The sequence below is a fragment of the Durio zibethinus genome, chromosome 2 (assembly GCF_047325235.1).
Source record: "Durio zibethinus cultivar Kanyao isolate XHJ-2024 chromosome 2, ASM4732523v1, whole genome shotgun sequence".
Classification (NCBI taxonomy): Eukaryota; Viridiplantae; Streptophyta; class Magnoliopsida; order Malvales; family Malvaceae; genus Durio; species Durio zibethinus.
In genome coordinates, this window is record NC_143163.1 from 34,506,818 (window position 1) to 34,647,464 (window position 140,647).

Consider the following 140,647-nt stretch of genomic DNA (forward strand, 5'->3'; position numbering starts at 1 on the left):
TTTTTTTTCAATTTAAAATAATTTGTATTTATGAATAAGAGTGAAAATTGATAATTTTTTTTTATTTTCTTTCCCTTCACTTTTTTATTCTATCAAGCACAACCAAAATTTATTTATTTTTTACTCCTTTTCACCTTATTATATCCATCATTCCAATCATGCATATCCTTAGATGGGGTTTGATATTATTTTCAAGATTATTGTGGTAATTTAATCACCAAAATAATTTTATTACTAAAGGTATTTTATCACTTATGATTTGGAATTACTTTATTTGGATAAGAATTATTATTTTTTAGTAATTAAAGATTATTGCATTTGGTATTATTCAAAATCAAATATTATTTTGCTTTAAAGTACTAAAATAACTATGTGCACTATAATAGCTACATAAGTTAATGATTTAAATATTATGTAAAAATAATAATTTGTAAAATATTAGTAATATTTTATTTACTTCATAATAAAATGTAATTAAATTATTAAATTAAAAAATATATATTTATTTAGGTAAACTAGTTTTTATAGTATAAATAATGTAAAAAAATATTTGAATTACAAAATAAATCAATTTATTAAAATAAAATTATTATATTATTTATAAATTAAAAAATTAAAAGAAATGATACAAATTATTTTTGAACTTGTTTTAATAAATATTAATTTGAAAATATAAAAAATTAAAAAATATATAATTACAATTAATTTTGAGAATAAGTAAGTTTTTAATTTATATATTAAATTAGTAATATTGACTATTATTAATTTTACATATTACTTTATTTCGATGATAAAATTTTTTCATCTTTTTGAATAAGAATTATATTAACCTCCAAGGCAATGATTTAATAACTTTTGGTGATTCAAAATTAGCACCATATAAAGATCATTAAGTGGTTACCAAACATGATTACCTAATCACCGTATGTACATAATATTTTGAGTGATCACCATGTACAAAAACCCTACCTTAATATTCTATAGATTGAATATAATACTTGAACTTAAGAGTAAAAAGACTTTATGAAGACAAAACATACAATTTAAAGATTTAAGATGAATAAATACAAAATAATGTAAAAATAACAATGTAAACATACGAAAATTTCAACAAACTATTTATTTTTGTTCATTTATTAAGTTTAAAAAACAATCTTAAATAACCTTTTAATATTCATTTAATAAACGAACTGAATATAAAAAGAAGTCTGTTTTGTTTGTTTATATTCATGAATATGTTAATTTAACATTCATGAACGAATTCAATAAATACTTGTTTATATTTTAATTTTATTACTTCTAAGATTTCTAATTTATGATTAAAGATCTTTTAACAAAAATCTAATTATGGTTTAATATTAATAATTGAAATTTACACTTAACATATATTAAAATCTTTCATAATTTTTAAAAAACATTAATGTAAATATAATTTTTAATCATCTAAAATAGACAATAAATAAGTTATAGAAGATACTTTTTATTTATAATCTTCCTATTACACATAGCTTAAAAAACAATATAAGAAATGAAACTCTTTATAAATAAAAAATATTCCCTTGATAGCTTAAGACATTGGCTTGTAAAACCATTTCAAGTTACACTTATAATTAAGTATTATATTTATATATTGGATGGAATAATCAATTATTATATTATTAAATAATCAATTAATAAATTATAATATAATTAAATAATTAATCTCACACATCATGGGACTTTAACCTAAAATCTTAAGGTTTTAAAGCCTTATTCTTACCACTAAATTAACATTGCATTGATTGCAAAATCAATTTCTTAGTTATTAATTTATGTTTGTTTATATATTAATAAACATATTTGTTTAATATTCACGAATAAATTTATATTTGTTTATATGTTTATGAATATGTTTATTTAATATGTATAAATGAATTCATTTAATTTAAACAAATTGATATAAACTGTTGAACATTTTAATATTTAAATGAATCAAGTTCGAAGATAATGTAAATTTTAATTTAAATGAACAGATTTCAAACAATTGAATATTATAATATCTAACCAAACCGAACTCAAAGATGATGTAAAATTTTTTATCAAATACAAATAACTTTAAAAATAAAAAAAATAAATTATGAACATAACAATAACATAATAATATTAGTTCATATTTGATTGGTTTCAACATTGTATATAAGGATATTAATTTTACTCATACTTAATGGAGAATTTCACTTTTTCACTTGAATGAAAATAATGATAGATATTATATTATAAGGATGAAGATAGGGATCGAGATATGTATGAGTTTAAAATTTTTATCAGATACAAAAATGAAGATAAGTATTATAGTATTCATTTTGTATACATACATATATTTTACATATATATATTTATATATATTTAATAAATAATTTTTTTATTAAATAATATAAATGATTGTTTGATTAGAATTAATATATTTTTATTTAAAAATATATTAATATATTTATAAAAAATCATATAAAAAAGTAAGATAAAAATAAAAAATATTTTAATTTTTAAAAAATTTATAAGTATAAAAATTATTCATACCTAATAAATACTCATAAATTAAAAATATTCGTTAAATATCAATATAAAATAAATATAATATAAAAATTTAAATATGAGAATACAAAATATTCTACCGCCCTGTACCTATCCAAACATAACCGAAGATTATGCGGAAAAGTTGAACTTCGGTCTGTGAGCTGCATGTAGACAATTTAATTCTCCTTCAGCTTTGTACCAAAAAAAAAAAGGGGACAACCTTCCGCTTTCCTTTCTCAAATGGGAAATGAAAAATAAATAAACAACAATTTAATTCAGAAGTAGCTGAAGAAGTTCAAACTCTGTCATCCATTTCTCCAAAATTGAAAAAACAAAAAATCCTCCATTCCAACTTCCCATGGCAAACTTCGTCGATACAAACTCCGGCTTTTGCTCCGAAACGATGACGTTCCATAGCCTCCGACCTCCCATTCCACTCCCACTCGAATCCGCACCCGTTTCAATAACCGACTTCGTCTTCTCTCTGCTCCACTCGTCCCCTCCCTCCTTCACCGCCATCGCTCTCATCGACGCCACCACGCGCCGCAGTATTCTCTACCCCGAAATGATCTCCCGCTTCGAAAACCTAGTCACCTCACTCGGCACGCACTTCGGCCTCTGCAAAGGCGATTGTGCTTTTGTTTTCTGCTCTAACAATATTTACACTCCGATTCTTTATTTGTCTCTCTTCTCTCTCGGCGTCGTTATCTCTCCCGTAAATCCAGCTGCTACTGTCCCCGAGATTCATCACCAAATCCGACTTTCAAAACCGGCAATCGCTTTTGCCTCGTCGGATTCAGCTCATAAAATCCCTTCGCTTAAACACGGAATCGTTACTATAGACTCGGTTGAATTCGAGTCATTAATGGAAAGTCAAAGTGAAAAAAATGGCAAAGAAGGAATCAAAGTGAACCAATCAGATGTGGCCACGATTCTCTATTCGTCCGGCACAACCGGTCGGGTCAAAGGAGTTGCATTAACTCACCGTAACTGGGTAGCGACGATTGCCGGTGGAATGCGTCCAGTGAGGAATTTCCCTATTTTTGCTTTTTGTACGGTTCCATTATTTCATGCCTACGGATTAGCATTCAGTTTGAGGGCTTTGGCGTCGGGGGACTGCGTGGTGATAATGGGAGGAGGTCGGACATTTGATCTGAGAAAAATGTACAGAGTTGTCGAGGAGTATAGAGTTAGCCACTTGGCTTTGGCTCCACCTTTGGTTGTAACGATGGTGAGGGATGCTGAGATAATGTATGCCTATGACTTGAGCTCTCTTGAAGTTGTCGTATGTGGAGGAGCTCATTTGAGTAAGAGTATGATCCAGAGGTTGAGACAACGGTTGCCCAAAGTTCAGCTGGCGCAGGTAACACGTAATTAACACTTAATTAGAGTGCTAATTAATTAATTAATATGATCGCCTTTGATTTGGTGAATGAACTTTTTAATTTTTGTAATGAAGTCATATGGGCTAACTGAAACAACGGGGCGAGTGTTTGGTACAATGGGTCCCGACGAAAGCCGACTAGAAGGTGCGACGGGGAAGCTTATGGCAAATTGTGAAGCCAAAATTGTGGATCCTGAAACTGGTGCTGCTTTGCCTCCTTCCATGCCTGGAGAGCTTTGGGTTAGAGGAGCTCTTGTGATGAAGGGTAATTATTAATTCCTGTATATTAATTAACTGTCGTCGATTAGTCTGTTTACATTTTTGTTTTGGGGTTCAGGATACGTTGATGATGAGGAGGCAACTGCTGCGACTTTGGATACGGAGGGATGGTTAAGAACTGGCGATCTTTGTTATATTAATAATGAAGGTTTCCTGTTTTTTGTAGATAGGATAAAGGAGTTGATCAAATACAAAGGCTACCAGGTTGGTTCTGAGCTCTGCAAAAAAACGGTGCCTGAAAAAGCTTATTCAATTTTATGCTTTTTGATGTTGTTGGTTTCTCAATGAAACAGGTTGCCCCAGCTGAATTGGAGCATCTACTTAATTCCTATCCAGATGTTGTCGAGGCTGCTGTGGTTCCGTATGTGACTTTCGTTTTCTTTCTTTCAACCATTATTCGACTCTTTACGTTGCTTGAAAAGACTTTATTTATCCTGCCAAGCGCCAGCTTTTGACACTCCTAATCGCTAACAGGTTTCCGGATGAGGAAGCGGGCCAGGTACCGGTGGCCTTTGTGGTCAAACAATCAGGGAGCAGCATTGATGAGTCAAAACTCAAGGATTTTGTTGCCCAACAGGTGCGAAAGGAAGAACATGCTTTGCTTCTAACCTAACCCATTTCTTTTTCATCTTTTTGACGTTCTCGAACATTTGATGTCAGGTTTCTCCATATAAAAGAATACGAAGAGTAATGTTCATTGATTCATTGCCAAAGAGCGCCTCAGGTAAAGTGCTGAGGAAGGATTTGGTGATCAAATTGTCAAGTGCTACCTCCAAGCTGTAATATTCTTTTGCTTCTTTGCGTTTTTATGATAAAAAAATCGCCATATGTTGTTTATCTATGTTGTATAACCGAAGAATTGTTGCATGTCATTACAAATAATCGAAAGTAAAAAAATTTGCTCTTAAAATAATGGGAATATGAAATTCTCAATTCTATTCCATCTATAAGGTATTTTAATTGTAATGAAGCACATTTCACTGCTCTATTCGACTAATGAAAGAAAACCAAGGAAAGGAAACGAACAAATGTTGAAATAAAAGTTGCATAAGGACCCCGTCCCGCCCAAATTGTTGTAACAGTTGGGCCAATTCGTTGCAAGAATTCACTGGGTAGAAATGAAACATATTGCATGCACGACAAGAGTCAAGGCCCAAGGAGTAAAAAAGTTGATACTTCCCAGAAAAAAACAAAAGAACTGCCAAAAGCGATTCAACGTCGTACCTTTATCTATTTGTTTTCTAAAATCCAGCTAGCTGAAACATGGATTTTGGAATGTTCGAAAAAGTTGCGATCCAGTCAGTTAATGTTCCGAAATAGTGGCTTCAATAACCATTAGCATGTCTTGAGTTTTCATCAAATCAATGGCAGGCCAGAGCTCAGTGAACTGGCTTATTGGTGTACCTAGTTGGCATTTATTCGTCAACTTCAGTTTTTATTTCGAAAAAATACGTATAGAAAACAAAGAAAAAATTTTGGAAGAGTCCAAACCGAGTATTTTGACTCAAATAACAGAAAAACATGTATAATTGTAATTTTCCGTTCTCTATTTTTCAAACGAATTATTATCATTTGATTTTCCCTTCTGGATTGGTTGGATTAAACATATTTAGAAACCAAATATTTTATTTGGTTTTAATGGAAAACCCAACCAAACCGATACATACTTAAACACCCAATTAAGCATTCCTATCAGAATTTGCTCCAAAATGTTGATTGGGATGGTTGCAATTTACAAGTATGCTTCTGAGCTCTGCACAAAGAAAATGGTGCACCAACTACAATAGAAACATAAATAAAAGAAACCTAACATTACCATAACTACTAAGGCCTAGATAAAGCTAAATTCATCAGATAGAAATGCTATTGGGTATTCCACGACCAGTAACTCCAGGACCTGATGAAGGAAGCAGCAGTTCATACGGGGGAATGCCTGCACCGGTTCTGTTTTTAAGGCAGGTATCCTTGTTTCTTTTATTTATGGTTTCCTCTATTTCCCCTAGTTTAGCTGAGAATTTGTCAAACATTTTCAAGACATCATGATCATTGATCCAGCTCCTGTGAAGATGGTTCATTTGGCCCAAGTACTCTTCATCTGGGGAATGAGTTGACAGGGTGTCTTGAACAGCCATGACTTTGGTTGCTTGAAGCTTTGTTGGCAAAGAGGACAGAAACGTGCGCTGAGGGTTCTGAATAAATTTCTCAAAATCATGGTCAGTTTCTTGTGGGATGAGTTTTCTCATGAGAGTGGGACGGTTTGGCACATATCCTCCAAATGGGTACTGCCCAAAGTTTATAGCCGCATGCTGACCTGATGCTATCCAGATCATTGTTGTAAGTATGCCAGACAAATCTTCTTTTGTGGCAAGTTTAGGCCACCAGGGTTCATTCCTTTTGTCATAGTGACCTCTGTTCTTGATCTCATTCCACCAGGCTTGGAGCTCAATATCAGAGGTGACAGAATCAGGTTCAGTATAAAAGTGTTCAACATACGATTCTACCCATTCTTTGATGGCAGACCAAATAAGCAGCCCGTCTGCTGCGTAAGGGTAGTCTTCAATCACAAGTTTCACGCCTCCAGGCACTGAAGGATCCTCCACTGCCATGCCCCTGAAAATTTTATTACCACTATCTAATATTGTTTTGAAATGAGGATAATTCAGCAATACTAGAGCACAAAAAAACTAGCATCTAAGAATTGAGGATCAAGGTTTAACACATAAAATAGAACCTTACCTCCGAATAAGATCCGCAGGCAACGCTTCCATGTCAAAACGCCAACTCTCATAAGCAGCAGAGCTTAGCTCCATGGCATACTTTCCTGGGCTAAAACAAGCCTCAATTATCCCACCTCCATTAACTAAACTTTGTCGTGCGAGTGCATTAATTTCTAGTGTGTAGCGCATATGAGGGTGAAGCAGCTTATAAATAGGGTGCATTGAACTAAGCTGTCTGTGAGTCGCAATTATGTATGGCTCCATGCAGGCATGAGTCCGCAACCTAAAATTTCCCAATTACCACCATTTTAGAAAAAGTACATCTAATTACATTTTATATGAATTCCCCCTCCCCCACTAAATTCTAGGTCTCAGATAATAAATACTAAAGTTATTGAGAGATATGAGCAAATTTAAAATTTCCCAGGGGTTTTGAAACTGTTAATGTCTTACCAGTGATTCACTAGCTGATGCACACCGGCATCATTTGAGCAAACATGAGCTTTGGCTAGTTTCCAGATCCAATGTGTTGTAGCATCATGTCCGTGAGTATAAACATATTTATTCCGAGATGACAAAGGAGTTGGAGGAAGTGAAAGCTCAATAGCTATTGGTGTCAGAATACCAGTCTTGCTATAAAAGAACACCGTCCTCGATGCATAAGCTTTTCTCCCGGGTAAGTTATTCATCCTCTTGATAAAAGGCAAAAGCATGTCATGGAAATCAAGTATAAACAATCTTTTTTCCTCAATGGCCTGAAACATCGTCAGACAGCAAAAGAGCAGTCTTAGAGAATGAGATGTCATTTTTCAATATTATAGGTGGTTTTTAATGTTTAAAAAAAATTAGTAGAATTAGGAGAGACAAATGTACTAGCTCTACTTGCATCAGAAACCCAACTAGGTATAATTTGATACAAATATTTTAGGGTTGATGGTTTTGTTCCCTATTAAGAAATGAGGAATCAGCCCCAAAAAGTCCTCTATATACACCTGATGTTGCACAAACAAAGCAGTCCCCAAATTTCCACCTTCAAAAAGCAAAAGCACTCGGAAACTATTGAATGTCCATTGCAAAATATAGGACTCTTTTCCTTCTAGGTTTACTATAATGGACATGTCATCAGAAGAATGCCCATAAAATGATTCACTAGAAAAGAAAAGAAAGGATCATGTGAACATAGCTGGGTAATGCTGGTAGATGTTAATACCTTCTCCACACTCATTCCATGAAGTTCTTGCTCCATCAATTCCTTTGTGATTGATGATTCTGGAGGGCCATAAATGGAAGGTTCTAGTTTGCTAAGAATTGGAAATTCCTGTAAAATTAAACAAACTTAAGGATTTCAATGAAGCAATTGTAAAGCCTAATCTACACAGACAGCAAAATAAACTACAAATAACCTTCAAAATCTCAATATTCACAGGATTGACCCCAGCTAAAGCCTGGCGCGCAAATTCATTGTCTCGCAACCATGCAAATCTGTCCCCTGGAAACAGAAATCACAAGATGAATTGCAGAAAAGAAATAATGCTCCATTAATGAAGAATGTTTTTAATATGAATGGAGATGGCTCATAGACCAATGCAAGCATAAGCAATTAGCCTCATTTTGGTCTAATTTACAGAACGAACTGAAAGGCAAAGAATGAATGAAGCATACATACTTCTTATAACAGCTGGGATTTCATATATCAGCAACTTTTGGCCGACACTGAGAACTCGTTTCATCATATTGCCAATAAATAGATTGTCGCCTAGTTCTCTTTGCTCATCATCTTTCAAGATGAAACCATCATTGTATAGCTTATCTATGTCAGAAAAGCATGTGAATGGGATGTCGGAACTTGAAAATGTAGCAGCAATGGATGGTACAAGATTGTGAAGAAGTGCTTTCAACCTTCCAGCAGAGAAAGTTTCCTGCTTGATCTCCTCAAAGGCCTCATCCCGAGGTACATAAACAGGATGGGGCTTTTCAATTCTACTCTCACAAAGTGGATCTAAATGAATCATCAAATGCGAGCATATGAAATTCTATGTTAGTGATGCAGAATAGGAATTTTAACACATAGAATAAAATAGTATTACTTTGAACAAATTACCTATCTTAGCAGGAGGTCGGCCAGTTCTACAGCGCCTAGGATAAGGCCTTTCCTCACCACCCAGAACTGGCCTAGCGAGATCTTCATCCTTGTCAGGTTTGCCTAAATCATTATAGACATCAAAATCATAAATTCTTTCATGAGGCTTTCTCTCTCCTTTCCCGTTACCATGAACACTGAGTAAATCTTCCCGTCGTAGATCTTTAAGGCCAGGTGGTGTTTGTGATGGTAAGTATGCCTGTTCATTACAAAGAGGCACTGCTTAAATAACCCTACTCGGATAACCTCATCGTGAATGAAAATAGGAAACCACTAGTACAAAGTTCTTACCTGATTTCTGAATATAATTCTACTTTCTGGATTATCATTCCGACAATGGATCCATGTATTTCCAGGAAAGAAAATGGGGCCTTCATCAAAACCATGAATAACAATCTCCAGCAGGTGAAATTCCTTGCCATGAAGGTTTGTAATGAGAATAGCCCCCGGTTTACCGAAGTCAGATGGGACAGTAAAATCAGCTACATATTCAAGTATGTTGGTATGCTCTGAAGGCTTAGGCAACCAGCCCCTTACAGAAGTCTCTACACTCTTCCCCGAGTTAGTAACTGTAAAAATAGATCATTTCACTTTCAGTCAATAAGAGAATTAATTGGAGATTCCTGATATAAATTTCTAGCAAACAAAAGGGAATCTCATGCATCAAGAAAAATATGAAAAAAATAAGCACTGACAATTTGATGACTCTGCCATATCAATAAGCAAAACTATCATATTCAATACTTTCAACAATGTAAGAAATCAATAAATGCAGATGCAGTTCAAACTTCAAATTTCAAACCCACCAAAATCCTATATTGTCTTGTCACAATCAAGACACATAATCAGACCAAGTATCCCTTAAAGTACTCAACCAAGAACTAAAATCAAAACTTGAGACAAAAAATAAAATACAGATTCCAGTTAGAGAAATGAAGAAAACAAACCAGGATCAATCTCTTCACTTATAAGCTGAATCAAGATCCCACGACCAATCCCGTTCATGAACAGTTCCCATTGATTCTCAATCTTCTCTGTGATCTTCTCCTTGATCTTTTTCCTTATAGTCACAACGGCCCTCACTTCCTTAACTGAAGAAGAACCAGAAACCAATGACCCGTTAACGCCTTTTTCCTCAGCTGATGACTTTTTTGATGGCTCCACAGTCTTGTCATCACTGATAACAGCACGAACCAGGGGCCTTGTCCTTATAGTCGACGAAAATTGTACGAAACCAGGAACCCCATTGAGCCGTGAAGGTCGGCGGAGGTCAGAGCCGGAGAAAGTTGACTTGAACGAAGGGAGTGTCTTCACAGCTAACATAATTTTCTCTTTGTTATCAAAATCAGAATCCTCGAAAAAAAAAATCCTTTACCTATAAAGAACAGGTTGGAAACGATATTTCTTCCTTACGTCATTTTAATATTTTCTTCCTTGGATGGTGACGCTTTCTTTATTAAAGGGTTTTTTCTTTTTTTTTTGTCTGAATGGGAGGAGTTCTTCTAACTTATATAAGTTCTAACATGGTTAACCTTTTTCCTAGTAATTAGTCCGGAAGACAAGGCTACTGTCTAAAATGATTTACGTCGAAAGATTAGCAGACTCTCGATGTAAAAGTGCGTGCAATTCACGGTCCAATATATATATACATATGAGTTGAAAGTCACTATCTCCGTTTTCAGTCATACCGACAGCAGAAAACATTTTATTTAAAAAAAAAAAAAGAAAAAACGAGTGTCAAAAATCGCGTGGAGAACGTGATAGGGATTGGATAAATTAATATAAAAAATTGATATATTTATTATTATAAAAATAACACTTAAAATTTTTATTAGAGGATTAAATCAAGAGTTCTTTTATTTTATTTTAAAACAAATACTAATGAGTTTTGGACTTATCCTTGTGGATGTACTGAGTTTAGTTGATTTAACGCTTTTTTTATCAGTAGTTCAGATAAGGTTTAAAATTATCATTTTATTTACAATGATGAAATAAATTTATCATGAATGAATATAATTTTATCACTTTATTTTTAATTTTATTTTTTTGATCCATTGTTTTTTTATTTTATTCAAAAATTAAAAAAATAAAATATTCAATAAAATAATTTTTATTTTCTCATCATTAAAATTTAATTATTTTTAATCAAATTAAATGTACCATGATAAATTTTTATCTTTTAAAAAATGAATAATAAGTTCGATCCATCTCATTTAAAGTAGAATAATAAATTTGGACTTAATAATCCATCAATAATGTTATAAATGTACATAGATTACTTATAGAGAGAGTGAAAGAGACAGAGAAACTGCAGTTGAAGGTGATCCAACTCCCAACTATGATTAATTAAAGCATTTAGTTTCTCTTGAATGATCAATGATTATTAGTAGTAAATTATAATTACCATAGAGATTAGATTATGTTGGGCTGTTATATTTTAATTTTATTAATTTGTTATTAGTGGATAAATGAAAATAATAAAATTAATTAATTTGACCTAAGCTTATTAAGATATTGATCCCAACATGCAATATTCATAATTGCATTATGCTATCTTTCTATTTTCTCCTGTTGTCGCATAAGCAATTATTAAAAAAATATATGTCATTTTGCTAAATTTATTTTTAAAATTTAAAATTTTCACTTATTATTATAGATAATTATGACTATTAAATTATTTTATAATCATCAAATTTGAATTAACTTATAAATTTAAAATAAATAATAAAAAGAATTAAAGTAATATTGGTACAGTATTACATTGGAAGTAAGTGGAGGATCTTAATTATCTTATCTCACCTCAAAATATCTTCAAGGGGGGGTTTATTTGATCATATTGAAGGTTTGAGCAAAAAGCAAATGTACTTGCTCCTTCCACAACCAGGTAATGACAAACATAAAAAGTCACAGAAAGTGTCCATAAAAGTTGATTCACATGCAGGGGTGCGAAAAGAAAAAAGAAAACAAGGTCTGTTATCTTTCCATTTCAACCATTAAACAAAAGTTTTTTTGCTTCTATTTTCCCGAGCATTTGACACGAGATGATTCGAATATTAAAATATTTCTGACACCCCTCCAAGTTGAATGGATATGTAGGTCACTTATGGACAACCATTCACTTGTATTCTGCTAAGTTGTTTTTTTCTGAAATGTTTTGTCGTTTCATATAGCATGGAAGGATGCTGGAACTTGAAATTTCTAGCAGGGTCACACTCACATGGCCTCATTAAAATCATTAAAATTAGTTTTATACTTTGTGCACATTATCACATGCACATGCACATTGCAGATCATATAATAATAATAATATAAGATTGGAAGACTTGAATTTGCCTTGTTGGATTTCCCATACCATAAATTAATGATAAAACAAACAACTATGCATGTAATTATACCAAAGACAGTGGAGGTCGTTGTAAAATTCAAGGAATCAAACGTTGGTAAAGCCTTATAAATGGAGGAAATAGCCGGTGGCTCAGGACACACTCTCAACGCAACTTCGGTCCTAGTTCAACTCATTTTTGGTCATGGTTGGATTAGTTTTTAAGCTTTTCCAGAGCATTTTCTTTGTAATTTACTTTTAGATATTAAATTTGGTGAGTTATAAGCATTCAAAGTTCTAAAGCAATCTATAATTTACTTTATTCATTCAATTTCAATCACGTATGTACAAGTTTATCATGGTCGAGAGCTTCTATTTTATAAGCGTTCTTTGTTTTGTGTTGATTTCGGTTCTAATTGATTTATTTTTACTTAAAGTTGTTCTTTAAGCATTGTCGATTCCATATTTTAAACAATCTGATCTGCTACTTCAAAGAGTTGGCATTTGCACGTGGAAAGTGGGACACTTAACCTATGGAGATATGGTAACAACCTATGGAGATATGGTAACATTAATTGTCTCAACACATTTTCTTTAGTGTTGCCAATTTCTGTGATAAAACTGGTCCAGGAATCAGGATCCTTCTTTTCACGAATTGACATGCATTAAAATAGGCAGTGCTTTTGTGGTCCCAATGTTTCCATTCGTCCAGAAAGTGTGGTGGACCTGATTGATCACTAAAAGGTTACAGAATGTAGCCAATGGAGCAGGCACTGAATGGAATTTCACACTAAAATATTCCCACACTGAGTTTGAACTTTGAAGTGCAATTCCATCTTTTGTAGAGAAGCATATATTGAAAGTTGAAACTAGGGACATAGGTTTGCTAAGTGCTAACTAGGCTGAAAATGGTGTATGTATATTTGTACATAAGCAGCCTGCAACCTGGGAAGATTATTAGATTGTTTGATTTGGTATTAATGCTGGAAACAAGAGGAATAATGTTCAGCTCATAATCAAGTCCGATTGAAGCGACTGGATATCATGCTTGGTTACATCAAATTGCAACCATTGTTAACAATGCTCGAGTGCAAGCAAGCCATTGCACAGTAGGTTTTGTTACACCAGAAACTATGACGCACAGTTTTAAATTGTAATAAGTAGAACATAAGTTTCCAGCAAACTTGGACGAACAAGCAACTCAGTAATACCTGGCTTGTTCCTGCTTTGCTTGCTGCCAGCAGGATGGGTTTTTTGTCTGTTCTTCTTGAAATGATCATAACGTTCGATAGTTAGGATGCTCATAATTTTAATAACGAAAAGTAAATACATGGTGAAAGTTGCAAGCATTTTCTATGGAGACTAGAAGAGGAAATAATTCCGAGACAGGGGAACTGTAGTTGCTGCATCACAGGTGAGAACCTCACCATCAGCTGTCACAATATATGTTTCTGGGCCTACTGTGATATTTGGGAGTGCATTATTGAGTTTCATGTCAAGCTTGGTCAGACTTCTGGTATTCCCAACAGCTTCTACCCTTTTCTTGAGTCCATATAACTCTTTAATTCCGCAATTTAAAGCAGCCTGTTTGCAAGGGTAAATGTAATTCTACTTATTTATCCTATATACACACATGGAAGGAGAGAGGAAGCGAAGGAGAGATAGAGAGATTCATGCCTTGCTGATGAAAGCAATGGAATTAGCACTTCCAGCCTTGCCAAATGCTCCAAACATCGGCCTTGACAACACCTGTGGCAACTCTTGTCTTCAATAAAAAGTGAACTTGGAATTTTTCAATTGATCTCACTAAAAGGCCAGTATGGTTGCATTAGCTAGTAACAATAACTTATGAATCATTGTTCAGACAGTCTTTAATATTACAGATCATTAGAAATGTGAACAAGATTAGATGGGTGCAAAACTAGTTCAACAGTCGGTGTCTAATGCTTGAAATCATTTTCAAGCAGATTACAACTACCATTCCAAATTTTTTCTTTCTTATTATTCCATTTCCTTTTAGGATAGGAGAGTAAGAAGTTAATACCCATAATACTGCCATACAGGATAATTTGTTAAGTGAAGAAAAGTAAATTGAAAAAAAATAATCTTCTATAAGAAAACATATAACAGTTTACCGGCTGAGGTGTTGGGATGCTTGCATTAGGATCTCCCATATTTGCCCAAGTGACTTCACCACCTTTTACTACCATTTCAGGTTTTGCCCCAAAAAAGGATGGCTTCCATAAAACAAGATCAGCCAACTTTCCCACCTGCAGATGCATATATGTTTTTGACATAAGGAAATTTCAAATAGTTAGAAAAGCCAAAAAAAAAAAAAGTAACACACACTCACATACACACAACAGTTAAAAGAGGTTGAAAATAACATACCTCTACTGAACCAACAAATTCTGCAATCCCATTAGCAATAGCTGGATTTATGGTGTATTTTGCAACATAACGTTTGATTCTTAGATTGTCATTGTCTAAGCCTCCAGGACCAATTGGCCCCCTTTCTGACTTCATCTTGTGAGCAGTTTGCCAACTTCTGCTTATCACCTGGAAAGAAAGAATTCAACTTATTTCAGCTTTAGATCATGGAACTATCTGAGCTGTCATTTATAAGAACATGCAAAATGAGAGATATCTGCTATATAGAAGGTTAACCATGCATGCTACTCAGAATTGAGCATGACCAAAGCAAGATTATATATTTGACTAACAAAGATGTTCCCACTGGCTTCCCGCCCTGCTTTTTTTTATAAGACCCATTACGTAAAGTTCAGATTTGTTGTGTCTGATGCACTATTTCTCTTGTCATCCTTCACAAAATGTTTGTTACCTTCATCCTAAAATTAGTTTGCTACTTTATTTACTATAATAACCAGACACTGCTTTCAATTATTCCAAATGCTCACACTCAAGTCATAGAAGACAGGTCTCTTGTTTCTACCTTTGATGGTCATTTAAACATACAAAAGTTTCCATATCAGTGGCCACTAGTCACACAGACTTTTTCTAATGAAATCAAAGCATGTGAAGGAGTAAGAGTAGTAGAATTTAAAAGAAAACCTCTCCAATGCGACCCACAGCCTGTGAATCAGAAGATATAATGCTGATTGCCCCCGTGTCATGCAGTATGTCTTCTGCAGCAATGGTTTCAGCCCTAATCCGTGATTCGGTAAAAGCTACATCTTCTGGAATATCCTTGTTAAGGTGATGGCAAATCATCTGCTAAGATAGGAATGGATGAGAATGGGACAGGCAAAATCCTGCAGATCTAATATGTATATACTATTATCTTCTCATACCAGCATGTCAAGATGTTCATATACAGTATTGGAAGTATAAGGGCGTGTTGGGTTTGTTGACGAGGGGAGGACATTTTTAACACCACATACTTTGATGATATCTGGAGGATGACCACCACCAGCACCTTCACTGCTCAAAATTATATTAATCATGAACATTAAAGAGCTAAACCTGACTGGTTAACCAGAAAATTAAGAGACAAGATAACTCTACCTTGTTATGAAACAAGAGAAACATAGTCATGCTCAATGAACTCATAAAAGTTACAATTCTGCACTTTTTAATGTTCCTTTCACAAGGCATCGAAAAGAGCCTTAGTGAAATTAGTAATTAGTAATTCAGATTTATCTCCTCACATATTGTATTTCTGATAATTACTCAAGTTTTTTTTTTTTTTTTTTTTTTGAGGGAGTGGGGGATGGACATGAGTTTATACCTGTGATAAGTATGAATCGTTCTTCCTTTAAATGCAGCAATTGTGTGTTCCACAAATCCAGATTCATTCAAGGTGTCAGCATGTATATTAACCTGCCAAAATCAATAGATATAAAGGACACTTGTATGGTTAAAAATGTAATTAAAAATGAACTTGTAAAGGTCAGAAATAAAAGCTCAGAAATAATTGGCATTCTTGTTTTCTGACCTGGACATCATATAGTTCTGCAACAGTCAAACAATTTTCTATTGCAGCAGGAGTTGTTCCCCAGTTCTCATGCAGCTTCAATCCCATAGCTCCAGCTTTGATTATTTCATATAGCTCATCAGGTTTGGAACCATTCCCCTAAGTAAGAAAAAGTAAAATTGAGGGCAACCGAGGGAAGTTCTAACCAACCAATATATGTCAGAGTGTGGAAGATAGGTCCATCCTTCGGGCTTTAGCTAATGCATAGAAAAACAAAAAAAAAAGGAGAAAATATTATGTAAAGAAATATAAGCTTACCTTCCCTGTAAATCCAAATTTAGAGGGAAGTCGTCAGTGGACTGCAGCATCAATTTCATTTGCAGTGGAGCTGGTGTACAAGTAGTTGCACGTGTCCCTTCAGCGGGTCCAGTCCCACCTCCTACTAATGTCGTAATTCCTACACTAATTTGGAAGGTTCAGTGTGTAACGCATTTATATTTAATAAAGATGTATGATTCTATTAACTAAGTTTTCTCACTGTTTTTGTTCATAAACGTTTTACAAACATGCATTTCCAAATTCACAGATGTATTAAAGTATTTATATATGCATGCATATGTGTGTGTATTTCTTCATAGTCCTGAAATTTTATGGTTAGGCAGCAAGTTTATAACCATTAGAGAACAATTTTGGACCATGTCCCTGTCTTCCCCAGTAGACTGAGAAAATTCGAATATGCTGCCCAAGACCAGAAGAAAGTTAAATGGTTCAAAGAGCAGCTGACAGAAAACAAAACTAACAAACAATCCAATCAGGGATGGCTGAACGCTTTTACAGAAGAATGATGTTAACTATTAGCTATATGTAACAATAAGAGAAACAATTTCCAACTTGATCGACATGCTATTCCATCCAGCAAAATCTGTTTGCTTAAAGTAATGGATGGTCCCTATGACATTCACACTTCACATGGTTCCTTCAGAATGCTTTGAAACAAATGGAATCTATCAAACAGATCTGAAGGGCCTCTTATCGTCTCATTTCAAGAAATGCAATCTGCTATCTCTTCTATATTCAAATACTTGTCTAAAAGTGTGAGCTGTTCACAGTGTATGGCTCAAACTTAGATATATCTGAATAGACTTTAATCAATTCTTGATCAGCTGAGATATCAGTCTATGATGTTCTTTTAATACTACTGTTACTATGGATACTGCCTGTAAAATCTTGAAGTAGTCTAGCCTTTTCTTTCTCATACTTTCAACATTGAGTAAAAGAAGGATGACACTGGAAAGTAAGACCATCGCACCAGAGAAGGTCCATGAACTGGGGACCCAGATATGGTCCTAACCGTCAAGGAAGTTTACAGGGTTTCATTTGCAAATGAAAGCAAAATACCTTTACCATTGAACTAGAGAATGATGGGAACAAGGAGGAGAGTTCCCATCGCACCAGAGAAGGTCCATGAACTGAGAACCCAGATATGGCCCTAACTGTCAATGAAGCTTACAGAATTGCATTTGCAAATGAAAGCAAATTACCCTTACCATTGAACTAGAGAATGATGGGAACAAAGACGAGAGTTCTTGCCAAAGAAAAACGTTATACATTAGGTCTACTGCAGAGCAACATGGTCAATAGAATCTTCAATAAATAGAGGTGAAATGCTATGAGCAAACCATTCTGTCCCTTCTCACTCTCTCTCTCTCCCCAAAAACAAGCACATAAGAAGATTTGTGTGTGTCCGTGTTTCACTAACGTCTTTTAACTGAAGTATGCCTGAAAGTGTAGCTTACCGCTTGATATTGCTTCATGAACCAGCTGAGGGCATATGAAGTGCACATGACAGTCTATAGCCCCTGCAGTTACAATTAATCCTTCCCCAGCAATAACCTCAGTGTTAACCTGAGAGTTGATGGTCTAAAGATCAGCCATGAATACAGCAGGTAATTATACCTGAGCACTGCTTTCATATGAAAACACTTACACCGATGATCATATTAGGGAAAACACCTTCCATGGTATCTGGATTGCCTGCTTTCCCAAGTGCAACAATAAGACCATGTTTAATACCAATATCTGCCTTAAATATGCCAGTGTAATCGATGATTACAGCATTTGTTATAACAATATGTAAAGATTCAGCTGGTGGACGCCCACATGATTGACCCATGCCATCTCTTATAACTTTTCCCCCACCAAATACACATTCATCACCATATACAGCAAACTCTCTTTCTATTTCAGCGTACAAATTTGTATCACCTAGCCGAATTTTGTCACCGGTGGTGGGGCCATACATGTTAACGTATGCCTCGCAAGAAATTGTTGTGGTGAAAGCAGAATCTTCTCCGGTCACACCTTCACTGCAAAATTAGTCAAGTCAAGGCATTAATATTTTCCTATTCAATTATTTAAGCAGACGACAGTTACTAATCAAGATCTTTTGGGTGACATGAAATAGAAGTAAAACAGGTAGCAATAAGTTTCTAGCTGAAGTTGTAAACCTAGCATTTTCATCTTCCAGATTCCCATAACCGTCTATCCTTATAGTTTCCATCATCATTTCGACATTGGCATCATCAACTGGACCATCAACAATACCATTTCCTCCTCTGATCACTTTCCCACCACCAATGCTGACAAGCACAACAGTTTTACATTCTCCGGGCTGAAAAAGGAAAACATGTTTCAGTCAAAGAATAGAGTAAGATTAGATCAAGTGCTGATCCTTGCTTGGCCCATGAATGCGCCAAATGAACATTTAATTTAATTCACTTAATGAAAGTTTATGGATGAACTCTTATCTCTATATCTGCTAATGAGATAAATAACACTTAGAACAACCCTCTTATATTAATAAAATAATAGCTTCAAAATTCCTACAATTAGATTTTCATAATGAATGTTTATCATTATAAAATTTGAGGCTTCCTCCAAAATCAGTGTCTACCATCACAATTTAATTACTGCCAGTGCACTGAAACACATCAGAGCCTGCTTCTTGTCATTGATTCCTACACCAGCCTCTACAATTTCTTAGTAATCCCGGAGCAACATGCAATTCCTAAAGAAATGATAATAAGAAGCATCTTTTTAAGAAATAACGTGAGAGTATTACTGTTAATTTTTACTAGAAAGAGATTAATCTAGACAGGATGATCAATAAATAACTGTTAATTGCACTTAATTAATGAATAACAAACTTCTCAAAAATGAAGGTTAGAATGCTCAACCTCAAATCTTGTAGCTGTTCCTGCTGGTATATTTAGGCGCATGCCATATGCTTTCCTTCGATCAAAAACTAAGGAGGGGTTCACCTCAATAAAGTGATAATGGCTTCCCACCTGAAAAACTGCTGAATGATTAACACAAGAAACAAAAAAAATCTTTCAATTCAACTTCAGAAAAAACAAAATAGCAAAAAGATATTGGTTAGCTTGACCATTATATGGTAGCTATAAAGAATTGTAGGTTGATTCTGTTGGGCTAAAAGCCTCCAATCCAATCACACCAGCAGAAGTGAAATCAAACAATAAATTAAACACACAAGAGACAACAATTTAACATGGTTCGGTCCAACTGACCTACATCCACGGATGAGAAACAAGATCCACTAGTTGTAGAGAATTACAAACATACATCAAATCATCAACCTCACTCAACAATCAATACTCATAAGACACTCTCAATCTCCTCTAGTCCTATGAAGTATTCTCTACCCAAACAAACACAAACCCAAACTCTTATGCACCCTTTCAACACAACTAAACACATACCCATATGTTTCCATACATCATACCTATGTGGACCCTCTCAATCTTCTCTAGTCCACTCACAAACAAACATACATACCTATAAGACGTAGAGCCCCAATACTCCTATGGGGTGTCTATCCCACAAAATCTTATAACTCTCTTACATCTTTTTCTCATATCTAACCTTGTAGAGACTTCACCTATTTATAATCATACAAACTTGCCCATTAAGAATCCCTCTCCTTTTAGAATTCTTCTCTTACAAGTTAAACTTACCTATTAAGAATCCTCTTTCTCTTGAAATTCTTCTTTTGCAAGTCTTTTTGTCCATCAAGCAATCTCTGACAAATCTCAAACAAATCTCAAACAAATCTCTTATGGATTTGAGTCAATATTCCCAACAATCTCCCCTTGACTCAAATTTTATCAATCATCTGTCTTCATGCTAGACATGCTTGGCTCCACCTGTAATAGAAGTCTTATAATCATTTTCTCTTCTTTTGTGTCTTCACGCTTCATATAAACCAATCATCAATCTTTAAAACTTGAACTCGAACTCTTTTCTTGAATCAAGCTCCTTTGGACTTGCTTCTTCCCATGTCTCAACCATGCACTTCCCACATCTGAAACCTTTAGCTCTTCCCACATCTCGAACTTTCAGCTCTTTCACATCTCTTTCACATCTTGAACTTTCAGCTTTGATACCATTTGTTGGGGAATACCACAGCTCTGATACCATTTGTTGGGCTAAAAGCCTCCAATCCAATCACACCAGCAGAAGCGAAATCAAACAATAAATCAAACACACAAGAGACAACAATTTAACGTGGTTCGGTCCAACTGACCTACATCCACGGATGAGAAACAAGATCCACTAGTTGTAGAGAATTACAAACATATATTAAATCATCAACCTCACTCAACAATCAATACTCATAAGACACTCTCAATCTCCTCTAGTCTTATGAAGTATTCTCTACCCAAACAAACACAAACCCAAACTTTTGTGCATCATTTCAACACAACCAAACACATACCCATATGTTCCCATACATCATACCTATGTGAACCCTTTCAATCTCCTCTAGTCCACTCACAAACAAACATATATACCCATAAGACGTAGAGCCTCAATACTCCTATGGGGTGTTTATCCCACAAAATCTTATAACTCTCTTACATTTTTTTCTCATACCTAACCATGTAGAGACTTCACCTATTTATAATCATACAAACTTACCCATTAAGAATCTCTCTCCTTTTAGAATTCTTCTCTTACAAGTCAAACTTACCTATTAAGAATCTTCTTTCTCTTGAAATTTTTCTTTTGTAAGTCTTTTTGTCCATCAAGCAATATCTGACAAATCTCAAATAAATCTCTAACAAATCTCAAACAAATCTCTTATGGGATTTGAGTCAATATTCCCAACAGATTCTATGTACACATTGACAGAGTGGTCCATAAAACAAAAGAACCAAAAGTGACTTTTAATTAGCCAAACTCTCAACAAGAAAAATAAATCATATCAATCATAGAAGATAAGTTTGCAACACCTGAATTGGCCGGTCTCCATTGTTAGTGACTTTGAGTCTTATTGCTTTCCTTCCGTGATTAAGTGTGACACTCCCCCCTTTGAAGATCATGTCACCAGGGACCATCTTATCTTCCATTTCAAGAAATTTCTCAGGTGAAGGCACTGCATCATCAATGTTATTCTTTTAGTTCCCATTGGGCACTTTATGTACTCAACCAGTAGCAGTTCCAACTAAGCTGCATAATCTACTAAAATCTTCAAGTATAGAAGATCAGTACTACATAAGACATTAATATATATCAGATTAAACTTGCTGTTCAGATTTAAAAAGCCAGGTAGATTAGAACCAAAAGAAAAAAAAAAGAATTGTATCTTGATATGAAAGTAGTTTGGTCTCCAAGCCTTTAGCCTAGTAGTTAAAGGTGCTTGAGGTCACATCAAGGGCCTAATTTTGAACCAAACCTCTCCCTTCCTCTTACTTATATTAGGGCTTTGTTCTCGTGATGGTAAAAAAAAAATACACTTTGAGCTTGAGCCCTGTTCATTTATCTAGGTCAAGCATGCAAACATCTTTGCAAAAAACTAAGAACACTCTACTAAGGAAGGGATTTTCAGAATAACATAATTTATGGTACCTATATTCTTGGGGAAGTAGACATTTCCAAAACTATGAACTAAGGTAAGCCTTTACCAGGTAGAAAAGAACCATGTAAAGCAAGGTCCAGGTTTCCATTTTCACTAGCAATCACATTATGAATACTGATTAACTTTGTCCCATCAGGAAATGTCCCTTCAACCTACATTGAAATTACTATTAGTTTATGGAGCTATTGATTTTGACTGAAAAAAAGTTTTAGGAAATAAGTTGAGAAAGTCCAGAGCAATGATGTTTCATGCACTCTATTTTAGGCTTTTCTAGAACATTAATTGTAGGGTTGAAAAGAACAAACAAGTTAATGCTTAAAATCGCACTCTCCTAAATGGATAACGTATGAAACAATGAATAGCCTTAGAACTTCGAAGCCAACAAGCAATTAAAAATATAATTCAGAAGAGATACGTATAAATACCAAATAAGGATTACCACATTTCGGATAAACAAAATCATAATAAGAAACAGATAAATGCAAACTCTTGCTTCGCTTTCTTATATACAAACCGGATGGACAAATCACTAGCCAAGCTGTATGCTCTTTTTGGATAAAAACATACACTGATTATTGATTAATTAAAAAGGAAAATTCAATACCAGCTATGATTACTGAAGCATGATACCTGAACAGAATCCAATAAATGTGGAACAGCAGGAAGAACTTACCTCCTGTTTAAACATTGTTTATTAGTAGTATTTCTTCAAAGCACATCATTTGAGCTTCTTACAAACAACTACTAAAGCAAACATGATAAAGGCTTCATACCTTCCCAGAAGTTGTCGACCAATGTCCATCAATTCTGCCACACTCTTGTCACCGTCACGAACAAACTCCAGAATCTATGATGAAAACATAAGAAAAGATATATGAAAGCTCATTGTTTTTCAACCATCTTTAAAAAAATTAAAAAAAGAGATTTTGTACACAGATATTACAAGCATGTAATTGACTTAGCTCAGAATCCATTAATTTGATTATATGAAAAATTTCCATTGAAGTCCTTATTTACCACTCCACTCTATGAAGAGATAATGAAACTAAATATCCTGAAGATAGACATTATCAATTGCATAACAACACCCAATTTTATTTTAACCAAAAAAAGTGAAACATACAAAAATGCTCATTTAGGGAAAAAAGCTCAATAGAATCTGATGATGAATAATCAGATTAAAAAAATCAGTATAATCAGTGGGCAGATAACTTTTAAAATTAAGTTCATTCATGAAAATGTAAATCGTAGCTTGTATTTTTGTAATACCTCAGCTTAAATGATAATTAGGCTAGAGTAATACCAAAGTCCATCAATTTATAAAGAGATTAATTAGTAAAAAAAAAGAGTTCAAATATTAAATGAAAGAAAACCTAGCTATGAAATAGAAAGGAAATATAAGTTCTTCTTCCTCATCTTTTTTAGAGTTAGAGAGCATAAAAAATTAAATTAGAGATTCAAAATCCGATGCTACAATTGAGTTAATCTACTAAAGATGAGTATATGCTATCTTTTTATTTAAGAAATATACCATGTTGGTAGCTATTATTTGAAATTGAAGTTCTGAAAGAAAAATCAAGAAAAATTATGAAATCTTTCATTAATCTTCATGATCAATTTGAGTAAATTATTAGGTTTTATTTACTTCATGTTATTAAGATTTAATGATGATTATTGAGTGAATTTTTAAAGGCTGAAAGTGGGGATTTGAATTTTTAAAGGTTTAAGAAAAAATTTTATTTTTGAATAAGATGCTATTATCTACAATAGTATATTAAAATAATATTTTATATCAAGAGATTAGATATTGCTATGATTATTATATATAGTTAGAAAGTATGTTAAATCTACTTTCTAATGAAATAAATGTAAATCAAATTTGAGTCTTCTATGAAGATTTGTCTAATTTTTATTTAAGAATATACAAGTTGTATGCTAACATTATTAGGGTTGAATTACGAAAATTATTTGAAATTTTATACAAGGAATTAAGAATTGAGCCATACATGTTTAAAAAGATTATTGAGTCTACTTTCTAACAAAATAAAAAGAATTGAATTTAGAATCTCTTATGAATAAATGTGTAATTTTTATTAAAAAGTATACGTGCTATCTGGCGGCAGCATATGACGTGGATTGTAAAGTTTATTATAATTAATCTATAAGTAATTACAATGTGTGTCATATATGGTTAGAAAGCTTATCAAGTTTAGTTTTTAACTCATTAAAGAGATTTTAATTTTGATTTAGATATATTGAGATATGATCATTTTAATAAAAGGAGGTCAGGTTATTAGTATTAGTTAATTAAGTTAATTTTTGTATAACTTAGTTGTTTTAGTATATATGGTCTAAAAAAGAATTGATTAATTTTTTATATGTTGAAATGAACTTGAATAGTCAATTAATTATTATGGGAGAAAAATTAAGTGGTGGAATTGAAAAAAGATAAGTAGAATTTCACACATTTTATTTGTTTTCAAACATATGTATATATGTATGTTTCTAAATGAGTAAATATTTTATTTTCTTATTTTCAATATATGAAATAGGATTAAGCATATGATTATTTTATATTTTTTCTATGTAAATGATGGATCATGCTTATGAATGAAATGAGAAAATAACTTATGTTTAATAAACAATTTTATGATAGCTATGTTTTTACATTCCTGAAAAGTGAGATCATCGACATCAAAACTAGTTCTACAGCCCTGATTAATGGGTAATAATAGTTAGTATAGATATGATCATACGGCCTTGCTAACGGATTATAATAGTTAGCATAGGGCCCTAGCTAGTAGAATATAATAGTTAGCAATGATCATGAAGATAAAATTATCCATATGGTCAATGTCACGAGTAATAACAGTGATTATAACTAACAATAAACTAATGATAATGATGATTTATGATGATGATGATGATGATTTTTAAAAATTGATCAATGATTTATATATGAAGATAATTTACGATGATTTCTAAAGATTGATTAATGGTTTGATTTGATTACGGTATTCAAATGACACTATATATTACAATGTTTTAAGAATTGACATGTTTTAATGTTGATTTATGATTTACGAAGATTGATTAATGGTTTGATTTGATTACGGTATTCAAATGACACTATATATTACAATGTTTTAAGAATTGACATGTTTTAATATTGATTTATGATTTACGAAATATTTTACAAAACGATGATTTTTGAAATATTTAGATATTATGATTTAATGAATATCTTTTAATGATCTATATGATATGTATAAAAATGATGTTTGATCTGGTAATATATATAAGTCTATATTCGTTGAGCTATGGTTTGTTCATTCCCCTTTTTTCTTCTTCTTATAGATGAGTCAATGATAAATTTAGTTAGTCTTGTGAGAAATTAAAAGATCAAAAAAGAAAAGATTACTTATTCGTTGGAGATAATATTAGCTAATGAGTTATTATTAATGGTTTTGTATTTTATATAGTTTGTATTTGGATATGTAGAGATGCATCTTAGTTAGATTAAAGATATAAATTTTAATTGGTAGATTATTTTATTGAAGAATTTTAGAATGGTTAAGAAAAAAACCTTTGTATTACTTTTACGCTATATTTGGATAAATATTAATAAAATAAAAAAAATAAAAAGAAAATAACGAAAAAGAAAGTTTTTTAAAAGAAAAAAATGATACATATAACTTTTGTTTGGATAATTAAAATTAATAAAAGAAAGAAAAGAAAAGGAATTCTAACAATTATTATTTGGATAAAGAGTAAAAAAGAAAGAAAATGATTCATTATAATAATTTTTTTCAATTATAACCTTTCATTACTTGTGATTTTAAAGCACTCCTAGATCATAATATATTTGTTATTTTGTTTGGTCTTACAATTGTTGCTATATCAATAGTATTTAATCAAGTGAAACAAAAAATATTTTACAAACATGCATTGATAGATTTTGACTAATTTGTCATCTCATAAGTCCAAAAAATATATCTATTCATATTCAACCATTCATCAAAATCAAATCATCAAAAAATTATAAAAAAATTTTATATTGAAAGAGATATGTAAAACTTACTTAAAAAAAAGATAGTTTTGAAAAAATTACAAAATTATTGTGATCTGCTTAAGTTTTTTTTATTAGGTTTTTAATATTAATAAAAAGATAAACATAATAGTTTTTTTATAAAAAAAATATTTTTCAACTTTCTTTTCCTTAGCTTTTTCTTCAAATTGGGATATTAAAAAAATTGAGTTTAAAAGAAAAATCAAAAGTTATTTGATTTCTATCTTTTTTTTTTTTTTAAATTAAAAATTTATTAAAACAAAGGAAATGAGGTTTTGTTTCATTTACAGTCTATTACTTTACTTTCTTTTCATTACTCTCTTCTCAATCCAAATACACTGTTAAATTTTATTTTAAAGTAATATAATTGTGTTGTGTTTTGGTCTTGAAGTAATTTTAATACATATTTTATACACATTTGTATACGTGGAACAGCAATAAACAAATGTAGCAAAGTTGAGAAATCACCTGAGAGGCAATGAGAGCAACAGTTTCAGTATAATTGAGCCTAAGCCCTCGTGCCAGACGCTTCTGGGCAAGGTACCCCGCGTTATGAAGGCCTAGCTTCTCAACTTCTCTTGGTGTTAGTCTCATTCTTGCAAAGTCAGTGCCCACCAGTTCTCCACTGCTACAATCCTACTAATCAAAGATGATTACTGAAAAGAGATTAGTCCTTTTTTTATTAGAGTCAAAACCCAAGAAAAAAAAGGCTAAACTTTATCTGTTTGACCAACAATGGCAGATAATTCTATAAACAGAATAATACTATGAAAGAGTAGCATATAATAATAGTCATAAACATAATTTGAGAAATTAGTAGGAAAATGAATTTCTAAACTACTGGTATATTTTCCAAAAACAAATGGTGAAATGATTATAGGAGAAAAAGTTGAAGTCTTGCCTTTGGAATGGTTGGAAATGTGCCGAAAGACCGATTACCATTCAACCAGATAATGAAAGGAGAGAGCTAGCGGCCGTTGGAACTAGATAGCTTTGGCCTTTTTGCCATGCAAAACTTGCTCTATAGAGAGCTTGTACCTTATGCTGCCAATGTTGTACTCTACACGTGGATTCGTGAAAGAGGTACGATATTTTACTTTTTTTTTATCACGTGTTTTAATAACAATAATAATTATTATTATACTAATAATAACAACATAATGCGAATAGCCTTTTTAACTAATATCTCGTCTCAATGTATATTATGGGAAAAAATATGTGTTATTCGAATTTGTAGACATCCCAGTGGCGTAATAAAAAACTTCCTGCTGGTCAAAAATCTTTCGTCATATTTTTTATTTTCTCGTTCTTTTAATTTTTTTTAGAATTATATATATTTATTTTTAAACACCAAATAGTAGTATATATAAATTATTTATATTAAAAATTAAGAGTTTGATAAAGTTTAGATGCATATTATTTTTCTATGTAAATTAAATAAATAAACACAAAATTTCGAAGTAAATTAAAATTTTAAAAAATCATAAATGGTATCCTAAGCTACAAGTTAAATAACCCATCTTCGAAAAGAATTTGGAAAGTAAAAAAAAACAATTAAAGCTTAATAAGCAGACTCTCGATAACCAATAATTGAAGCTACATGTGCCAAGCACTTAGGAAATTAAAAAAGAAGAGAAGAAAATTAGACACATATGAGGTATAATCAATGGAATTTAAATTAATATAGTATTAAGTTTAAATTTGAGATTTGAAATAATTTTAGTTCGATTCAAAATAAAAATTGAATTATTCAAACTCATTTGATTAACATATAAAAATAAATTTAATTTTTACATTCGATAAAATTTTAATCATTTGTATTTGTGTTTGAAGTTGAATTCGAAATATTTTATTAATTAAAATATAAAAATTAAATCAAACTCATGAATTATTTAAGTAAAATATAAAAATATTTAAACTCGATTCGATTTATAAATTAAATTATTCAAATTTAAATTTAATTCAATAATAATTGAATCAAATTAAAATTTTATTCGAGTCAAATTTAAATAATTTATTAATATTAATATATTATTTATATCTTTAAAAAAATATATAATGTGTGACTCCAAAAAAAGTCTGTAAATAAATAGTTAAGGTGATAAAGATTGAATATTCGTTTATAAATTTTAAATTTGATTTTTATTATTAATAAATAATTTATGAATTTAACATAAATTTTTTTAAAAAAATGCAATCTATTTTAATTTTAAATTGAAAAAATCTCTCTTCACTTTAATTTTTTTATGATAAAAAGAAAAAGACAGCATATGAGACAAAACAAATGCTAGTTGTTGAGTTTATTATATCATGATGAGTGCAGTTCAGAGACATTTTATTACAAATATCACTCTGCTTTTGCAGTTCCTTTGGATTACAAATATAATAAAATTAAATGTGAAAAATAATAATAGATAAAAAATTAAAAATATTGTTTATAATTTAAATTTAATCAATAATTATTTAATAATAAAATTTTTGTCAATATTTTTATTAAAAATATTTATTTAAAAATATATATTAAAATTTAATAATTTTTTTTAAAATTTTACATACTTAACATATATAATAAGACCATTCAATTGGATTGTTGTCCGCATTTTCTCTTAAGTTAGCGTCGGAAATTTTGAAAGTTAACAATATTCCTTTGTGAAAATTAAGAAATTATCTATAAAAAAAAATTAGTCATGCAATTCGAAAGTATGCATCAAATAAAAAAGAGTCGCACATTAATTTTTTATGTGAAGAAATCACTTTTTAAGTTTTGGAGTTGGGCGTCAACTTGGGTTTTCTGGCATGAATTTGGGTTGGATTCAGTCAACGATAAAAGCTAAAAGTTGGACTTCCTTGTGGGCCCATGACAATAAAACTAAAGATATAGAAGAAGATTAAGAGGCCTTTGCTTACGTGATCGAAGCTACTCTAATTATTTGCAGTTACGATTTATAATTGAGTTTTTAAAAATTTAATGAATAAAATGACACAAGTGACGCGATGATAATTTTTTTATTACGAAATTCAAATGAACTTTATATCAATGATGGAAAATAAAGATTGATATTAAATTATGGAATAATTGGCAAATCTTAATTTTCTAGTAAAGCCTTTAAAATGATACCGTCAACCTAAAGTCCACGATATGTTCCAATGAGATTTTTGCAATATAGCTTTAGAATATAAATGTCATTATCATATAGTTTTTCTTAAAATTAACAGCAGCACTAGTGCCATAATTGTTTTGTCTCCACCGACTTGTAATAAGAAATGTAATGTCAATGTAATTCCATTTTAAAAATTTAAATTGATGAGCTGATAGGAAATATTTAAAACTATTATTCTAAATGCCCCATGTCATACCCCAATATTAAAAGAATTTAAGATTTGTATTTTTTAGATGTTAGTATAAAAATATAAAAATATTATTTAAGATGTTTCTATAAAAATAATCATATATCATATATATATTATATTATAATATATATATATATTTGATAAAATTTGTTTACGTGAACGCTTAGATAAATAATTTATATTATTGATATATAAGATAGTTTTAAATAATTTTATTCAATCAATTATTAAATTTTTAAAAAATTTTAAAGTTTCATAATTTACATTTGGCTCTTTCAAAATATAAAAGTTTTATCCTAATTTAAATATGAAAAAACATATCTTATACCTTACTTTTACCCATATTTATAAAATATAAAATTTAAATAATTTTTTAAGGTTAAATTCCTAACTCACAGGAATCATAAAAACTATACACTATCTAAATCAATATTCATATAAATTTATATAAATAAAATTTGTGGTTGAATAATTGTTGTTTACTAATTTTTTTGCCTTTTATTTTCCTTTGATTTTTTTTGAAACATTATGTTTCTATGATTTAAAATAAAAGAAAAAATATTTTATCTTAATTTAAATTACACATATATCTTAATTTAAAATTATACTAACTTTTTTTATCTTAATTTAAAATTCAACTTAGATAAATTATATTTTTAAAAATTTAAAATTTTTTAAAATTAAATAATTATCAAATATATATATTTATGATTTTTTTTTTCACAATCAATATTTTTTTATAAAATATAAAATAATTAGATTTTCGTTATAAAAGTTTGACATGATAAAATTTTAAAATCAAACATGAAAAAATCTTTCATGATATATCACATGTGTAAATCTTAATTTTCATACTAAAATAAGATATATATTTTTAAAAGTGTTAATAATTGTAAATAAGAAATTAATTTTTTTATTGAGATTTGTATGTAATTTTATTTTTATAATTCAAAACTTTCATAATATTTATTTAAAATTTTTCATAATAATTTATGTACTGACGACTTTTATAATTTTAATGTATAGATTATAAATGATTAAGAATATTTTTATTTATTTATATATAACATAAAAATTAATATGAATTAAAATTTTAAATTATAAAAAATTCTGTGCATGTCACAGATAAAAAAAATAGTTGATAATATAAAACATTCTTTTGTCAACTATAATGATTTGTGAATGAACTTTAATTTATATATATCCATCAATATTATAATTTTATAGATGTCAAAATCAATCTTTGCTATAATTAGATGATTATTAAAAATTATTAAATTTTTTTAATAAAAAATTTAAATTTAAATAAAACTTGAATCAAAATCAAATTTATTAAATATTATCCTTTAAATACAATCGAATAAATTAAATTATAATTTAAAAAATTTTAAATTTTAAATTTTATATTTATGTCGGAATTTAAAGTTTGTCCTAATCTCTTAATATTGGAATTAGAATTTTCTTCGTGTCCCGACAAAGAGAAAAGAGATATGTCTTATCTGAAGTACTTGTCACGCAAGCACTTGCGTCACCAAATAAACTTGAGCCAACAGTGAAGGGAATTAAAGAGAATCCCTTTAATTCTCAAGCTTTCCACCTGCATTTTGTGCTAAAGATTTGTTGACTTCAAATTTTGCTTGCGTTTTTGTTGGTTGAATTTTATTATTGCGGCTAACCTCAGCTTGACGAAAAAGTTGCATGATTATCCATTCTCACATGTATTATAATTGATAGATTTAATAATTTGTGTTATTATATGATATAAAATATTATATTTGTATTATATTTTATATAAAAATATAAAAATATATAAAATATATTTTTTTGTTATATTAAATTTATATTAAATTTATTTAAATTTTTATTTTTCATTTGTATTATCTTTATATTATAATATCATATTATATTTTAAATGATCTAATTTAATAATTGGCTTTTTTTAGTTTAATATTTAAAAATATCTGACCTAATTGGGTCAGTTTATAGAATTACCGACTTTATTAGTCTGATTCAATCAGACCAATCAACGTTTCTAAGAATTAACTATAACTATAATTCTTTAGAAACAAGTGGATTTAGAAAAAGAAAATGAAGATCAGCAGCTAGTTTATAGGAGTCCACCGGCCCTATATTTTCACTTATTTTTTGCAATATGAGCTGCTGGCTTCATTTGTTTGTCCCTTATGCTCATTACGTGTTTGTGATTTGTACACAAGATTTTAAAGAATCTTTTACTGATTAGCTCCTTTGTTTATTAAATGTCAAATAGATCTAATTGGTCAAACCAGGGCGACGTATGCTGAAGTTGAATCTATATTATTACACACACTTGTTACTTGGTAGATAGAGGAGAGCCAATCTTGTGTACTTAAATTAAATGATCTATCTAGCTACTTCATTATTTAATTTTTTAAGCTGCATGTCATTGGTATTTTTTTTTTCTATTTGTCTCTTGTTTTTATTTTATTTTTACTTTATATTAAAAAATAAAATTTAAAATTTTAACTTAATTAATTCATATAATTATTTTTAAAAAATAACATTTAATAATTTTAAAATTTAAATTTCATCAATAATAATAATTATTTTTTTCTTCAAATTACAATTTTTTTATTAAAATTAAAAATGCCAACCAAATAAAACTTTAATAAACCAATCGTCCAATCAAATTCAACGGACCTAGATGCCTTTCGTAGAAACATTATTATATCCTCAAGTTACACCATGAAATAATTTGGTTAGTTCATACATTAATTCAAACCATATCAAATTAAGATGTCATTTTAATTAATTTTGTAATAAAACACTGTGAATTAATGAGCAAAACATATATAATAAATTAAAAAAGGATTAATTAAAAACGTTTTGTTAATACTGAAAAATATGTAGCACTGCACCATGATTTCACCATATATGGTATGTCAGGTATAATTAAGTCTTAAAATCAAAGGCATAAATGGTGGATCAAGGACTATAATTAATTACCCATTACTATTTAAATATTAATCAAATGCAATAAAATCTCCTGTCATTCATCTCAAGAGATTCCATGCAGAAGCCCTAGGCATTTTCAGAAGAAGACCAACCAGTTTAGTTATTACAAGTCTTCCTCCATCAACCAAAATTAAAAGTTTAGTAATCATTAACCCAAACAGCAAAAGACACATCAGGATTCAATTTGTATTTTTTTTTTCACTTTTTAAATTTGAGTTTATATATACAATTAATTTCTCTGTGCAAGCACATGAATTTGCGCAAGTTTTTAGGAAGAAAAGAGTAAACAAATGAAATAAAGAAGTAAAAAGGAATGAAGCTTTTAGCAAATGTATGATTATTTTGAGGTTTTTAAGTATCAAAAGTTTTGTCATGTTTCATGACGAGGTAAGTAGAGAATTATTGTAATTAAGAGACGTGAGCTTAATAATAATAATAATAATAATAATAATAATAATAGTAATAATAAAAATAATAAATAAGTGATTGATTTAATCAATTAGGTTCGTTTTTTTTATGAAGAATTTTTGAATTTAAATTTTGTCGTAAGTTACTTGTTGGATCATCTCGAATGCATAATTTATAGTCATTTATTTTAAGCTATCAAATATTACATATTTTATTTTGATTTGAAAGATTAAATAATTTATCTATCTTTAAAATTTTTTTTTAAAATAAAAAATAAAAACATTAGTTTTTGTTGTTTAAGACAACCAAAATTAAAAGTTTAGTAATCATTAACCCAAACAGCAAAAGACACGTCAGGATTCAATTTGTATTTTTTTTTTCACTTTTTAAATTTGAGTTTATATATACAATTAATTTCTCTGTGCAAGCACATGAATTTGCACAAGTTTTTAGGAAGAAAAGAGTAAACAAATGAAACAAAGAAGTAAAAAGGAATGAAGCATTTAGCAAATGCATGATTATTTTGAGGTTTCTAAGCATCAAAAGTTTTGTCATGTTTGATGACGAGGTAAGCAGAGAATTATTGTAATTAAGAGATGTGAGCTTAATAATAATAATAATATTATTATATTATTATGATTAATTTAATAATCGATTAAGTTTATTTTTTTCGATGAAAAATTTTTGAATTTGAGTTTAAATATAATTATTTATTGGGATTATCTCGAATGCATGATTTGTAATCATCTATTTTAAGTTATCAAGTATTGTATATTTTATTTTGATATGAAATATTGAATAATTTATATATTTTTAAATTTTTCTTTAAAAAAATAATAAAAATATTGGTTTTTGTTGTTTAAACTCGGGGAAAGAAAGGGAAGAGGTTGATTCTTGTAATCCATTCTTTCCAAAAAGTAAGGGTTAGTTAGGATCAGTCAAAAAGAGAAAGCAATTATAAGAAGTATCTATAACAATATATGAAAGGAATTCCAGAAAAGCACTGTTTATTTTGGACACTTACATGAATGTCACATGTCCAAGTTAAGAAAGGGATTTTATGAATTTGTAGGAATATTTTTGGTAGATAAAAAAAATTTTTAAAAAGGCAATGGGGAATATTCTAAGCATTATTTTAAAAATATTAATTAATTTTTTTATAATTGAAAATATAAAAAACTGAAATCTTGATTATTAAATTAATTCTAAATAACCACAAAGATATAAAATAAAAAAGAAAAAAAAGATCTTTATCATCTATAACTTACATATTTTAATAACAACTTACAATTGTTGTATTTTTTTGGTTGTTTAAATATTTTCATAAAAAAATTATAATTTACCATATATTTAAAAAATCATACTTTTAATCAAATAATTTATAATTTTAAAAATAAAAAATAATAACACTTGCAATGCAATAAAAAAACAACTAACAAATGTAATACACATATTTTGATATTTTTCAAATAGTATGTTCTATTATCAACAAAAGTAATTCTAACATAATTAAATAATTAGTAAAATAAAGGAAATAAATAGAATTAAGAATGTAAATGAAATAAAGGATTGATAAATTGGGTAAAAAAGTTTTGAATATTTTGAAGTGATAAAGAAAAACATAAAAATGATATAATTAGTTAATAATAGTTACCTTACTTTCAAATATTAATAGATAAAAATATATTAATCAACATATTATTTTTTCTTACTCTTTAGCATTTAAATTTATAATTTATTAATATTGTTAAAAATGAAGAAATAATGTTAAAATAATTAAATTCAAATTTTCTTAAAACTCAGTCTTGCTTTAGATATGAACATTAAATTTGAGATGAAACTGAATATCAATAATATATAATTAATATTAATTAATTGTATAATATTATAAATAAATTTAAAATTTATTTTCAATGGCTTCATAAGATAATAACAACATAATATAAACAATTTTAAAATTTATTTTTAGTGACTTCATGTGATAAATACAATCTAATATAAATAATACGATATGCTAATAATCAGTTTCATTTGTATCTAAAGCATAAACTTTTCCTAAAATGCTTTCGTTCTTTACGTGAAAAAATTATCAAATTTAATTAAATTGATCAATCAATTTAAGAATAATTTGTTTCATTATTACAAAATCACCTCGAAATTGGCTTAGTCCCAAAAAGTTGTTTACATTTTATATTTTAAAAACAATTTAAAAATAATTAATTTACAATTTATTTTTATAATCATTTTAAATAATGAAAAAGAATCGAAGGCAAAATTATTACAAAAAAATATTTTATGTATTAAAAAATGCAAGTTGTATTTGATAATATAACAATTCATAAAAAATTTCTTCTTAATTTTTATGGTCATAAATGAGAAGTAATATAAATTATTGCAAATAAAACTTTTGAATTATCAAGTTGTTTTTTCTTAATTAATATAATATTTTCATTATTATTTTTAAAAAATCTATTTTGTATAATAATTACTTATTTATAATATTATATAATTAAAAAAAAAAAAAAAACAAACCAAAGTGAAAGCGAGGCACCATTCTAGTATAACTGAAAAATCATTCTCCTATCTATAAATTCAATTAGGATAAGGAGACTGACTTCTCTTAAACTTAATTGTGGACTTCTAGTGGTCCTCTCAATGGCATAAAGAAGGTGGATTTCGTAGTGGAGCAGTACCATTTTGATCTTTGTAAGGAGACAAGTCATGTGAGCACACCATTGTTGCATGATTGTTTAAGTAAGCTTGCCCAACTGGTATGCTCAGTGCTCACACATAAATGATAAACCACCATCTAGATCAGACAAAAGGAGGCACTCATCCTAAAAAACTAAGACTATGGTTTGCCAAATCATTGAAGATTGTTAATTTTTTTAGGCTCAAACTAGCCGCCAAAAAACCAACAAAATCATTGAATCGTGAATTGTTCTACAAACATACTCAAATAATAAGAGAAAAGGTGGCAAAATTATTTTTATTATTAACGGACATTTAATTTATTGATAAAATACACTAAGCTTTTAGTTTCAATATCAAAAATTGATTGTTGACAATTCTAAATATGAACAAATATTATTTTTATTTATTTTTAATTAAAACAAAAAAAAAAAGTAAGGATAATATAGGGTTGATAACTTAAACTGTCTCCGACGGGTTTTGATTCGATCTAACTTTATAAGGTTAATTTTTTTTTTGAAAAATCAGATTTCATGTCAAATAATATTAAAAAAAGTCAGATTCGGATTTTAGTCAAACTCGATCTTATATTATATAAAAATTATTTATATTTAAAAAATAATATTTTATAAATTTTAAATTGAATTGAGTAGAATACGATTTATATAATATCAGATCGAATTGAATTTTTATATAAAATTTTTTTTAATTAAATTTAAATTTTATGAATATAAAATTAGATCAAATTCAAGACGAATAAAAATTCATTTCAATTTGATCCATTGTTAATCCTAAATATATATATATATATATATATATATAAATAAATATAAGAACGAAGCATAGTTTTGCTTTAAACATTTTCCCCGATCCCGTCAATATTTTTGTTTCGGGCTATCCCTTCAATAATTCAGAAATTAGATAATAACGTACATAGTACATAGTACTATAATTCCACTTTAGTCATTTACACTAAATTTAAGCTTCTTAAATAACTTACAATGTGGGACAAATTAAGGTACGTACTACATTATTTTTTAAAGGCAGTAGCACATCATCTAATTCATAAAATCTAATGATGAGGGATTGTGACGAAATTAACAGGCGTGGCGCCGGAGCACTAAACACAATTATGACACAAATTACTAATTCATTATATGTAATCGCAATGCATTAGCAAGATTGGCTAATTAATGTAATGACTAATGATCCTTTTTGGCAGCTTACTGAGCTTCATTTATCGGTTTGCGTCACATAATTTCCTTTTTCCTCTTCTTTTTAGATAAAACGAATTTAAAATTTAATTTAATTAATTTATATAATCACTTAAAAAAATAATATCTTATAATTTGAAAATGAAATTTCAGTATTTATAATTATTTTTTATTTTTGAATTACGATCTGATTTATATAAAAAAATTTTTTTGTTTCTCTGATAAATATTTATATAGTTGGCATAGTTACCAAGAACCGGGCCTTGTGGACCTCATAGAACGGGGGCCATGATCTTATGTAAAAATGGCCGTCAATCGCAAAATTTGCTGGTTGCTTTCGATCTCTTTTAAACGAAAATGGGATTACAGTCTGTAACCAAGAAAATGCAAGAACTAATGGAGGACAAAAGAAATTATTGAAAATGATGCATGGTAGCATGCTTTAAACTCTAACTAGATGAAAAAGTATCGGCCGGGAATTGCAAGTGGCCAAAATTTTTATCCTTTGACGAGTCCCTGTACTTGGAGGGATTTGTTTCTATTTGTTTTATTTTTATTTTTATTTTTTGGTGAAAGGAAAAGAGAAGCCTTTAATATTTGTTGTCGACGTCACTGGCTATTGGCAGACCATGTTGCCCATTCAACTTCCCTCCCTAGTTTTCCTTCCATACAATTCGCCTTTCTCTTTGTTTTGCCCCATTTTTGTTGGCAAAAGCATGATTCCTACTTTTTGTATCACATTACTTGCTTATTACCTTATCATTTATTTTTATTGTTTGGAGAAAAATATCAGAAATCATATCTATATTATGTAACATTTTCAAGAATAATTCTTAGAATTCAAACCGTCCATGATACAAAATATAGGTTTGTGTTTTTTTTTTTTAAATATAAAAAAATTTATAAGTATTGAGATTTAAATATAAAAATAATGAATTTTATTTTTTAAAAATGATTGTATAAGTGAATTAAGACTCAAATTCAAATATACGTTTGTATTTAATTTAATATTCGATAGGATACATTTTTAAAAGAAAATATCGACTTCAAATTCATATCCCGTAATTAAATATTATTTCATCAATAAGAACTAGTCAAAGCGTTATAATTATATGAACACTTTGTACGCAGGAATCCTAGAAACCAATAAGATAGCCAAGAAATTCAAATCAAGCCATAGCAAGAAACACGATATGAAACTGGGTAAGGATGATGACAATGCTGATATAAGGACCGCCAACACAACATTTGGTTACACCTTGGATTAATGCATACAAAAATAAGTGGCATATATAGTGGAAGTGCCACTTAGCCTAGTTCTCATCGGAAATGTAAGGAATTAATCATTCCCCCACGAGACAGAGAGAGAAATTAAGTGATGAAGAAAAAAAGAGTGAAGCAACAACAAACTTTCAAGTTAACGTGGGAAAGTTAGTTTGAGAGGAGAGGTCACAAAAATGACAAGGAATGGTAGATGAATATCATTATCATTAATCACTTCTCTGATTCTTCGTTGACACCCCACATGAAAGCTAAAACCAAGTTGGGATTTATTTATTTTATTTGTGGTAATGACGTCCAAATTTCATCTGATGTTTCATTGGTTGCCCCTTGATGACCACGTCATTCTTTTGAACATTTTTTAATCATATATTCGAGTTGATTTATTATTAGTTTAGTATTTTAAAATTGAATAGGGAATATCTCTATATAAACACGAAACACTGACCCCCCATTCACTAGGAAACATCTGCCAACTTTTGATAGGGAGTTATTTTGGGAACTTCTCATCAATACAAGCTCTAGCTTGGACATTGAGAGTTGAGAGAGACAAGTTGCAAAAGGATAGATCACAGCAAAGAATGGGCAGGAAACCTTGTTGTTCAAAAGAGGAGGGACTGAATAGAGGAGCTTGGACAGCCATTGAAGACAAAATCCTCATTGATTTCATCAAGGCTCATGGTGAAGGAAAATGGCGAAGCATTCCTAAAGCAGCTGGTAAGTACTGGGATTGTAGAGATAGATATGAGGTCTGACTGAAGAAGCAATACATTAATTGTTAATGGCATTTGCCTGCAGGTTTAAAGAGATGTGGGAAGAGTTGCAGACTTCGTTGGCTGAACTATTTGAGACCTGATATCAAGAGAGGCAACATTACACGAGATGAAGAAGATCTCATCATCAGACTCCACAAACTGTTGGGCAACAGGTAATTCTTTCTCTATGTCCATTTAGGGAACATATATCAACAGAAATCAAAATTTAAACCTAAGGTTTAATTTGCTCACTTTTATTTGCTTCCAATATTTGAACTTCATTTGCAGATGGTCCCTGATAGCGGGGAGACTTCCAGGGCGAACAGACAATGAAATCAAGAATTATTGGAACACAGTTTTATCGAAGAGGGCTCAAGTGAAAGAATTCAATCATATTAATAAAAATGAAGAGAAACAAAGAATCATCAACTGTTCCAGAAAGGCCCCAACAGGTTCAGGTGTTATCCATGCTAAGGCAGAACGTTGCACCGAGGTCTTCATAAGCCCAAAACAGCAAATAATGATTGGAAAAGATGACAATGATATTGTCCATACAGTTCCATCCACTGATGCCAAGTTGGTGCATGAAACTGCTGTTGAATCCGAATCCAGGGATGGGTCATTTACATTGCTTTCATCCAAGGAAGAAAATCCTTCATCAAAGTTTAGTATGGATTTTGGCATAGGAGAAATCAGCATTTCAGAAGCTCTTGCTTCTGATGACCTTACACAGCTTAGTGACTTTGATCTTTGTGATATGAACAGTACTGTGATTTATGAATATGGGACAAACGATTGTTGTCAAGCACTTTTGCCACCGCAGCTAATGGTGGAAAATTGGAGCGGCAATGATTGTGTAGAACTTGAAGCAAACTTGGATTCAGATTTTGGATTTTTGGCTGCTTTTCTTGAGTCCACTGAAGACTTGACATTCTGAGCATTGTTATCAATTCAAATTGGATTTGTGTTTCTGTTAGATATTACAATTGTCTACGACATGTTTGTCTATTTTTGTACAATTCAATGTTTTGTGAAGTTCCTGCTGTCATGGAATTCTACAAAATGTAGAAATAAGTTTGTCTTTTGGCAAAGAATAAATAATGAAAATTTAGCCAAAAAAAAAGGAACAAAAAAAAGATTATGGCAAAAAACGTTCAGCTAATAAAACAACCGAGAGGAGAGCCCAATTTACTTTTGTTTGTATAAGTTGACAGTGTTTAGTTTAATTGAGTTCTTCAACAGTTGGTTGTGCCTGATCAATGACGATATTATGTCTTATTTTCATTTCTAAGCGGTGGAATTGGAGTTGTACTCAAAGGGGAAAAAAAAAAAAAAAGTTCCAAATAGATAGGTGTGACAATGTGTGTATATGTATGATGTAAATATTGACAATTTGTTTATTTACGTTTATTTTATATGAAAATTATATGTAACAATTCGTATAAATATAAAATACAAAATATTTTTTTATTTATTAAACTCATAAATTTTTATTAAGATTTTGAATCACTGTCACTTTCATGTTTTACTTTAGTATTGTTTTCGTTTAATATTTATATTGTCATGTTTAAAAATAGGGTAGCAGAAGGTTCTCACTTCTCCCACCTAGATCAGGAAAGGATGGGAAATAGGGGAAAGATGGTGCAAATTCTAAGGTTATCAGGTTTTAGCAAATTGGGTCCTTTGTATCCCTTTTACTCAGTAATAAGTCCATGCATCTAATGTTGAAAAAACTAGATTTACATTACCTTAATCCTAACAAAAAAAAAAAAAAAAAGGAAAAATTGGGTCGTATGATAATGCTGCTATTGGCACAAATCACACAATCGTCAATGGAGATTTAACTTGCCTTCTGACTATTTTGCATAACATTCTTTCAACCGGAGATGAACATTAACGAAAGCCATCATTTAGGCTCAATTTGAGAGCGTGACGGTAGTCCTCCTACCGCTTTGGAGTCCAGGCATACAATGCAGATTTCTGTATGGTGAGAGGACACGCTACCAAATGGAGCCTTAGACTCTCAGAACAAGTAAACCTGAGCAGGCCTGGGATTTTCCCAATACTTTTTTTTTTCTAATCCAATAAACATTTGGACTACAGGCACGTAACATTCATTTTCGAAGGAATATTAAAGCAACTAGCCTGAAGAACTGGCGAACTGGCCACTGCCATGAAGTAGACACAAAAACTTGGGTTATTTTTTCAATTTTCGTATGTGTTTTCAGGATCCGGAGTTAAAAAGCGGGAGCTGCTGCTGTTATAACCAGAATGAAACAGGAACAGCCTGTTAGAATATGTGAATATTTTGGCCCTAGCAACTTGGGCTTGACTCAAGTGGAAGATTAAGGCAAAGAAAGGCAAAGAATCGAGTAAAGACTGTAAGTTCAAGCAAGCCCTATAATCTCCTTGTCATATGAAAAATTAACCCACGTATCAAAAAATAAATCAATCATCCTAATACACTTAACCTACATTCTGTATCTACCAACTCTATGTAATTTGTAGGAGCAAGTACTAAATGGTAGACAATATTAATGTTGAAATATAGAGGCAAGGCAAGAGTTAAATATCAAAAGGATGGTTTTGGATCAAAAAAATAAAAAAAGATGGAAGGGGAAATGGAACCCAGTAAAAAAACAAAACAAAACAAAATGCGAAACAAAAAAATTCATAATCACTTTGAAAGAAGAAATGAGAAGACAAGGCCACCCACCATATATCAGAAAATTATCATACCAGTGTTACTACAAAATCTGTCGTAAACTATTATTTTGTAGCAAAAACACCTCTTGGGCTCACAAAACCAGCAGAAGCTCAAAGTCTTGAAATGAAAGCCACTGATCCGAACCGACAATGTGTCAGATTAATTTTAACAAGTTACAAGAAATTGGAGAAAGTGAAGATGAAGGATCAAGTCCGATGAAGAAAGAACCTTCTGAACCTCTGAGGTTACCTCTTTTGGGGGTTTCTCAGAATGAAGGTTGGCAAGAATACCTTTCCTAACATAATAATCAATAACCTGCGTGTCAAACAATTGGAATTTGTATATAAAATCATCATCAGAAAGGGAGGACGAAAAAATCTAAAATACAACCCTAAAAAAAGGGCACAAAACCTGAAATTGAATAAAGGGAGCTCAAATGCCATCTAAAATCAGCGGTTTAAAATATCATGATGCTTTATAAGCTCAAGTTTTGACTGTTTTCTCACAAATATAAAAAAGATAGAAGCTCTAATGTTTAATGCTGTTACTAATTCCCTACAATGGGACCCAAAAAAAACTAGAGATGATGGAAGAGATCAGAGTTGGACAAAGTACATAAAATACCATCTAAAATCAGTGACTTAAAAAAATATATTGATGCTGCATAACCTCAAGTCTTGAAAAAAGTTTGTTGCAGATAAAACAGAAGATAGAATCCAATATTAGAATGCAGTATGCAGGTAAATTATGAAAACTCTAGTAACCATACCTGGGGGAGGAACAAATGGACATACAACAAAAAAATTGGTGAGCCACAGAAAAGGTGAAACTGCAATGACCAAAGAGGCAATGAACTCTATTATTATTCCACAAAGGAAAAGAGCATACCGGTCAGTCTGCCTACGAAAAGCCACCAGCCTTGACTTGATAACTTCCGGGGGGGTATCATCTTTTCTTTGAGTCAAAGGCTCTCCAGTGACCTTCAGTGAGCAGTAAGAACAAGATGAGATGAAGGGTGCAAGCAACCAGAAGCCGTGACTAGCAGTAGATATACGAGACAAAGTTCCAACAAATATAGTGATCAAATATATTTGTGCACAGATCCACTTCAAGTTTTAAAGTGCACAGATCTCTCCCAATGATTCCTTTAGATCCACTAGGGTAAAGGAACAGGCAGAGGCATTAGAAGTCCCAAATTCACATCCCCCACCCCATTAATAGAGAGTGCATCATCATATCTCAAAAAAACAACCATACAATCTGCATATTCATCTTACATATGGAATGAAAATTCTCATAATTTTGTAAAGAAATTATTTAAGCAATTGATCACAGGACCTTAACCTAGTAAGAAAGCAATATTGATTAAGGTAAATCCTAATTAAACAAAACTTAAGCAAGAATTTTAAGTGTATTCAACAGAATGCATTTTATACTGTTTTTTTCTTTTTAATGAACTTAAAATTGTTTGCAAAGACAGGCAAAGTATAAGGACATCAATGAATATCACAGTGAGTTGAACAATCAGTCCAGGATAATCATTTTATGATAGAAAAGATGAACCAAAAGGTTATAAAAGTAACACCTACATCATCAATGCCAGCAACTTTGGGAGGTGCATATTTAGTGTGGTAGGTTTGACCACTGGAATGATGTATCCATTGACCGATGATCCTCTCATCCAATATGGAATCATCAATTGCAAAGTTCAACACCTTTCAAATATAGTTCCCTGCCTTTGAAGCACCTCATCAAGCTATAAAAAAGATAACAAACATGGTTAGAGACTGACAGAGTATTAAAGCCAGAACAAAATTAAAAGAAAAAAAAAAGAGATGGAAAGGGATATTATTATGTGACCTAAAAAGCAACAGCACCTTCTGTGCCTGGACCACAGTCCTTGGAAAACCATCTAAAATAACCTTTTTGGCATGAGGGTTTCTTCATCGCTTCATCAATTATCCCAACCACCAAATCATCAGATACAAGTTCCCCCTACATGAAAAAAAATGTACTAATATTACAATCTGCAATGAGATGAAAAGACAACAAGTCATAAGCCTATAGGAATTAGACAATGAGGGAAAAAGGATTCACTTTATCCATAGCTTCTTTGGCCTTAATTCCAAGAGGTGTTTTGACAGCAACTGCAGCTCTGAGCATATCACCTGTGGCTAAATGGCAGAAGCAGTAGTCATCCTTAATTATAGCCGATTGTGTACTTTTGCCTGATCCAGGGGCCACCTGCAGTTCAATAAATTTGTCAGTTCAATCACCCAAAATACCTCACTCTTCCAAAAAAAGAAAAGGAGATCACTGATGTTTGCATATCATTTGGTATTTTGGTTTCATAGAAATCTAATTGTGGTTTGAGGGTAAACTCCAGTCACATTAAAAATTAACTAATTGGTGTTAAGCTATAAAAGTGGGAACTTTGCAATTTGTAAACTTCAAAGCCTCATACAAATTGAACACAAAAAAAGGTTTGAACTTTGAACTACTGTAACTAAAGCCAAATCCAAAGGAAAGAATAAAAGGGTCCAATAATCATCAATGGAACCACAGAGCAAGTTCAGTTAAATGTCCCTAGCACCCCAGAACAAAGTTCTATACACAATTTTTCTACGAGTCCCATCACAAAAAAATTAAACCTTCAAAACACTAAGACGAAACTGTCTTTATATAAAAAAAATAATAATAATAACACAAGAAAACAAAACAAACCCAAGAAAAGAACCAATGAGAATGAGGCATTTGTCAGGCTTGGAGGAGCACTTGAAGCAACGAAGCAGTTCAGTCATGATATCAACAGAAGGAATATGTTCAAAGCGACTGCTGAACTAGCCATTTTTTTTCTCAAAAAAAATGTTATTAAAGTAAGAAAAACCAAAAATCAAACTGAAATAGAATATGGAGAGAGATTTCAATGAAGAGGAGGGTAGGTGGAACGGTGGAAGGTGTTCTGTTTGTATCTTCAACTGTTGGGTAAGAGACGGTCTTCAAGTTAGAGAGGTTGGAGCTTTTTTGGTGCGTTGGGGTTGCTATTGTTGGTGTTGAATGTTGATGTTGTTGTCTTGTTGGGCGTTGGAATGGATCACTCTCTTTCTCTCCATCCAGGCTCCCAGTTCCCATTGTTTTCCATTTGTTCTGTTCTGCCCTCTTATCGTGCTTGGAATTGCTTCTATTGTCCTCTGCAGTCTGCCCCTTTCTTTGGGGACTTTGGAGTAAATTTATGACATTTTTCTTTTTGTTTCTTTTTTGAACGAGGAAAGTTTGAATCCAGCAGCAGGGCTTTGGTAGTCAGCCTCATGAAGTACTAGAAAAACTAGTAAAATTATCAAACAAAAATATATAATAGTAAAACTAAAGTAGTAATAAACATTTTGTCATGACTCATGACAGACTAATGTAAGAAAGTCGTCTATTTTAGTGCTCAAGAATTAAAAAGAAAAAAACAACAAAGAAGTTTTCAAACATCTAAATGGGTTCCAATTCTGTGGGCCAAACCCAATCAAATGCAGCAATTTTCCAAGTTGCATCACTTAATCTTTTTATATCTTTAGCCCAACCAAGCCAGCGAACCTAGGTGCTTCCGTTGTTTTCAGATAACTAGTGGTGGATTTCGATGCAAGCTACCCCTTTCTATATAGATAGATGGAAATTCATGGCATGGGGGATTGCATGATCTCTTCTGAAGTAGGTCTGAAGCAGGACTGTGGCAACCAAATACCATTCCCATTTCCTAGTTACTTTAAGGGAAGGCCCACTACCCGGCATTGGAGTGTGAACCCAACCAAACAAATTTAACAAAATCCTATATTCCACGGACGACCTAGTGCTGACTTTTTCCATTTCAGTTCTCATATGAAGCAAACTAAAGGGAATAAAAAGAGAGAACAAACATTTGTCTTTTATGGCATTAATAATAACTGTATTTAGAAAAAAACTTCCAAAGTACAATTATATATGTGAAGAGAAATTGCGAATTTGACCTTTTGGGTATAAGTTAATGGAAAAATTAGCCTTTATCCCTTCTTCATTTCATCTGTGGAGGCAAGAAATTTCTTCCAATTATAAGGTATATTGATTAATCAGGAATCAAATCCAAACTCTTGTGATTTTGTGTGAAGGAACAAAAGAGTGCAGCTTGCCTCCAGCCGCATGCTGTACGCCAAACTCTCATTTACCAGGGCCTGTATATGCATCAAGTAAAACATAAGGTTCACATGCCATTAGCAAAGTGCAAAGGAATAGATAGTGGGAACTAGGAAGACAAAGCATCCATGATTCTCAGTCCCATCAGCAATTTTCAAAATTGGCAGACCCCATGAATAACCAAGCAGCCACTGCTCCAGTCTGTTAAGACATACTATCCAAGCTCACTTTCTTGCCTTGCGAGCCAGAAAACATTCCCTTCCTGAATTTTACTTTCACGCTCTTCAGGAACTGTAACAGCAACAGCTTGCCTTTTTGGCAAGTCTAACATGTTTCCCTCAGCTTCCTCTTCTACATACACAGTCCACCACCACTTCATGAGAAAAGAAGGGTTAAGCTCAAATATGTTCACACTAAATCCTAAATCAGAGAACAGAACCATTATCTTGATATAAGTCTCTAAATCTGATTTACCTCAATTTACTGACATTAAATTTCTCAAGTTTCTCTAAAATCAGTATCACCCATAGCCGCTCTACAACACACATTGTGCATGTATGGGCATGAGGTAGCAATAAGTTCACGGTAGACAACATAATTTGCACATAATCTGTCATCACCTGGCCTTAGCACAGAGGAAGGATGCAGCTAACATCAACAGCAATTGCTTTTAGCGATATTTCAAACAACGATAGACTTGAAAGATCAAGGTTTTGAACTTTAATACTCAATGCTATTGCATTTCATAACCTAAACCAGATGAACATTCAAAATATATTTGGCGACTATGTATGTCTTCAAACCCAATCCTTAAACGAAGGAATTGTAGCCACCTAATTTATATAATGCTCTCATAGGCAATAAAACTACCACAGATTAAACCATTAAAAATTGATACCTGCACTAATTGGGGCTTAAAACTCAGTATTTGATAGGCATTATGATGCCTCATCTGCTCAGCAAGCTGACTTGCATAGACAATACAGAATGCCTTCCTCAAATTCCTATTATTCTGATGTCATATCCGACTTTGATGTGCTCTCACATCTGATGACCCTATTTTTCAGGTATATAAATAGTTACTGCAATAAAGAAACTTCTAGGTAGAAGGAAAATGGCAAAGACAGGATAGAAGACTGGGTTATTGACTGCAGGATTTCTGAAGACAGAGATGTTTCTATTGATTTCCCTGTTTCCAAGCCTACAGGAACATTCCAGTTACCACTGCCACAGAAAATGCAAGTGATGTGCAGGAAGTTTCCTCTAATATTTATCTACTATATGGATTGAGAAGCTAAGGCTACTATGCCCCCCAAACTATTATTTCAAGCAAGAATAATTTTTCTAGGAACCAGACTTACGAAAGGAGAAGGGCAAACATCAAACACATCTACTTATGGTTGATTATGAGAGTAATAAATATGCAAAGTAAAGCTAGGTCAAATTAACAAAAGCAAAATCTCCAGAAATCACCACTAAGCCAAATCAATGCTGACCCCTCTCTATCTTCTGCAATATCTGAGATAACTTTTTTCAAACTTCTTTGACAAACATCATTCCTCACACCTAGATTAGTAAGTTCCACATATGTTATTCATCTTTAGCATGAGAATAGGATCAAAGACATTCCATCCGTAACATATCCATAACATCCAGGGCACTTCTGCCCATCACAGAAAGATCCATCTGAAAATGAATGACAGGCTATGCGCATGCATCAAGTACTTGACGTTCTATTATTATTCTGAAAAAAGCAATTAATGCCTCCAATAGATGTATGGAAAAAGTCGAAAGGCTAGCCAAATTTATGGCAATAACAACACACTATTTGGGGACATTTCAGAGTACAGCATTAACCAATCCAAAAAACAGGTCTAATGTCTTACAGTTTCTAAATGCACGCTTTCTCAATTGGAATATAGGAAGGGTACCTGCAAGTCATAATCTTTGCACCAGCCAATATTGTAATCATTTTCATCCCAGCATTCATAGATCTGTAACAAGTGGATGTGATCACCAAAACCAGAAGCATCAAGAAGGTCCAAAAGAGGGTGTTTCCTTTCCTTCTCGTTCCTCTTGTTGCAGGTAGAGAAAAATTATGTTATTTATTATTACAATCTATTATTAAGCATTCAGTACCGAAAATTTGTAAATATAGAAATACAGACTTCATTTCCATTGATAGAATTTGGATATCATGAGCCCCCAACCATCTCCCAAAATCATATCTATCTCCCTCAAAATAAAGTGAAACAATTTCTTTTTCCTTTTCTGTTAATCAAATGAGCCTTAGAGAAAACTTGAAGAACATGAGGATATTAAACCAAACACATAACGAACCTAGAGCACGACATTTAGTTGAAAACATCTAAAAGGTTTTTGGTTTCACCAAATAAGGTATTACATCTGCATGCAGTAGGAACTGCAAATTACAATTTAAACTGTTTAAAAAACATATACGTTCAACTAGTTGCTTGTAAATTAAAGATAACAGGAAAAGCTATAGTCAGCATCCCTATTATGGAAAATCTCATAAATAGATTCATGACATAACCTTCAATCGGGAAGCAAATTTGTTTCTGCTGATAACATGGCAACAACAGTCAGAACCTGGGATAAGCAACCATAGTCATTTGCCTCAATTAAGGTTCTCGAAAGTGATGGTTCCAATGGGTGCTTTGCATGCAAATACAAAGTTGTGGAATGTGCTCCTTTGCAAAGTGGTACAGTTTCTGACAGAAAAAAATCCACATAAAATTATTTGTACATAAGTAGCTATGATAAATACCACAAAGAGTGGCAATTTAACACCAAGACAAATAGTAATTCCAGGTAAATAAATTCATCTACATTACAGTAGACGGTAACCCATGTTGCCAGTTATAGATGATAGTTAAATGGGAATCAATGAAGGTGGCCATTCTGAGTTTGGTTTCATGGAAAGGGTTGGAAATTCATCATCAGGAAGTTGACTGCACCCAAATTCTTGTCTTTCAATGTCCCAGTTTCAGGTGTTGCACATCCATAGATATCATAACCACGATTAAGTGAGGTATAAAAAAAATACAAGTTATATCTACCACATTATGCATGCATTTATCAACTAATGGCAACAAACCTTTGTGAGCATGGTAATAATTGATACGCATGTGAATCCTTACCTGCCACTGTTTGCCCAAAACTTGTGATTGATCCATTTCATCAGTAGCATCAATCAGATATAGTTGCTTTAAAGCATCTTCTAATGACTCAGGTACAGTTAAACTAATCAGATTAATCAATATCCCAATTCTAAAAGGAAACATTGGCAGAAACTGCACAGGTCAGATATTTACCGAATGAAAATTTTAAACAGTGACAAGTCAAATGCTTGTTCTTTCTTTCCGCCCAAACAACAAATGAACACAATAAGAATGCATTCTTACAAGGGGGATCAAGAAAATCAAACTTCAGAATATCGATATTAGGGAGATCCAATGAGTTTAGATAAAGAACACTGCCAGAAAGAGAAGATCGCTGCATTTCAGGAACTGTTACGTCAAGGAACTTGTCATTCGAAACACTGGAAGGGCATAAACTGTAGAACTTCCCTGGACATGTTCTTCCAGCTCATCCTGCCCGTTGATTAGCTTGTACCCTCCAGGCATACAAAAAAAATGATGTCAAAAAGAAAGGAGGAAAAGAAAAAAAGAAATTATTTGCAAGAATACTAACAATTGGTCTCTCAAGTGACAAAAGAAAGACAAGAATATATAACTTGATGCAAAATGAGAAGAAAATTGAACTTGTAAACAAATCAATACCAAAAACAAATCACAACTGTAAGTCCTGCTACTAGGAACACATGAATATGCTCCAAAAGCTGAAAGAAACATTAAGTCATCCACTTACTTGCTAATTTTAACAAAATCAAGGCAATACATTCCAGTTGCTGGGTTGTATTGTCGTTGCTTTACGCAACCAGAATCAATAAATACTTATATTAGTTTAGAGAGAAGTCAATCAACATATCAATGCAATTGATCTTATTAACTAAGACCAAGTGTAAAAGCAGGTGGTAGAATTAGGTAAATGGTACAACAATATCATAATAATATAGTCATTATTGGACCATATATAAGTCTTAATATTTATCAGGACCCTTAGGACCAAATCTTAGTGCCCTCCCTAAGTAGAAAATTTACACCTATAAAATTAAGAAACAAAAAGGAACAAGTTAGTAAACCAAACTATAACATTATGTTCTCATTAAAAAAAAAAAGAAACACTCTACCTTTGATATGTTTGATCATGCCTTTATAACATTACATATATAATACAAAAGTCCTCCACTAGATTTTCAGAATAACCTTGTCTCTACTATGTCTTAATTTTACTAGATTTATTTGCACATAGACACCAAGGATTGCATTTCTTCTGGTTTATATTTGGCCATTTTGTTAATTCTTCATTTTTATTTCAAAACATACATAATCATGACATTATAATAATTGCTTTGCTAAGAGCAGAAATATTCACATAATCTTGGCAAATTAAGTAGGAAAAAGGTTGGTTAATAAAGATCAAAATTAAGGATATTTTGTACACATTAGTAGTACCCATGCAATTCATTGTCTACACTATCTTCTATTCAGAAGGAGAAAGAAAAAAAAAGACAAAGACAAACACTATCAAGCAACATTTTACGTACCAAGTTTGCTTACACAACACCATCAACTGTCATATAAGTTTCAGCCATCTTTGTGACAACAATAAAACACCTACAGTTTGGAGGTGAAGGACTGAATACCGCAACTGTTGGGTCATAATTATGCAAATTCAAAACCATTAATATCATCCCAAGACAATCTAGCTTAAATTAATTTCATTTCCAATGGTGCAAAGGAGACTCGATTGTGCCAATATTGTTGATAAAAATTGGAAAATCACTTTCCTGATGGAGGAAAAGAAAAGCTGAGAAGGAAAGCATACCTGCATTTCAGGTGGCAAGGAACCATGGAGAGAAGGTTTACGGCATCCATGCCGGAGCCTTCATTTAGACTTCGAACTCTATTCTCCAGCTTTGATACCAACTTCTCTATATCATCCTATAAATGGCCACTCAACTTTAAAAGAATCAGTAAAATTATCAATGAATCAATGCTATAACCAAGTAGAAGATACAAGATAAATCCGCATCTAATGGCACCCCAAGAAGAGAGAGAGAGAGAGAGAGAGAGAGAGAGAGAGAGAGAGAGAGAGAGAGCTCACCTGTCCAATCATGAATATTAAGATGTCATACCCCTGGTTGCCGAACATGCATACCAGCCAAAACCAATTACTTAGTAAGACCTCAAAAGATCAAAACATGATTACCAGGAAAATTTCAGAAACCCAAAGTTTTCTCATAACATGATTAACGGTACCTGGAAACGGAGACGGCAGCGACGCGGCGCGTCTCAGTGACGGCAACGATTCGGGAACCGGTGTAGCCTTTGCGCTGAAGCATATGAGAGAGCTAAGTGCTCTTTCCCGAACCGGTCTTTCCTATTATGACCAACGCTGGATTCTGCCCCACTATTTCTCTGATCTTCTTCTCGAATTGCACGATTGGAAGATTGGCTATCGATTAGATATGGCAAGTAGTTTGTTTTTTCCAATTTGATAGAAATTTTTGGGGTTCAAGGTTTATTATTATTATTATTATATTTGAAAATTGGTGTTTTATTTAAAACAGGGGTTGGGCTTGAACCATTGGATTAATGAGGTAAACCTATGTTTCGCAGTTTGGGCGCGCCTTAACCGCTTTTTTCGGGTTGGCGGTCAACAGAGGTCACTTTCATTGAGATAATGCAACGGTTATATTTATCGATCAGATCTTTCTCCCTCTCGGTTGCTTGAGTTGGAAGAATACCAGGTTAACCAGTATATATGTATCTCTCAGGCCGATGATCTCATTAAATTTAGCAAATTCTACTTCTATTCGGTTTCTCAATTATTCCCTGTTACAATTCTTTCCTTTCCACCCATCTCTGAGGTCTTTCTACTGTTGCTACAGCATGGAACTACTCACTCTTGACGATTTCAAGCACACAAAATTTGATCCCAACTGCAATCCTTTCCATTACTTGCTAGAGGTTGCCAGAGTTGGCCAACAGAAACTGCGCAACGGAGAAGAAAAGAAAAGGCATGATTCGTACTTGAAGTGTTTCCTGTACAATGCACCACAACTTCAAACCCTGTGCGAAGAAGAGAATATGGGTTTCAAACAGGGGAAGAATGTTGGTCTGAAAAGGAAACTCAAACTCATAGAAGCAGATGTTGATGAAGAATGGGAAGGACTAACATTGAAGAGAAGTAAGAAAGAGAAACTTGTTTGCGCAATCCCTTCGCCAGACCTGCCCGAGAGCTTTAAACAACATATAGTTGAAAACATGGGTGGCTCCGATTGGGTTTTGGTGATACAAAAGCAAGTCTTTTACTCTGACGTGAACCCTCAAGCCAGTCGCTTCTCCGTGCCGTTTTCACAACTCAAAACTCATGAGTTTCTCAATAAAACAGAGGCTGAGGATTTGGAGGATGTAAACAACGCCTTGGAAGTGTGCTTGTTAGAACCATCAATGAAGGAAACTACTGTGACTTTTAAAAGGTGGAAATATAGAGGGAAAAGTTCAAGCTATGTCATGACCCGCACGTGGAACTCTGTTGTCAAGAATAATCGACTAAAGATTGACGACATTGTGCAGCTCTGGTCTTTCCGGGTGAAATCAAAGTTGTGCTTTGCACTTGTAAAAGTCCAAGTTTCAACAAGAAACTAGGGGAATGCCCACTGTGGCAAGGACAATAGGAAGTAAGATGGGTATTGTTATCTTAAGTTGTGCATTTTCTGATGCATTCTATGACTTTTTTAACTTTTGACATTTAGACCGTATCAGGAAAAAGCTAAAGTATCTGACACTTTTGTCTGATTACTCATGAAGTTGTAATTTGTTACACTCATGTAATTGGTAAGTAGTACGATCATAAACTAACATCATTCATGACAACGTTATGGTTTTTGGTATTTGTTGATTTAATGAACTTTTCCTAGCTCTTTATCTTTCTGTCTTGCCAATTTGAAGCTGGTTTATTATTTGCTTTTGAAATGTTTGTGATGGATTGTTAGGAGATCAATTGATTTATTTTGTTTATACTTCCTCCTCTTAATGTCAAACAAATAAAATTTGAACAATTTTGATTTGGAATCATTTAAATTTGATATTTGATCGATTTAAATTTGTATCAATTTGGTTTTAAATTATTAAAATTTGAAATTGTATAGCTCTAGACTTTTGGAGTGAATCAAAGTTGTGCTTTATATTTGTAAAATTTCAAATTTCAACATAAAATTAAGAGAATGTTTGCGCGTTATTACCGGATTCAATATCAAATATATAATGAAATTATATTTTTATTAAATTTTGTATAAATTAATGTGTTATAATCATATAAGCATATAAATAATAAAATCTAATAATTTTTTATCTAAAGAAACATAAAAATCTTAATCAATTTCACCGACAATTTTATTTTCTTTAAAGATCTTTGGTAATTACTTTTGCTACTTACCCTTTTTTTTTTTGTCTAAAATTAAAAGCAAAATGAATATAGAGAAATAAAAAGCAAATAATATTTTCAAAGAATAAAAAATTTTAAAAAATATTTTCTTCCACAACTTAAAACACATAATTTTACTTTTATATTGAATAAAGATTTATAATCCAATGAATATAATTTTGCTTGTATACTTTAACATATTTATAAGTCTATATAAATCCAAGATACTCATACCTTATAGATGATTTAATAAGATGCTAAACTTGTCATTAATGACATGATCCTCTCTCATCCGATGCCATTCAAATTGCCAACAATCTCTCAAATCTTGATCAGACCAATAACAAAAAGACCTTTCAAGAAATGTGTTTATAAACATAGATATAAAAAAATGATATGTTTGAAAAGGAGAAGATGTATTCAATATAAAACCACAATATATTAATCTAGATTAAGTTTTAAAATAATGGAGACTTACATTTTTATTTGTAGATTATAAAATTTCAAACAAATGTGTGTTAAGCTTAGAAAAAGATTTAACATTGTCTATTTTTGTCAATTATCAAATATATGCATGATACAAAACTTATAAGAATTGAATCCTACGATATAAAAAACCTTCGAGAGACATTTTGACAAACACCTCTAAATCATAAAAATTAATAGACAAAAATCAACCAAAATGGCTCTCTATTTTTAAAATTTTACGGCTTGCATTTTCAACTTGAAATGAATATAAGAACATGGTATAAACAGTAAAATATCTTGGTATCCTAATGAAAGGGGCAAAAATTTTTGGTCAAATTCAACCTAATCTCAGGTATGAAGACATAGTTTTTCTTTATATGATCCAAATTTGCTTTAAAGAAAATAATTAAAAGCTTTTATATTTATATGTATCTCACTTTTATCTTGATTTTTTTAAAACTAAAATAAATATTATTAATATAATTAATTTTTGAAATACCTTCAAAACGGAAGAGCCATAGAAGCTCAACATTAATAAATTGAGGCTTACATCCAATATTCCATACAAATGTCTAGTATTCGTCTCTTGCCACCAAAGAAACCATAAAAACATCTCAAATAAAGACAATTAAACAGTTGCAAAGTTAAAACAACAATAAAATAAAAAATACCAATTCTTGGAATTCATGAAACAAAAACATATATAAAAGAATTTAAAACAAAAATAAAAATATCTTTAAAATATAAACTTAAACATAAGAAAAAATATGATTTAAATTATTTCACAATAATCTATACTCACAACCGAGAATATTTATAATCAAATAGAATCGATGCACACTATATTCCCAAAATCAAATTCAACAAATTTATCATAAGGGTTTACTTTTTTTTTTCATCATGAAATGATTAAAATTTAAGTTACAAAAAGCAATTGAAGATTTTCATTCAAACTGGTTATGAAGGAAAACTTCAAATCACAAAATTTTTTTATTTTTTTCCAATACAGAAAAGCAATAAGCAAAACTCATGATTGTTAAGTAATGTCTTAATTACCATGTAATATTAGTCTACTTCATTAATGGTACAACATGAATCTACAACCTTTTTGGCTCATAAATTGGTTTTCGACCATTGAACAACAACGAACAATAAAAAAAAAAACACAAGGGCGATGACAGGTTGGCTCTTGGGTTTAGATCCACGACTTTAAATGGGCTTTTTATAAAATTTGTTATGGATAAAATGATCTCATATCCTTGCTAGATAACTTTAGCTGGCCCTTCTTTTACATATTTCCAATCGTCACCCATATCTTCCTAACCATCATAAATGTAAATCAAGCCATTTATAAAAAAACAAATATAAACATGTCCAAATTCCTTCATTTCCAAATTAAAAAAAAAAACAAATAGAATTCACTGCAATGAATCAGTAACTATAAGAAGGTAATTATAATTAATTAAGAAGCAAAACATAAAAAATTCTCCCACTGAAAAGGTGACATATGCATATATATGCATATATATACATAGAGATATATTCGCTCCTCTTTCTTTTCACACAGTTTTCTTTTTAACTAAAAAGCATAGCCACACAAACAAGCCAATGATAACAATTACCCACAAAAACCAAAACCAAATAAGAAGCACGTCTAATTGAAGATTAAAAAGTTCCTTTTTTTTTTTCTTGCACTTTCTCAAATAAATCAAACGACACCAAAATCTAATAAAAAATAATTTTTTTCTATCAGGGTAACAAAAAAAGCAAGTCAAAGGCCTTTTTTTTTTCCTTCTATTTTCCATTTGTTTTTGCTTCTTTTCCTCTTCCAACCCTCTTTAAAGCCATCTTTTTTCTTGTTCCGCCTTTATGTTCCATTTTACTCAAAGAGCAAATCTTTTTTTCTCATAAAAGTACACAACTAATTTAAAAATCAAAATCTAACAACTAATAGAAACTATTATGTGTAAAAAGTGGACTATTTTACATTCATGCATGATCCATTCACCACACCTCCTATATAATTTCAAACAAAGCATGAGCTATAATAAAGTAAAAGCAAGCAGTATGAAATATTCATTTCCTTAACCTTTGGTTTTAATAATAATAACCGTGCTACTTCCTTGAGTGTGTATTTTAGTAAGGGCTACCATAGCTTTTCCAAAAAGGCCAAGACCATCTACAGATACACATAGCTTACAAGTAAAGTCCCCCACTGGGTGCCTTACCGGTCTTGTCGATGGCATTAGAATCCTTTCGTTAATATTGTTTAGGGTCATATAGCCTTCAAGCCCTCCGCGTTTCACTAATGCAAATGGATACATAATCCTTGTTATCATCACCCTTTTCTTCTTCGTATCATCACTTCCTTAAACATATCAAAAATTAATGTAAATAGTTATGTATATACTTTAAAAAAAAAAAAACACTATGAATTTCCTTTGTGTCATTGGAAGAGAATTTAATTACCAAAAGAAGATATGGGGTTAGTAAAAAATTATGTGTCTTTGTTAAAAAATGACTTGGTCTTGATTGATCATTTGAAAGAAGAAGAAGATGAATCAAGAGCTTCAGGGCTATTTGATATTGCCTTTTTTGGTGTTTTAATCTCTGTAACAATGTTTGCTCCCTTACTGCTAACTGATGTGTTCATTGATTCATTTAAAATTATGGCAAAAGAAAACGAAAGAGTAAAAGAAATGGAAAGGATAAAAAAAAAAGTCAAAAGTACATTTTTTATTTCACATTAGCCATTCGTCACATTTATTTATCTTCACCATTTTTAACTTTTTTACTTTTTCATCACATCACATTTATTATTATTCTTCCATCACATTTAATGTTAAATAAAAATATCTATTTCTCTTCATCCATCACATTTACTATTATGTTTCTTATATAAGAAACATACTATGCATGCATTTATCAACTAATGGCAACAAACCTTTGTGAGCATGGTAATAATTGATAAGCAATGTGAATCCTTACCTGCCACTGTTTGCCCAAAACTTGTGATTGATCCATTTCATCAATAGCATCCATCAGATATAGTTGCTTTAAAGCATCTTCTAATGACTCAGGTACAGTTAAACTAATCAGATTAATCAATATCCCAATTCTAAAAGGAAACATTGGCAGAAACTGGAAAAGTCAGATATTTACCGAATGAAAAATTTTAACAGTGACAACTCAAATGCTTGTTCTTTCTTTCTGCCCAAACAACAATTGAACACAACAAGAATGCATTCTTACAAGGGGGATCAAGAAAATCAAACTTCAGAAGATCGATATTAGGGAGATTCAATGACTTTAGATAAAGAACGCTGCCAGAAAGAGAAGATCGCTGTATTTCAGGAACTGTTACATCAAGGAACTTGTCATTCGAAACACTGGAAGGGCATAAACTGTAGAACTTCCCTGGACATGTTCTTCCAACTCATCCTGCCCGTTGATTAGCTTGTACCCTCCAGGCATACAAAAAAAATGATGTCAAAAAGAAAGGAAGGAAAGAAAAAAAGAAATTATTTGCAAGAATACTGACAATTGGTCTCTCAAGTGACAAAAGAAAGACAAGAATATATAACTTGTTGATACAAAATGAGAAGAAAATTGAACTTGCAAACAAATAAATACCAAAAACAAATCACAACTGTAAGTCGTGCTACTAGTAACACATGAATATGCTCCAAAAGCTGAAAGAAACGTTAAGTCATCCACTTACTTGCTAATTTTAACAAAATCAAGGCAATACATTCCAGTTGCTGGGTTGTATTGTCGTTGCTTTACACAAACAGAATCAATAAATACTTATATTAGTTTAGAGAGAAGTCAATCAACATATCAATGCAATTGATCTTATTAACTAAGACCAAGTGTAAAAGCAGGTGGTAGAATTAGGTAAATGGTACAACAATATCATAATAATATAGTCATTATTGGACCATATATAAGTCTTAATATTTATTAGGACCCTTAGGACCAAATCTTAGTGCCCTCCCTAGGTAGAAAATTTACACCTATAAAATTAAGAAACAAAAAGGAACAAGATAGTAAACCAAACTATAACATTATGTTCTCATTAAAAAAGATAAGAAACACTCTACCTTTGACATGTTTGATCATGCCTTTATAACATTACATATATAATACAAAAGTCCTCCACTATATTTTCAGAATAACTTTGTCTCTACTATGTCTTAATTTTACTAGATTTATTTGCACATAGACACCAAGGATTGCATTTCTTCTGGTTTATATTTGGCCATTTTGTTAATTCTTCATTTTTATTTCAAAACATACATAATCATGACATTATAATAATTGCTTTGCTAAGAGCAGAAATATTCACATAATCTTGGCAAATTAAGTAGGAAAAAGGTTGGTTAATAAAGATCAAAATTAAGGATATTTTGTACACATTAGTAGTACCCATGCAATTCATTGTCTACACTATCTTCTATTCAGAAGGAGAAAGAAAAACAAATACAAAGACAAACACTATCAAGCAACATTTTACGTATCAAGTTTGCTTACACAACACCATCAACTGTCAAATAAGTTTCAGCCATGTTTGTGACAACAAAAAACACCTACCGTTTGGAGGTGGAGGACTGAATACACGCAACTGTTGGGTCATAATTATGCAAATTCAAAACCATTAATATCATCCCAAGACAATCTAGCTTAAATTAATTTCATTTCCAATGGTGCAAAGGAGACTCGATTGTGCCAATATTGTTGATAAAAATTGAAAAATCACTTTCCTGATGGAGGAAAAGAAAAGCTGAGAAGGAAAGCATACCTGCATTTCAGGTGGCAAGGAACCATGGAGAGAAGGTTTACGGCATCCATGCAGGAGCCTTCATTTAGACTTCGAACTCTATTCTCCAGCTTTGATACCAACTTCTCTATATCATCCTATAAATGGCCACTCAACTTTAAAAGAATCAGTAAAATTATCAATGAATCAATGCTATAACCAAGTAGAAGATACAAGATAAATCCGCATCTAATGGCACCCCAAGATGAGAGAGAGAGAGAGAGAGAGAGAGAGAGAGAGAGAGAGAGAGAGAAAGAGAGCTCACCTGTCCAATCATGAATATTAAGATGTCATACCCCTGGTTGCCGAACATGCATACCAGCCAAAACCAATTACTTAGTAAGACCTCAAAAGATCAAAACATGATTACCAGGAAAATTTCAGAAACCAAAAGTTTTCTCATAACATGATTAACGGTACCTGGAAACGGAGACGGCAGCGACGAGGCGGGGCTGAGTGACGGCGACGATTCCGGAATCGGTGGAGCATATGAGAGAGCTGAGTGCTTTTTCCCGAACCGGTCTCTCCTATTATGACCAACGCTGGATTCTGCCACACTATTTCTATGATCTTCTTCTCGAATTGCACGATTGGAAGATTGGCTATCGATTAGATATGGCAAGTTGTTTGTTTTTTCCAATTTGATAGAAATTTTTAGGGTTCAAAGTTTATTATTATTTTTATTATATTTGAAAATTGGTGTTTTGTTTAAAACAGGGGTTGGGCTTGAACCATTGGATTAATGAGGTAAACCTATGTTTTGCAGTTTGGGCGCGCCTTAACCGCTTTTTTCGGGTTGGCGGTCAACAGAGGTCACTTTCATTGAGATAATGCAACGGTTGTATTTATCGATCAAATCTTTCTCCCTCACTGTTGCTTGGGTTGGAAGAATACCAGGTTAAGCAGTATATATGTATCTCTCAGGCCGATGATCTCATTAAATTTAGCAAATTCTACTTCTATTCGGTTTCTCAATCATTCCCTGTTACAATTCTTTCCTTTCCACCCATCTCTGAAGTCTTTCTACTGTTTCTACTGCATGGAACTACTCACTCTTGACGATTTCAAGCACACAAAATTTGATCCCACCTGCACTCCTTTCCATTACTTGCTAGAGGTTGCCAGAGTTGGCCAACAGAAACTGCACAACGGAGAAGAAAAGAAAAGGCATGATTCGTACTTGAAGTGTTTCCTGTACAATGAACCACAACTTCAAACCCTCTGCGAAGAAGAGAATATGGGTTTCGAACAGGGGAAGAATGTTGGTCTGAAAAGGAAACTCAAACTCAAAGAAGCAGATGTTGATGAAGAATGGGAAGGACTAACATTGAAGAGAAGCAAGAAAGAGAAACTTGTTTGCGCAATCCCTTCGCCAGACCTGCCCGAGAGCTTTAAACAACATATAGTTGAAAACATGGGTGGCTCCGATTGGGTTTTGGTGATACAAAAGCAAGTCTTTTACTCTGACGTGAACCCTCAAGCCAGTCGCTTCTCCATGCCGTTTTCACAACTCAAAACTCATGAGTTTCTCAATAAAACAGAGGCTGAGGATTTGGAGGATGCAAACAACGCCTTGGAAGTGTGCTTGTTAGAACCATCAATGAAGGAAACTGCTGTGACTTTTAAAAGGTGGAAATATAGAGGGACAAGTTCAAGCTATGTCATGACCCGCACGTGGAACTCAGTTGTCAAGAATAACCGACTAAAGATTGACGACATTGTGCAGCTCTGGTCTTTCCGGGTGAAATCAAAGTTGTGCTTTGCACTTGTAAAAGTCCAAGTTTCAACAAGAAACTAGGGGAATGCCCACTGTGGCAACGACGATAGGAAGTAAGATGGGAATTGTAATCTTAGGTTAGTGCATTTTCTGATGCATTCTATGACATTTTTAACTTTTGACATTTAGACCGTATCAGGAAAAAGCTAAAGTATCTGACACTTTTGTCTGATTACTCATGAAGTTGTAATTTGTTACACTCATGTAATTGGTAAGTAGTACGATCATAAACTAACATCATTCATGACAACGTTATGGTTTTTGGTATTTGTTGATTTAATGAACTTTTGCTAGCTCTTTATCTTTCTGTCTTGCCAATTTGAAGCTGGTTTATTATTTGTTTTTGAAATGTTTGTGATGGATTGTTAGGAGATCAATTGATTTATTTTCTTTATACTTCCTCCTCTTAATGTCAAACAAATAAAATTTGAACAATTTTGATTTGGAATCATTTAAATTTGATATTTGATCGATTTAAATTTGTATCAATTTGGTTTTAAATTATTAAAATTTGAAATTGTATAGCTCTAGACTTTTGGAGTGAATCAAAGTTGTGCTTTATATTTGTAAAATTTCAAATTTCAACATAAAATTAAGAGAATGTTTGCGTGTTATTACCGGATTCAATATCAAATATATAATGAAATTATATTTTTATTAAATTTTGTATAAATTAATGTGTTATAATCATATAAGCATATAAATAATAAAATCTAATAATTTTTTATCTAAAGAAACATAAAAATCTTAATCAATTTCACCGATAATTTTATTTTCTTTAAAGATCTTTGGTAATTACTTTTGCTACTTACCCTTTTTTTTTTTTTTTGTCTAAAATTAAAAGCAAAATGAATATAGAGAAATAAAAAGCAAATAATATTTTCAAAGAATAAAAAATTTTAAAAAATATTTTCTTCCACAACTTAAAACACATAATTTTACTTTTATATTGAATAAAGATTTATAATCCAATGAATATAATTTTGCTTGTATACTTTAACATATTTATAAGTCTATATAAATCCAAGATACTCATACCTTATAGATGATTTAATAAGATGCTAAACTTGTCATTAATGAGATGATCCTCTCTCATCCGATGCCATTCAAATTGCCAACAATCTCTCAAATCTTGATCAGACCAATAACAAAAAGACCTTTCAAGAAATGTGTTTATAAACATAGATATAAAAAAATGATATGTTTGAAAAGGAGAAGATGTATTCAATATAAAACCACAATATATTAATCTAGATTAAGTTTTAAAATAATGGAGACTTACATTTTTATTTGTAGATTATAAAATTTCAAACAAATGTGTGTTAAGCTTAGAAAAAGATTTAACATTGTCTATTTTTGTCAATTATCAAATATATGCATGATACAAAACTTATAAGAATTGAATCCTACGATATAAAAAACCTTCGAGAGACATTTTGACAAACACCTCTAAATCATAAAAATTAATAGACAAAAATCAACCAAAATGGCTCTCTATTTTTAAAATTTTACGGCTTGCATTTTCAACTTGAAATGAATATAAGAACATGGTATAAACAGTAAAATGTCTTGGTATCCTAACGAAAGGGGCAAGAATTTTTCTTCAAATTCAACCTAATCTCAGGTATGAAAACATAGTTTTTCTTTATATGATCCAAATTTGCTTTAAAGAGAATAATTAAAAGCTTTTATATTTAAATGCATCTCACTTTTATCTTGATTTTTTTAAAACTAAAATAAATATTATTAATATAATTAATTTTTAAAATACCTTCAAAACGGAAGAGCCATAGAAGCTCAACATTAATAATATTTAATTATAATATCTAAGCTATTATTAGTTTTTTTGTTGAAAAAATAAATATAAAATACTAAAATGATATATTTAATTATAATACTATTTTTTAATGTGATTATAAATTGATAATTGGTGAAAATTAAAAGTTTAGACAAGATAGGTTTTAGATAATGAAACATGAATAAAAAAAATTGTCTGGTCAGCGATGCATAAGAAATACACTATTGTCGTTTGCCAAAAATGGCTTCCCTTGTCACAAGTCTAATCCCTCTGACCCACAATTCAGCCATTTGAACCCCGCCATCACACACGAAATGCACCTCCTTGTTCTTTGTAGTCAGCACATGGAACATTCCTGGTTCTTTAACATCAAACTTCCTCCTCCGGTTCCAACGAAATTTTTCACTAGGACCAACTTCAGCTCCTTTGCATATCACGTTTCTCCTACTCAATTTACCCCACCTCAGAACACCGCTAGACTCCATCATCCTCAGTACTTTACTGTGGGGTGATCCTTTGCCGCACCTAGTGTGCTTCTTCACTCGACATCCATCTACCACCAGAGCTCGAGCAAGCTCATTAAGAATTACATTCTCTGCATCGTTTCCGTACCCTTTTTTCCTTGCAAGCAAAAGAGCTGTTTCATGTCTTGCGTTCTCGATGTCACAGTTTGCCCCACAAGAAATTAGAAGTTCACAGACTCCACCATAGCCTCCTCGAGCTGCTAGCATTAATGGGGTGTATCCATCAGCATCAAGGGCATTAACATCGCAGCCTCTACTAGTTAATATGTGAACCAAATTCAAGTCTCCGCGGTTTGCTGCCCGATGTAGAGAATAAAACCCGATGGGACCATTCGCCTCTTCAAGTGCATATTCCAGCATTAACTCATCAAATACATCACCGTTCTGGTTTAACTCTAATATGCTAATCGCAGTCTCACCGTATTTGTTAGACAACTTTACATTAGCGCCAGCACGAAGAAGTAATCTGAAAGCTTCCACATGGCCACCTGATGCAGCCATCATCAAAGCTGAATATCCATCATCATCTTGTTCATTAAGGTCAGTATCTGCCTGCTCAAGGAGTTTTTTCAAGGCCTCAATTTCATTTGCTTGAATAATGAACATCAGCGGAGAAAATGCGGACGGATTGCTTGATTTAGGTTTCTTCCCTGCTTGAATCACATCCACAACCGCTTCTAGAAAGCCATGATTCCACCTGGTTAACCCTGCGATGGAGGATGCACTTTGGCCAGCAGAGTTTACCAATCCAAAGTCAGCTCCAGCTGAGACCAGTACTTTAAGGCAGCCCTCACGTTTGTATCTAGCACAAATCATAAGTGCAGAATCTCCAAAAGCTGTTCGGGAATTGATATCACAGCCAGCTACAATCAGGCATTGAAGAACTTTAGTAAATCCTAGTTTTGCAGCCAAGTGAATGGGGCGTAACTCAGTTTTTGAAGTTGTTTTAACCGGGAATTCTATATCAGCCCCGCAATTTCGAAGCACTTCAACTGCCAATGCATTGTTACATAAGATGGCATGGTGGATGAGGGTCCTGCCATAGTGAAGGGTGTCCGGGGAAAGGTGTCGAAGGAGCATGCGCAAGATGGCACCACTGGCCTCAAAGTACTCAACAGCGCACCAGGTGATGGAATACCCATCAGCTAGTCCCGCACCGACCCTAATTTCTTCACCTGTATCAATATCCCAGGACCAGGCTCCCAGTCTCACCTTTAGGTCCATTTTGATGCCAGCCTGATCACCAGTTTCAAAAGGCTAATTAGTAAATACCATGTAAGAATGTTCTAACGACAACTAAACAAACAACAATTGATTCTGAACCGTATACCTATATCACGAGTTTAATTCCTTTGCAAACAGGGTGTTAATTCAACAAATGTTATATACTACACACACAAATACTCCAATGAAGGAGAGCTGTAATAATTAATGACACTGATGCCCACTGATATTACATGACGCATTGAAAAAAAATTAACTTTTGTCTGTCATGGTATGACCGCTGGTTCAACTCCTTGGGCATATTTTCCTCTTTACTAAACATTATTGTTGCACTAATTTCCCCAAAATCATTATATAATTATGGATTATGACCTTCATTCACTGTGTGAAAGATGCCTACCTGCAAAAGTACTCTAACAACAGAAGCCTGTCTGCTAACAACAGCAGCAGCTAGTGCATTACAGTCAACATTGGCGTGTAGAGAAGGCTTGGAAGATCGAAGAAGCACCCTATCAGTTGCATTGGCATCTACTCCACACTGTCACCAATAAGAGCACAAACGTCAAGAAGACAACCTTAATTTAAGAATTAAAATAGATGATCAAATTACAGAGTTGATTAAGGGGAAATCGAACTTAACAGAACTGTCGTCAGTCATCACAGGACAGTGTTTCACAAATAAAAAACAGTGAAACAGCATCAAGAAATTAAGCAGTTTTGGAAAACGATGATAAATTTGGTTATCAATTTTTCAATAATGAAGCTAGTGAAAACAAAATGACTACTACTTCTTGCTTTAATTCTGAAAACCAAGAAGAAAGAAAAAACAGAATTACCTTGATAAGCGTGTCAACAACATCAACAAACCCCCTGCAGCAAGCAGAGACAAGAGCTCTTAAGGCAACGTGCGGGCGGATCATGTCAGTCGCCATTAGTAGTGTGGCAGGTCTGGCATAACCCAGGTAGCTCGCCTCCAGCAAAGCCTCCTCGCATGCCTCTTGACAAGCACCAGCATTGAGGAGAACCTCCAAAATCTCGATATGTCCCTCCCTTACCGCTGCTGTGGTTGCATAGCCTCGAAACAGTTTGTGGTTCACGTTGGCTCCTAGGCTCTGCCAAATAAATAAATCAAATTTCATTTTAACAGCCCAAATAAAATAAAAATATAGCTTTGCCATAGTTGATAGATATGAATCTACTAACTGTTTTACCAGCAACTTCTTAACAAGAAACATGTTTCCGACATGAGCAGCAAGAAACAGTGGAGTAACTTCAGTCTTAAACTCTTGGTAATCGACAAGAACTTCGTGCGCAGTCTCTTCATGTAACAAAATCTCGGTCTTCTTGGCCCTCAAGCTCGCTGTTCCAATAAAGTTCACGTCCACGAAAGGATCAGCTAAACACTCAGACGCCAACTTCACATCATTACCATGCAAAGCATCGACGAGTCTCTGAGAAACTTCCTCTTCGTAGTTGACCGGGAAGACCAGTTTCCCGACAATAAATCCTCCGCCAGAACTGCCTTGCACTACTGTCATTTTTATTTCAACCGGGTAAAATTTTTTCCGAATTATATTAATCTGTTAATATCTGAGGTTAGTGCTTTTATTTACCCACATATCAGGGCCGTAATTGGCGTAAAAAACAAAAAAAAAAAGCTTGAGTTTGTTGTTGAATCTTATCGGTTACAATTTTGATTTTACCGTGGCCACTCAAAAAGGTTTCGTTGAGCTCAAGCTTCCTCTTGTTTGTTGAACCAAATGAGATGCATTCAATAATCATTTGTTTATTACATGTTAACTGAAACAGTTGGCCTAATACAAAGCCAGTTTTCTCTACTTTGTCGTAAATTATAAGAAATTAATCCGGTCTTAGACGAGACGACCCTTGTCGCGGACAAAGATTTGTCCTTACATCGCTGTATCAGCCGGATTTGGCCTGCATGAAAATGACTCATGATTATTACAAAAAGCGATAATATTAAAGAGGAAAGAAATTCATTGCAAATCGTACCTTAAGAAGAGCGAAAATGATATAATATAATGTAAGACATGGATGTTTAGTTGTTTACTTATTTTTGGGTAAGATTTGATAGAACCATATTAATATATCATTATTAACAAATGATCGGTTCCTTTCTTGACGAAAAAATTTTAAATTCGAATTTTATCAGTGATAATTTGTTAGATCATTTTAAATGCATAATTTGTAATTATATGTCTTAAGTTGTCAGATATGACATATTTTATTTTGATTCGAAAAATTAAATAATTTATCTATTTTTAAATTTTTTTTTATAAAATATATATATTAGTATATCACCATGTTCAAATATCAAAATCAAATACATCCTTGGACATGGTTGAAAATTAAAATTTGTTAAATTTGAATATTAATTTACGTAATATAATATTCAGTATATTTAAATTTAAATTCTAACATTTATAATTTTTTTATATTTAGATTACGTTCTTTTTATTTAAATTACAAAATTTTTCTACTTTGATTGGAACGTTACAGTAGAATCCGCATATTGCATCATTGGTTTTGGAGGGGCCTTAACAGTGTTTCTAGGGACTAGGGTGTTGAAGAATCAAGAAACAGGTTACCTACCTAAGTTCGTAGGTAAAACCTACTTTTGGTTTGAGCCAAAAAGACCTGCTTTGGTCTGCCTGACATGGAATTTTAGACCCCAACTTACTCTATGTATTCGAATTCGTTTTTTAATATTTTATATAGATTTAAAAATTTAAAATATAGTATGATAAAATAATATAAAAATAATATAAATAAAAATATATAAATAGTATAGCTTAAAATTTTAAAAAAATTATAAATAAATTTAATAAAATAAAAAAATTATATTTTATATTTTCATATTACCACAAATTATGATATATGATTTTTGTATAAAATAATACGAATATAATATTCGTATCTAATTTTAGATTTCAAGTTAACCACTTAGTGCTATTGGAAATCTAGAATATCTTAAAATGTTTAGAACACATAAATTTTTAGATTAATATTCAAATAAATTGTATTTGTTATAAAACACATCATTGACCATTTAATTATAAAGTTTTTTAATTCAATCATTCAATTTTAAATAATTTTTTTTTATCACTCAATCATTAGTTTATGTGATAGTAACACATTAACTTTTAAGTTTCATATGACATTACCACATCATATAATATTTAATATGGTTTTATAAATATTAAAAAAAAATTTGTTGACGTAATAATGTCACATGATATATAATAACTAAAGTATTATTACCACATCAACACGTCATTAAAAATTAACAATTAAGTGATAAAAAAATATTTTTTCATAATTAAATGATTAAATTAAAAAATTTAATGATTTGATGACTATTTTAAAAACATGACTACTATTACATGACTAAAAGTATAATTTATCTTTGTTTTTTGTATCATGCAGCGAGGTAATTTTAAATCAAAAAGTTTTCTTATGATTTTGGATTTTTTAAAGAAAACTCTAAGTATATTTGATCATTCAAACAATCAAAAAAATTTCACCGGTGAGGGTGAAAATAAGTCAAACAAAAATGAATTTTGATAATTTTAAAGTTAAAAATACTCATAGATGCATGAAAGGTGATAATAATATATCAAAAGGTAAGGAAAATGCAAATGTTAAAAAAAAAAAAACAATAAATTATAAGATAATTATATCGGATTATGTTTATGGTTATAGTTATTAGAATTGAACCAATGTGTTGGTTCGATCGATTGAACTAATAAATCAGTATTAAAACCAACCCAATTTTGTAATTAAATTGGTTTAAATTATTAGTAAATTGAACTTTTTTTTTTAATTGAACCGATTCATTATCAATTAATAAGTTTAGGTAAAATATAAAAAAAATCATTTAAGTATTCAAAATAATCTAATTAAGTTTTTATACTACTATTTTATCTAAATAAACCCTTCAATTCTTATTTTTACTATCAAAGCTCTTGTATCTTTTTATTAATGATATGTTGACATATTTTAAGACATATGGATAATAGCAATGCAAAAAAAATTTACATATGTGTAAAAATAAACAAATTTTAAAAGAAATGAGCGAACAAAAAATTTTATTAATTAATATCATAATTAAAAATAATTATAAAATTAATAAAAATGAAACGTTAATAAAAATGATTAATTATTTGAACTTTATCGAAAATAATTAATACAAGAAAATGTATATATGTAAAATTAATAAAAAAATCTATATTCATATAAAAAATATGAAATGATTTTAATTTCTTTTTTACTAATTTTCATATAAATATAAATATATCCTTTTTATTAATTTTATATATGGAGATTTTTTATTACATAAAGATTAATTATTATATATTAATAAATAATATTTAAGTTTAATAAATATAAATACTAATAATAAATATTTATTAGTTATTATTTATTATATTTATTAAAATATAAATATTATTTCTAACTATTAAAATATAAAATATGATTTTAATAAAATATTAAATAATTTCATTTCTAGCTAGTAATTAATTAATTTATGAAATTTATATTTTAAAATTTATAATTTATGATATACATTAAAATTTATAATCTGATGGTTGAATTATTAAACTATAGCTTAAGTTAAGAGTTTAAATTTTTAAATATTTATATTTTTTATTAAATCAATAATTGATCCGATTGATTTGGTGATTGAAACATTAACTTATTGATTTAAAACTTTAAACGGTTTAACATCTGATCCAGTTTTAAAAACTATGTTTATGATTTTTGCATGTTTATATTTAAAATTCATATTTACACGAGGTAATTATTCTTTTGATCAATTAACATATCATTGTAATTGAAATTTAAAAATTATGATTTAAAGAAATTTATGCACGTATTAAAAGTAGATTAAGAATTGAAAAAAAAAAAAAAAAACTCAAATTTGTTCATGAAAGAGGTAAAATTTTAGAAGTTTCTAAGCTAATTACCATCCATTAACTCACTTGTCTTTACGTGTTCAATGATGGGTGAACAGTTGCGCGTGCTGCTCTCGCTCCGTATAACTGTTACTTGACATTTAATTTCAATCACTTCAAACTTCTTTACCTTGAGGCCAAAATAGTCTATGCCTAAAACTGACAATTATTCAGAAGGATGAAATATTTACTTAATTTTCGGTACTAATCCCACTGTCTCCAATCATTAAGAATTCAATCAATTCTCCTTAATTCTTTAATTTTAGCATTACCTTTATTCTTTTGCTAAATTTAATTAAAGATAATTAATTAAATTCAATTATCTTTAATTAAAATTTATTAGGCTAATAAGAGTCCATATAAGAATTGAGTTTTAACTAATTAGTTGATCACTAATTAATTACTACAAATTCAATATCCATTAATGACATTACTTGGATTAGATATAATTTTGTTTATTTTATGGGCTACACTTTTGGTCCATTAAAAAAAAGTATAGATGTAATTTTTAATTATTTTTCTTGATTCATGCTGCATCTATTTAAAATGATCCAATCATAAAACACAGGCTTCATCACCATGAGAAGACTCTCGCCTGTTCCCAAAAGGCGCCTTGCCCACTAATCTTGGGCCACAACTAATTGGGAATCATATTGGAAACCCAGATAACGAAATTACAAAAGCAAGCCCGATCCATCAGCAATACAATGCAGCAGTAGACTGGCTAATTGATCGTAGCCGTTGCCCATCTTCAAATTCATATTCCATTTTCCTCTACCTTTGTATCGGAATTTTGCAGTCGAGCTGAATCGCGAAGCATCAAAGGCTCATCCGCGATATTTCATGCTATGGTACGCCCCATTTCCAGCCTCTCTCCTCTTGGCTAGTTATTCTTTTTTTTTTTTTGTTCTTTTCACTTACGTAGGGTTTGTCGTCGATTCATATGATTGTGTGATCGTGAAATGTTGTTTCGTGTTTAATTCTATATCAATCTTTTGATTCATATTACTCCTTCATCTCCTGTTTGGATGCGATTAAGCTAGTGGAAAATGAGGGCACAAAAATGAAAATTTTAGTTTTGATGACGACCGTTGCTTTTCTAGTTGCGAGAAACTAAGCTTAGTGAAGCTGGATTGTTGTATTAGGGTTATGAAATTAATTTTAGGTAGTGTTAGATTTTAATATATCATCATTCATTTGAATAACTAAGGGGGTTTAGGCGATTGAGGAATCAAGAATTTTGTTAATTGCTTCAAATTTTGATATGGCTTATGTTTTGTCTTCAAGGATGTAATTTCTGCATTTAATTATCGGAAAGATGGTTTAGTTAAATTCAGAGAGAAGTCGACTTAAGATTAGATGGACTGATTAAATTGTAAAATCAAATTTGATGTGTCTTTTGTATTTTCTTTCCTTTATTTTTGTTGCCACCGGCTGCACTGAGTGTATTATTGCTACTCATTTCATTTGTTATGAGTTATTAGTAAATAGGCATCCAATTATCCTTTCAGTGTTCCACTAGGACTGTTTTTATAGCCTTTTCCGATGTCAGTTGCTTTGTGAAAACATGATTGTTACTTCAACTTTGCTATTGTTTGCTTCTCGAGTGTTGTTGAGTATTTATTAGATTTATTTCTGGTAATTAGATCATTTCATGGAAGCTAAAAAATTTATTAGTTTATGTCCCAAAGTCTTTGGGAAAAAAGTTTTAACAGAAAAGAATAAAGAGGTTAGTAATAGTTGTTCTTTCTTTGCCTAGGCACCCATAAAGGGCATTCTTTCCTTGCAAAGGGCAGCTTTGTTGAGAAATAGCACTAAGAGGTGGAATCTAAGTATTAGATCATTTAGTACGCAAGGAGCAACTACTGCTGGTGCTCCACAGGCACCCCCTCCTCCTCCACCACCAGAGAAAACCCATTTTGGTGGTCTAAAAGATGAAGACCGTATTTTCACCAACTTATATGGGTTGCACGACCCTTTTCTCAAAGGTGCTATGAAACGTGGTGACTGGTATAGAACCAAGGATTTAGTACTCAAGGATGCTGATTGGATTGTCAATGAAATGAAGAAATCTGGACTCCGAGGACGTGGAGGTGCTGGATTTCCATCAGGCCTTAAATGGTCTTTTATGCCAAAAGTATCTGATGGCCGTCCTTCTTATCTCGTTGTCAATGCTGATGAAAGTGAACCTGGAACCTGTAAAGACAGGGAAATCATGCGGCACGATCCACACAAACTATTGGAGGGCTGCTTGATTGCTGGGGTTGGGATGAGAGCTAGAGCTGCTTATATCTACATTAGAGGTGAATATGTGAATGAACGTAAAAACCTTGAAAGAGCTAGAAAAGAAGCTTATGAAGCTGGACTGTTGGGCAAAAATGCATGTGATTCTGGTTATGATTTTGATGTTCACATCCATTATGGTGCCGGTGCTTATATTTGTGGTGAAGAAACGGCACTTTTGGAGAGCCTTGAAGGAAAACAAGGGAAACCCAGATTGAAGCCTCCTTTCCCTGCTAATGCAGGATTGTATGGCTGTCCGACCACTGTCACAAATGTGGAGACTGTGGCTGTTTCTCCTACAATATTGAGACGTGGTCCGGAGTGGTTTGCCAGTTTTGGGAGGAAGAATAATTCGGGGACAAAATTGTTTTGTATCTCAGGTCATGTAAACAAGCCCTGCACAGTTGAGGAGGAGATGAGTATACCACTTAAGGAGTTGATAGAGAGGCACTGTGGAGGTGTCAGAGGTGGATGGGACAATTTACTTGCAGTAATACCGGGAGGTTCATCTGTTCCACTTTTACCCAAGCACATATGTGATGATGTCCTGATGGATTATGATGCACTCAAGGCTGTCCAGTCAGGACTGGGAACTGCTGCAGTAATTGTTATGGATAAGTCAACTGATGTTGTAGATGCAATTGCAAGGCTTTCTTACTTCTACAAGCATGAGAGTTGTGGACAGTGCACACCCTGCAGGGAAGGGACTGGATGGCTATGGATGATTATGGAAAGATTGAAAGTTGGGAATGCAAAGTTGGAAGAGATTGACATGCTTCAGGAGGTGACCAAGCAGATTGAAGGGCACACAATTTGCGCTTTGGGCGATGCAGCAGCTTGGCCTGTGCAGGGTCTAATACGGCATTTTAGGCCGGAGCTCGAGAGAAGGATCAGAAAACGTGCAGAAAAGGAGTTGCTGGAGGCTTCTGCTTAATTTCTTCTCAGGTTGCTTCCGGCACCTCTTTGACTTTCAATTTGTCCTGCATTTTTTTCTTCCAAAATATGAAGTACTCTTATCTTGTGTGATCTTCTTGGTCTGTCATGCGCATTATGCATGCTTGCACCACGCACTATACCCAGATACACATGAATGATTTAATGAGAAGGAAAAAATATGGTGCTGGATTTGTAAAGTGCTTGCAGATGAATGACTGAGAATCAACTTTTTTCTTCTAATGTCCTTAAGGAATTTATTTTAGTTTTTCCCTTCATATCATCTGGGAGACTGGGACCCTACCAGTAGTTGCCTTCCTTTTATGCCCCTAAAAAAATGTCAATAGAACTGTGCATATTTTCTTTATTAATTAGTATCTGGTTTTCCGGTTACTGGACCATGATTTTGTTAAAAGAATGTGAAAGAAATGAGTTAGAAGAAAAGGCAAAGGAATGAGGCATATGACGACCAAATCAAGTTTAGTTTTTTTCAAGGGGAAAATGGCATATGGAGACATTCAGTTCCCTCTTTTAAGACATGGACATGAGTAGGATAGCATATTCATCACCTGTTTTCTTATCCTTTTTAAATTCTTGCATCATGTCAATCAGTCCCACAGCAACCATTGAGTTACCATCTAAAGTTTTTTGACAGGTTGTCTCATGCTATGTAAGGAATTTCCCGTGCAAGTGGCTATTCTGGAATAATAAAATTGAAGTACCCAAAACTTGGAGCAAAGATGACTCAGGCATCTGGTGGTCTGGTAGTGTTTTATTTGTTTTCTCCTAAGCTGCATTAACAACATTTCTCTGTTTGAGAAAATAATGAATGTCTCTAATGTCTGGGCGGGGATACTTGTTTCTCACAGCATCCACAACATTTTCTTCTTTTTTTTTTTTTTTTTCGGCCCATTTGAGGAACATGGTTAATGACATCTGTATTCTTTTTGAAATCTGAACATATAATGATATCTGTATTTTGCAATGTCATAGAAGTTGTAGAATGCAGATACTGAAATGAGTTGATAACGAAACTGATGAATAGAATAAAAATATGCAGCAGCAGAAATGCAGAATAGCTTGGGTGGGTATGTCAGGCCTAAAATTAGAGCAGGACTGAGCTCAACCTGCTATAGGGAGTTTGGATCTTCATCCTAAAAAGCTTGAGTTTGTTAACGAGCATGACCCAATCCTTAAATCCCAGTTACAAAGATCCAATTACAGTTTTTGTGATTAGTCAATGAATGTCCGTTCAACTGACTACGTAGTTATAATCGCTAGAACAGGTGTCATGATATTTTTATTGCGGTGAAAATTTGGGTCAAAATGTACAATTGATCCCTTTACTTTTATGTTATCGGGGATCCAAATGCCAAACCCCAGCAATCACCTTCTAACCCAATTAACGTCAAATTTTTAATGCTGTTAATAATTGGCTTACGTATAACAAATCATAATTCATAAAAAGTACAGGATTCCAGTTGATTAAATTAATGTCAATGAACTAAATCCACAATTTTATAAAAGTAAGAGATGAATTGTACAATTTGACTGAAAAAAAATAATTTCAGGCCTTTTGAGCACATGGGATCCTTGGACCACTCACTCTTGATCTACCTAAATTATTAAAGAAATGATTAACGCGGCGATTAGCTCGGAAACCAACCAAATATTTTACGAATCAAGTGTGAAAATGTGTCAAGCTTTCCATCAACATGATGCGGCATTTTTCAACAAAAAAAAAAAAAAGTGCCATTTTGTCAACCTGACGCCATAAAGTTATGGGGGGGGTTCAAATTTTTACGATGAGTGTAATTTGTTAGGTGTGGGTGGGTTTGATTGTAAAAGTTGTCAAGCTGTAGTCTTATTCAAGTCCATTGAATGGTTATGCCGAAAGGTGTCGTCCTTTTTGTCCAATAATGAAAGTTCTTATCTATTATTTATTGTTTGTAAAACTTTTGATAATTGATATGTTGAATTAGGATAAATTGTGATTAGACAGACTATACACTACTAGAAGATTTTATATACAAGAATGATTAGTACAATTTTAGACGATGCAGCTCTACATTAATTAAACAGGTCGCACATATGTTACCAACTCATTTTAATTTAATTGAAAGAGTTTAGTAGATAAAATTTAAATACTTCATTTATAATATTTAAATTTAGAGAGAGATTAATTTATATTTATATAAAATTTTTAAATTTTATATTTTTAATCATTAATTTTAATAAATTCAAAAAAAGAGATTAAACTATTTTTTTATTTGTACCTTTCATTTTTTGTATTTGTTAAAATAAATAATTAAAAAAATATAAAATTAAAAAATTTTACATTAATTTAAGTTGATTTTATTCCTTTTAATTCAAAATTTGTTTTTAGTAATTTATTTAATAAAAAATAAATTTATTGAAATTTGAGATATGCACAAGTTACTTTCCTTCACCGAAACCTTTTTTTCCAACAAAAAAATTCTCTCTCTCTCTCTCTCTCTCTCTCTCTTTTTTTGTTTTTGTTTTCTAGCAATTGAAAGCATTCTTTTAAATTTGCTTTCACATTCATGATATTTTTAAAATTTATCTTTAAGATTAATAAAGTGAAGCAAAGTCTTTAAAATAAAATAAAAAATAAATAATGTGACGGTATTTTAATCTTATTGATATAATGAAAAAATTTTACTATTAATGTATAAAAAAACTAAAGTTTTGAAAAAGATTAATGTCATTTTAAATTATTATAAAATATTTAATGTAATATTTAAATTTTTAAAATTTTTAAAAATAAAATATTTAAATTATTAATTTATTAACTAATTAAATACTAACTCTTAAGTTAACTAATTTCAAACCATGACACTGACTAATAATTTTCTTATATTTTCTCCAATTTTGAATCACTCATAATATCCAAATAAAGGAAAAAACAGTTAACAAATGAAAAGGGTTAACAGATTAATTTGCATTTATAGAAAAAAAAAAAAGGCAAAAATCTAAGTAATACTGGTACTAATTTAAAAAAAAGAAAAGAAAAAAAAAGTTAAAAACTGCCCACCATTTTCACCACCTTGACCCACCATCCTTAACGCGTTCCTATCTGCCTTCATATCGCGCACGGATACAGTAACGAGAGAAAACGGATAGACATGGCAACAGCAACGAAAGACTTTGTTTTATTTTTTTCTTAAGTAACTTAACCCAACAACAAAAAAAAAAAAAAAAAAACCTCCTCTTCCGCCTCCTAAGACTGCGACATTTCTTTGCTTTTCTCGTTTCTCCACCGCTTTTTCAAACACAATGTTCATAATTTGACCCTTCACAACTCAAAACAGTGACACTTTCCCAACTTTTCTTTTATTATTATTAATTTTACTTTTTCTTCCTCATTTCGCCTCTGATGCCTTAGCTACCTAAACTTTGTCTACTGTTACCCTTTCTACTGTACGTGCATTTCCACTCTCGGTTTGTTTGTCCTTTTTTATGTGATTTTTCTCTGGATCATCTGATGTTCTGTTTTAATCATTTTTTCCTTTTTTTTTTTTTGTGTTTTGATTTTAATGATGTTTGCATGAAGTGGGTTGCTTGTCTTTTGTCTATGTGATTTATAGTTTCGTTGCAATGACGATTATCAGCTTTGTTTGGTTGCTACTGAACTAATATTTTAGATGTAAACTTCTGTTTTTTAGTTTTACTCTTTTACATGGACATTGATCCATCTTCCCACCATCAACCATGTTTAATTAAGACATTTTTTTTTGTAAGAAAAAGGGTTTCATTTGTCTCTTTTGACTCTTTCCTTAGTTTGAACTTTGAGTATGAAGTGGTAGGTTGTTAACTTTTTTTTTTTTTTTCCATTTTTTTCATTCTATTTAGTGGTGGAGGTTCTCTTCAGGTTCATGTACACTAACTGTTTTGGTTTAGTAAAGAAACATTTCTAATCTGTTTTATTCTTTATATATATATATATATATATATATATATTTAAACTTTTGTATTTTGGCTTTTAGAAATTAAACAAATGGAATACATGAACTTGAAGGTGGAGGTATATTACTAAAAATTATATATGGACCCACGTTCTGTTTCCAATTTGATTCCTTCTCTTCTCTGGTTTGGTTGTTAACTAGTAAGTTTCCCTGGCAAAGTCACAAGCTTTTTTTTTTTCATTTCATTTGCTTTTCTGTTACGGAATATTGTAATTTTGTTCAATTACTTTCAACATATATCTGATTTTGTTTTCCCCAGATACAGGTCTCTGATGCATGGTTTTCATACGCTTGAAGGCGTTTTGAGTGATCATATCAATTAAGAGTGAAACCGGTATTTCTTCGAAGTTCTAACAATGGTTCTTGGCCTAAGAACTAAGAACAGAAAGGGCAACTTATTTCAGGTTGACTACACTGTATATGTAAAGGAGATTAATCCTTGGACACCATTGCAGTCTTTGCGATCGGCTCAATCTGTTTTGCTTCAATGGGAAAATGGTGATCAGAGTTCTGGGTCCTTAACTTCTAGCATTGGGAATGGAAAGATTGAGTTCAGTGAGTCTTTCAGACTTCCAGTAACCTTATGTCAGGAAGCATCCCGTAAGAGCACCAACCGTGATAGTTTCCAAAAGAATTGTTTAGAGTTTTACTTGTATGAGCCTCGGAAAGACAAGGTGGCAAAAGGTCAACTTTTAGGATCTGCTGTTGTAAACCTTGCAGATTATGGGATTATCAAGGAAACTATAACCATTAGCACTCCTATTAGCTTGAAGAAGAATTCAAGGAACATAGAACATCCAGTTCTTTATCTTAATATCCAGCCATTTGATAAAGAGAGCTCCAGCTCATCAATGAAAGGCAGCTTGTCCAAAGAAGTGTCACTAGACAAGGATGGCAGTGAATCTGTTTCCGAATCGATAAATGAAGGAAATGATGAGGAAACCGAGATTGCTTCTTTTACTGATGATGATGATATCTCCTCACATTCATCCCAAACTATTTCTTCTTCTATTTTTGATCCTTCTAAAGAGTCACATAGTCAACATGACAAGGTACTTAAGTTCCTCATTCTCGTTTTGTTCTTTGTTTCCATTTTTATTGAATTATCTCTATACAAGGTTTTGCATTTTGGCAATGCAATCTTAACAGTTGTCTTTGAATTGGGGTCTAGAATTGGGTTGGTTTTAGGATTTGTGAAATTGACTTGGCAGACTCTTATCCTTAAGCATTGCCATAAGTAAGTTTTGAGGACTTAACAACATGCAACTAAGACATGCTCTTATATGCTGCTCTTGATGCTGTTATTTGAAATTGCATCTACCATGCATATGCATCTTTCTGAATATTTAAAGCTAAAAAATTGTCAGGTTTTTGTCCTTTAGTTTTTTCTTAAATTGTATAATTAATCTGCAGAAGGAGGTTTCAACTTAGGACCTCTTTTGAAGTAAGGCATGGCTGGTGATTAGGCCATGTCTTAGCCTGAAAATCGCTAGCAGCAATAAGATGAGTAAAAATTATATTTACAGTGATAAATTTGTAGGTATGATCCCTCTTTAACCATTATGAAGCATATCTATTAGTTTTGGGCACACACCAGATGGCAGTTTCTTATCTACCAGCGTGATTCTATTCTAGGAGGACTGTAAAAGTTCTGTTTAATTTGGTGGTTGTCATTCTAGCAGAGCTAGTATTTCTGAATGTTTTATAGCAAGTCACTATCGATTACAGAAGCAATCAGAATCAGCGAATGGTGGGAGAGGAAGGCTTGGGCTCACTCTTTCTTCTGGTGGAACAAGTGCAAACTTAGGGGTAAGTCCAGTTGTTGAAGCATTCAAGCAAGGAAATGGGAATACATCCCCTTCATCTTCAATAGAATTATCCTCCAACCCTGAGAATCCTGTAACTGATCCCATGGGTAAAGTTTCATCCTTGGAGACGTGTGTTACCATTCCAGTAGATTTGAACTTAGACCATGTAAAAGATAAAGACTCCCAAACCAAAAGAGAGGGTGATAGAAAATCATGGAGGCATGACCAAAGCCATGTAGACAGATCTTTAAGTAGCATTTCACATGTTGGTCATTGGAAGGGGAATGAGGAAAAGTCATCATGGGAAGATGAACTGGAAAGCCAGATTTTGGATCCTGAGGAATATTCTCTGCAGGACAGGTTAGGTTTTAGACCACCTCAAGATTCAACGAGAAGGCAAATCACTTTGAGGAGTAACACTTTAGCATCCAGCTTGGCAACAACTGAAGTGAAAGGTGGTTTTGTTGCCAATGATAGACAAAAGCATGTGACATCTGTTCAGTTGCATTTTGACAAAGCTAAGAGTAATGGACCGTCAAAGAAGATTCAGTTTGTGGAGAAGGCGAAGGAAAATGACATTCTGGAGAAGATTCCTAATGATAACACAAGTGATATACTTAGTGAAAGGGAAGAAACTGCAAACAACCTTTCTAACAGCAAAGTTGACTCAGATAAAAGTTATGGGCTGCTAAAGCAGACTCAGTTCATGGAGAAGGCAAAGGAAAATGATATTCCTGAAAAGATTCATAATGGTTCTACAAATGATACATGTAATGAAACTGAAGAAAATGCAAATACCTTTTCCAAAGGCAAAGTTGAATTGGAGTCCAAAATTGAAATGCTTGAAGAAGAATTGAGAGAAGCTGCTGTTGTTGAGGCTAGTCTTTATTCTGTTATTGCAGAGCATGGGAGTTCTACAAACAAGGTTCATGCTCCGGCTAGACGACTTTCTAGATTCTATATTCATGCTTGTAGAAGAAGTACCCAAGATAAGAGGGCAAGTGCAGCGAGGGCTGCTGTTTCAGGATTGGTTTTGGTCTCTAAAGCATGTGGAAATGATGTTCCAAGGTGTGCACTAACGCTTTCTGTAATTTTTTCATTTTATAAAATGAATCTGGCAGATTTTAGCTTGTCTTTGCTATTGTCAAAGATGTTAATTTGGTTTGCATGTTGTAGAAAATAAAATTTAGTCATCTGTGGCATTAAGCTGACATTCAGACTGCAGATAAATGTATTTATGTTCTCATACCTATTTGTCTTTGTTTCCTTATAATTTTCCTCTTTTTTTTTTATTGAAATGCTTCTCTCTGTATGTGTGCCTTTTTTTATACTCAGCATACATTTGACCCTTCCTTTTCCATTATTCATAGGTTAACCTTCTGGTTGTCAAATTCAATTGTATTGAGAGCAATTGTTAGCCACGCTATTGGGGAAATGCAGCTATTTTCTGGACTGTGCTTAAATTGTAGTAGTGATGGAATGGTGTTGGAGGATTCCTCTCCTCTGGATAAAGAGGAAAGCAATTCAACGGAAAGTTCTGATGACTGGGTGGACCCTCAGACGTTTTTACTTGCATTGGAAAAGTTTGAAGCATGGATCTTCTCCAGAATAATTGAGTCTGTCTGGTGGCAGGTCAATCCTTTCTTTTAAAGCTTACAGCATATTGTCTTCATAGGTCATACCTGACATTAGTTCCCCCATTATACTTGCCAGACTTTGACTCCACATATGCAGTCTGCTGCTGCAAAGAGCTCAAGCTCAAGGAAAACCACAACAAGAAAATATGGATTAGGTGATCAAGAGCAGGGTAATTTTTCAGTTGAGCTTTGGAAGAAGGCTTTTAAAGATGCCTGTGAGAGGCTTTGTCCCATTCGAGCATGTGGACATGAGTGTGGCTGCTTAGCTGTGCTGGCTAAATTGGTATTATGATAAATGATAGTTTTTTTTAATTTATGCATGCAAAACTTGGCCTTGGATCTTATGCTTCTTTATGTTCATAATGTCTCTTTGTAAAATGATGGGGCCATATCCTTAATTCTATGGTTTTAATTATCTAATTGTTAATGCTGTTGAAATACAAATTTGATTGAAACATTGTTTTCTGTTCCATGGTTAGGTCATGGAGCAATTGGTGGGTAGATTAGATATTGCAATGTTCAATGCTATTCTTCGTGAATCAGCTGAAGAAATGCCAACAGATCCTGTTTCTGACCCAATAAGTGATTCAAAGGTTCTCCCTATTCCTGCAGGCAAATCAAGCTTTGGGGCAGGTGTACAACTAAAAAATGCTGTGAGTAATTGATTCCTCTTTCTTTTCAGCTACTTTAATTCTTAATTGCCTCCCTGATGTGCAAGATCTGAACCTGTTTCCGTATATTTATGGGGAAATCCTTCCCCACCCTACCCGCCTTACTTTTTTTTACAGAAGTTAATATTTTTATATGTACATAAAAAATATACATTTATGGACCTTAGGTCTAAAACTGATTTGCTGGAGACAGTTGACAGTATCAATGCCTGCAATTTTGGCCTGTTAATATGCTTTTTACCTTCTACTTATTTCTCTCTGTAACATACCTGATTTTGTTTGACAGTCAGAAAATTTGGCCTATTAATATGTTATTGCTTGCACCTTGTGATTTCTTCCCCCCAAATGTTAACAGATAATAAAAGATTGGGCTTTGAATTTGCTTCAGAGCAGTTGCCTTAATAATGAATGAAGTACGCAACAGTTTATTATGTTTATAGCATTTGATTAAAAGGATCCTTTTCTGTTGACCTTGTGTTACCAGATTGGAAACTGGTCAAGATGGCTAACGGATCTATTTGGTATTGATGATAATGACGGTCCTGAAGATAGCAAAGAAGTTGGTGATGACAAGAATGCTGGATCTGAGGCTTCCTTCAAGGCTTTCTGTCTTCTAAATGCATTGAGTGATCTCATGATGCTTCCATCTGATATGCTTGTGGATCGGTCCACGAGGAAAGAGGTATAGTTCTGGAATTACTAGTATTATTCTTTTAATTTCAGTAAGCTATATATATATATATATATATTATATTCTTGTCTACCTCATTCCTCTGCTTCTTCTGTATTCTTGTCTGTGAATCTCATCTTCCCTTCAAATTTTATTGTTGAAGGTATGCCCCAAGTTCAGCGCACCGCTGATCGGCAGGGTTCTTAACAATTTTGTGCCTGACGAGTTCAATCCTAACCCAGTTTCAGAGGCAGTTTTTGAGGCATTGGAGGAGGTTTGTCATGTGATAAAACAAAAAAATAGTTAGCTTAAAATGAACTTTCCACTTCCTTCATCACCCTGCACTGTTGCAAGTTTATGGTGCCAGGCTTTGGATTTCCTGACTGATTTGTTTTCTCTTATTTAGGATCATTCTGAGGCAGGGGAAGAGTCTATCACAAACTTTCCATGTATGGCTACTCCGACAGTCTATTCACCACCTCCCGCAGCTTCGCTAGCAGGCATCATAGGAGAGGTGGGAAATCAAGCCTTGCAAAGGAGTAGGTCATCAGTGCTCAAAAAATCATACACTAGTGATGATGAGCTTGATGAATTGGATTCACCCATCAACTCGATCATTATTGAGAACCCCCGGGATTCTCCCACTTCAAAAGCACCGAACTGGCTGAGAATGGGAAAGGGAGGCCGGAAAGTTGTTAGATATCAGCTAATCCGAGAGATATGGAAAGATGGTGAATAGCAATGTTTCTTTTAACCCCCCATCCCTTGTGCTTCTCTGAACTCGGCTTTTTCTTTTTTTTTTTGTATATATGCATGTGACTCTAGGTTGGTGTATTAAGTCGTTGAGTTTTGTTGGATTTGAGAAAAAATTGGTCTTTTCCTCTAATTCATCGTACATATATTAAAAACAATAAATTCCTATTGTTCATGGATGAATGAGAAAGATGGTATGACATGTTTATTTTGTTCAAATCCTATGTAATTACATTTTAAAAAAAAATTTATTTATCACAAATTATACTTGATAATTAAATAATAAATATTTATTTTAAAAGATATATTATTGGATTTGATAATAAATCTTTTTTAAAAAATAATGATAATGATTTGAATAAAAGGATAATTGCTCACGAATGGATAATTGATTTCCCTGTCATTAGCTACTCAGTGTCTGTCGGGTTTCAAGCCGGAAGTGGAAGACTGAGATTGGGTTTCCAGCTTCCAGGTCGGCGTGGGAAGCGTCATTTTAAAGAAGAAAACTGCAGGGCTTTGCTTTGTTTTCGGCTTTTACGGTCGTGCCAGTAATGTTTATGCATTTTCAAGGCCCAGCCATAGTTTGGCAGCCCAAAACAAAAGCCCCGCAGTTTTCTCCTTAAAATGTTGCTTCACGAAGACCTTTGGACTAGAAACCAAACAGTAACTGAGAATCTGAGAAAGGAAAAATGAGAGCGAAATCGATCATCCGGCCCTTTCTTCTTCGTCACTCTTTCAATTTCCGGTCGATTTCTTCTTTTTCTTCTTCTCGGATTCCTCTGAACCTAAATTACTTAATTTTAACCCCCAAAACAAATTCTTCAGTCCCTAAAAACCCCTTCCCAGTTTCCACCCCTCAAAACCTTACTCTCCACCGACCCTTCTCCGACTTTCCCTACGATTATTACCCATCATCCCTATCCGAACCCGAACCACCGCCAGGTAAATTTTATATTTTTCTTGTCACTGTTAGATTTTTATTACATGAAAAATTATAATGTTCTTTGAAGTTTGAACATCGGAAAAAAGTAATTTTTTTTATATAATTTGGTTCTTTGATTTCAGTTCCAGAGAATATCGTACCCGTTAAGTCAGAAGAAGAGTTCGATGCTGCAGTTAGCAAAGCTGAAGGCGAATCCGTGCCGGCTGTTTTCTATTTCACTGCTACCTGGTGTGCCCCTTGTAAGTTTTTTTTTTTTTTTTTATAACTCTTTACTCATTTTTTTCTAATATGAAAGGCATTGGCTTTGTTTCATTAATATTTGTTGTATTCCATCTCTCTGCAGGCCGGTTCATCGGTCCAGTCATGGACGAGTTGGCTCGGAGAAACCCTCATGTAACAACATATAAGATGGATATCGACGAGGTTAAAAATGATTTTTTTTTCTTGAACTTATTAGCTTCATAATTTACTGATTGTGTTATATATTTAACCAGTGGGACTTAGGGTTTAGGGTTTAGATTAGGTATTTCTTCCATAGGTTTTAAATTGCAAATGTTTCTATTGAAGGATTCATTATATATCATTAATAGTAGTTTCACTTTGAATTACTTCTTGCTGGTAACATGAATTTATCAATTTCGTTTTTCATGTATTGGATCACAATGATTTGGACAGGAAAATTTTTTTGGAACGCCCCATTTCATTTTTGAGATTGAAATGTTTGCTTGATAATACAAGGGCTTATTGATAGATTTTCATGCTAAGCTTTCTTGAGAACAGTTATAAATTTTACCCACTGGATTTTGTGATGTCATTTTCATATGTAAATTTTGCAAAGTGGTATTGAGAAAGCTTTTGAACGCATGGACAATGCATTTATTGTTGTATTTTTTACTTTCCAGTTACCTTTTTTGTTGGGACTTACTGATTATAATTAGAAGCTTAAATTCTTATTCTTTATTTTTTGCATTTGTGAAGTACTATCTGACAATAAGTATTACTAGCTGGCACTAATGTTGTTGACATGATGCAGGAAGCCCTTGCAAGAAAATTGGAAACACTAAAAGTTAATGCTGTGGTAAATAATTTCATTATTTTATGACATTTATTTGAATTTTTATTGTTCGATAATTGAGGTGGCAAACAGTTTTTGCTACTATTCTCTTGTTCTTCCAAATGGTGAGAAACTGGTTAAGCATTTATTGAATAAGTATGATTTTTATTTCTAGTTTTAGTTTAAAATCTTAGTTTTGGTTTTCTAGCAATTTTAAGTATTTTTTTTTTTATAGTTATGATTAGTATCCTAGTAAGTAATTGTATAAGATGTCTATATTTATCATAATTATTGGTTGTCAGTGGTCAACTTTAAGTTTCAATTTCTTAACTTTTTGAAGTATTTTGTGTATCTCACTTGTCAAATTAGATTGCACATGCTTGTTCTCTGTGTGCCATTGTAATTTTACTGTTCAGATAAGATTTTTGAGCTTGGTATATTAAGTTTCCTAGAATCTTTTCCATTCTTTATATGAACACAATTCTTTCTTCCTTCACTAAATTTTCATCTTTGGCTACAGCCGACTGTCCATTTCTTTAAAGAAGGCAAAAAGGAGGATGAAGTTGTTGGTGCTGATGTTACGCACATAGTCCAAACAATGAAGAAACTCTATGAGAAGTAATCTTTCTTTGCTTTCCACTTTTACTAAAACATATATATATATATATATATATATATGTTGGATAATTATGATTTTATATAATACTTACTAATTTATCCAATTTTTGTATACTGGTTGAACTTTAAGACATTCTTGTTCTGCATTGCTTTTCTATTTGGTTAGAAGCTAAATATAAGTGTAAACTCTTTGACGGTGTCTGTTGTTTTGATTCTTAATTCATGCTTTTATGCATTCTATGCAACTAATAAAACCAGTGCAAACGATATTGCACATTTAAATGATAACGTTACAGTTACCTTTTTTTGAGCTTATCTGCCTCTCTTTTTTGGTTCATATAAGGTTCTTTATATGAACCAGATATTGTGTAGAGGTTCAAGTTGAAATAATTTTAAATTGGACCAGTTCGTATCTATGGTCAACTTTATAAACTAGTACCTTATCTAATTGAAACTTTGTTTTAATTGTATTCATGTGCATTACATGAATATATTTTTTAATTACTCAAGTTAAAAAAATTCTGACCTAATAGAATTGAGTTGCTTTTGTTTGGGAGGCTGTTGTTTGTGGCTTGAATGTCAAGAGGAGGTGTGAATGCTGTCTGTTTTGTCATATAGTTACTCGCTCCTTTGTTTTGTTTTACAGGAAGGATTGAAGAAAGGATGGTTCACTAGAAGAGATAAATGAAATCGATGCTTGATGACGATTATGGAACCTTTTTCAAGCAATCAAAGAAGGAAATAAATGGTTTTTAGGTTTCCTTAATGACTGTAAGATTTCCTTTTGGACAGTAGGCCTCTCTCACCCTTCTCATTATAGGTTTTGTCATCATAGAGTTTGCTGATCAAGAGTTTAGTGATTAAAATTATAATTTGAGAGGCAAAGTTGGGATACTTTTATGATATGTGAAGGTTGATTTTGCAATAGCTTTTAAATTCTCAAATTATTAATTTCGAAAAGTTTTTCGGAGAGTGAATTTCAATTTATTTGTTTCAGAAATGTAGGATTATTATGCCTATGCTTTAACAAAGTATATACATATATCTATTTGGAGATGCATGTAAAACCGATATTTCCATTTAGGTTTTTTTTTTTTGCCGATATTTAGGTATTGTATAGTTACTGTCATTTTTTAACTAATTTGAGTGTGATTATACAAAAAGAGTTTTTTTTTTTTTTTTTTTTTTAAATTTTGAAACATAAAGATAGGCTAAGCTTCCTTTACTTCCATCACGAGCACCTCAAATTACAGACCAGTTTATCCGGGCACGGATTTCCACCGGAAATGAAGTGGGAGAGCAATTTTTAGTTAAACCAATATAGGGTCTTGCTGTAGAGACAGGTGAAACCTGAGACTGCGAAGGCCTTGACATGTTGAAGTTGGAGATCATGGAGTCCATAAAAGGTCGATGGTTTTTCGTCAAGCGAATGAATTTCTGGTTTAGAGGCTAAGGTGATAAATGCGGCGTTTTAGAAGTTGATGGCAGAAGCTTTGGGGTGCAATCATCCTTTAAACCATTCCTAGACAGACTCACTTTGTCAAAAAGAGAATGAGACTCTGGGAAAGAGATGGGAACAGGAATCTCTACCTTTCATGTAGTTTCCCCTAACTTCTACAAAGATGATGGGGATCGGTCTTCCAGTGTTTGCTACCTTTGGAAGTGTACTGACTCTCCTCTTATCCTAGACGCTTAGGTGCTTTGACATTAGAACTTCTAGAGCAAGGTACGATCGCTGGTATAACTGTAAAGGAAAGGAAAATAAAGGACAATCCCTTAACTTGGTGAGACACAGCTCATCTCCAACCTTAACCCATATAAAGATGTTTTCTTTTTGGCTCCAAACGCCATATAAAGATGAACATCTTTTGTTATTAAGGCCAAGGACCATTGATCGAAGTCACTTTGTCAAATTTACACGAGTAATTCACATAAAGATTCTTTCGAATCATGAATGAGTAATTTATTCCTACAAACTAGTCAAAGAATTCTGGTTTAGAGGCTAAGGTGATAAATGCGGCGTTTTAGAAGTTGATGGCAGAAGCTTTGGGGTGCAATCATCCTTTAAACCATTCCTAGACAGACTCACTTTGTCAAAATAGAGAATGAGACTCTGGGAAAGAGATGGGAACAGGAATCTCTACCTTTCATGTAGTTTCCCCTAACTTCTACAAAGATGATGGGGATCGGTCTTCCAGTGTTTGCTACCTTTGGAAGTGTACTGACTCTCCTCTTATCCTAGACGCTTAGGTGCTTTGACATTAGAACTTCTAGAGCAAGGTACGATCGCTGGTATAACTGTAAAGGAAAGGAAAATAAAGGACAATCCCTTAACTTGGTGAGACACAGCTCATCTCCAACCTTAACCCATATAAAGATGTTTTCTTTTTGGCTCCAAACGCCATATAAAGATGAACATCTTTTGTTATTAAGGCCAAGGACCATTGATCGACTTCACTTTGTCAAATTTACACGAGTATTTCACATAAAGATTCTTTCGAATCATGAATGAGTAATTTATTCCTACAAACTAGTCAAAGAATTCTGGTTTAGAGGCTAAGGTGATAAATGCGGCGTTTTAGAAGTTGATGGCAGAAGCTTTGGGGTGCAATCATCCTTTAAACCATTCCTAGACAGACTCACTTTGTCAAAATAGAGAATGAGACTCTGGGAAAGAGATGGGAACAGGAATCTCTACCTTTCATGTAGTTTCCCCTAACTTCTACAAAGATGATGGGGATCGGTCTTCCAGTTTTTGCTACCTTTGGAAGTGTACTGACTCTCCTCTTATCCTAGACGCTTAGGTGCTTTGACATTAGAACTTCTAGAGCAAGGTACGATCGCTGGTATAACTGTAAAGGAAAGGAAAATAAAGGACAATCCCTTAACTTGGTGAGACACAGCTCATCTCCAACCTTAACCCATATAAAGATGTTTTCTTTTTGGCTCCAAACGCCATATAAAGATGAACATCTTTTGTTATTAAGGCCAAGGACCATTGATCGACTTCACTTTGTCAAATTTACACGAGTATTTCACATAAAGATTCTTTCGAATCATGAATGAGTAATTTATTCCTACAAACTAGTCAAAGAGATACTGTTATATTCACAGAGGCATTACAGTACAGAATTCCTAGCGTCATCGCATCACCAGTTTTACAGTGCAATTATCCGCAGTCATCTTTTCTTCCACCTGCCAAAACCAGCACAACACTAATATTAGTATATTAGTACTTTGTTAGAAGCGACTATTAACGTCAAATTATCAGTTAATTACAGCATAATAAGGCAAAGCATATAATGTGTTAAACATATGCAAAACTAAAATAATTACAAAATACAGAGGTGCAATCTTATTGCTATCAATGAACATGCCACAGCTTCTAGCAGCAGAATACAGACCAACAGAGGACAAATGGAGGAAATTTTAGGTATATAAAGGCAGAAGGCATCATCACTAGATTGTTGGGTTTGCCAGAAGACCTGTTTCTAATTTTGATGATCAGGGTGCATAAACTTTGTCAAGCACACTCCAAGGAAAATAGCAAATACAATCCATTACTGATTGTCAATTGGTTCTATTCGAGAAGGGTGAAAAAGCAATAAGGATGTAGCCAGTTACATTTTATGTCACTTGCAATGAACACAATAACAGTTGAAGCAAGATATCTTACGGTTTAGAAGAGGCACTGCTTACTGGACTCCTCAATACATCATAGTGTCCATAACCATGATACAGGACTCTGATGGGGTTTTCCTTACCATACTCTTGACCATACTCAGATATAATTTTGAGGGTATCAGAATTATTCTCCCTCATGTAAACTGTTATAGGGGTCCTGTGAATGAAATTTATACATTAACAGATAAGAAGCTTTTGATATATCGATAACTAAAAAGTGTCAATGAATTAAATTTACTTATATTCCTATCCATCCAAGCATCTCAAGGAAACAAAAACAACGAATTACTGGGCTTTGGAATTCCATTTCATTTACCAATTTTTCATCTCATTTAGAAGTATTTGTTGCTCATAATAATTCAGAGGGGCAAAGCCCATCTAAGAAGATTGCTTTGATGGTTAACAACCGATTATGTAATCAAAGGTTAAACCTATTAGTAGTTCTTGACTTAAGAAAACCATTGATCAATTATAAATCAAAATCCAATTTCTGACTAAAACACATATGATTCTATTTAATTGATAGGGAATAAAAGAAACCCTATACCAAGTGAGTAGTAATCCTGTTTTTTTTTTGGCCAGAAAGTAAGTAGTAATCAAGAACTGAATAGATCTTCTACCACATATACAATTGACTGCAGAAAAGAAAACTCACTTTAGGACATGTGAGCACATGAGCAGTTCAGGTTCTCCTCCCCAAATATGTGGCTTCCGCATCTGCACAACATAGTTGTCAAAATCACCCTCAAGGAACCTGCAAAAAGCGTGAAGATTTACTTGCTTGGAGCGCTGGAGAATTGAAAGGGAGATGTAAATCAAGATTTTTGACCAGCTTATCTCAGGATATAGCCCTAAGAGTCCTACTTACTGGCAGAAACAATGGTTCATAACACAATGTTCAAGTAAAAGACAGGCAGTAATACCTCTTCAACAATTTTATAGATGATTAAATCTCTCTTTGACAAGAATACTGATCATCATATCCCAGAATCTTCCAAAAAAACTTACCATTCAGTGTCTGCTCGCCTCTTGATGAATTCATCTACAACCTGTCAAAGCATGTAATCTTTTATTGCAAGGAAAAAAAAGTTCAAAGTAAAACAAGATGACAGGAAATTTTTTTTTAATAGAAAGAACAGGAAAGGAAAGGAAAGGAAGCTGCAATTGGTTGAATGAGTGGCAAAACGAAGTTAAATCAAGAGAGACATCTGCAGCTAACACAAAATGAAAATGGATTGCAAAACAATCAAATTCTGGTAAAATGAAAATGCCAAAAATCAAATTCGTGTAAATTGTAGAAGTTATATCAAATTCAGTTATAGGTACAAGTAAAACCAGATAAGCACTTTGATGTAAAATACCAAAATGTACAGGATAGATATCTAGAAAACTAAAATTCACAGAAATAGAGACAGCCACATTTTGAAAACCAGGGAACAGGTGGGCAAGAGAATGGGAATGTACTTTAGCTCTGAGCTCATCTGCAAGATCTTTCTGAAAGCTCTCACTTGGAGACTGCCTCCCTGATCTCAGCCAAGAACCATGCATTACCGAGCGGAACAAGCATCTCCCATCACCAGGAATGCCTGCATTATTAAACATAAAGCATATTAACTTAAATACATTCATAGTGCCAAAATAAATAGATTTCTCAAGCATAAGTTCCAACATAAAACGAATTTGCCGCTTATGGAATCAAAGAGAAGCATATATTTCAGTTGATCATCAAAAGTTTTGGAGCCCAAACATTCTACAAAACATTACCAAGAAATTCAGCAAAAATGAAGAAAAATATCAAATTCTAGCATCCCAGAATTCCCTATGAACTAATATGAATGCATTAGTCAAATTCTCTGTTCTAACATCCAAAAGATAAACCAAAAAATACAAAAACAAAACCATTTGGCTCTAATGTTTCTATTCCGACAATATCAACAATGCAAATCACAAAGGAAAAAAATAAAAAGAAACCTTCGCCGTATTCCATAATAATTGCAACTTGAAAAGGTTAGGACAAAGCAAGAACAATTAAAAAGACCATTACTAATCCAAAAAGCTAGGAAAACCAAAATACAAAACTATGTCAAACAAGTCACGGCATAAAAAAAAAAAGGAAAGAATCTAACTTAAAAACAAATTCACCAAGCAAAGTATCCAAAAAATGTAATTAAAATTTTCGTTTTTTACAACCCAAAAATAAATAAACAAAGTTGCAGTTTTGGCAAGCAAAAAGTTTAGAAAAATACTGATTCGAATTCGAGATGAAAAGTTACCAATCCAAGTTTCCTGTTTGGGCATTCTTTTCATTTTTTTGAATCAAATTAAAAAGAAAACTCTAAAAATCAATCCATTGTTGAACGAACACTTTGGTTTTTTTTTTTTTTTGGGTGATTTTTATGCAAAAAAAAAAGCAAAGCAAAAAAAATTTTATCGATAAATAAAATTTGAGACGGAGCTTGAAAGTGATAAGAGCGGAATTAAGAGAATATTTTTCAAGCTTGTGGTTCAATTGCCAATATTAGAGAATCCAATACCAATTCAATGCTTTTCCTTTTTATTTTTTAACTAATTTCCTTTTCTTTTAATTAACGCACGGATTTTTTTATTTAGTTTTTATTTTTAACTACTGACGGTTAGATTTAATAATTTAAAATATGATGAAAGAAGATTTAAAATTTTAATAAAAATTATAAATTTAATAATAAAAAAAAAGTTATTATTGATATATTCACGAATTATAATATCATAATTTTTATATTTTATTTATATTTTATACAATATATACCAATTATTATGTATACAAACTCGAACATATCAGCTACGATCATCGTAATACAAGCAGAGGAGGATAATTTAGGCCAGGTAGCGAAAGTAGTAACGGTGGGGACCACATTACAAATGCTTATAACCGTTGACTATTATTCCCGCTAAAATTTATAACAGCCGTTCATTCTGCGACTTGAGCGTCAAACTAACCTTAAAGAAAAAAATTTATTGTTCTTTTCTTTTCATTTTTCAGATTTTCTATTCTGAGATTTACCAACTTTTAATTTTTTATATAAAAGTTAGTGATTTGATTTATTTAGGGTTTCGATTTGATCCTTGTAAAAGGTGAAATTCTTCGTTTCACCACTAAATAATTTATCCAGGAGAGGAAGCTTTTTGTTGATTGTCAATCTTTGCAATATCTGGCTTGATAATGGTATGATATTCTTGACTCAATTTGGTTTTATCAAATTACACAAAACTTGAGAAACTTCGAAAACATTCTATGTAATATGTGACTGAGATATTGTTTTTCAAGCTCAAACTGATTTTGTCTCTGATGTCTGATCAGGATGCTACAGCAAGGACTAGAATGAATTCTAGACGACGTCCATTGCTCACCTGTGGAGTGTCGGCCTTTTCTATCGCTCACAAAGCTTACTTAAAGGCTCAAGACTTGAATGAACCGTTAGGATCAATAGTGAAAAGAATTGTAACATTAGGCTCACAGGTATCCTCTCTTGTATATGCCCTGCAACATTTCTTGTTAGCTATCTTTTTCTATGTTGATGCTTGTATTTTAGCCCTCGAAAATGCAATTGAGACCGCTTTCCCACCATCAAAACATGTTTTCAACAAGGTTGATGAGCTTGTACAAATCATAGAAACTCTGCCTGGAAAATTTGAAGATTTTTTGGACAAATTTCCTGTGATAATCCAGCAAGTTCATTTGCTGGATTGGGCATTAGGACAGGCCATCTCTTGGCTGAAGTTGTTAACATCTATATTAACTCACTGGGGTTTAGGAAACACAAAGGAAAAAGAGATCGGGGTTGATACAAGTTACAATGAAAGCAATGGTATATCGACGGTAGCAACTGATCATGAAGCCAAGCTCCCTACAGAATCCCCAAGTCATGTTGGCCTTAATAACAATAAAGAAAAGTTTCCTCTTGCATCTGAAAAACAAATAACTGAAGCAGAAAAGGTTGGTGAGATAGCTAATCCAAGTGCTGCGAAAGGAACTTACAAAGAAGAATTAGAGAGAGGAAAAGGAGAAAATCTAGAAAAGAAGGGTGCAAAGATGGATGAGAATCCAGATGATACTGATGTTGTGGAGGACGAAACAAGTACAAGCAATGGTGTTGCACTGAAGAATGATTCCATCTTAGAGTTATTTGATTCTGGATGGCTTATGAATACTCCAGTAAAAAACACCATCGAAAACTCACTCCCGCGTTCTGTTTCATATACACGAGTACCTTAAATCGGGGGAACAATCAAGATTTCCATTTTGTTGTCATCCTGAATATTATACTGCCAATGCTAGCTTGTGCATATTGTACATTTAGCATAATTCTCAGAGCAGCCTGGTTGCTGCTGCCTTTCTATATTATGTAAAGTTGTATAATAGCTTGAAACAGCAACCTTATATGTGTTCATTGTAAATTTAGGTTTCTAAACTCAGCAGAAATCTACAAAATTTAGCTTTGAGTCTTGTACCTACTGTCCCCGTTATGAAATTGGAAGAGTTTGGCAAATAAAGATAGTAATTTGACTGCATTGCTCAAGACTTTGTGATGAATGGACCAATGTGGTGGAAAGAAGGATAAACTGAATAGGATTAACCAAAAATAATTGAAAGATGACAACCTTTGAAAAATGGTTGGCTCTTTATAAGTTTAAAGATAAGTTTTAGCTAAAGTTTCATTGTATGCCTCAAAATTTGATGTATGGAGCCAAAAGAAAGCAGGGCCTAATCATAAAATGAAGATAATCATGATATAACTATTGAGATGATCCCACCATCAATGACTAATGAGCAAATGAACCATATATAATTGACATGACTTTATAAATTGTTAATTGGCAATAGGTAGTAGGATCTTGTCAATCTCATCTAGTTGAAGGTTATTGGCTCTATGGAATTAACTTAAATAAGTTATGGTTGATTTATGAAGAAATGCTGGAATGATAGCACTGATATATATGCTTTGTTGCTTACTGCATCGATGTTTTGTCTGTTCTATGCAGCTGTGTTACAAGGTCAACAGCTGCAATAACAGCAGATAAAGGAACAGAAAAGAGAAAATTTTACATTTTGAATAGTCTTTCACTAACCCCATTTATAGCAAAGATTCCTATTGACTGAGTTTTAAAAAATCAACAAGCTCATTCATTGTCCTTTGTTTCTTCCTGCTCATTTTACCGTTTCTCTCCATCATCATGTAGATGTAGGCACTCCAACATATTCTAATGATAACAGAGATCAAACCTTACCCCTTAATTCATGTTGTACCATCAATGAAATAGACTAATTTTACGAGGTAATCAAGAGATTACTTAACAATCATGATTTTTGTTTATTGCTTTTCTGTATTAGAAAAAATTAAAAAAAAATTGTGATTTTAAGTTTTCTATTTTAACCAGTTTGTATAAAACTCTTCAATTGCTTTTTGTAACTTAAATTTTAATAATTTCGTAATGAAAAAAGAGTAAATCCCTACGATAAATTTGTTGAATTTGATTTTGGGTGTATTGTGTGCATGGATTCTGTTTGATTATAATTATTCTCCGTTGTGAGTATAGATTGTTGTGGGTGTGTGCAAGTGTATAATGGGTGTATTTATTAAATGGGGTAAATTTATGTTTGATCATTGAGAAAATAGAGAAATTTGTGAGAAATTGATTGATTTTTGAAGTTTAATATATTCTTTTTTTGGTATTTTTTATTCTAAATGATTTGGATTTGGATTTGCAGATGCAAGAGTTGTTTTCAAAGTTCATGAAAAGTGTGGTTTGATTTGAGTAAGACTCTATAATAATTCGAGTGAAGTATAAATACATTTTAAACGAAATTTTCCATTACTTTTTGTTAAACACAAAAATTTTCATTGAAAGGTAATAGTTTTTTTTTCTAGATTTATAATATGCATTTTACTTTGGAATGGAATTGTGTGCGGCAATTTGGATGTCTTCATGGATAGAATAGTTCATTACGGAGAAAACAATATTTTTTGCTTTTTACTTTAAGTTTTTGAGTGGTTTTATTGATGCAATAATTAAAATAAAACTTGAAAATTTGTTACCCGAATATCCTGGTTGTGAAAAAAATTAAAAAATAAAATCGTATGAAAAACTAAGAGAAAAAACCGAATGTATACTGAAAAACAGTTCATTAAGAATTATACAAATACTTTAGGTTTATATACAAATAACTAAGGGTTAAATTAGAAAATTAAATTTTCCTAAAAACCGATCTTATAATTTATGAATTGTCTATCTTAATTTTTTTGTCCTTAATTCTAGGGATACAAATACTTAATTTTAGAGATGTAACTACAAATTACAAAATTACAACCAATTGTAAATAAGTATTTTTTCACACTCCCCCTTAAGCTAGTGAATAGGTGTTTTCCATTCCCAGCTTGAAAATAATTTCTTAAAATATTGCACTACTAAGATCTTTAGTCAACACATCTACAAGTTGACCCTTGGTTGATCATACGATGTACAAATTAACTCACTGTCTAGTTTTTCTTTTATGAAATGCCAATCTACTTCAATGTGTTTTGTTTTGTCATGTTGCACAGGATTGTGTGCGATGCTTGTTACAGATTTGTTATCACAGTAGAGTCTTATTAGTCCATTTCACTTGATCTTCAAGTATTCTAGGATAATCTTTAACCATAGTAGTTCACAAATTCCTTGAGCCATTGCTTTGAACTTTGCTTCAGCACTTGATTTAGCCACCACATTTTATTTTTTACTCTTTTAAGTCACAAGATTACCACCTAAAAAAAAATACAATAGTCTAAGTTAGATCTTCTATCAATTACTGAACTTGCATAATCAGTATCTATATATGCTTCTAGAACAAGTCCTGAATTTTTTTTTAATAAGATACCTCTCCTAGGATTGGCCTTCAAATAGTGTAATATACGGTACATAGCTTTTAGGTACATTTTTTTAGGAGTATGCATAAATTGATTTACCACACTCATAACATATGTTATATTAGGTCTAGTATGTGAAAGATAAATGAGTCTTTCAACTAATCTTTGGTACATCTTTTATCTACAATAGCATCATCATTAGCTTCTTCAATTTTATGATTAGAATCTATAAGGGTATTTACAAATTTACATGCGAGCTTTCCAGTTTTCTTCATAAGATCCATCATATATTTCTGTTATGAGATGAAAATACCATACCGTGAGTGACCTACTTTAATTCCTAGAAAGTACTTCAATCTCCCTAGCTCTTTTATCTCAAATTCTCTAATCAAACATTATTTTAGAGATTCTTTCTCTTTTTTATCATTTTCAGTTACAATTATATCATCAACATACACTAATAGAACTGTGACTCTTCTTAAATCAGAGTACTTAATAAATAATGTGTAATCTCTTTGACTCTGTTTATATCTCATTGTTAGCATCACTTTGGCAAATCTCTCAAACTAAGCCTTAAGAGACTGTTTAAGGCCATATAAAGTCTTTTTCAGTTTGAATACTTTGTTTGCTTCTAGAAGACCTCCAAATCTCGGTGGAACCTTCATATATATTTCTTTTTCAAAATCATCATGTAGAAAAGCATTTTTCACATCAAATTGTTGAAGCTATTAATTAAAATTTATAGCCAATGATAACAAAATCTTAATTGTATTCATCTTGACAATTAGAGCAAAAGTTTTCTGATAATCCAATCTATAAGTTTAAGTGTAGCCCTTAGCCACTAACCTGACTTTATACCTTTCAATAGTACCATTCGTCTTGTATTTTATAGTGAAAACTCATTTGTACCCCAGTAAATTTTTTTTTTTTTAGGTAACTCTACCAGTTCTCATGTCTTATTTTTTTTTAAGACCTCAATTTCTATTTTTATAACTTGCCTCCGTTTCTCACTGAATAATACCTCAGATAATGTAATTGGAACAAAAATTGTGTTTAGGCTCACAAAAAAAAATTTATGGGATGGTGAGAATTTTTCAAATGATACAAAATTAGAGATTAGGTATAATGAATGCTTAGTACATTCTCTGATTCTTTTTCTAATGGTAATAAACAGATTATAATCACTAATTATAGTTTTAGGAGATTCATGCTCATTTCGAGAAATAAAGTCAAAAACTATAGTTACCTTATTTTTAGAGTTAGGATCAGGTACTTGGATTGGCATTGGTTCAGGATCTGAAACTTTCTTTCTTGAGCACATCTGTAATTCTTTTATAGAATCAAGAACAATATTATCTTTTGTCACATCTTCTATGTTTGAAATTGGTTCAAATTCAAATTCAATGTTTGACTTGGGCTTAGCAAAAATAGTTTTTGACTCAAAAAAATTAATAAGTGAAAATGTTAAAAAAAATGATAAATCAAGCAAAAAAAAAGTCTTTATCTTTATCTTTCAAGAATAAAGTCTTCCCCTGAAGATAAGGTTGAGTACAAAATGAGTTACTTTCTTCAAAAGTAATATCTGCAGACACATAAATTTTTTTGATTGGAGGATGATAGCATTTATACCCTTTTTGAGTTGATGAATATCCTATAAAAATGCACTTAGTTGCTCTAGGATCTAACTTTTTCGTATTATGACTGTGAACATGAACAAATGATGTACAACCAAATATCATAGGTGTAAGGTTGTTTGTAGTATTAAAGTTGGGATAAAATTATGAGAGTAGTTTCATAAGAGTTTTCAATCCTAAAACCCTTGAAGGTAATTTATTTATAATATGTGTGACAGTAAAAATAGCTTTCCCCCAGTAAGATTTTGGTACGTTTGCTTGAAAAAGTAAAGCTCGGGTTGTGACTAGTAAATGACTATTTTTTTCTCTGTCACTCCATTCTACTATGGAGTATTAACATAAAATGACACATGGATAACCTTTTTTTTTTAGAAATAGGTAGATAAACTCTAGTTGAAATAGTCTCTTGCATTATTAGACTTAAATTTCTTGATTTTCACTTCAAATTGATTCTAGATCATGTTTTAAAAGCTTAAAAACATACTATTTACATTTGATTTAGATTTAAATAAACATATCCAAGAGATCTTGGTACAATCATCTATGAAAAAAATAAATCACTTTGCACTTAAAATATTAAAAATTGTAAAAGAACCCTATATGTCACTATGAATCAAGTAAAAAGGAGTAGAACTTTTTTTATTGCTAATTGAAAAAGACACACGTCTATGCTTTGCAAGTTCACAAACATCATAATGAAAATTTTTAGCATTTAATCCTTTAAACAAAGAAGGAAACATGTTTTTCAAAGTTCCAAAAGAAAGATGTCCAAGACGAAAATGATAAAGTCAAATTTTATCTTTATTGAAAGATTTTTCAGAAAAAAATGACAAAGGTAAACTATTCTTGATATTACTCGTGTTATTTAATATCTCAAGATAGTATAGTCCATATTTCTCCTTAGCAAGTCCAATCCTCTTTCCCGAACTCTTGTCCCGAAATTCGTAATAAAAGGGATAAAAAGTCACTTTTCAATTCATATCTTTGATAAATTTTTGTATAGATATCAGATTAGTAAACAATCCATGAACATGAAGAACCTTTTTAAGAACAAACGAAGGATTAATTTGAACATCTCACATTCCTATCACTGTAGTAAGTGAACAATAATTTTTTTATTACTAGGATACAAGGTATATATACTGAACTTCTATGAAGAATGTATCATATTGTCTATGGCTCTTGAGATAATGACCCAAGAACTTATAATAGGCTTAACCGAGACATTTAATTCATGAGAACCAGAAGCTTTACCTAAACTAAAGACCTTAACCAAGAAACATACCTCAGTAGGCTTTTCAAAGATTTTTAATAGGCTTATCAATTTTTCAATCTCTTCTCTATCCAATTTTTCTTGTTTTCAAGACATCTATAGTACTCCGATGATTGTTTTTAATTGGCATTTCCTTAAATTAGGTGGTAGTGATATATTTATTTAAATTGAAATAAGTCTTAAGATATAACCAGAAATGACTTTTAGCAATGAAGGCTAAAGAAGGAAAAAATAAAATAGCTATGAAAGTCTTAATAGGGTTCGATAATGAAGGCCTAAAATAGAAGTCAACAATGAAGGCTGAAAATTTTACTTTTCAAGAAGAACCTAAAGCTTCGATACCATGTGAAAAAACTAAGAAATAAAATTGTATGAAAAACTAAGAGAAAAAACTGAATGTATATTGAAAAACTGCTCATTAAGAATTATACAAGCATCTTAAGTTTATATACAACTAACAAGGGGTTAAACTAATAAACTAAATCTTTCTAAAAACTGATCCTATAATTGAGGGATTATTTATCCTAATTTTTTTATCATTAATTTTAGGGATATAAATACTTAATTCTAGAGATACAACTACAGATTACAAGATTACAACCAGCTATAAATAAGTGTTTTCTCACATTGATGAATATGGATTAAGTAGAATCAAACAACAAAGATGAGGATCAAATACTTTGAAGCAATTTTAAATTAGGACATTCAATACTTTGACACAAAGGTTAGAACTTTTAATGTTGTGTTTAACTTAAATTTTTTTTTTTGTTTGGTTTAACCAAACGGAGACCTATTATTAAAATCATATTGTTTACTCCATTTTTATCATACTATTATTTGCATATTGGTATTTAATACTTTTAATTTACTTTTTTAAAGACTTTTTTTTTTCAAGTTTCAAAATAGTTTGAAATACATCTTCCATTGTCCGGTGAGTTTTGATTATGATGGGTAAAAATCTTCATGAAAAATATGCTCTATTTTTATTTCAATATAAATTTACTTTCAGCTTCGTCTTTTGAGTTTGCTTTTTTATATGACTCTATTTCTATATATTTCATACATATTAGCTTCCATGGTTTCAAGAATTTATTAGAGTTAGAGTTTAGGGCTTTGTGTGAAAGAATTCAAACCATTTTTTTTTTTTATGTTCAAGTTTATATTTTAAAGATATTTTTATTTTTGTTTTAATTTTTTTTACGAAATTAGCTTTTAAATTCTTTTATATATGTTTTTGTTTCATGAATTCCAAGAATTGATATTTTTTTTTATTGTTGTTTTAACTTTGCAACTATTTAATTGTCTTTATTTGAGTGTTTTTATGGTTTCTTTGGTGGCAGGAGACGAATACTAGACATTTGTATGGAATATTGGATGTGACCCTCAATTTATTAATGTTGAGCTTCTATGGCTCCTCCTTTTTTAAGGTATTTCAAAAATTAATTATATTAATAATAGTTATTCTAATTTTTTTTAAAAATCAAGATAAAAGTGAGATACATATAAATATAGAAGCCTTTAATTATTTTCTTTAAAGTAAATTTGGATCATAAAAAGAAAAACTATGTTTTCATACCTAAGATTAGGTTGAAGATATTTGACCAAAAATTTTTGCCCTTTTCATTAAGATACCAAGATATTTTACTGTTTATAGCATGTTCTTATGTTTACTTCAAGTTGAGAATGCAAGCCGTAAAATTTAAAAAATAAAGAGCCATTTTGGTTGATTTTTGTCTATTAATTTTTATGAGTAAGAGATATTTGTCAAAATGTCTCTTGAAGTTTTTTAATATTGTAGGATTCAATTCTCATAAGTTTTGTATCATACATATATTTGATAACTGACATAAATAGACAGTATTAAATCTTCTTTTGAGCTTAGCACACATTTGCTTGAAATTTTGTAGTTTATGAATAAAAATGTAAGTCTCCATTATTTTAAAACTTAATCTAGATATATTGCGGTTTTATACTGAATACATCTTTTTCTTTTTAAACAATTGATTTTTGTATAGTTTTTAAATATATCATTTTTCTATCTCTATGTTTATGAAAACATTTTTGGAAAAGTCTTTTTGTTATTGGTCTGATCAAGATTTGAGAGATTGTTGGCAATTTGAATGGCATCGGTTGAGAAGGAATCATGTTATTAATGGCAAGTTTAATAAAAGTATACTTTCATCGTATATTTGATACTGAATCCCGATAATAACGTGTAAGTATTTTCTTTGTTTTACGTTGAAACTTGAACTTTTACAAATATAGAGCACAACTTTAATTTCACCCGGAAAGTCTAGAGCTACCCAATTTCAAATTTTAATAATTTAAAACCAAATTGATATAAATTTAAATAGCTCAAATATCAAATTTAAATGATTTCAGATCAAAATCAGTCAAAGTTTATTTGTTTGACATTAATAGGAGATAGTATAAACAAAATAAATCAGTTGATCTCCTAACAATCCATCATAAACATTTCAAAAAGCAAATGATAAAGCAGCTTCAACTTGGCAAGACAGAAAGATAAAGAGCCAGCAAAAATTCATTGAATCAACAAATACCAAAAACCATAACGTTGTCAAGAATGATGTCATTTTATGATCACACTACTTACCAATGACATGAGTGCAACAAATTACAACTTTATGAGTAATCAGACAAAAGTGTCAGATACTTTAGCATTTTCCTTATACGGTCTATATGTCAAAAGTTCAAAAAGTCAGAATGCATCAGAAAATGCACAACTTAAGATAACAATACCCATCTTACTTCCGATTGTCCTTGCCACAGTGGGCATTCCCTTAGTTTCTTGTTGAAACTTGGACTTTTACAAGTGCAAAGCACAACTTTGATTTCACCCGGAAAGACCAGAGCTGCACAATGTCGTCAATCTTTAGTCGATTATTCTTGACAACTGAGTTCCACGTGCGGGTCATGACATAGCTTGAACTTTTCCCTCTATATTTCCACCTTTTAAAAGTCACAGTAGTTTCCTTCATTGATGGTTCTAACAAGCACACTTCCAAGGCGTTGTTTACATCCTCCAAATCCTCAGCCTCTGTTTTATTGAGAAACTCATGAGTTTTGAGTTGTGAAAACGGCATGGAGAAGCGACTGGCTTGAGGGTTCACGTCAGAGTAAAAGACTTGCTTTTGTATCACCAAAACCCAATCGGAGCCACCCATGTTTTCAACTATATGTTGTTTAAAGCTCTCAGGCAGGTCTGGCGAAGGGATTGCGCAAACAAGTTTCTCTTTCTTGCGTCTCTTCAATGTCAGTCCTTTCGATTCTTCATCAACATCTGCTTCTTTGAGTTTGAGTTTCCTTTTCAGTCCAACATTCTTCCCCTGTTTGAAACCAATATTCTCTTCTTCGCACAGGGTTTGAAGATGTGGTACATTGTACAGGAAACACTTCAAGTACGAATTATGCCCTTTCTTTTCTTCTCCGTTGCGCAGTTTCTGTTGGCCAACTCTGGCAACCTCTAGCAAGTAATGGAAAGGAGTGCAGTTGGGATCAAACTTTGTGTGCTTGAAATCGTCAAGGGTGAGTAGTTCCATGCAGTAGAAACAGTAGAAAGACTTTAGAGATGGGTGGAAATGAGAGAATTGTAACAGGGAATAATTGAGAAACCGAATGGAAGTAGAATTTGCTAAATTTAATGAGATCATAGGCCAGAGAGATACATATATACTCCTTAACCTGGTATTCTTCCAACCCAAGCAACAGAGAGGGAGAAAGATTTGATCAATAAATATAACCGTTGCGTTATCTCAATGAAAATGACCTTTGTTGACCGCGAACCCGAAAAAAGCGGTTAAGGCGCGCCCAAACTGCAAAACATAGGTTTACCTCATTAATCCAATGGTTCAAGCCCAACCCCTGTTTTAAAAAAAACACCAATTTTCAAATATAATAATATTGAACCGTTAAAAATTTCTATCAAATTGGAAAAAACCAAACAAACTGCCATATCTAATCGATGGCCATCTTCCAATCGTGCAATTCGAGAAGAAGATCATATAAATGGTGGGGCAAAATCCAGCGGTGGTCATAATAGGAGAGACCGGTTCGGGAAAGAGCACTCAGCTCTCTCATATGCTCCACACCGATTCCGGAATCGTCGCCGTCACTCAGCCCCGCCGCGTCACTGCCGTCTCCGTTTCCAGGTACCGTTAATCGTGTTATGGGAAAATTGTGGGTTTCTGAAATTTTCCTGGTAATCATGTTTGGATCTCATGAGGTCTTACTAAGTAATTGGATTTTGGCTGGTATGCATGTTCGGCATCCAGGGTGGTGACATCTTAATATTCATGATTGGACACGTGAGCTCTCTTTCTCTTTCTCTCTCTCTTGGGGTGCCATTAGATGCGGATTTATCTTGTATCTTCTACTTGGTTATAGCATTGATTCATTGATAATTTTACTGATTCTTTCAAAGTTGAGTGGCCATTTATAGGATGATATAGACAAGTTGGTATCAAAGCTGGAGAATAGAGTTCGAAGTCTAAAGGAAGGCTCCTGCATGAATGCCATAAACCTTCTCTCCATGGTTCCTTGCCAACTGAAATGCAGGTATGCTTTCCTTCTCAGCTTTTCTTTTCCTCCATCAGGAAAGTGATTTTTCAGTTTTTATCAACAATATTGGCACAATCAAGTCTCCTTTGCACCATTGGAAATGAAATTAATTTAAGCTCTATTGGCTTGGGATGATATTAATGGTTTTGAATTTGCATAATTTTGACCTAACAGGTGTGTGTATTCAGTCCTCCACCTCCAAACCGTCGGTGTTTTATTGTTGCCACAAACATAGCTGAAACTTATTTGACAGTTGATGGTGTTGTGAAAGAAAACTTGATACTTGTAAAATGTTGCTTGTTTGTGTTTGTCTCTGTCTTTGCTTTTCTTTCTCCTTCTGAATAGAAGATAGTGTAGACAATGAATTGCATTCGTACTACTAATATGTACAAAATCTCCTTAATTTTGGTATTTATTAGCCAACCTTTTTCCTACCTAATTTGCCAAGATTATGTGAATATTTCTGCTCTTAGCAAAGCAATTATTATAATGTCATGATTATGTATGTTTTGAAATAAAAATGAAGAATTAACAAAATGGCCAAATATTAGAAGAAATGCAAATCCTGGGTGTCTATGTGCAAATAAATCTAGTAAAATTAAAACATAGCAGAGACAAGGTTATTCTGAATTTATAGGTGTTATAGTTTGGTTTACTATTTTGTTCCTTTTTGTTTCTTAATTTTATAGGTGTAAATTTTCTACCTAGGGAAGGCACTAAGATTTGGTCCTAAGGGTCCTGATAAATATTAAGACTTATATATGGTCCAATAATGACTATATTGTTATGATATTGTTGTACCGTTTTCCTAAGTCTACCACCTGCTTTTACACTTGGTCTTAGTTAATAAGATCAATTGCATTGATACATTGATTGACTTCTCTCTAAACTAATATAGGTATTTATTGATTCTGATTGTGTAAGGCAACGACAATACAACCCAGCAACTGGAATGTATTCCCTTGATTTTGTTAAAACTAGCAGGTAAGTAGATGATTTAATGTTTCTTTCGGCTTTTGGAGCCTATTCATGTGTTCCTAGTAGCACAACTTACAGTTGTGATTTGTTTGCAAGTTAAATTTTCTTTATATGCATGATTATGCTTTCATTTTGCAACAACAAGTTATATGTTCTTGTCTTTCTTTTGTCACTTGAGTGACCCATTGTTAGTATTCTTCCAAATCATTTCTATTTTCTTTCCCTCGTTTCTTTTTGACATCATTTTTTTTTTTGTATGCCTGAAGGGTACAAGGTAATCAACGTGCAGGATAAGCTGGAAGAACATGTCCAGGGAATTGCTAACGTTTATGCCCTTCCAGTGTTTACAATGATGAGTTCCTCGATGTAACAGTTCCTGAAATACAGCAATCTTCTCTTTCTGGCAGTGTTATTTTTCTAAAGTCATTGGATCTCCCTGATATCGATATTCTGAAGTTTGATTTTCTGGATCCCCCTTCTAGTAAGAATGCATTCTTATTGTGTTCAATTGTTGTTTGGGCAGAAAGAAAGAACAAGCATTTGAGTTGTCACTGTTTAAAATTTTCATTCGGTAAATATCTGAATTTTGCAGTTTCTGCCAATGTTTCCTTTTAGAATTGGGATATTGATTAATCTGATTGGTTTAAGTGTAGCTGAGTCATTAGAAGATGCTTTAAAGCAACTATATCTGATTGATGCTATTGATGAGATGGATCAATCACAAGTATTGGGCGAACAGTTGCAGGTAAGGATTCACATTACTTACCAAGTATTACCATGCTCACAAAGGTTTGTTGCCATTAGTTGATAAATGCATGCATAATGTGGAAGATGTAGCTTGTAATTTTTTATACCTCACTCAATCATGGTTATGATATCTATGGATGTGCAACACCTGAAACTGGGACGTTGGAAGACAAGAATTTGGGTGCAGTCAACTTCCTGATGATGAATTACCAACCCTTACCATGAAACCAAACTCAGAATGGCCACCTTCATTGATTCCTATTTAACTTACGTTTACAACCGGCAACATGGGTTACTGTGTATTGTAATGTAGAAGAATTTATTTACCTAGAATTACTATTTGTCTTGGTTTTAATTTACCACTCTTTGTAGTGTTTATCATAGCTACTTGTGTACATAAATAATTTTATGTGGATATTTTTCTGTCAGAAACTGCACCACTTTGCAGATGAGCTCACTTCACAACTTTGTATTTGCATGCAGAGCACCCATCGGAACCATCACTTTCTAGAACCTTAATTGAGGCAAATGACAACAGTTGCTTATCCCAGGCTCTGACTGTTGCTGCCATGTTATCAGCAGAAACAAATTTGCTTATTGAAGGTTATGTCATGAAAGTCTTTATGAGATTGTCATTATAGGGATGCTGACTATAGCTTTTCCGGTTATCTTTAATTTAAAAGCAACTAGTTGCATGTATATGTTTTTTAAACACTGCAAATTGTAATTTGCAGTTCCTACTGCATGCAGATGTAATACCTTATTTGGTGAAACCAAAAACCTTTTAGATGTTTTCAACTAAATGTCATACTCTGGGTTCTTTATGTGTTTGGTCTAATATCCTCATGTTCTTCAAGTTTTCTCTAAGGCTCATTTGATTAACTAAAAAGGAAAAAGAAATTGTTTCACTTTATTTTGATATGATTTTGGGAGATGGGATGGTTGAGGACTCATGATATCCAAATTCTATCAATGGACTACTGAATGCTTAATAATAGATTGTAATAACAAATAACATAATTTTTCTCTACCTGCAGCGAGAGTAACGAGAAGAAAAGGAAACACCCTCCTTTGGACCTTCGTGATGGTTCTGGTTTTGGTGATCACATCCAGTTGTTACTGATCTATGAATGCTGGGATGAAAATGATTACAATATTGGCTGGTGCAAAGGTTATGACTTGCAGGTGCCTTTCTTATCTTCCAATTGAGAAAGCATGCATTTAGAAACTGTAAGACATTAGACATGCCGTTTGGATTGTTTATGCTATACTCTGAAATGTCACCAAATAGTATGATGTTATTGCCATAAATTTGGCTAGCCTTTTGACTTTTTCCATGCATCTAATAGTGGCATTAATTGCTTTTTTCAGAACAATAATAGAAATCTACCTCAAGTACTTGATGCATGTGCATACCCTGTCATTCATTTTCAGATGGATCTTTCTGTGATGAGCAGAAGTGCCCTGGATGTTATGGATACATTATGGATGGAATATCTTTGATCCTGTTCTCTTGCTAAAGATGAATAACATACGTGGAACTTACTATTGTTAGGTGCAAGGAATGATGTTTGTCAAAGAAGTTTGAAAACAGTTATCTCAGATAATGCAGAAGATAGCAAGGGGTCTGCATTGATTTGGCTTAGTGGTGATTTCTGGAGATTTTGCTTTTGTTAATTTGACCTAGCTTTACTTTGCATATTTATAACTCACATAATCAAACCATAAGTAGATGTGTTTGATGTCTTTGCCCTTCTGCTCCCATAATTCTGCTTCCTAGAAAAATGATTCTTGCTTGAAATAGTAGTTTGGGGGCATAGTGGCCTTAGCTTCTCAATCCATGTAGTAGATAAATATTAGAGTAAACTTCCCGCACATCGCTTGCATTTTCTGTGGCAGTGGTAACTGGAATGTTCCCGTAGGTTTGGGAACAGGGAAATGCATAGAAACATCTCTTTCTTCAGAAATCCTGCGGTTAATAACCTAGTCTTCTATCCTGTCTTTGCCATTTTCCTTCTACCTAGAAGTTTCTTTATTGCAGTAACTGTTTATGTACCTGAAAAATAGGGTCATCAGATGGGCGAGCACATCAAAGTCGGATATGACATCAGAATTATAGGAATTTGAGAAAGGCATTGTGTATCGGCTATGACATCAGAATTATAGGAATTTGAGGAAAGACCATAAACCAATGTCATATTCTTTGAACTCATTAATTAACCAATGGGGCAATGGCCCAATCCATGTTTTAAATGAAAAACCAATTTTCAGATGTAATAAAAAAAGACAAAGACTCCAAAGAAAATTTATTGAAATTTTCAATCAATTGGAAAAAAAAAAAAAAAACCTGCTGTATCTAATCAATGCCCAATCTTTGATTGTATCTATTTCATTTGGTTTATGCTATTGTTATCGGATCATTCATTTCAGGGATATATTGCTTGGTTAAAAGACATGCCTCCAACTTAAAAGTTTTGAATTCTGATCATATCAGTAAACCTTGGTGGTGAAAAAGTGTCGAAATTCTTAGCAGATTGTCCCTTGTTGACTATCGCCAGAAAAATATTTCCTGTGGAAATATTCTACATCAAGAAGTGCCCTACAAGCTCTCTTGGTATGATGGGAGTCCATCTTTTACTACATAGTCTGCTGTTGCAAGCTTTTATTATGCATACATGATGACCATTTCTTCTTGTTTTCTGCATCTACATCTGCTCTAGTTACATGAACATCTGCTAATGTTGATAGAAATACTATGATTTTTTTTCCTTATATGATGACTATTATCCATCCACTAAGCTATGTTGATTAATAGTAATATTGATGTATACAAGTCGGTTTATGGTCTTTTATAAACTGTTTGTCTAATCAGACCTGTTGGCTCGGATAACTGATCAGGATTCTACAGCATGCGCTGGAATGAATTCTAGACGACATCCATTGAACACCTGTGGAGTTTCGGCCTTGGCTATCGCTCACAAAGCTTACATAAAGGCTTAAGATTTGAATGAACCATTAGGATCAGTGGTGAAAAGAATTGTAACATCAGGCTCACTGGTTTCCCTTCTTGTCTATGCCCTGCAACATTTCTGGTTAGCTCTCATTTTCTATGTTGATGATTGTATTATAGCCCCAAAATGCAGTTGAGACCTTTTTTCCCACCATCAAAACATGTTTTTAACAAGGTTGATGAGCTTGTACAAATCATAGAAACTTTGCCTGCAAAATTTCCTTTGGTAATCGAGCAAGTTCCTCCTATAGCGTTTCTGCCCAATTTCCTGGAAATGCGAGTTTAACTATTGCTGGTAGAGCCACCAGTCCCACGTTGAACATTTGAATCCACGACTGTGCGCAAATTAGTTTAACAGGGGCATGAAAATATTAAGATAACGAAAGTTACTTTAAACACATGAGGTACAACTGGTACTGGCCTGGAGAATAAGGAAACATAGTGTACAAGGAAGCATTAGAGAATTAAATTTATAAATATGATTCTGAAATGCGAGACAAACACAGGAAGCAACAGAAAAAAGTAGAGGGAGCAGAGCAAAGTGAATTTTAATCATCCTGCTTTCAACTTTTGCATATGACACGAATTGCTACTTTTTATTCATCATACATAAAAAGTACTGAACACCACTTGCATTGCTTTGAGGAATTAAACCGAACGGATATGGCATTTTAGCAGATATCAGATATCAAATCAAACTTTTTAGTCGACTGAAAAGAGAAAACAAACAAAATAAGCCTGTCCGCGAAATGGCAGAATTCCTAGAAATCACCAAAGCAATATAAAGGCATAAAACGCCCACCGTGGGGCTCGAACCCACGACCACAAGGTTAAGAGCCTTGCGCTCTACCGACTGAGCTAGACGGGCTTTTAATTTTATTTACCAAATATAAATTAAGATGGTTAATTTGATACCATAATAAAAAATAATTAATGAAAAAGAAATGTATATAAGTAAAGTTAATATTTATTAATAAAAAATGTTTATATGTAAAATTAATAAAAAAAAAGAAAATATCTATATTTGCATGAAAAATAATTAATTATTTGATACCATGATCGAAAATAATTAGTGAAAAAGAAATGTATATATGTAAAATTAATAAAAAAAAAAATATCTATATATATTTATATGGAAATTTAAAAAAATGATTTTATTTTCCTTTTCATTAATTTATATATATATATAAATATTTTCATTTTTATATTAATTTGTATATAAATATAAGTATTTTATTTTTATTAATTTTATACAAAGACATTCCTTTTTATTAATAAATAATTTTTATTTTTATATTTATTAAAACTATATGTACATCGAAAATTTTATCAGCCATAATAAAAAATAATTAGTGAAAAAAAATGTTCCCATGCAAAATTAATTAAAAATTGATAATTACTTTTATGACCTCTAATTTACATATTATTTGACTAAATATACATATATTTTGTTTAAATGCATATAATCACTTGTAATCTTGAGTTACAGCTCATTGAATATTAAAATCATAAAAGTAATTTTATTTTGTATTAATTTATATATTAGTATTATTTTTAATAATTTTTTTTAATCATGGTACCAATTAAAAAAATTTTGTCAAACCATCCCTTTTGAAAATTTCTCATATTTACGCATTTTTATCATGTATACATTTTTGCCATTTCATTGTTTACATGTACTAGAATATACTAACATATCGTTAACTTAATTGTAAAAAGACTTATATAGTGAAAAATAAAAAACTTATTTAAATTCAATAAAAATATAAAAACTTAATTAAATTATTTTAAATATTTCAAGAGCTTTTTTATCAAAGAGAGATTACTGCATTTTGTTTTTTTACTTTTAGTCACTAAAACAAAAAGGTTATTTCCATATTTGGATGTCAGGTGTGTCGCCACTAACCAGCACCGCCTTACGATATGTAGGATGCTATAGTTGAGACATGAGCCAGTATCTGCGAATTGTACTATCTTAAGTCTGTGCTTCAGAATAATTTCCGTTGGTTGTTGGCGTGTAACACATAACTACTCACGTGGAGCAACTGCCTGGTTTTTTTGAAGATGAACCTAACCCTTAATTATGACTTACATGGTACATGTATTCCTACCCAGAAGAGGAGAAGACGCAAAAATCCATAGATTACAGAGGGCCTGTACATTTCTGCTTCTCTATGATAACCAAAAAGTTAAATACTGTCCATTGGAACTGGGCATGAGAAATAGAAAAGAAGATACAATGGAAATTTACAATAGCTTGCCACGCTTTAACACTGGTACATGGAGTAGCTCTTGCTCTTCCATAGAAAGCTCAAGGCTTTCCCCATTTTTCTTCTTGATACCGATTTACACAATGGCCTGGATTCTTGAGCTGAGGATGCAGCAGGCATGGGATCTCGATTGCTTTCTTCTCTCCGGTGTATGTCTGCAGGCGGGTGATCCCGTTGCCGCTGCTCCCGAAAAAGCATCAGAAGTTTTTGCGACTTCTCCCTCCCTCTTGTTGTTCCATTTACTTGAATTGACACCAATGCAGGAATCACGCCTTCTTGTAGGACCATTTGACTACATTTCTCATTTCCATTACAAAGGAGTAGAAGGCATGAAACAGCCTGCTCTTGCTCAATCGATTCGCCAGCATCCAAAACTGATGCCAGACCACTTATAAGACCAGCAGCTGATACCATCTCTTCTTTTCCTGCTTGACTTGAAGCTAAATTTAGCAAAATTGCAATGGATTTCTCCGTCCAGACATGGTCACCCGAGACCACAAGTGACTGGAGGCCATTAACTATGCCAGCAGAAAGAAGGCTAGGAATATTGAAGCGCACAGTAGAAAGATTATAAAGAGTGTGAAGGGCATCAAGCTTGCATTGTGAATCAGTTTCACTTCCAAGTAGCTGGACTAAAAATGGGACAGCCTTACTTGAGCCTATGATAGACTTGGCTTGCTCAAGGCAAGATAGATTAAGATAGAGAGCAGTTGCTGATTCATATGCATTGGAGTTGGAAAGCATATCCTCCAGCAATAAAATCACTCCAGCTGCTAACATCAATTCTTTGTTCCTGAAATTTTTTTTTTAAAAAAGGGAGAAAGGAAACTAAATAAGATTCAGCTTAGCAATACATATATAATGTCAATCAATCATAATGAATAATAGTGTTAAAATGAAAGACATGACAATGTTCTTTCCCCCTCCCATTCATTTGATAGGATCCTTTCTCCTACAATGTTTGCATTTGGTGGGTCATTTAATAAATTAAAGTTCACCAGCAGCTCACCAAAGGCTAAGAGAAAAAGAAACCCTGTATTGCTCATCAATATTAATGGGTGGATTTAACCAAGCAAAGGCATAAAACATGAGTAACAAACCTGTTATTGTTGACAGCAAGGTTAAAGAGAGCCATTGCCCCAATTTCCTGAGCCATTGCATTCCCTTCACGCACAGCTGACTCTAGAAATTGCAATAATCCTTCAACAAAGCCATTAGCCCCCATAAAAATCCTGGCCTCCTCGTCATCTTTCAGCAAAAGCCTTATTTGTTCCACAACTTTGCACCTTTTCCTCAAGTTCTCTCCTTCATTCAGGACAGATAAGAAATCCTGATATCTTTCTAGCACATTAAGCTCTGAAACTTCCTCCCGAGGAGATGGAGGTTCATTTTCAGCTTCATTTCCTTCCACTACCTCAATGGCACCACTCTCCTTTAAAGGAACCACCTTAGCCCCCTTTAAGTTGCATGAACCAATATTATCCATTGATCTAGAATTAGCAGTCTCAGACTCAGACAAGGCCAGTCTCCAGTAGTTAAGATCAAGAGACTCTGGGGGACAATCAGGAATAGGAACTCCATTCTGTTCACACCAACTAGCAATGAGACCCTTAACACAGTAATTAGGAGTCAAAGAGAGATGTGGGAGCTTCTGTTGAGTCTTTGGGCAGGTGTCATGACCATCACTAAACCATTTCTCAATGCAGATCCTTTCATAAGTCTGTCCAGATGCAATTATGACTGGATCATACATAAGCTGCAATGATATTGGACATCGTAATTCTTCAGGTGGAAGGGGTATCTGCCCAGATCTCCTAATATTTGGCTTGAAATTGAAAGAACTGAGCTTTGATAGCTGCGGCTCAAATGCGTGGCCAATACCACCAGCCCCTCCATCCTCGATAGAACCCAGAACAGTGGGGGAACAAGGTGTTGAACCCTGTGAGTCATTATCATCTGAAACCTCACTGCGAAATAACTTGGAGTATTTTCTCATGAGATGTAAAAGATAAGCTACGATAGATTCCTTCCTCTTGTCCTCCTCTGCACGGGCTCTTTCTATCAGCTTCTTGAGAGCCCTTCTTTCAGTTAGGGCTGCTCTAGAAGAAGTGATACCAAGTATAGTAGCAGCCTGGTGAAAAGACTCAAGCTCATTGTTATCATTACAGTCATCAAATTGTCTCCCATGCTGGAGTAATGTAACTATTTCATCACCAACTTGCTTCTCAGATGGATCAAGTGAGAAAACAGTCCCCTCAAGTTCACTTACAATCTCTAAAATCTGAAGCCAATCAAGTAATTAGAAATATTGTGAATATACAGGCAAAAGCACAGCTACTACACGGTTTCACATTGGAAGGATTGTACTGCAGGTAATTCCAATACAACCATGAGACAACATATTTCCTAAAAGAATTTAAAAAATATTCTTGATTTGAACCACAAGCCTTAGGGAATATAAAAAATGCACTGGGATGATGCGTATAAAACTCTTAACACCAAAACAACACATAATGAAACTGCTTACAAAACAAAACCCTTATTATTATTTTTGTTTCTTTGGCAATTAGACCCCCTATTTATTTAAACACTCGAAAAATTACATAAACTTTCAATCTCAAACTAGGAAGGGGGGAATCATTACCTGACATGCAATGGACTGTGGAACTATATCTTCTACACGCCTAAGACTATCAATAAGAGCATATTTTGCCTTCTCAAATTTTAAAAGTACAGAATCTCCAGTAATAGCCTACATGAGAAGCACAATAATACCATTAGCAAACATCTGGAAGGGAGAAAGAAACATGGTGGAAAATAACAAAGTTGAAAAACCATTTGGTGAATGTATCAAACAAAAGTCAAAACCACTACTCCAAGCATATACACGAGTACATGTACAATTATGCATACATATATCTTCTGTGTGCATGTTTCTGTGCACAAAGGAAACTCTTACCAAGTAAAGTTTACTACATGTTGAACAATGTTGAAGAATATTTTTGGCCTTCTCTAGAGCTATATGCAATGAGCATAGAGCCTGAATGCCAGATTTGCTCCTAGGCCGTGCTGCTTCCAAGGAAGGGAATATCAACAAGACTTTGCAATAAATTGCTGAAAGTGCCTTGCACATTTCTCCATGTAACTGCATAAGAAAAAAAATTCACAAAATAAGAAAACTGTGAAATAAGCACGTCTTTCTTTCTTTGTCCTACAATAAAAAATGTAGCAAGATTCAACCATTATAGTTGCCCAAATGCAAAAGGCCTTTGATTTTAAGAAAAACAGTTAAAAAATTATGAACTTAAGAGATGGATTGATGCCAAAAAAAGTTATGCAAAAAGTACATTCACAAAATAAAAAAACTAACTAGCAGGCATATCCCCATTTTTGAGAAGTTAACTAGAATTTAAAGAACAGCAAAAGTAGAAAATGTCAGTTCCAATACTTCAAGTCTAACATATCCACATGCTATCAAATTTATACCTTTGCATCACTAGCTGCAAATAGGTTCTCTTCGACCTCAGAAATTTCCATAATTTAGCACTCACTGCAGGAAACCACTAAAATGCAAATCTATATCAATTGAAATGCAAAAGGAAAACAGAAAACAGTTAGATAGGTTACAAACTAACCACCAAAAATTATTTCAAAACACCACACAAAGTTCAAACTACATTGATAACTTCAAAGTTTTATCCCCTGAACTAACATAACAATCTGGAAAATTCATTTTCTTTCTCTTTGACACAAAAATTCGTTACCAACCATGCATCAAGAATACCAATAAAAAAATTTCTCCACACCTCTTTTGTTGCATTGCAACCAAATCAAGCTTTATGTATTTCAATTTTCCTCAAAAGATGCACCTCAACAAAGCAAATGACTTATCAATCTCAGTTCAATAGTTCATTTTTGTTATATAAACAATAGACATATTATTCAGAAAAAAATACAATTTTCAAATATTTCCTATCTAACATACGCGTAGGATTAAAAATAAAAGATTGCATACATGAAATGGATAAGGAAAAGACCTCCACATAAATCAAATACACTTGGCAAAATGAGCATTCTTGAATAAACTATTGATCTGGTCATCGTTGCAAATTCGAAACAAAGGCAAATAAAAATATGTATGTAAGGAAAAAAATGCAGAATTTTGATTTTAATCTACACATTTCATCAAACACCGTAAGACGGAACTCGAAAAGAAGATTTCCAGTAAGGAACAAACAATTATGATTGGTTTTAAGACAGAACAAACAATTTGATTTGGACATCTCATCAAACAAGTGATAATTGAAGATTCTCAATAGAAGTAAAGAAACCGTTAAATCAAAAGAGTACTGTTAAAGGAAAAAAAAAAGAAAGAATCTAAGATTGATTGGAAAATGACCTTGTGAAATCCCAGAGATCTTAACCGAGACAAGACACAACGAAAATCACCATCAAAACGCGATTTTTCCTACGGAGATTGCGAAAAAAAAAAAAAAGAAACAGATACGCAACAAACACGGAATTACAAAAACAAATTTAAAAAAAAAAAAAAACCTCCTATTTTCAAACACAGGAAAAAAATAACTATTTTATTTTGAAAAAATTAAAATGGGGATTGAATCTGAATTAGGGTTCAAAAAAATTACCGGGAGAAAACGGAGGTAGCCTAGGAGGCTTCATATAAAAGAGCATTTAGAGAAAAAATGAAGAGCCAAACAGGGAATTAGGATTCCAATGATCCCGTCTCATCGTTCAGTTAGATTTTTGGATTCAAAATTTTGTTGCCCGAAGTAGCGAATTTCTCGGACTAAATAGAAGTAAGAGAGAGAGATTGAAAACAAAGAGAGAAACACTGGATGTTTGGTTATTGAAACTGAGGGTAAATAGGAAGGAATATTGGGAAAAATATTTTAAAGGTTTATTTTAAGCGGGATTAAAAAATAACTGTGAGAGTGTAGAGAGACCTTTTTTTTTTTTTTGGAAAACGTTTAATAATTGTTTAATTAAAATTTTAAAAATGAATTTTTGAAATTGGATTTCTTCGTTTATGTCTCCCAGGTTCGCCGGCCGACATATGCCGACCTCCTCGTTTGTCGGTTAGCAGATTTGCCATAAATGTTATCAAATGACTCAATTGTCCTTTTAAGTTCATAATAACTAATCAACTTTTTTTTTTCTTTTCTGTCACGTTTGATACATTAGTTGTGATTGTTTTTATTTTATTGGCAGTTAAAAAATCTTCTAAAAAAATTGTTCTGAAGAAATTGAAACTAAGAGAGAGTTTATAAAGATTTTAGCACCAGTTAAACTAACTATTTCTTTACACATTGGATTAAGGTCAGTGGGGAGAGAGTTTCCAACTTGCCATCTAACTCACTCCTACAAAAAAAAAAAAACAACAACAACAGAGTTAATAGACCAAAATCAAATTGAACAATTTAAAAAGTGTAATCTTAACATATTTTTTGAAAAGGTTTACTAATTTACCTTGTAAACAATCTTATATATTAAAATATTTTATAATCAAATTTAAAATTTAATTTAATTTTCTAAAGACATTTTTTTTGTTTCTATATTTATAAAATTGTCTATGAAACTCTCGTATGGCTTTCCCCTCTACAACTAATTCTTTATTAAATATATAGTATAATTTAAGGATTAAAGGAATGATTTATGCAATACTTTGGAGGAAAAGAAACTAACTTTGATTTCATTGGCTGCGGAAATGTTTCCATGCAGGAGCAGTGAGTACTGAAGCGGGGCATTCATATAAATATGTTTTATGTTTTTAGTCGTCTTATCTTTTTTTTTTTTTGAAACTATGTCGTATTATCATTTTAATTAAACTAAGGGGTAAAATTTTGGAAAAAAATTCTTTTTAAATAATTAATTAATAAAATATAAAAACACTAAATTAAAATGCTATTTTTCATATTTTATATTTTTACTAATACTAAATTATTAAAAATGATTAATACTTGCAAGTATTGAAATTAATATAATAAATTTCATATTTTATTTTTTATTTTAATTAATTTTGGGTTGTTTTAGACTGGACCAAACCCAATGATTTTTAGGTATAATTTTAATTTTGATTATTGTTATTTATTTTAATTTGTGATTATTTGATTGATTTAAAATTTATGAAATTGTTGCAAAAATTTATGAATAACATAACAAAGAAATTTTAATTAAATAAGTTGAATACTACAATGTAATTATTTAATAAAAATCTCTTTAAAAGAAATTAAAAAAAAAAAACTTACAAGTGGTAATTTTCTAAATTATTCTAAGTGAAAAATGATTATGGAATTTTACCAATAAACCTATCCATCGATTGGACTGGGCCTTAAACAAAAATTTTCAAATTAAGATCTTACCCAAATTGTTATTTTATTGATAAAAATATTTTTATTTAAATTTAATTTAAAAAACTTTTAAAAATAAACAATATTAAAATAATTTTTTAACAGTCCAATATTATTTTGATCAGTCAACAGGTTTAACCGAATGGGCGAGTCAACCTTAGGCAAGGCTGAAAAAGTTTCAACTGAACGTGGCTCGGTTCGGTTAGATCCACAAATACCTCCATTTACAATTGTTTATGAAGTAATCTCCAAATTATTTTTACAAAATGATTGATTTAATCAATAATAAATCTTTATTAAATATATACTTTTTTAAATAATTAAAAATATATATTATCAATTAATTAATATTTTTGTATTAAAATATTCATAAATATATCAAACATAATAAAAAAAAAAATCTTCTCAAAAATAAACTTTGATGTAGCTAGGTCTAATTCTAGTTATGTTCTTATTATAATAACATGGTTAATACTGTAAATATATGCTTTTGTAATCTAAAATTTAATTTCATTAATTAATGTAGTTAAAATTAAAAATAACAATTAATAATTTTTAATTTTTAATTTTAATTATTACAAGTCTTTAAAACTCAAAATTTCACTTAATTAATTTATATATTTACTTTTAAAAATAAATTTTAACAATTTTAAATTTTAAATCTTAAATCTTAAATCTTACCTTAGGATTTTTTTTATCATCACATTTTTTATTCCTTTATTAAAAAAAAAAAGGGGGATATGCCCACCCAGCCACGTGGGTACGCCTTAACAAACAATATTAACTGAACCAGCGCCCCAAAAATTGTTTACTCGCCACTCGGGTGCCACATTCATGGAATTCCCCGTTGTTTTTTCCATTTTTTTTTTTCACCGCTGCCCCAATCAATGGTGAAAGAACCGTCGTCTCATTATTCTCATCAATACAGAACCACGTCCAATCAGACGTGCAATCCACGCCACGTGCTGTCCGAATTTGCCGATGTGATGCGGCCTCGTTAAGTCATAGCAGCGTATCCTTCAACGTCCTAATCTAGTCGGGGCTTTTTCAGGGTTCGATCAGACTGTGTCATTTACCGTCGTCCTTTTCATGCTAAAATAGTATACTTCCTACGGAACTTACTGGAATTGGAATGCAGACTGCACGTGTCAATTGTTTGGTGGACATTCCGTTTGCTTTAAACAAGTCCATTAGACGACGAGATTGTTGGCAGAAGACAGTTTCATTGCTATAAATAGAACATGGAATCGCATTCATTGATTCTTGCACATGCAGCCAAACTTTTTCTTTTTCTTTGTTTGGTTGAAAATGGGAACTTTGGACCATTTTCATATCTTGTTCAGTTTTAGTTTATAAAAATGTAAAGTCTAAAGATATTTTTGTCTCAAAAGTATCATTTCATTAAATTTAAATAAAGACGAGAGATACGTATTATTTTTTTAATTTATTAAAAACTTTATACTACAATCTTTAATTGATCATTTGCTTATCAATTTTTGGTAGATTGAAGAATATTTTATATGTGTTTAAATTCATTTGATCAGGTAAATAATATATTGTTTACTTCCATTAACAATTATTTTCACATAATTTTACATTATTTCAAGATCAAAAGTCAGATTTTCTTCTTGCACTCTATTTTCTGATTTTGGTTCAAATGAGTTTAAGAAAATTTGAAGCGTAATCAAGTTCTTTTTCAATTTAGTTATTGTATTTTAGAGATAATGTCTTTTAAAAGTCCATTTGCATCGTAATTAAGAGACTATTATCCATAGGATAGTTTCATGGAAATGCATTGCCTAAAGAGTTATTTCTTTCTTTCTTCTCCATTATTATATTGTTGTATTGTTGCCATAAACTCATATACAACATATACATTTTTTATTTTGAAAATAAAAATTTAAGTTTTTTTTTAATGTGATAAAAGAGATTTTCACTATATCATAATATCATTTTATGATTAAACCTTTAAAAGTACAATCATAGAAAGCAATTATAACGTAATAGAAATCTCTCCCACCTCATTGTCAAAGAACCTTTGAACTTAGACCAAAAATCTAATAAGTCGAAAGAATCTAAGCTAATAAACACAATTTGGCACATGTCATGTGGAGCAAATATGCTTGTGATAATTCGGCCGCCATCTTGTCCTTGAAGCCAAGCACCTCATTATAAATCAATTGAGATGGATTTCGCGTGCTTTGCTTTTCATCTTTACCTCCCATACAAGATATACTAATAATATATATTTAACACGAGGAGAATCGGAGCATGCACTCCTCTACTTTTGTTTGCTTTCACTTCACTCCAAAAACTTCAACAAACCAATACTTGTTATCGAGCTTTTTTTTTATCTGATCGTCAAGGTGCATGATCCTTTGAGCTTAGAGCTAGCAATTTAGGGTAATTGTGTTTCATGTCATAAACATGTAAACACATTTACGCTAACTTTATGTTTTAAACTTGTTTAAGACACTAAACATGAACGAGCACATCTAACCAGTTTAATTACTAATATTTATAACACATTTAATAAATATATAAAGACTACTTTAACCTTTTAACAATGATTTTGAAAATTAAATATAAAGTGATAATCATGTTAATTGTATAATATTAATTTATTAATAGACACTATTTTTTTTTTTTTGGTTTAAATAGCTTGTTCTTTGTAATTAATTTGAAAATTAGCACAAAAAAATTTAAACAAGTTAATCATGTTTAAATGGGTTTATTGTGTTAAATCTTGTCCAAAAAAATTTAATTCCAACTATTTAATAAACCTATTAATCGGTCTTGTTGTATCGTATAAATGTATGTTCATTCATGTTAATACCTTATATAGACATGAGGTAATCAAGACATACAAACAAGATTACATGAATCGCCTTGACTACTTCTAGACTCAAGCATAAGGTAATTGAAGTTTAACAGTGAAGAATGTTTTTAACCTGAAACGTTAGGATTTTGAATTCATAACGAAAGTATAAATTTGAAAATTATATATTTGATTAAAAAAGATTAAAACTTAAAAAATATATATAAATATTAAAATTTAAAAATTAAATTTATTAAATATTTTATCTTAAAAATAATTATATGAATGATAAACTAACTAAGCTATATTCGATTAAAATTTAAATTTCAAAATTATCCAATGAATTAATCTAAAAATGGGATGAAATGGCTGTTGAGGACAAATCAGTAATTTCATAAAATATTGAGGCAGGGCAGTTGATTGGATCCAAGAATCCAGCGGATGAGAAAAAAGTGGGGTCGAGGCCCATATATCTTGACCAAAAGCCGGAAATTAATGGTCTGAGTCGAAAGAAGCACGGGCAAACGAAGGTGTCACTGTCATGTCTTTTGGGTCAAAAGTCAGATTTAAGTATCTTATGGGGAAAAATAGGCAGCTTAACATGCGGCTCCATGATATAAAAATAATTCCATTATTTCCATCCCCCATAACATCAGGAGAGATGCGATCTCTCAGCATCTCAGCGTTTGACCTATAAATTAATCCCATTATTAAAAAAAGATTTGCAATGTAATTAACTATATATTATTATAATTTTATAAAAAATATATTATTACACTATATTTTTATAATATGATCAAGAATATTTTGATCTTTAATTGTGTCAAATTTTTGGTAAAAAAATTGAGTTTAATTTTTTTGAATAATTATAAAAGAATAAATTTTCATATAAAATTTATTTTTAAAATATTTTTCATAATGATTGAATCTTAATTTATAAGAAAAGAAAGCTCGTTTCCTTACCAATATAATGGACTAATCCTTGTGAATAATGAATTGGTATTGTTATTTATTTATATATTGAAGTATAGTTTTTAGATTTTACAAAACAATTATATAAGTTTCAACATGTCATATGTTCATTTAATTAATTTTTATAAACATACATAATAAAACATATATTAATCCTCTAAGCTCATTTATGAAGTTAAAGATTACATTGTTAGTGTATAAATAATAATCTATGTAATAATTTATATAATTTCTTAGTGAGCTCGGAAATTAAACAGTCCATTGGTCGAACAAATTAAGTTTTTGAATTGAAGTACTTGAACTTTGAAGTGACATTGAAAGGGCTGCCCCCTGTAATTCAAGGATTCCAAAAGCCTTTTTTTTTTGTTTTCCCTCTATGGTTAGATTGGAATTATTAATAGGAAACAACATATTCTAATTATTGTGTTTGTCATGATAATGTTTCGTCCTTTATTATTTTTTTAGTTATAAAAAATTTTTAGATTTCATATATTATTTTTTTTAACCGGCAGATGAATTCAAAGCATGGAGGAGTGAATAACTAGCAAAACAGCTTATGTTTAGCTTTGGATTAATATTTTTGATGCAGTATAATTAAATTTATTGTACTTTTAATTAAATATAAATATTAATTTCAGTAAGATTTATTTAATATAATTTTTTTATTAATTAATTTTTTTAATTATAATTATAATAATTATTACTATTATTTTTAATTTCATCGAAACTAATTTTATCGTTTATCCAAATAAAATTTATATCAATAAATGTTGTTTATCACGTGTAAAATTTGAGTCATTTCCTATTATGCTGTCATGAACTAGAATTAGGCATAAAATGAAATAGATACTAGAATATAATCAAATGTATAATCATATCGAATTTTAATTAATTTATACATAATGTGAATTTTATTTTTGCAATTTATATAGCAAATGAAATTAAAATGCTTTCTTTCAAATCCATGTTTTCAAACGCAGAGTATTGAAACACTGAAATGAGACTATGAGGGGGTTAGATTTATAGGGGTATTGAAAAAAAAAATTTATTGTATATAATTTAAGATCTGATCTCCATATTTCTAAAAGGAAAATTAACATGAAAATTAATTTTATATCAACACAACGGTAAGTCTTTCTTAATTTAGAGTAGAATTCAAAATCCATTTTCTAAAATTAGGTACTTCTAGGTATTCAAAATGGCCAATACTGGTATATACATATACATTGATCTATTAATTCAAACTATTTGGAATGTCGGCACCTGGAGCTGTAGCTTATGTACGTTTTCTTGTGAAATGGTTGTCCTAATCATCGCTGGCTGGATCCGAAAAGCTTTCTTTTCGCCCCCTTTCCCTTCCTTTGCTACAAATCATGTGAATCCTTAATACTTATGAAAATGATTCATCCTCCCAGTTTAAGCATATAACTATCATCATCGTCATCTACAGTTCCGTCTATCGAACAAAAGCCATTAAATATTTAACAATTGCAGCCACGTTTTGTTTTTTTCTTACTTTTTTTTTTTTCACAAAAATTAAATTAGCTCGATAACATTAAATCTATTCATGAACCGCATCTAATTAAATTCGATAAATCATTTAAAAGTTTTGTTCAATGTTTGATTTATTAAGTTTAAGAGATTTGATTTTTTAAAAAATATATATTAAAATTTTATTAATTTTAAATATATTTTAAAATTAAAATTAAATAAAATTTAATTTATTAATAAAATAAAATCAGGACCAGATGGAACTCCATAAGTGTTCTGGCAACACTCGATATTTTCTTTACTTTTATGTACTTAATTACTAGTATTCACTTCTCCCCGAGAAGTTAAAATTAACCATCCGTTCCACCATGCAAAAGAGTACAAATCAAACGAATTCACAGCCAAGCATTTCTTAAAATATTTCCGAAGCTGCAAAACCAAATCATTGGCTATGGGACATTAGCTAAGCTGGTCCTGCAATCTACATTGACCAAGTCGTACTCAATTATTTAATTTATTTTGGAGCAACTTGCCGTCATGTTTTTCTCATGATTACATTTTGTTGTCTGAGGCTACCCTTTCTTTACCTATTTGGAACGTTTTCAGCCCCAAATCTTTGCTTAAAAAGCTTTTGGGTAACAGGTATAAAGTTGGTTAGAAAGCTTTAGCAGCTGGAAACAAGCTGTGAGGATGGATTGGGTAGGGTAGTCGATCGTTGTTTACCGCGTAGGACAATAATGTGGGGATTCTGGAGGTCACCCGCTGCTTGTGATTCTCAAACTGTTGGTTGTGTCCACGTTCTTTGCATGAAAACTACTTCAGCATTTAAAACCCCCATTGCTTTGACTTTGACGGCTACAGCTTGAAAGGGTTGCTTCTTCAATTCTGCTGCCATTATTGTAAGGGCTTGTTCGTAGTTGGTTCATAAAAATACTCCCATTTGATTTGATCTTTATTTATTGGTTTCTTTTCAACGTTCAAACTGTTCCTAAGGATGCATGAGGGATGGATGTTAGTTGTGTCCATTGATTGAAGTAATGGAAATCACAAATCATAATTGAAACGGAACTTTTGCCCCCAGAATTGCAGTCACAAAAAAAAAAAAAAATTTTCAAAATAAAAATCAATAAGTACCTGAGTCTTAAAATGAAAGGAAACCCGAATCACAATAAAAAATGTTAATAATTATATAATCATTTAATAAAATATTGGACTCTTAATTTAATAAATAAAGTTCAATCTTTGATAATTTTAAATAAAAAATAAAAAATATACTCGTAATATTACATGAAGGTTTATAGGTGGTTCACCTTAGGCCCTTTCTAAACCCAAGAAAATAAAATATAAAATTTGGACTCCTTGTGAAAACCATTCCAATCCACTACTCTAATTTTGAGTGATATAATAATCTTAAGTGAATGATTTAAGGTATAAATAGTAAGAACAAAGAAAATCATTAATTAAAACAACTAATTAATGGTACAACTAGAAGGTAGTACGGTCAAGGCTCTGGCAACTGACACGACTTCAGTTCCGGGCTCTCCGGGTGGTAGAGTCCTGACAATACTATCTGGTACTATGACAACAGTGTGAAGATCGATCAAACTTGACAAGATAATACTAACGATAAGCTTTTCATTGATCAGACATACAACCAAAGTATTCTAGCCGGTGTTCAAGACTCTGGCGTCTTCTTGGCTTAACGTCGAACTGGGGGCCTGACTTTTATGGAGATATGTCTTTCACTATAGTAACTTACTATTAGTATGATCTTGGGGTGGTATGACTTTTCTTTAGCTGAGGAAAAAGATCAATGATCTGTTTAACAGATTAACAAGAGTTTCTGTTGCAGAGGATCCATAATAATATGGCAACTGCAGAGCATACTCAACTTGTATCACTGCAAACTTTTGAATAGATTGAAGAGATGGATGAAGCTGAAAGATGTAACTATGAAAAAAGGAAGATGGAATCACCAAAAGAGAAGAGAGGTTTTTAGCCAAACATATTTTTATAAAGGAAGGTTTTTTTTTGTTACAAGAGGGTTGGTTGAGAAGTTGTGGATGATTACTTCTCTCGATGATTACTTCCTAGAGAAGTATCATTCTATTTATACATGAAAAAGTAAAGGACTAGTAGCCTAATAAGACGAGACTAGGACAAAGTAACTTTACAAGTGGCTTAGGATAAGACTAAAGGACAGTGAGTCATAACTAAGGTACAATGACTCATAACTAGGGTACAAAGGTCCATTATTATGGTATAGTGACTCATCACTTAAGGTACAGTGACTAAGCACTATGACTCATACTAAAAAAAACAAAAATACATTATGACTTGACTAAGACATAAAGTTGATGAAGACTTGACATAAGGTTGTCTTGATGTGAAGGCATCATTATCAACTTCTGTAGAGTCTTCTGGAGAAAACTAAAATTAGCACGCGTAATTATACAATATTTGGACTGGAGAGGGAATCTTTTATCTTGTAGCACCATCATTTGAGAGAACATTGAGTGTGTTCTGGAGAGAGGTTGAGGTGTGAATTATCTGCGCCTGGGGTGAAATCATAGCCGAGGTTGACTAACCATTGGTCTGGATCAAAATCATCAAGTGGGTCTTGAGAATCTTGTTGCCATTCCATTTGTGGGATAACTTCAGGAGGTTTCCAATAAGGATTCCATTCTATTGGGCCTGCATGGTCAAGTTCAAATCTGGTAGTTTCAGAAAGAGGTTCTGTCCAAGTACCATCAAGGCGAGTTTCATAAATCTTTTTATCATTGTTGAGCTGGTAAGTGTACTCTGAAGGATAGTTTCCCCATGGAACTTCATCTTGGATCTCTGGCCAATTTTGCTTTGGAAACTTGTGATTCATTTCACAAATTTATCGCTGGAATTCAGTGTATTCAACTGGGTGATCAAACTGAGAATCAAACAGCGAATATCCTTGAGAGCTGTAAATTGCTGCATAGGGGAAATACTGAGGATCTTTTGTCAAACTGCTACAAGATCTGTGAAAGATTAAAACAATATGAGGATCAGGTAGAACTTTTGTATATCTCTCATAGGTTTCAATCCATTAGATCCAAATGGGAATGGGTCTGAACCAGGTGAAGAAAATCTTGAGATGTTGTTGACTGGGGTCCAACTGGTGTTTAGAAGGGTTGATAGTCGACTGGTGAAAAAGGTGAAGAAGGGTTTTGAACTTTGGAAGGGGGAATTCTATACCAATATAGTAAAGGTGACAAAGGTACCATATAAAACAAACTGTTTCTTTTAGGAAACAAAGAGGTTCAGGGAATTTAAAGGGATGGATAAAGGGATAATCAGGGTGTATACTAAGAGATTGAAAAGAGGTGTTTCCAAACTTTCTGAGTGTTTTGGACTGATATTTGAGCAAAAGGTGTGAGGCTTTTTGGTCAAGGGTTTGAGTGGCAAGAAGTCTGGGTAACTCTGGAGGAAGATTTTCTACTGGAAGGTTAAGGAATTCATCAGGGAGATCAAATTCATCATCAAGGTGAGGTTTCTGAGAAGAGGGGAAAAGAGGGTTGGTTGAATAAGAGGCTTGTGAAGAAGAAGGTGTTGGGTTCATCATGGAAATAACTGGAATAACCTGGAAAGTTTTTGAAAGAAGTTTCGAAGGAGGTCTTGTGAGCATGTCTGGGATGAGGTTGTCTTTTCCTTTTATATGCCTGGTGGTGAAGGAGTACTGTGAGAACCACTGTGATAGCCTGAGTAACTGTGCATTTGGCATTTTCTTCTTTTTGAAATTGAGCATCTGATCAAAGGCTAACATATCTAATTCCACGAGAAAGTGAAATCCAATGAGGTGAAATTCAAATCTTTGGATACCATACTTTACAGCTAAAATCTTTTTTAGTGTAGAGTGATAATGGAGTTTCGAATCTTTGAATTTTCCGCTTTTGTAACCACAGATATGTCTGGTTCCATCTTTTTCTTCAAGGAGAATTGCTGACCAGAACTGTTCACTAGCATCTGTCTGCAATATTCTTGTACCATCTGAAGGAATCTTTAAAGTAGGAAGTGACTTTGCTTTTATCTTCAAGGCTTGTACTGCTTTTGTCTGAATCTGAGACCACGTGAGAGGTTCTTTTTTGAGCATTTATCTGAGTGGATATGTGAGCTGGGCAATATCTGGGAGAAATTCATTCATGTAGTTGACTATACCGAGAAATTGCTGGATCTGCTTCTTTGAGAGATTTACATCAGAAAAATCTGCAAGTGACTGAGCAATATGAGGTTGAGCAATGTACTGACCATTTTTGAGATGCATGCCTAGAAAATCAATTTCTGTAGCACCAATGAGCATCTTTTTCTCTGAAAGCATTATCCCATACTGTTGAACTATGTGCTGGAACTTATCCAATAATTGTGCATGAGATGTATCATCAGGAGAGAACAGTAAGATATCATCGATGTAAATCAAGGCATTATCAAGAATTGGAGCAAATATCTTGGTCATGGCTTTTTGGAACAGTGAAGAAGTAACTTTTAATCCAAAAGGCATTACGGTCCACTGAAAGTGGTGTTGAGGAATGTAAAACACCGTTTTGTATCTGTCTTGTGGATGTATACCTAGTTGCCAAAATCCTGCCTTGAGATCAAACTTTAAGAAGACTTTTGCATTTGCTAGATTTGCAAACAAAGTTTTTCTGTCTGGAAGAGGGAACTTATCATCTGCAAGGAAAATGTTAAGAGGCTTGTAGTTGATTACCAATCTGAGTTTTCCACGAACTTGTTCTGAACGTTTGTTGACATAAAACGCTTCACACGCCCATGGAAAGGAGGTTGGTTCAATTAATCCTTGAGCCTGGAGAAGGGAACATTCTTGGATTGCTTGTTTGAAATGATCTGGGTTCATGCTTGAATGACTAGCTTTTGTAGGATTGGCATTTTCATTTTTCTTGAAGGGAAGGGAAATGAAAAATTCAGGGTTTTGCCAAAGTGGGTGATCACATTTCTGGAGAAAATCTGAGTGAGTTTCTGCACATGAAAAGTGAATGAACTTGTGTTTGAAATCTTGAGAAACATCTGGTTGAAGGGTAAGGGTAAAGAGGTTGGGAAGGTTTTTTCAAGGTCTGAAGTAACTTTCAAATTTGATACCATTTCCACTAAGCTTTAAACCTGGTATACTGGTTATAATATCAAAACCAATAACAAGGTCTTTTTGAGAAAGTGGAGATCCTAAAATCTTTTGAGTTATTCGACATCCTGGAAAGATTTGAAGGGTAACAGGGTTGCTGACAAAGTCTGTAGAAAATACATTTTCATCAGCGGTTTTGAAGAAAGTTTTTTGTTTTGTCCAAAAGTGTTTGGGTAAGACAAGAGGGTTTGCTATGGTTTGAGCTGCACCAGTATCAAAGAAAGCTGTAACTGTTATAGGAGGGGAATGTTTGTGAGTGAAAATCTGAACTTGAGCTAAGGGTAATTTTGGAGGTTGAATGGTTTGGATTTTTTGGAGTTCTTGAACTGACATATACTCATAACATTGATCATCTGTGAAATCATCTGAGTATTCTGAGTAATCTGAATCTGTATACTCATCATCATCAAACTGCTTTATCATAAACAGTGATCTTTCATTCTGCTCACCATCAAGAGAGAAAATTGATTCAAGATCATCATCTGAGAGATTGATACCTGAGATATTGGCAATGTCTTGGATCATCTTAACTGACTTTTTGTCTGACTTTGGGCAGTTCTTTGAGAAATGTCCTGGTTTTCCATAGAGAAAACATTTTGAGCTTTTGATCTTTGGGTCTTTCTTCTTTCTTGCAAATTTGAATCTTTGAAATCTTCTGGGTTTATCAGCATATCTGAAGAATTTCTTATGTCTGGGTCTGGAGATTTATGGAGGTCTGAAAGGTCTGAATCTTCTGAAATGTTTCTTTTTCTTGTTGCTGTAAAAACATGTGGGATCTTTGGAGGAACATTTGATTTGTAAGCCTGAGGAGGAGTAAGAACAGAGCTTTTCAAGCTTTTTGGAGTTGTGCACCAAGGTTTTGATGTATTTGTGCTCTTTGCAAATCTTATCAAGGGCTTTTAGCATCATCTTGTAGATGTCTCCAAGGGTCATAGATTTGACATCAAGGGATCTGAGGTTCAACTGGGTTCTTGTTTGCTGGGCAAGTTCTTCTGGAACAGAATTAAGAAATGCTTACTTTAAGTTGACATCATCGAATCCACCAAGTATGTAGAAATACTGGAAGAATTGTTGATAGTGTCTGTCAAGGTCTTTTGGATGGAGAGAACAGCATTTGAGTCTGAAGAATTGCTCTCTGATCTTTTCTAATCTGTGAGTTTCTTATCCACAAAAGATTGCTGCAAATTGAGAGACAGCGTCTGTGATTGTTGGGCATTGAAGAAACTGGAGTTGTCTGTATTCACCAATGTTGTCCCAAAAATTTTTCAGGGTTCCAACAAGTCTGGAAACAAATCTGATCAAGACTGTGTTCATCGTAACATTGGGATGAGAATTCAATTCAACAAGTCCCCATGCTAAGAATTCTTGAAATCTTGAGGGCCATTTTGAAGGAGGAACATCATCAATGGTAAAAACTGAGAATTTTGATGTTGAAGGAGGAGAATGTGATTGTTGTGGAGGAGGGTGTTGTTCAGCATCCATTGCATCAGGATTATGGACTTCTGGAGTATCATCTGAAACTTCAACTGTTGGTTCTGTCATGAAAATCTGAGGGAGCATCATTTCATCTGAGTCATCAGTATCATCTGTTTCAACTGATTCTTCTGATTTGACAGTATCCATGTGAGATTCATTCTCAAAGGTAGAGGAAAAAATATCTTCAATAGAGAACTGAGGAAGGTTATCTTGTGCCATCTGGTGAAGTATTTCTAGAAGGGTTTGTGTAGGAGAAATCATGAGTTGTACAGGTTTTTGGTTTGGTTGTGGTGTAGGGTTTTGAGGTGTGGAACTTGAGCTTGGGTGTGGTTTCGAGGGTTGAGAAAGTGGTTGTTCTGCTACTCTTTTGGGTTTTGGATCAACTGGTTGTTTTTCTTTAAATCTGTGAATCCATTTTTCAGTTGTATCGAAAGGAGGTTGGTCTGATTGGTCTGAAAGAGGAGTGAAGTATTGTGTTGGTTGTGAGGATGTTGGAATGGATGTTGGAATAGATGTTGGGGGAGGTTTATACTGAAAAGGGGTGAAAAAAGGTTTTGGAGGTGAGGTTGAAGGATTGTATGATTGAAATGGGGGAGGAATATAGGCTTGGTAAGGAGTATCATGCATACCAGTATGATATGGTGTGAAGATGTTGTAACTCGAAGCTGCTTGTTGTTGTTGTTGTTTTTGACGAAAATTTTTTTAAAGGTCTGCAAGTTGAATCTTTAGGCTCTTCATTTTTTTCTCTCGTTCAGTGAAAGCATAAGTGATACCAGCGTTGTTTTCAGCCATGTATCTGAGTTCTTGATCAAGTGTGATTATCCTTGACTGAATTTCAAGAATAATATTCTGGAGATTGACAAGGCTCTGATCAAAGTGTTGACTGACTTGGTCCAACTTATGTTCAATTCTGTGCAAGTAGGAATTTTGCTGGAGAGAATTTTTAGTTTGCCAGTTTAAAACTGCTTCAGCACGAGAAACACTTTTTTGGTTTCCATATTCATCTCTGTCAGTGGGAGTGGGGATTTTTGGAATGTGTTTGTATTGGTCTTTATGAAATTCTTCAAAATGAGGGAAGGTTGAGTTGGGATAGGTTTGTTGCATCATGGAGATTTGTGGTAAAGGTTGGGTGGAATTTTGAGAGGAATTTGGTTTGTGTGTGGGTTGAGTTGAGTAGGTTTGAGAGGGTGGTTTGTCTTTCTTAGGATAGATGACATAATAGTCAAACTTTCCTGAGGGTTCACCAAGGAGATCAACTTCAGGGTCTCCATTTTCATATCTTTCTTTGAGCTTTTACTGAGAAGACTTTTTCTTCTTTTGCTTCTTTGGAATATCATCATCATCATCATCCAAGAAGCTTTTATCTGCATCGATCTGGCATTCTTTGCATTGACAATTTATGTCCCAATAGCAATGTCTTGTTGGAGATTTATATGCATACACGGGATTTTCATTGGACTGAAAGTGTGTGACTGGAACATCAAGGAGATCAGCATGGCATCTTTGCATCATAAACTGGGTTGGAAAGATTGTTGGAGGAGGAACATCCTTTCCTTTGCTGTGATCAAATTCAATTATGACAGTACCATCCTGGTTTGTCTTGTAGGTTGGATCAAAGTATTCAATTGGCTCATCTTGTTTCCAAATCTTTTGATAACTTGTCGTCCACGTCTTTGGGAGAAGGGTGGCAAGTTCTTCATTGGAAATCTGCTTTGGAATATGAACATGTTTGGGAGTTCTATCTGCTGTTTCCATTTTAACAAAAATTGTATCACTGGAGTGTGAAAGAGGCAAGTTAATGGCATGATCTTGAACTCTGTATGCCATCTGGTAGTGAAGGGTTACCTGGAGGCCTTTCATTTCTGTGCCTACGATCTGGACTTGAACTTTTAAAGCATCTAACAGGGTTGGATCATGAAGAGACATATTGTAATTTGGGAAGACTGTGAAGAAGACAGTTCCTGCATTGAGGGTCGTCTCGACGATTCCAAGGGCTGCATGCTTGTAATCTTTAAATCTGGTGTCCAATAAGGCCATTCTGGTACAGACAGGAATTCCATTTCTACCATGGAAGGTTAAAGCAATTCTGATAGCACTAAAGTGGATGTGAGTGTATCCTTGTTCTGACCACTAGTGAGGAAATTCTTCTGGGATCTGAAGAGTAACAAAGTGCTCTTGGGGTCCTGCTGGAAGAATACATTGATCAAAGTTTGTGGCTTGAACATATTCTTTTGGAGCGGGATATTTGGGTTTTAAAAGAGTTTTTAAAGATCTAGTAAGAGAATAGGAGGAGTTTGAGAAAGCTGTATAAGGATTTACAAGGGGTAAGACTGTTTGTTGGGTTTTCTTTTCTTCTGGAATATAATCTACTTTATATAAGAACTTAAGCTTAGAAGAGGAAGATTTTTTAAGTACAGGAGATGGAGAAAAGGATAGACTAGAAGAAGATCTAGAGGAAGAAGGTTGAGAATTAGAGTTGCTAAGAGTGGATAGATCCATGAAAGTAAGACTCTCTTTTGGCTTTTCCTTTTTCCAATTTTCAATAATCAAATCTTTTGGAAACATACTTCTCTTCTCACTATCTTGACAAGTTGTTAGGCCTGATACCATTTATACACACAGCGACAGGTAGTACGGCCAAGGCTCTGGCAACTGACACGACTTCAGTTTCGGGCTCTCCGGGTGGTAGAGTCCTAACAATACTATCTGGTACTATGACAATAGCGTGAAGATCGATCAAACTTGATAAGATAATACTAACGATAAGCTTTCCATAAATCAGACATACAACCAAGGTATTCTAGTCGGTGTTCAAGACTCTGACGCCTTCTTGGCTTAACGTTGAACTGGGGGCCTGACTTTTATGGAGATATGTCTTTCACTATAGTAACTTACTATTAGTATGATCTTGGGGTGGTATGACTTTTCTTTAGCTGAGAAAAAGGATCAATGATCTGTTTAACAGATTAACAAAAGTTTCTGTTGCAGAGGATCCATAATAATATGGCAACTGCAGAGCATACTCAACTTGTATCACTGCAAACTTTTGAATAGATTGAAGAGATGGATGAAGCTGAAAGATGTAACTATGAAAAAAGGAAGATGGAATCACCAAAAGAGAAGAGAGGTTTTTAGCCAAACATATTTTATAAAGGAAGGTTTTTCTTACAAGAGAGAGCTTTGATTTTTTCTCGATGATTACTATGCTTACTTCCTAGAGAAGTATCATGCTATTTATACATGAAAAAGTAAAGGACTAGTAGCCTAATAAGACAAGACTAGGACAAAGTAACTTTACAAGTGGCTTAGGATAAGACTAAAGGATGGTGAGTCATAACTAAGGTATAATGACTCATAATTATGGTACAAAGGTCCATTATTATAGTATAGTGACTCATCACTTAAGGTACAGTGACTAAGCATTATGACTCATACTAAAGTACAAAATACATTATGACTTGACTAAGACATAAAGTTGATGAAGACTTGACATAAGGTTGTTTTGATGTAAAGGCATCATTATCAACTTCTGTAGAGTCTTCTTAGAGAAAACTGAAATTAACACGCGTAATTATACAATATTTGGACTGAAGAGTGAATCTTTTATCTTGTAGCACCATCAGTGTCATCATTCTGGGAAATCTTCTGAGAAATCTTCAAAATACTGAAGGACTAGAGAATCATCTACCCATCTGAAGAGTTCTTGTTCAAAATTATCAGGAGTAGAATCACAACATTGGAATAAGTGATTGTAAATTCTGTGTTCAAATCTTACTCGAAGTCTGGAGAGATCTTCATCATTCTGCCAGTAAGGATTTGTTGGAAGTTCTGCTAATTCTGAAGGACAGTGAAGATCAAAATTAACAAGTCTGTGTGATAAATCACTCCACCAAGTGTCATAAGGTGGTTCAGGAATCTAATGTGCCAAGTGAATGTGTAGTTTTTGGATGTATTCTGGAGGGTACCACCACCATGGTTCTTTCTTAAAAGGAGGAAGTTCTGCAGGGACTGGGAGGTTGTTGATTTTGTAGAGTCTTTTTAATAGGAGCTTGTATTCATGAGCATAGAGAAAGATAGAGTTGTACAGAGAGTAGGAATTACACACATACATGTCTGAACGGGGTTGAAAGAAAATATAATCTTCAGAAAGGTTACAAGGTCGGTGGAAGAAGAAGATAACATGGTAATGGGAAAGAAAGTGTTGGGTGAGAGAAAACCAAGTATGGAGGGGTTTAAACCACTTCAAAAAGGTTCCTAAATGAACATGAGCTTCATAAAGGAAGTCATTATTAGTGAAAGTGATTGTGGCAAAGTTGAGTTCAAAAGAGTTAAACTCAATGGCAATGGTGTAGAGTTGGCATAAATACCATAAAAGAACTAAGGCTTCTTTGAATAAACCTGAGGTATGAGGGATCTGAAACAGGTGTAAAAAAGGGAACTGAGAATGAAAACCAATGGGTCTGAGACCATGATCACCTCATTTTCTGATGAGAATAGCCTGTATTTTGTAGATGAGATCATGAGCACGTCTTTCAAGTGTCTTTTTGGCAATGATCTGCTGGATTTCAGAAGGTAGGTTATGAACTGGAAAAATTGGTTGAAAATCTGGATCTGGAACAAAAGGTTTGTATTTGGGGGTGTAAAGGTAAGGGAAGAGAAAAGGATTGGTGACTGTTTGAGGAACAGGTTCAAAAGAGGGTAAAGGTAAAGGTAAGGAAGACATCATGCAAAAGACTGGAATAACCTGGAAGGTGTTTGAAGGAGGTTTCGAAGGAGGTCTTGTGAGCATGTCTGGGATGAGGTTGTCTTTTCCTTTTATATGCCTGGTGGTGAAGGAGTACTGTGAGAACCACTGTGATAGTCTGAGTAACTGTGCATTTGGTATTTTCTTCTTTTTGAAATTAAGCATCTGATCAAAGGCTGACATATCTAATTCCACGAGAAAGTGAAATCCAATGAGGTGAAATTCAAATCTTTGGATACCATACTTTACAGCTAAAATCTCTTTTAGTGTAGAGTGATAATGGAGTTTCGAATCTTTGAATTTTTTGCTTTTGTAACCACAGATATGTCTGGTTCCATCTTTTTCTTCAAGGAGAATTGCTGATCAGAACTGTTCACTAGCATCTGTCTGCAATATTCTTGTACCATCTGAAGGAATCTTTAAAGTGGAAAGTGACTTTGCTTTTATCTTTAAGGCTTGTACTGCTTTTGTCTGAATCTGAGACCACGTGGGAGGTTCTTTTTTGAGCATTTATCTGAGTGGATATGTGAGCTGGGCAATATCTGGGAGAAATTCATTCATGTAGTTGACTATACCGAGAAATTGTTGGATCTGCTTCTTTGAGAGATTTGCATCAGGAAAATCTGTAAGTGACTGAGCAATATAAGGTTGAGCAATGTACTGACCATCTTGGAGATGCATGCCTAGAAAATCAATTTCTGTAGCACCAATGAACATCTTTTTCTCTGAAAGCATTATCCCATACTGTTGAAAAATGCGCTGGAACTTATCCAATAACTGTGCATGAGATGTGTCATCAGGAGATAACAGTAAGATATCATCGATGTAAATCAAGGCATTATCAAGAATTGGAGCAAATATCTTGGTCATGGCTTTTTGGAACAGTGAAGAAGCAACTTTTAATCCAAAAGGCATTACGGTCCACTGGAAGTGGTGTTGAGGAATGCAAAACGTCGTTTTGTATCTGTCCTGTGGATGTATACCTAGTTGCCAAAATCCTGCCTTGAGATCAAACTTTGAGAAGACTTTTGCATTTGCTAGATTTGCAAACAAAGTTTTTCTATCTGGAAGATGGAACTTATCATCTGCAAGGAAAATGTTAAGAGGCTTGTAGTTGATTACCAATCTGAGTTTTCCACGAACTTGTTCTGAACGTTTGTTGACATAAAACGCTTCACACGCCCATGGAGAGGAGGTTGGTTCAATTAATCCTTGAGCCTGGAGAAGGGAACATTCTTGGATTGCTTGTTTGAAATGATCTGGGTTCATGCCTGAATGACTAGCTTTTGTAGGATTGGCATTTTCATCTTTCTTGAAGGGAAGGGAAATGAAAAATTCAGGGTTTTGCCAAAGTGGGTAATCACATTTCTGGAAAAAATCTGAGTGAGTTTCTGCACATGAAAAGTGAATGAACTTGTGTTTGAAATCTTGAAAAACATCTGGTTGAAGGGTAAGGGTAAAGAGGTTGGGAAGGTTTTTCCAAGGTCTGAAGTAACTTTCAAATTTGATACCATTTTCACTAAGCTTTAAACCTGGTATACTGGTTATAATATCAAAACCAATAACAAGGTCTTTTTGGGGAAGTGAAGATCCTAAAATCTTTTGAGTTATTCGACATCCTGAAAGGATTTGAAGGGTAACAGGGTTGCTGACAAAGTCTGTAGAAAATACATTTTCATCAACAATTTTGAAGAAGGTTTTTTGTTTTGTCCAAAAGTGTTTGGGTAAGACAAGAGGGTTTGCTATGGTTTGAGTTGCACCAGTATCAAAGAAAGCTGTAACTGTTATAGGAGGGGAATGTTTGTGAGTGAAAATCTGAACTGGAGCTAAGGGTAATTTTGGAGGTTGAATGGTTTGAATTTTTTAGAGTTCTTGAACTGACATATACTCATAACATTGATCATCTGTGAAATCATCTGAGTATTCTGAGTAATCTGAATCTGCATACTCATCATCGTCAAACTGCTTTATCATAAACAGTGATCTTTCATTCTGCTCATCATCAAGAGAGAAAATTGATTCAAGATCATCATTTGAGAGATTGATACCTGAGATATTGGTAATGTCTTGGATCATCTTAACTGACTTTTTGTCTGACTTTGGGCAGTTCTTTGAGAAATGTCCTGGTTTTCCACAGAGAAAACATTTTGAGCTTTTGATCTTTGGGTCTTTCTTCTTTCTTGTAAATTTGAATCTTTGAAATCTTCTGGGTTTATCAGCATATCTGAAGAATTTCTTGTGTCTGGGTCTGGAGATTTGTGGAGGTCTGGAAGGTCTGAATCTTCTGAAATGTTTCTTTTTCTTGTTGCTGCAAAAACATGTGGGATCTTTGGAGGAACATTTGATTTGTAAGCCTGAGGAGGAGTAAGAACAGGGCTTTTCAAGCTTTTTGGAGTTGTGCACCAAGGTTTTGATGTATTTGTGCTCTTTGTAAATCTTATCAAGGGCTTTTAGCATCATCTTGTAGATGTCTCCAAGGGTCATAGATTTGACATCAAGAGATCTGAGGTTCAACTGGGTTCTTGTTTGCTGGGCAAGTTCTTCTGGAACAGAATTAAGAAATGCTTGCTTTAAGTTGACATCATCGAATCCACCAAGTATGTAGAAATACTGGGAGAATTGTTGATAGTATCTGTCAAGGTCTTTTGGATGGAGAGAACAACATTTGAGTCTGAAGAATTACTCTCTGATCTTTTCTAATCTGTGAGTTTCTTGTCCATAAAAGATTACTACAAATTGAGAGACAGCGTCCGTGATTGTTGAGCATTGAAGAAACTGGAGTTGTCTGTATTCACCAATGTTGTCCCAAAAATTTTTCAGCGTTTCAACTAGTCTGAAAACAAATCTGATCAAAACTGTGTTCATCGTAACATTGGGATGAGAATTCAATTCAACAAGTCCCCATGCTAAGAATTCTTGAAATCTTGAGGGCCATTTTGAAGGAGGAACATCATCAATGGTAAAGACTGAGAATTTTGATGTTGAAGGAGGAGCATGTGATTGTTGTGGAGGAGGGTGTTGTTCAGCATCCATTGCATCAGGATTATGGACTTCTGGAGTATCATCTGGAACTTCAACTGTTGGTTCTGTCATGAAAATCTGAGGGAGCATCATTTCATCAGAGTCATCAGTATCATCTGTTTCAACTGATTCTTCTGATTTGACAGTATCCATGTGAGATTCATTCTCAAAGGTAGAGGGAAAAATATCTTCAATAGAGAACTGAGGAAGGTTATCTTGTGCCATCTGGTGAAGTATTTTTGAAAGGGTTTGTGTAGGAGAAATCATGAGTTGTACAGGTTTTTGGTTTGGTTGTGGTGTAGGGTTTTGAGGTGTGGAACTTGAACTTGGGTGTGGTTTTGAGGGTTGAGAAAGTGGTTGTTCTGCTACTCTTTTGGGTTTTAGATCAACTGGTTGTTTTTCTCTAAATCTGTGAATCCATTTTTCAGTTGTACCGAAAGGGGGTTGGTCTGGTTGTTCTGAAAGAGGAGTGAAGTATTGTGTTGGTTGTGAGGATGTTGAAATAGATGTTGGGGGAGGTTTATACTGAAAAGGTGTGAAAAAAAGTTTTGGAGGTGAGGTTGGAGGATTGTATGGTTGAAATGGGGGAGGAGTATAGGCTTGGTAAGGAGTATCATGCATACCAGTATGATATGGTGTGAAGATGTTGTAACTCGAAGCTGCTTGTTGTTGTTGTTGTTTTTGACGAAACTGATTTTGAAGGTCTGCAAGTTGAATCTTTAGGCTCTTCATTTCTTTCTCTCGTTCAGTGAAAGCATAAGTGATACCAGTGTTATTTTCAGCCATGTATCTGAGTTCTTGATCAAGTGTGATTATCTTTGACTGAATTTCAAGAATAATATTCTGGAGATTGACAAGGCTCTGATCAAAGTGTTGACTGACTTGGTCTAACTTATGTTCAATTCTGTGCAAGTAGGAATTTTGCTGGAGAGAATTTTCAGTTTGCCAGTTTAAAACTGCTTCAGCACGAGAAACACTTTTTTGGTTTCCATATTCATCTCTGTCAGTGGGAGTGGGGATTTTGGGAATGTGTTTGTATTGGTTTTTATGAAATTCTTCAAAAGGAGGGAAGGTTGAGTTGGGATAGGTTGGTTGCATCATAGAGATTTGTGGTAAAGGTTGGGTGGAATTTTGAGAGGAATTTGGTTTGTGTGTGGGTTGACTTGAGTAGGTTTGAGAGGGTGGTTTGTCTTTCTTAGGATAGATGACATAATAGTCAAACTTTCCTGAGGGTTCACCAAGGAGATCAACTTCAGGGTCTCCATTTTCATATCTTTCTTTGAGCTTTTGCTGAGAAGACTTTTTCTTCTTTTCCTTCTTTGGAATATCATCATCATCATCATCCAGGAAGCTTTTATCTGCATCGATCTGGCATTCTTTGCATTGACAATTTATGTCCCAATAGCAATGTCCTGTTGGAGATTTATATGCATAGACGGGATTTTCATTGGACTGAAAGTGTGTGACTGAAACATCAAGGAGATCAGCATGGCATCTTTGCATCATAAACTGGGTTGGAAAGATTGTTGGAGGAGGAACATCCTTTCCTTTGCTGTGATCAAATTCAATTGTGACAGTACCATCCTGGTTTGTCTTGTAGGTTGGATCAATGTGTTCAATTGGCTCATCTTGTTTCCAAATCTTTTGATAACTTGTCGTCCACGTCTTTGGGAGAAGGGTGGCAAGTTCTTCATTGGAAATCTGCTTTGGAATATGAACATGTTTGAGAGTTCTGTCTGCTGTTTCCATTTTAACAAAAACTGCATCACTGGAGTGTGAAAGAGGCAAGTTAATGGCATGATCTTGAACTCTGTATGCCATCTGGTAGTGAAGGGTTGCCTGGAGGCCTTTCATTTCTGTGCCTACGATCTGAACTTGAACTTTTAAAGCATCTAACAGGGTTGGATCATGAAGAGACATATTGTAATTTGGGAAGACTGTGAAGAAAACAGTTCCTGCATTGAGGGTCGTCTCGACGATTCCAAGGACTGCATGCTTGTAATCTTTAAATCTGGTGTCCAATAAGGCCATTCTGGTACAGACAGGAATTCCATTTCTACCATGGAAAGTTAAAGCGATTCTGATAGCACCAAAGTGGATGTGAGTGTATCCTTGTTCTGACCACTGGTGAGGAAATTCTTCTGGGATCTGAAGAGTAACAAAGTGCTCTTGGGGTCCTGCTGGAAGAATACATTGATCAAAGTTTGTGGCTTGAACATATTCTTTTGGAGCTGGATATTTGGGTTTTAAAAGAGTTTTTAAAGATCTAGTAAGAGAAGGGGAGGAGTTTGATAAAGGTGTATAAGGATTTACAAGGGGTAAGACTGTTTGTTGGGTTTTCTTTTCTTCTGGAATATAATCTACTTCATATAAGAACTTAAGCTTAGAAGAGGAGAACTTTTTAAGTACAGGAGATGGAGGAGAGGATAAACTAAAAGAAGATCTAGAGGAAGAAGGTTGAGAATTAGAGTTGCTAAGAGTGGATAGATCCATGAAAGTAAGACTCTCTTTTGGCTTTTCCTTTTCCAATTTTTCAATAATCAAATCTTTTAGAAACATACTTCTCTTCTCACTATCTTGACAAGCATTTCTTAATTCTGTTCCAGAAGAACTTGCCCAGCAAACAAGAACCCAGTTGAACCTCAGATCCCTTGATGTCAAATCTATGACCTTTGGAGACATCTACAAGATGATACTAAAAGCCCTTGATAAGATTTGCAAAGAGCACAAATACATCAAAACCTTGGTGCACAACTCCAAAAAGCTTGAAAAGCCCTGTTCTTACTCCTCCTCAGGCTTACAAATCAAATGTTCCTCCAAAGATCCCACATGTTTTTGCAGCAACAAGAAAAAAAAACATTTCAGAAGATTCAGACCTTCCAAACCTCCACAAATCTCCAGACCCAGACACAAGAAATTCTTCAGATATGCTGATAAACCCAGAAGATTTCAAAGATTCAAATTTGCAAGAAAGAAGAAAGACCCAAAGATCAAAAGCTCAAAATGTTTTCTCTGTGGAAAATCAGGACATTTCTCAAAGAACTGCCCAAAGTCAGACAAAAAGTCAGTTAAGATGATCCAAGACATTGCCAATAGAACTATTTTCTTGTTAATAGAAATGTTCATGTATGGCTCAGATGAGGCTGAGCCACGCACGATTGACTTTTTGAAAACTTGTCCAAAGTTTGCCTCGGCTCAATCGGGCCCAATTAGACTTAATACTATTAAAAATATGTATTAGAAAATTAAAAATTTATATATATAATTTAATATTTTTAAATATATTTAAAATTAAAATTAAATAAAAATATTTTTATAAATTAAATTATATCCTGAGCTTGAAATCCAGGGCAAGTTTATGTAAAAGTTACTTGTAACATCTAAAAGTTTCATCTGACTCAAGTGAGATCACGGTACGATGTTTTAAGTTTTAATTTTATCGGATCCTAGATATATGTAAATATTAAATATTTATTTTTATTTAATTTAAAATTTGAATTTATTAAAATATTAATATAAAGATATCCTTATAATATTTTAATAATAAATATAATTTAAAAGGGTGAGTTAGATAAATCAGATCCAAATTTGGATTGTTCTTTAATTAAATTTGATAAATTAAAGTATGATATAATAATATAATATAAATAAAATATAAAAATAATATAATTTAAAATTTTAATAATTATTATATATGAATTTAATAAAATAAAAAAATATTTAATATTTTTATATACACACAAATAATAATATATAATGATTATATAAAATATAATATTAATATATAAATTTTAATATTTTACCTAACATATTCACGTATGATCGTTTTAAAAGACTTGCAATCTTCCAATTCTCCTACATGGGCATTTGATTTCTCGATAGAAGGCCCAACCATCAACCAACTAGCTCTAGGACCATAATCTCGAGGGGATGGCCTGGATTGGATTTACAAAGTCAAAATTCTATCTCAATTTTGGATCAAATATTGGGCCGAGCTGAGAGCCGGGGATGATCCAACCAAGCACGTTTCCCCATGCACAAGAAAACTCCCAGTTGTGTTATTTATTTATCAAAAAACCACTCCATTTCCTGTATTTTATTGCTGCATCTCACTAGACTGTGACTTTTTTCTCTTCACCGATCATCTGCAATCTGATTGAAAAGGTTATCTTCTCAGCCTCAAATTTATATATATATTTTTTGTATAGATATTTTGACAGGAAAATTTTCGATATAGGGTTTATCTTTTAAATTTTTTTGGGGAAAAAATCCTAATTCAATTTCACTCTTCTGCAGATTTTTTTTAAAAAGAAAGCCAAACATGAAGCTTGACACTAGCGGTCTAGAATCGGTGGCGCCAGTCTGGGGTGCTCCTGGAGAGCTTGTTGATGGGTTTGCGGCTGCGCCGTCGTTTGGGCTCCCAAATACTGCAGATGTAAGTTGAATTTTTTTGTTAATTCGTGCTACAGTAGTATTTTTTTTCCTGAGTGAAAAGGGGAAACTGTAGGGTTTATTTTATGTTTGGTTGGTGTATTGCAGTTTGATGGGTTTCAGAAAGAAGCTATTCAAATGGTGAAACCTGCTAAGGGTACCACCACGCTTGCTTTCATCTTTAAAGAAGGCGTCATGGTTGCTGCTGATTCTAGAGCTAGCATGGGAGGCTATATCTGTATGTTTCTTTTTTTTTTCTTGTCAATTTTGCTAGAGTTATGGAACTGAATTATGTGCTGAATTTTTTTTTTTAGAAATTTATTTGTAGGGAATCATTTATTTATGGACATCGTAGGTTAAACCTTGAAATTAAAGAATTTCTAGAATTTTTGCAATCTTTTTTTTTTTTTAATGTTTTTGGATGGTAACATCAAAATCGTGATTACCATTACTTTTCTTAAATTTTGGTAGCATCACAGTCTGTGAAGAAAATCATCGAAATCAATCCATACATGCTTGGCACAATGGCTGGTGGAGCTGCTGACTGCCAGTTTTGGCACAGAAATTTAGGCATCAAGGTAATGGAATAAAGAATTGTCCTCTTGTCAGTGGCTACCATCTCGATCTTTTATTTTGGTTTTAGATTCGTACCTTCTATTTTTGCATATCGGTTGTTATTTAAGGAATTGTAGAGGAAA

At 32.6% G+C, this 140,647-nt stretch overlaps 15 protein-coding genes, 1 non-coding gene and 3 pseudogenes across 38 annotated transcripts in view; 9 read left to right on the forward strand and 10 right to left on the reverse strand.

Moving 5' to 3' along the window:
- Nucleotides 1–2,767: 2,767 nt before the first annotated feature.
- On the forward strand, nt 2,768–5,129 carry LOC111317475 (4-coumarate--CoA ligase-like 9). Its single transcript, XM_022919902.2, has 6 exons — nt 2,768–3,916; nt 4,013–4,202; nt 4,275–4,420; nt 4,510–4,577; nt 4,691–4,793; nt 4,877–5,129. The coding sequence occupies exons 1-6, from the start codon at nt 2,912–2,914 to the stop codon at nt 4,997–4,999; spliced, it is 1,635 nt and encodes a 544-aa protein (XP_022775637.1). The 5' UTR covers nt 2,768–2,911; the 3' UTR covers nt 5,000–5,129.
- A 613-nt stretch (nt 5,130–5,742) lies between these two features.
- LOX6 (PLAT/LH2 domain-containing lipoxygenase family protein) lies at nt 5,743–10,558 on the reverse strand. 2 transcript variants are annotated; one of them, XM_022920545.2, is made up of 9 exons: nt 10,021–10,558; nt 9,365–9,642; nt 9,035–9,272; nt 8,600–8,932; nt 8,337–8,422; nt 8,144–8,251; nt 7,387–7,688; nt 6,953–7,216; nt 5,743–6,826 (listed from the first exon to the last, which is right to left on the reverse strand). In XM_022920545.2, the coding sequence occupies exons 1-9, from the start codon at nt 10,394–10,396 to the stop codon at nt 6,067–6,069; spliced, it is 2,745 nt and encodes a 914-aa protein (XP_022776280.2). In that variant the 5' UTR covers nt 10,397–10,558; the 3' UTR covers nt 5,743–6,066. The 2 variants fall into 2 exon arrangements, with proteins under 2 accessions (XP_022776280.2, XP_022776281.2); XM_022920546.2 differs by having other exon boundaries at nt 6,953–7,042; nt 10,021–10,535.
- Nucleotides 10,559–12,888: 2,330 nt separating this feature from the next.
- LOC111317476 (urease-like) lies at nt 12,889–27,164 on the reverse strand. The gene is given in 19 exon segments (XM_022919903.2): nt 12,889–13,979; nt 14,073–14,144; nt 14,531–14,665; nt 14,787–14,954; nt 15,468–15,626; nt 15,707–15,836; nt 16,144–16,235; nt 16,351–16,488; nt 16,648–16,667; nt 16,670–16,786; nt 18,126–18,234; nt 18,317–18,695; nt 18,837–19,000; nt 19,566–19,676; nt 21,642–21,784; nt 22,314–22,419; nt 22,898–22,943; nt 23,041–23,114; nt 26,805–27,164. Coding segments are annotated over 19 exon segments (2,511 nt in total). The 5' UTR covers nt 26,931–27,164; the 3' UTR covers nt 12,889–13,757.
- An 11,563-nt stretch (nt 27,165–38,727) lies between these two features.
- LOC111317477 (transcription factor MYB1-like) lies at nt 38,728–40,343 on the forward strand. Its single transcript, XM_022919904.2, has 3 exons — nt 38,728–38,992; nt 39,074–39,203; nt 39,319–40,343. Exons 1-3 carry the CDS (start codon nt 38,857–38,859, stop codon nt 39,965–39,967), a joined length of 915 nt encoding a protein of 304 aa, XP_022775639.2. The 5' UTR covers nt 38,728–38,856; the 3' UTR covers nt 39,968–40,343.
- Nucleotides 40,344–41,685: 1,342 nt separating this feature from the next.
- Nucleotides 41,686–48,260, reverse strand: LOC111317688 (adenylate kinase 4-like; annotated as a pseudogene). Its single transcript, XR_016333182.1, has 8 exons — nt 48,233–48,260; nt 48,061–48,163; nt 47,824–47,986; nt 43,835–43,981; nt 43,615–43,732; nt 43,327–43,493; nt 42,626–42,717; nt 41,686–42,032 (listed from the first exon to the last, which is right to left on the reverse strand). The product of XR_016333182.1 is annotated as an adenylate kinase 4-like (transcript).
- Nucleotides 48,246–51,734, reverse strand: LOC149520150 (putative pre-mRNA-splicing factor ATP-dependent RNA helicase DEAH4). Of its 2 annotated transcripts, XM_089753075.1 has the most exons (6): nt 51,298–51,734; nt 51,143–51,175; nt 50,864–50,979; nt 49,228–49,529; nt 49,054–49,133; nt 48,246–48,624 (listed from the first exon to the last, which is right to left on the reverse strand). In XM_089753075.1, the coding sequence occupies exons 4-6, from the start codon at nt 49,412–49,414 to the stop codon at nt 48,535–48,537; spliced, it is 357 nt and encodes a 118-aa protein (XP_089609201.1). In that variant the 5' UTR covers nt 49,415–49,529; nt 50,864–50,979; nt 51,143–51,175; nt 51,298–51,734; the 3' UTR covers nt 48,246–48,534. The 2 variants fall into 2 exon arrangements, with proteins under 2 accessions (XP_089609201.1, XP_089609197.1); XM_089753071.1 differs by lacking the exon at nt 49,054–49,133.
- Nucleotides 51,734–52,963, forward strand: LOC149520151 (B3 domain-containing protein At2g31420-like). The gene has a single exon (XM_089753077.1). The coding sequence runs from the start codon at nt 51,820–51,822 to the stop codon at nt 52,687–52,689; it is 870 nt and encodes a 289-aa protein (XP_089609203.1). The 5' UTR covers nt 51,734–51,819; the 3' UTR covers nt 52,690–52,963.
- Nucleotides 52,964–55,938: 2,975 nt separating this feature from the next.
- On the reverse strand, nt 55,939–57,360 carry LOC111317689 (uncharacterized; annotated as a pseudogene).
- Nucleotides 57,067–59,496, reverse strand: LOC111317978 (putative pre-mRNA-splicing factor ATP-dependent RNA helicase DEAH4). The gene is made up of 4 exons (XM_022920548.2): nt 59,175–59,496; nt 59,020–59,052; nt 58,737–58,852; nt 57,067–57,399 (listed from the first exon to the last, which is right to left on the reverse strand). Exons 1-4 carry the CDS (start codon nt 59,241–59,243, stop codon nt 57,372–57,374), a joined length of 246 nt encoding a protein of 81 aa, XP_022776283.2. The 5' UTR covers nt 59,244–59,496; the 3' UTR covers nt 57,067–57,371.
- Nucleotides 59,497–62,445: 2,949 nt separating this feature from the next.
- LOC111317478 (uncharacterized) lies at nt 62,446–65,752 on the reverse strand. Of its 2 annotated transcripts, XM_022919905.2 has the most exons (4): nt 65,289–65,752; nt 64,914–65,189; nt 64,478–64,615; nt 62,446–64,089 (listed from the first exon to the last, which is right to left on the reverse strand). In XM_022919905.2, the coding sequence occupies exons 1-4, from the start codon at nt 65,613–65,615 to the stop codon at nt 62,551–62,553; spliced, it is 2,280 nt and encodes a 759-aa protein (XP_022775640.2). In that variant the 5' UTR covers nt 65,616–65,752; the 3' UTR covers nt 62,446–62,550. The 2 variants fall into 2 exon arrangements, with proteins under 2 accessions (XP_022775640.2, XP_089599140.1); XM_089743014.1 differs by having other exon boundaries at nt 64,914–65,750.
- Nucleotides 65,753–69,759: 4,007 nt separating this feature from the next.
- On the forward strand, nt 69,760–73,252 carry LOC111317979 (NADH dehydrogenase [ubiquinone] flavoprotein 1, mitochondrial). 2 transcript variants are annotated; one of them, XM_022920550.2, is made up of 3 exons: nt 69,760–69,904; nt 70,813–72,281; nt 72,925–73,252. In XM_022920550.2, exons 1-2 carry the CDS (start codon nt 69,902–69,904, stop codon nt 72,268–72,270), a joined length of 1,461 nt encoding a protein of 486 aa, XP_022776285.2. In that variant the 5' UTR covers nt 69,760–69,901; the 3' UTR covers nt 72,271–72,281; nt 72,925–73,252. The 2 variants fall into 2 exon arrangements, with proteins under 2 accessions (XP_022776285.2, XP_089609223.1); XM_089753097.1 differs by lacking the exon at nt 69,760–69,904.
- Nucleotides 73,253–75,659: 2,407 nt separating this feature from the next.
- LOC111317981 (uncharacterized) lies at nt 75,660–81,973 on the forward strand. 5 transcript variants are annotated; one of them, XM_089753112.1, is made up of 11 exons: nt 75,660–75,710; nt 76,143–76,189; nt 76,277–76,395; nt 76,515–77,307; nt 77,984–79,131; nt 79,434–79,695; nt 79,777–79,983; nt 80,180–80,353; nt 80,856–81,053; nt 81,205–81,315; nt 81,448–81,973. In XM_089753112.1, exons 4-11 carry the CDS (start codon nt 76,612–76,614, stop codon nt 81,778–81,780), a joined length of 3,129 nt encoding a protein of 1,042 aa, XP_089609238.1. In that variant the 5' UTR covers nt 75,660–75,710; nt 76,143–76,189; nt 76,277–76,395; nt 76,515–76,611; the 3' UTR covers nt 81,781–81,973. The 5 variants fall into 5 exon arrangements, with proteins under 5 accessions (XP_089609238.1, XP_022776287.2, XP_022776288.2 ...); XM_022920552.2 differs by lacking the exon at nt 76,143–76,189; XM_022920553.2 differs by lacking the exons at nt 76,143–76,189; nt 76,277–76,395.
- Nucleotides 81,974–82,181: 208 nt separating this feature from the next.
- Nucleotides 82,182–85,369, forward strand: LOC111317982 (thioredoxin O2, mitochondrial-like). Its single transcript, XM_022920557.2, has 6 exons — nt 82,182–82,736; nt 82,860–82,976; nt 83,081–83,160; nt 83,771–83,815; nt 84,312–84,409; nt 85,056–85,369. Exons 1-6 carry the CDS (start codon nt 82,484–82,486, stop codon nt 85,063–85,065), a joined length of 603 nt encoding a protein of 200 aa, XP_022776292.1. The 5' UTR covers nt 82,182–82,483; the 3' UTR covers nt 85,066–85,369.
- Nucleotides 85,370–87,298: 1,929 nt separating this feature from the next.
- LOC111317479 (OVARIAN TUMOR DOMAIN-containing deubiquitinating enzyme 4-like) lies at nt 87,299–90,525 on the reverse strand. 3 transcript variants are annotated; one of them, XM_022919906.2, is made up of 6 exons: nt 90,340–90,525; nt 89,558–89,679; nt 89,102–89,142; nt 88,749–88,847; nt 88,086–88,250; nt 87,299–87,604 (listed from the first exon to the last, which is right to left on the reverse strand). In XM_022919906.2, exons 1-6 carry the CDS (start codon nt 90,398–90,400, stop codon nt 87,589–87,591), a joined length of 504 nt encoding a protein of 167 aa, XP_022775641.2. In that variant the 5' UTR covers nt 90,401–90,525; the 3' UTR covers nt 87,299–87,588. The 3 variants fall into 3 exon arrangements, with proteins under 3 accessions (XP_022775641.2, XP_022775643.2, XP_022775644.2); XM_022919908.2 differs by having other exon boundaries at nt 90,367–90,523; XM_022919909.2 differs by lacking the exon at nt 90,340–90,525 and adding an exon at nt 90,065–90,172.
- Nucleotides 90,526–91,178: 653 nt separating this feature from the next.
- LOC149520152 (uncharacterized) lies at nt 91,179–92,578 on the forward strand. Its single transcript, XM_089743024.1, has 2 exons — nt 91,179–91,295; nt 91,431–92,578. The coding sequence occupies exons 1-2, from the start codon at nt 91,293–91,295 to the stop codon at nt 92,343–92,345; spliced, it is 918 nt and encodes a 305-aa protein (XP_089599150.1). The 5' UTR covers nt 91,179–91,292; the 3' UTR covers nt 92,346–92,578.
- Nucleotides 92,579–101,703: 9,125 nt separating this feature from the next.
- Nucleotides 101,704–106,982, forward strand: LOC111317983 (putative pre-mRNA-splicing factor ATP-dependent RNA helicase DEAH4; annotated as a pseudogene). The gene is made up of 10 exons (XR_016332852.1): nt 101,704–102,050; nt 102,174–102,206; nt 102,341–102,456; nt 103,358–103,443; nt 103,704–103,918; nt 104,091–104,182; nt 104,668–104,787; nt 105,222–105,369; nt 105,556–105,832; nt 106,615–106,982. The product of XR_016332852.1 is annotated as a putative pre-mRNA-splicing factor ATP-dependent RNA helicase DEAH4 (transcript).
- A 1,007-nt stretch (nt 106,983–107,989) lies between these two features.
- On the reverse strand, nt 107,990–108,062 carry TRNAK-CUU (transfer RNA lysine (anticodon CUU)). Its single transcript has one exon. It is a non-coding gene; the product is annotated as a tRNA-Lys (tRNA).
- Nucleotides 108,063–108,976: 914 nt separating this feature from the next.
- On the reverse strand, nt 108,977–114,407 carry LOC111317984 (U-box domain-containing protein 6-like). Of its 11 annotated transcripts, none has more exons than XM_089753225.1 (7): nt 114,111–114,407; nt 113,864–113,932; nt 112,951–113,014; nt 112,424–112,609; nt 112,109–112,216; nt 110,565–111,745; nt 108,977–110,257 (listed from the first exon to the last, which is right to left on the reverse strand). In XM_089753225.1, exons 3-7 carry the CDS (start codon nt 112,999–113,001, stop codon nt 109,462–109,464), a joined length of 2,322 nt encoding a protein of 773 aa, XP_089609351.1. In that variant the 5' UTR covers nt 113,002–113,014; nt 113,864–113,932; nt 114,111–114,407; the 3' UTR covers nt 108,977–109,461. The 11 variants fall into 11 exon arrangements, with proteins under 11 accessions (XP_089609351.1, XP_089609322.1, XP_089609301.1 ...); XM_089753196.1 differs by having other exon boundaries at nt 112,951–113,027; XM_089753175.1 differs by having other exon boundaries at nt 112,951–113,040; nt 114,111–114,406.
- Nucleotides 114,408–139,541: 25,134 nt separating this feature from the next.
- LOC111317985 (proteasome subunit beta type-5-like) overlaps nt 139,542–140,647 on the forward strand; it is a 6,154-nt gene continuing 5,048 nt past the window's right edge. The window contains exons 1-4 of the mRNA XM_022920568.2: nt 139,542–139,682; nt 139,815–139,953; nt 140,058–140,187; nt 140,421–140,527. Of these exons, the coding sequence (XP_022776303.2) occupies nt 139,840–139,953; nt 140,058–140,187; nt 140,421–140,527 (351 nt within the window). The 5' untranslated portion in view covers nt 139,542–139,682; nt 139,815–139,839. The remainder of the gene's footprint in view (nt 139,683–139,814; nt 139,954–140,057; nt 140,188–140,420; nt 140,528–140,647) is intronic.

What these genes read in the sequence shown, in the direction of transcription:
- LOC111317475 (XM_022919902.2), top strand. Translation starts at nt 2,912, where the DNA reads ATGGCAAACTTCGTCGATACAAACTCCGGCTTTTGCTCCGAAACGATG. An exon ending in AGGAGCTCTTGTGATGAAGG is followed by an intron (nt 4,203 to 4,274) that starts GTAATTATTAAT and finishes TTTGGGGTTCAG; the next exon opens with GATACGTTGATGATGAGGAG. An exon ending in AGGATTTTGTTGCCCAACAG is followed by an intron (nt 4,794 to 4,876) that starts GTGCGAAAGGAA and finishes ATTTGATGTCAG; the next exon opens with GTTTCTCCATATAAAAGAAT.
- LOX6 (XM_022920545.2), bottom strand. Translation starts at nt 10,396, where the DNA reads ATGTTAGCTGTGAAGACACTCCCTTCGTTCAAGTCAACTTTCTCCGGC. An exon ending in AATCCCAGCTGTTATAAGAA is followed by an intron (nt 8,423 to 8,599) that starts GTATGTATGCTT and finishes TTCTGTTTCCAG; the next exon opens with GGGACAGATTTGCATGGTTG. An exon ending in CATCAGCTAGTGAATCACTG is followed by an intron (nt 7,217 to 7,386) that starts GTAAGACATTAA and finishes GGGAAATTTTAG; the next exon opens with GTTGCGGACTCATGCCTGCA.
- LOC111317477 (XM_022919904.2), top strand. Translation starts at nt 38,857, where the DNA reads ATGGGCAGGAAACCTTGTTGTTCAAAAGAGGAGGGACTGAATAGAGGA. An exon ending in AAGCATTCCTAAAGCAGCTG is followed by an intron (nt 38,993 to 39,073) that starts GTAAGTACTGGG and finishes ATTTGCCTGCAG; the next exon opens with GTTTAAAGAGATGTGGGAAG. An exon ending in CACAAACTGTTGGGCAACAG is followed by an intron (nt 39,204 to 39,318) that starts GTAATTCTTTCT and finishes CTTCATTTGCAG; the next exon opens with ATGGTCCCTGATAGCGGGGA.
- LOC149520150 (XM_089753071.1), bottom strand. Translation starts at nt 49,414, where the DNA reads ATGCAGCGATCTTCTCTTTCTGGCAGTGTTCTTTATCTAAACTCATTG. An exon ending in CTGTTTAAAATTTTCATTCG is followed by an intron (nt 48,625 to 49,227) that starts GTAAATATCTGA and finishes TTTTTCTGTCAG; the next exon opens with AAACTGTACCACTTTGCAAA.
- LOC149520151 (XM_089753077.1), top strand. Translation starts at nt 51,820, where the DNA reads ATGATCTCATTAAATTTAGCAAATTCTACTTCTATTCGGTTTCTCAAT.
- LOC111317978 (XM_022920548.2), bottom strand. Translation starts at nt 59,243, where the DNA reads ATGCTCCACCGATTCCGGAATCGTCGCCGTCACTCAGCCCCGCCTCGT. An exon ending in TAATATTCATGATTGGACAG is followed by an intron (nt 58,853 to 59,019) that starts GTGAGCTCTCTT and finishes GGCCATTTATAG; the next exon opens with GATGATATAGAGAAGTTGGT. An exon ending in CCTTGCCACCTGAAATGCAG is followed by an intron (nt 57,400 to 58,736) that starts GTATGCTTTCCT and finishes GTATGCCTGGAG; the next exon opens with GGTACAAGCTAATCAACGGG.
- LOC111317478 (XM_089743014.1), bottom strand. Translation starts at nt 65,615, where the DNA reads ATGACAGTAGTGCAAGGCAGTTCTGGCGGAGGATTTATTGTCGGGAAA. An exon ending in TTGTTGACACGCTTATCAAG is followed by an intron (nt 64,616 to 64,913) that starts GTAATTCTGTTT and finishes TATTGGTGACAG; the next exon opens with TGTGGAGTAGATGCCAATGC. An exon ending in TTGTTAGAGTACTTTTGCAG is followed by an intron (nt 64,090 to 64,477) that starts GTAGGCATCTTT and finishes ACTGGTGATCAG; the next exon opens with GCTGGCATCAAAATGGACCT.
- LOC111317981 (XM_089753112.1), top strand. Translation starts at nt 76,612, where the DNA reads ATGGTTCTTGGCCTAAGAACTAAGAACAGAAAGGGCAACTTATTTCAG. An exon ending in CACATAGTCAACATGACAAG is followed by an intron (nt 77,308 to 77,983) that starts GTACTTAAGTTC and finishes TATCGATTACAG; the next exon opens with AAGCAATCAGAATCAGCGAA. An exon ending in TGTGGAAATGATGTTCCAAG is followed by an intron (nt 79,132 to 79,433) that starts GTGTGCACTAAC and finishes CATTATTCATAG; the next exon opens with GTTAACCTTCTGGTTGTCAA.
- LOC111317982 (XM_022920557.2), top strand. Translation starts at nt 82,484, where the DNA reads ATGAGAGCGAAATCGATCATCCGGCCCTTTCTTCTTCGTCACTCTTTC. An exon ending in TGCTACCTGGTGTGCCCCTT is followed by an intron (nt 82,977 to 83,080) that starts GTAAGTTTTTTT and finishes ATCTCTCTGCAG; the next exon opens with GCCGGTTCATCGGTCCAGTC. An exon ending in CACTAAAAGTTAATGCTGTG is followed by an intron (nt 83,816 to 84,311) that starts GTAAATAATTTC and finishes CTTTGGCTACAG; the next exon opens with CCGACTGTCCATTTCTTTAA.
- LOC111317479 (XM_022919906.2), bottom strand. Translation starts at nt 90,400, where the DNA reads ATGAAAAGAATGCCCAAACAGGAAACTTGGATTGGTAACTTTTCATCT. An exon ending in AGGCGAGCAGACACTGAATG is followed by an intron (nt 88,848 to 89,101) that starts GTAAGTTTTTTT and finishes CGCTTTTTGCAG; the next exon opens with GTTCCTTGAGGGTGATTTTG. An exon ending in ATGTGCTCACATGTCCTAAA is followed by an intron (nt 88,251 to 88,748) that starts GTGAGTTTTCTT and finishes TTTCATTCACAG; the next exon opens with GACCCCTATAACAGTTTACA.
- LOC111317984 (XM_022920566.2), bottom strand. Translation starts at nt 113,001, where the DNA reads ATGGAAATTTCTGAGGTCGAAGAGAACCTATTTGCAGCTAGTGATGCA. An exon ending in TTGCAGCTAGTGATGCAAAG is followed by an intron (nt 112,610 to 112,950) that starts GTATAAATTTGA and finishes TTTCTTATGCAG; the next exon opens with TTACATGGAGAAATGTGCAA. An exon ending in CTTGCTGTCAACAATAACAG is followed by an intron (nt 110,258 to 110,564) that starts GTTTGTTACTCA and finishes AAAAAATTTCAG; the next exon opens with GAACAAAGAATTGATGTTAG.